The sequence below is a fragment of the Doryrhamphus excisus genome, linkage group LG2 (assembly GCF_037039965.1).
Source record: "Doryrhamphus excisus strain RoL-2023G ecotype Guam linkage group LG2, RoL_Dexc_Guam_v1.1, whole genome shotgun sequence".
NCBI lineage: Eukaryota > Metazoa > Chordata > Actinopteri > Syngnathiformes > Syngnathidae > Doryrhamphus > Doryrhamphus excisus.
Genome location: NC_136358.1, coordinates 12426292 through 12542781, shown reverse-complemented (window position 1 = coordinate 12542781; position 116490 = coordinate 12426292). Strand labels below are relative to the sequence as shown.

General features: G+C 40.6%; 4 protein-coding genes and 1 long non-coding RNA gene across 10 annotated transcripts in view; 4 read left to right on the top strand and 1 right to left on the bottom strand.

The window, feature by feature from the left end:
• The first annotated feature begins 5026 nt into the window (after positions 1 to 5026).
• On the top strand, positions 5027 to 8956 carry LOC131132458 (nuclear transcription factor Y subunit beta-like). 3 transcript variants are annotated; one of them, XM_058078080.2, is made up of 7 exons: positions 5027 to 5190; positions 6208 to 6298; positions 7225 to 7355; positions 7456 to 7653; positions 8088 to 8157; positions 8237 to 8316; positions 8477 to 8956. In XM_058078080.2, exons 2-7 carry the CDS (start codon positions 6208 to 6210, stop codon positions 8507 to 8509), a joined length of 603 nt encoding a protein of 200 aa, XP_057934063.1. In that variant the 5' UTR covers positions 5027 to 5190; the 3' UTR covers positions 8510 to 8956. The 3 variants fall into 3 exon arrangements, with proteins under 3 accessions (XP_057934063.1, XP_057934064.1, XP_057934065.1); XM_058078081.2 differs by lacking the exon at positions 5027 to 5190 and adding an exon at positions 5202 to 5476; XM_058078082.2 differs by lacking the exon at positions 5027 to 5190 and adding an exon at positions 5280 to 5330.
• An 8326-nt stretch (positions 8957 to 17282) lies between these two features.
• On the top strand, positions 17283 to 29622 carry podxl (podocalyxin-like). Its single transcript, XM_078797998.1, has 8 exons — positions 17283 to 17682; positions 24246 to 25055; positions 25849 to 26003; positions 26091 to 26114; positions 26270 to 26399; positions 26472 to 26515; positions 26595 to 26714; positions 29076 to 29622. Exons 1-8 carry the CDS (start codon positions 17640 to 17642, stop codon positions 29268 to 29270), a joined length of 1521 nt encoding a protein of 506 aa, XP_078654124.1. The 5' UTR covers positions 17283 to 17639; the 3' UTR covers positions 29271 to 29622.
• A 3043-nt stretch (positions 29623 to 32665) lies between these two features.
• Positions 32666 to 44342, bottom strand: mkln1 (muskelin 1, intracellular mediator containing kelch motifs). 3 transcript variants are annotated; one of them, XM_058078006.2, is made up of 18 exons: positions 44204 to 44342; positions 42839 to 42908; positions 42543 to 42685; positions 42288 to 42376; positions 42106 to 42215; positions 41418 to 41610; positions 41213 to 41329; positions 40924 to 40989; positions 39780 to 39892; positions 39505 to 39717; positions 38983 to 39204; positions 38782 to 38911; positions 37114 to 37261; positions 36341 to 36455; positions 35717 to 35856; positions 35414 to 35516; positions 35283 to 35337; positions 32666 to 34805 (listed from the first exon to the last, which is right to left on the bottom strand). In XM_058078006.2, exons 1-18 carry the CDS (start codon positions 44281 to 44283, stop codon positions 34684 to 34686), a joined length of 2229 nt encoding a protein of 742 aa, XP_057933989.2. In that variant the 5' UTR covers positions 44284 to 44342; the 3' UTR covers positions 32666 to 34683. The 3 variants fall into 3 exon arrangements, with proteins under 3 accessions (XP_057933989.2, XP_057933991.2, XP_057933992.2); XM_058078008.2 differs by having other exon boundaries at positions 41252 to 41329; XM_058078009.2 differs by lacking the exons at positions 42839 to 42908; positions 44204 to 44342 and having other exon boundaries at positions 42288 to 42464; positions 42543 to 42686.
• A 2393-nt stretch (positions 44343 to 46735) lies between these two features.
• LOC131132815 (uncharacterized) lies at positions 46736 to 89027 on the top strand. 2 transcript variants are annotated; one of them, XR_013630166.1, is made up of 3 exons: positions 46736 to 47047; positions 70640 to 70727; positions 88184 to 89027. It is a non-coding gene; the product is annotated as an uncharacterized LOC131132815 (long non-coding RNA). The 2 variants fall into 2 exon arrangements; XR_013630165.1 differs by lacking the exon at positions 88184 to 89027 and having other exon boundaries at positions 70640 to 72291.
• A 22869-nt stretch (positions 89028 to 111896) lies between these two features.
• Positions 111897 to 116490, top strand: part of net1 (neuroepithelial cell transforming 1) — a 7582-nt gene continuing 2988 nt past the window's right edge. The window contains exons 1-7 of the mRNA XM_058078786.2: positions 111897 to 112177; positions 114749 to 114856; positions 114935 to 115099; positions 115481 to 115543; positions 115698 to 115871; positions 115945 to 116202; positions 116281 to 116451. Of these exons, the coding sequence (XP_057934769.2) occupies positions 112085 to 112177; positions 114749 to 114856; positions 114935 to 115099; positions 115481 to 115543; positions 115698 to 115871; positions 115945 to 116202; positions 116281 to 116451 (1032 nt within the window). The 5' untranslated portion in view covers positions 111897 to 112084. The remainder of the gene's footprint in view (positions 112178 to 114748; positions 114857 to 114934; positions 115100 to 115480; positions 115544 to 115697; positions 115872 to 115944; positions 116203 to 116280; positions 116452 to 116490) is intronic.

The window sequence follows — 116490 nt, the reverse complement described above, 5'->3', positions numbered from 1 at the left end:
TTATGTAACAGCCTAATGAAGTCCAATACAAAGGTACGTAGCCTTACTTGATTGTAGACTACATCAGAATTAAACCACTTTTTTGTATAATTGTATTTGTATTGAATGGGTTTCAACTGTGCCGTGTGTCTAATGACGTGTCCCTGTGAATGTACTATATGCAGTACAGCCTCGGTACTGTACTAACTCGGGCAGCGGTTACTGTAGTGTCTAGCATTGGTGCTCACTGTGGTAGTCTAAGCACTAGTGCCCGAAATAGCAAAGGCAGACAATGGCAACCCACACACATTTTTTTCTATATTATATAGTATTTTTTCTTTCTACTACTGTATGTGCTCAAAGCATCTCGCCATTTCCATCGCCACGTACAGCTACAGTGCCATCTAGCGGTGAATCATTCCAGCTACCTTGCATACTTAGGGATAAAAATCTGTAATGTTGTTGCAGCATCTTTACAGCACAGTGCAGTGGTCTATTTATTGAGCTGATTACACTCCAATGTCGTTTTCAGGTATAAAGCTGCGGTGCAATCACTTATGTCATTAGGAATGCCGCACAGGTGGTGTGTTGATAACACACAGAAGTGTGCATCTGCACTACATTCAAGATGATGGATGGGAAGGAGTATAAAAATGACATCCTTGTAGGTGGCACACATACATGTCACATGCTTCCACAGTAGCATAGCTGCGGTGGAGAAGGGAAACATTCATGGTCAGACATATATATACACCACAGTTCTCCTGCAGCAGAAATAGGACGCAATAGCGGAAAAGCAAACAGTATACCTTAGGAATGCTGGCCTAATGACAAGACTAATGACAAGAAGCATTTACAGATAAACACTATTGATTTAGATAATTCCACGTTTGCCGTTTAGTTCACGACATGGAATTAAGTTTATAACCCCCCTGGGGCTCGCAGCAAAGCAATAAAGACAGGCCATTAAAACCTAAAGCTGAGTCTTATCACTCTCCTGCAGCCTTTAAAAAGGTGTTAGATGGCAGCATCTTATCTTTCCTCATGCTGACTGCACAACATGAATACATCAGACATGGTGGATATTTGAAAACTGTGCTTTAGATGTGGGATATTAAGAAGTAGCATAGATTGTAAACCTAATTAAATTGCATAGCTTCATAGATTGTGCATATTAGAATGTTGACATTTATGCAATGGACATTGATGAATAAAGGAAGGTGTATAACAAAAGGGGAAAAGAAAGGGACACTCCATATGGACACACATTTAGTAATAATACATTACATTTATATATCATCATTAGGCCTACTATTATGAGTAGTATTTTTAGTCGTAAAGGTAAAAGGTTATTTGAAAAAGCTTTTTATTATCATCATGGTTATTATTAGTAGTAGCATTGCATCTTTAAATACATTAGAAACCACTTATTTTTGGTTGTTAATGGTAATAATACATCTATCCATCCATTTTCTATGCCACTTATCCTCAACAGGGTCACGGGGGTATGCTGGAGTAGGCTCCAGCATACTCCAGCATACCCCCAGCTGTCTTTGGGGTACACCCTGGACTGGTCGCCAGCCAATCACAGGGCACATATAGACAAATAATAATTCACACTCACATTCATACCTACGGACAATTTGTAGGCACCAATTAACCTAACATGCATGTTTTTGCATTTGCCTACTATCTAAGAAAGGGATAACCTCCTCCTGGTGGAGTTCCACATTCTTTGTAGTGGTGTCTAATTGTACTATAAATCATACTGAGGGATGTTTCTAATATTTTGCCCCTCTCACACAGCACGTAAGAACATCGGTCAGCTATTAGTATTCCTATGTATTCCACACACAGCACTGTCCCTGTGTGCATGTTTGTCATGTGACAGCGTCACTCGACAGTCAAGGTCACCATGCGTTCATAGTTAACACTCTGGTTGTCACAGCAGTCAATACTGGTAACCCTCAGCAACCATGATTGATGCCTTAGGGCTAACTACAGCATTGCTTCTTGGACATCAGAGCTTGAACTGAAACATTCTGTACTCTTTTGTGTGCAAGTCATTCATTAACATCTTGCAGGTCCAGCAACGTCCTTGCTGAATGTCTTATTAATGACATTCGGAACAAAGTCCTAACCCCTGCAGTGTAGTGTGGGATTGCAGAGGTCCCCTTTGAGTGACAGGGTTTAAAAAAAGATATATATTGAATAATTCAAACTGGCAGCAAACTCATTTGAATCCACCGCTCTGGTATTGACCTCAAGTCAGCCAAGCACTCTCAATGACGGACAACCTCGAGGACATCCAACTGAGGAAATATTTGCTCACAATAACAGCAGATCGTATTTTTATGATGCCCTTGATAGTGGGAAAAGTGCACAGACTGATAAGCAAACACGAACATACTATTCTACACTTTCACAATTCATAATATCTTCAAACTTTTGCTTCCCCAAACCTCAATCATAAATAAAGTAAGGGAGTCATACTTTAAAACACAAGAAGTATGCTAATGATAGTCAAAGATTTCTATATGGCAGGAGAGTTCTACTGTTTTTAAGGATCTACTGCAACTGCTAGTCAGAGATCCTCTATATCAGGGGTCTCAAACTCAATTTACTTGGGGGCCACTGGAGCTCGGGTCTGGGTGAGACTGGGCCGCATCAGGTTTTCCAAAAAAACAAAACAAACGCATTTATTAAAAAAAAAATTAACTTTGCTTTGGTTCCAATTTTCTACAAGAAAAGCTCTGATAAAACATTCCACTGTTCTCAAATATCTTAATTTTTATTTTTCTACACAAAATAAGATGAAAAAATAAATAAATAAACCAAGAATAAAGAAAATCAATCAATCAGTAATAAATAAATAAATAAAAATAATAATAATAAAACGGCAAATAATAAAAACTTAAGAAACCACTTATAGTTGGTGGGTAGACAAATTATTTTTTTCAGATTAAAATTAACAAAGCATTATTAGAGCCCTGTAGACATGACAAAACACGACTATAGTCACATTTATACTCTTTTTATTTACAATTGCACAACTGCAGGGTCTTGAGACACATGCTAACTCGCAACTACAGAGCCAGTGAACTAAACGGTAGCCTTCAAGTTATTTCCTTTGAACTTAAATAGCCAAAAACTTACCTCTTCCACACGGATAGGGAGGATAACTATTAACAGTTATTTAACCTTTAACATGAACATTAATCAAACGTAATAATTTTTTCTGCGTACATGATACCATACAGCATCCATATCAAACTTGGCGGGCCGCACTAACATTAAACTTTCATATCAAGGCGGGGGCCTCAAACTAGTGTCCTGCGGGCCACATTTGGCCCGCGGGCCGCGTGTTTGAGACCCCTGCTCTATATGAAAGGACTGCTCTGCTGGTTTTAAAGATCTACCTACTACGAATACACTAATCAAAGTTCCCTGTTTTTAAAGATCTACGGCATGAAAAAACCCAATTCATATATTGTCTTATCGCAGGAGTGATGTGCTGTTTTTGAGGATCTCCCGCAGGAATGCCAGTCAAAGATCCTAACTGTAATAAACATGTAACTTTGTCACCACCTCTGTCTGGGTCCAACCAATACAAAATCATCACAAGCAGCACACGGCTGTATTAAAAACGGGAGCCACTCTGATATGTTTTCTACAATAAAGATGCTAAACCCAATCCGACGTAGGTCAATAAGAATCAGAAATAAGAAAAGAAATTTATAGGCTTTACATCAAGTTTCACTGGGCTAATTAAAGCAACAATGTGTAAAAGGTGTGCTGTAAATATTACATCTTCAAAATCATTTTGATGCTACACTGGCTTCTCCGGGGATGGCATTGTCTCATTGTTGTTGCCATAGTGACAGCAGATCTATTCAAGTGGTCTATGACCCTGGACCAGCCTTGTGTAGTTATCACACTGGATTAAAAGGAGAGGAATAACTGGAGCAACAATATATATATATATAGTATATATATATATATATATATATATATATATATATCAAGAAGGACATGCTGCACAAAGGTTGAGCCACAGGTTTGCTGCACTGTTATTGTACGGTTATTGCATGGGTTATTGCACGGTTTATTGATATCTCCCCTTTACATACTTTGGATGTATCATCCTGATGCAGCATAATAACAACATAACATGGGACAAAATGTCATTACATAACATAAACATTCAATTAAGGGATTCAATAGCATTGGACATGCCATCACTTAAATAATCAGATTTTGAATGTAAAGTTATATTGAATCATTATCTTATAGTCTTGAATTAAGCCATGGGTAGTAAAAAAATAAATGTTTGTTTAACAAAAAACATAAGCCCTAACATAAAACCTAAGGATAGGCAATACAGTGTATACTGTAGTTTAGGTGTTGTACTAGGGGGACATCTTGTGGCCGAATGGTAATATTACAACCAAAAGGTGCCAGGAATCACTTGGGAGCAGAAAAAGCTGGAATTCCCATCCCTCTCGAGCACACTTCTGTCAGTGCACTTCAACATTAATATGATGCACACTGCGTACTTATAGTTCCTGAGGGCGTTTTTGACACTAGCCCATATCCAGTACTGTCGTCTCGATCTTCCCGGAAATGACGATCTCAATAGCTTTCCGTCTCCCTTCACTGCTTTTGTTGAGTAGTCCCTCCCCTCCCGCTACGTCGGCCAGATGGTGATAATTCTAAGTGTCCATCGCTGCACACTCTACATTTGGGGTGTGTTGGGTGCAACATCCCGGTACTGGCGGCGTGCTTCTCATTATGAACGCACTGATGCAATCATAATTAATAAAGTAAAAGTGCTGAAGTGCGCAAGTTGAAACCTAGCGATGTGAGGAGATGCGTTCTCGTGCTACTGTAAATGTAGAATTCCCCACGACTGTGAATCATTATTGTGTTTCTTCAATTGTCCAAGACTGTTGAGCTAAAAGTTAATGTGACTTATGTGTAGTTCTATGAATTGGTGTTGTTTGTGAAGTTTCAGGATACCTGCCGGCATGTACGAGATTGTCGGGTACGCAGAAGTTAGGAGCTTTCGATGGGTCCATGAACGCAGACCCTCTAGTGGCCAGAGTCTGTAGTGCACCCACGGCCCCGCGCTGGGACTGGTCCTTTCGCAGCCATTTTCTGTCCAACCAAACAGCCGTCTCAGGGAGATAACCAACCAGGGCTTCATTGCAGGTCTGTGTCTGGCTCCGGCCAATGATTGCTAACCGATTTCTCGTTAGCTCGAATGGAAATGTCCGCCGCCGTCCGACTTTTTTTATTTGTCGTCTGAGTGAACGAGGAAGTAACGCTTTGGCGACACTTTTAAACTGACGGTTAGGAAACGTTTCAGCCGCGACCACGTTCTTGCCGTGCTGCGTTCGACAAAGGAACGACAGGCCGACGCTTTTCGCCGCTGTGGATTTAAAACGTCAACTCCTGCAATGGGAACACCGTGTCTGTGCGGGTTTACCTACTGCAGGTAACAGGCGGCGAATGGCCTCTTCTTTGTCAGGCAGAAACGAAACCAACGTTTTCGTTAGGCTCAGACACACAAGCTAGCGTTGGTCATTTGATTATCACTTGCTAGCATGCTATACGATAGTTAGCACACCTTAGCCTTGCAAACGGAGACATCATTTTGGCGGGTGTTTTGTATAAATGTGCAATTACGTATACGAGTTTAGCTTTAAGTATGCCAACGTTAAATACATAGGATTTTGTCCGAAGGAAACCAATGGTACTCGTTGACATGTAGCATAAGGTCCAATATTACGTCATTCCAATAGGCCACAACTAATGACGTCATTTTATATGACCTACACATGCATCTCATTATTTTTTACTTTTACAAGTAAAGTTGTTTACTTCGTTGTCACGTCTTGTAATATCCGTCTGAGACCAGCCAAAGTAAACGTTTTTTTCCATTTCATTGTCTTGGTTGAAGAAAATTTGTAATAAATATAATAAATATATAATATGCTGTTTTAGAGGAGAACAAGTATAAAATAGCAGTTTATTGTTTGTACAGTGCACTCTTTGGAAAATAACTTTCAAAATGTGACAGGCATTTTAATTTATTAACATTTTGTCTGTCATTGTTTCCACGGGTGTGCAGAAATCCATCATAGTGTCGTGGGCAAATAAGCCAAAGGGTTCAATTAGACACCTGTCAGTGTGTAAGATGTGTGATGATGATTATTTGTGTCCCAGATGGACGGAGACGGTCCCACTACCGACGCCTCCCAGCTGGGAATCGCTGGAGAGTACATGCCGTCCACACACTATGTCCTCCAGCAAGATGGTGAGAGAATGCCGTCGTTTCTATTATCTCCCCTTTAAATAAGAGCCTAGACAGTAGGCTGAAATATGACATCCATCTAGTTACGGTTGGGAGATCCAGTGATTGTTATCTAACGCTGCCACATTGTCAACAAATGTCTGCATTACGGCTTGCATACACGGTAGACATAAAAGGGGAAATTACTGACATCTAGTGGATGATTGTTCACAGTGCAAACTCTTAACACGTACAGTATTACCATGCGTTATTTCTTGAGTTCAATAGTGTTTCTCACCTCAATAAGCCAAACAAAGGTGAGAAATACTGTTGAATCGAATATGAGAAATAACAGAAAGATGGTGCCCTAAATTAAGCCCTTTCAAGCATAGAAATGGCTAAATGAACAATACAAATGTAAGGCATTCAGAAAATGCCATCAGACATAATACTATATGGTATTCTACACTGGTCACTGGGTATCAGCCATGTCGCTGTAATGTTCAGTGAGGCACACAAGCATCAGACTTGATTACCGGAGCAATAGGCTTTTATTTCAGGTTTGAATTATCCTGCCACAGTCACAATAAAAGTAATATAGTAGTAATAAACATACTAACACAGGCTACATTTGCAGCCGTAACCCATGGCAAGCTGAAACTCCACTCTGAACCCCATGACGTCACTTCATGTCACATGATATTTTTATTGCAACACACACTATCATAAATCCGATTTGTTGTAAATAGCCTATTTTTTTGTAATTATATCTACTGTATTGGTATTACAAGTGACTATAGGGGTGTTATTGCCAGTGTAGAGGGCTCTAATGTTAAAAACAGATGTTTTTAACATCTATTAATAATAAACTGTGCTAAACAAGGAATTATACTGTATTTAAATTTATATTAATTTATACTATATACTGTATTTAAATTTTTTTCTCCCAGATGATGCGGATGAAAGTATGAACGATCATGAAGAAGGTGGCTCGAAGGACAACTACAGGGAGCAGGACATCTATCTCCCCATTGCTAATGTGGCTCGCATCATGAAAAACGCTGTCCCACAAACTGGAAAGGTCTGTCAGGGGCAACGCACGTCTTGTGTGAATTCCATGACCTCTGCTGCTATTTTTCCAAGTACACATCTTGCAAGACGTGTGTGCATTTTCCTTGCAGATAGCAAAAGACGCCAAAGAGTGCGTCCAAGAGTGCGTGAGCGAATTCATCAGCTTCATCACGAGCGAGGCGAGCGAGCGCTGCCACCAGGAGAAGCGCAAGACCATCAACGGCGAGGACATCCTGTTCGCCATGTCCACGCTGGGCTTCGACATGTACGTGGAGCCGCTCAAGCTTTACTTGCAGAAGTTCCGAGAGGTGAGCTTAAGAGACCTGCACCAAAAGTTCTACCATTTTAGAAAGAGTGATGCTTAATTTGGTGTAATTGGTTAGAACAACAAAGGTTCACCAGATTGTTAGCAACACCTACTGCTGAGATGCATTTCATTTACAATTGATGCGTGCTGTAAAAAATAGCATCTCTTTCAAATTAAAATTTTGCCCATGCACTGTTTGGAGGGGTACATGAAACTGCAATTCACTAACTCTGCCACTAGGTAGCGCAACATGTCAGTAATTGTGGTAAAACAATGGTCCACGGTGTATAGCGGTCATATAGAGTCATTCATTTCTAGTGATCTTTCTAAAGGCAGGACTGTAACATAGTGCTCGTATTTTAGCGTAGCATTCTAGAATAGCAGCATCATGTCGTGTATTATTATCAGCGGTGTGCATTATTTTCCCCTCCCTAGGCAATGAAAGGGGAGAAGGGGATGCCTGTAGCGGACGGCCTTGGAGAGGAGCTCACAGACGATAGCTTCAGTGCGTTAACTTTTGTCTTCAAATTTCTCTGTTTTAGAAGCACACAAACGCTACATGTGCCTTTTTCTCCCCTCTGCAGCAAACCCTCTTCCAGCAGGAATTATAACAGCAGATGGTCAGCAGCAAAACGTCATGGTGTACACCACCTCATATCAACAGGTAGTGTACAATTTTTCGATGTGGCTTGAATGCAACAGCCACTAGACCGTAATTATTTGAAAATTCATATATAAATTAAATAATGTTAATTGGAGCATCTATAGTACTTCCTGTCTAAATGCCACCTGATTGTTCAAGCACCCTCCTGCCTGTGTTACAGATTCCCACCGTACAGCAGATCCAGTTCTCATGACAGGGTCTTACCTCAGCGTTAACAAGTTGCCCATGCTCGCCAGATGGCCTACGACCCATGGCTCTGGTGGAAAGGCGTATCTTTCATGTACAGAGAAATCACTGTTGAGTAGGAAGTGTAGTTGCTAGCTGTATGGTACCAAAATGTTTTGGATTTCATCTGAACCACATTGGAAACATGGCTGTTTTTCTTTTTAAAGGCTAGTCTTTACGTGATAATCAGCTGTCTCATTTTTTTGTTCATGTGTGCATTGTAATGTTTGCTTTTGTGTTTGTTGTTTTTTTTTTGATCTGGTTAGGGAGCAGGAGGGAGAGAATGGGAAGCTTACTTTTAGCGACTTTTCCAAATAAACTGCAAGAAGAGATGCTTCTGTCATGCCAGGTCTTTTGTAAATTCACCCAATTTGTCATGTACTGAAGTCATTGGAATAAAAATGTTCAAAATGTGTTAACTTAGTAGCATTTTTATTTATAGCATTAAAACACCCTATAAAATAGATGCCAGTGGCTTCCATCCATGATTGCATATTGCCCATGTATGGTTGAACCTCTGCATCTTTAACACAGTGATACATTTTAGCACATTAACTAAAAAATATGTTCTCCGTTTGATTAGTTACTGCTGTTCAAAAGCTTCCTTCATCATAATGCTAATAATTTTTGTAATAACTATACATTGTATGTTGCCACTGCAAATGACTTGCTGACAAAGTGGTCCATTTAATGAAATGAATTATGCTCTTAAAATCCTGTGAGGATTAATTTATGCATTAGCTGTATACACTACGTATTATGTTTTCATTAATGTATTAAGCATAATGCAAGTATGCTTAGACTTAAGAAAACAGTTATCTGACTGTGTTTGCTTCTTCCTATGTCTAGTTCCAAAAGTCAAAGTTTCAACTTTAAATTAGTGGCAGTCACACTTCATGTTTCCAGTTTTGGTCTCGCTACCGTGTCGATGCAAGTAATTTAAATGTCATATTTCCTGTTGGGGCTAAAAAGGACATGTCATTTCCTGCTATACAAGCACAGGAACCGCCTTGAAAGGCTTTTCCCCGCTTGGAGCTTCCTGAGCCGCACCCACACTTGTGTAGGAACGCTCCATTCTGCTGGCGTCTCCCTGCACCCCATGATGGACAGACACATAGTGCCAGCATGTCTCACTAAACTTGTATGCACATCTATGGCATATGTACACAATGACACACACACACACTCCGCCCTTTCCTTTTCCTTCTTTCCAGCTGCTTTACACATCTGCCAGACTGATTGCTACCCCTCCCATCCCTTGCTGTATTGAAGTCACACTATAAATAACCCCAAGTGTAAGTTTATACACATTAAAGCACAGTTATACATCCTCGATAAGGAGTAGGAAGAAGCAGAGCTTATTTAATCCCACCTTTTCTCCATGTCTCACCAATTGCTGATTTGCTGATTGTTGGCTCACATTCAGTTTTTAAACATGTACCACATGACTAGAAATTGTTTTTAATAATAAAACTTAAAAGGATAAAGATGTGTAGTATTAAAGTTAATACTGTATCACATGTTTTTGTTTGTATGGTCTACCTAGATGTGTATCCAGTCAGTTACCACTAAGATATTTACATCCCTATTTATTATAAAAAAAACGTATATATTTTTGTTTAATTGTGATTAATTATGAGTTAACTACAGACAAAAAAGTTTAGTCTGCAAACTAAAAAAAACACTTCATGAACCCCCCCCCACGCCCCCTCACTCAGCTTTTCTAAAATATTTGATTGAAATCCAGCCCCCCTATCAATAAAGCTGCTGTGGACGTCTGTTGTGGATCTTGCCAACAGCCCCCGCCCCCAATAAGTGAGCCGCTATCATGCACAGATAGACACATATCTGTGCTTCAGCCCTGCTGTCACTCATCCCTTGACCCAAAAGCTGTCTCTTATATCTGCAGAATGCCATCCCTGGACTCACACAGTATCACCTCCTTCCTGTCTTTCACCTTTAACCCCATCTGCCCTGAAAGGGGGATGAATGGCAGCATGACCCCCAAAGCGAGGAGGGCTGACAACAAAGCGCCCTACAGTCAAAGCAAAGGAAAGAGGCATCCCAGAACTCCCTGACACCAAACTTTTTTCACCCCCCCCCCCACACACACACCTCTTAATGCTCCAGATGCCTCTCCACTTGGTACCAGGTCTCTGATAACAAGGTGTGGAGTGGTCTGGGACCTATCATTACTCCATGTTTCCTCCCACAGAGCACTACAAAACATTTGCTTGATGACATTTTTGTAATTTTCACTTCAGCCACACCATGTTGTACTTCAGTTATTCAAAAGTACACCACTCACCAGTGGTAACAAAGCATTGGTGCAATAGTACATCTGCCAATAGTTGATACTAAATGGCTAAAAAAAACACACACACTTTGTATGTGCAGTATATATATATATATTAAAATATCTCATGATTGTAAATCTACGTTCTACTCCTCTTGGCTGACCTGCTCAGATTCAACAACCTGCTGTCCAACCACGCCTACTTTGTTATTGCGATTGGTTGGGGTCCCGCACTTGTTTGCTTCACTTTTCAGAGAAGAGGCGTTCAAACAGTCCATCCATCTATCACATGTCACGGATACCTGCTTGGTAGAGTCTAGTATTATCCTTCTAAGAGTAACATTAGCTTTATGTGTTGTAGCATAGGGACCTGAAAAACAGGCTTGAGATATCTTTTGATGCTTCTTGCTCTCAGACATCTCTTAAAATACATTTATTTACATGTTTTTTCCGCTGACATAAAACACTACAGAAATCACAGCAATAAAACTAATGTTTAAAGTATAAACACACTGCATTGTCTACTACAGTAAAGTCTCGTTATATCGATATCGGTTATAACGAATTACTACTTATTACGATACTACAGTAAAGTCTCGTTATATCGATATTCTCGGGAGTCGGAAAAAATACCGATATAACCGGACTATCCATATATCCGATCCTGCGCCGAACTGCATTAAAAGTGGGCGGATCTTTGATATGGCATGTAATTTTCTCCTTGAGTTCATGGATTGCGTATCTAGCATGCTTTTGTACTACAATACATTTTGTACTACAGTAAATAAAAATAAACTTACGCTGTAGTGATTACCGGTTACCGGGACATAATTCACCCCGGAACATAATTCACCCCAGAACTATCGATAGGGAAGGTGTTGCCACCCGGAGGGGTAGGCGTGAGGGACGGGTGTTTTCCGCTGTGTGTGCTGCACTCTGGTGGTGGAAGTGTGAAAAATAAAGTTGACTGGAAGCAGCCGTTCGCCGTGTTCTTTTTTGGTAGTGAAATCCTTAAGCAAAGATTGATTTAAGCTGCTCGACATTGTTTTATACTATAGAACAATGTCGAGTGCATTATTGCCCACTTAATGCAGTTCGGCGCAGGATCGGATATATGGATAGTCCGGGTATATCGGTATTTTTTCCGAATCCCGAGAATATCGATATAACGAGACTTTACTGTATATTGGGTAATATGAGTGTAAAGGTGACTATAGGGGTGTTATTTCATGTCAGGGGGGCTCTAATCATGTAAAAAAACATTTAAAAGGTTGTAAACAGATTTTTTTAATGCTCCAAATACAAAATTATTTTATTCATAAATAAGGAATAATAGGCTCCAGCTTATCCGCAACCCGAGTGAGGATAAGCAGCATTGAAAATGGATGGCTGAATAAGGAAATTCCCTTATTATTGTTGTGTCAAGGAGCAATTAATAGCGATAAAGAAGGGATTACTGTATAGAATGCCAGGCAGCCATTGTTTAAATGTCAAGTGTGGCCTGAGTGTATTCAGTGTATAGTTCCTTTAAGCAATAAGAGGCTCTGTGGATGTTTGGCCCAGGACCGGCTGCTGCAGTCTGGTCTGAGAGATTATGGGGCAGTGCAGCAGAAAACAGTCCAGAGGGAATTCCTTCACCACTATCCTTAAAAGATTCCACTTAAAAACAGAATATAGGCTATTGTCAATCAATCTCCTTCTTGTCGCTAGTAAACTAGCTAACCAACATAATAGCAATATAACAATGGATGAAAAAAAGAGGACCTTAAAAGATTCATTAGTGCCACAGATGGGTAGAAGCTGAAGGCCCACACCTGTTATTGATTGACTGACAGCATAAAGAGGGCGGGATGACAAGAACAACACAGGTGAAACAGACATCAGAAGCTAATGGTAACCTTACAGGGGGAAAAAATCCAATATAATATAATTCAGTTCAGATGTTGTTCAAATAAAATTAACTAAAAATAATTTGCTTTGTCACCTATATCACAAAAGTGGGTGTTTTATTCAAATAGCTAAGCCACCTCAACATCATTCCAACTTAAAGTGCACTTTTAACATTTGGTGCTATCACACTTTCACACAAATCAGCGTGGATCAGTATCACAACAAACTTGTGGCCCCGCTCTCTCCCGTCCGGCATTTGAATTCCACACTCGTGAGCTCAGCCGCTCCATCCCGTCCAACTTTTCTGTCCTCCAGCCAGCTTCATTATCCTGCTACAATGACACAGGCATGCCAGGAATGTTGCACGCACGCACACACTTCCAAGCACCTCCTGGTTCTTCTTCACCCCTCCTCCTACCACCAGGAGTATCCTTGCACTCCTCCATATCAACTCAACCCCCCCCACAGCAAAACCCACCATGCCTGGTGCTCCTCATCGCCTCTATCACTACTTTGTGAAACGGTACCTACCACAGGGCGGTAGCATCTTAATCCTCCCAGTAATTTACTGTGTTCTTGTTTTAGTAGACAATTTACAGTGCGCATAAGACGTCTTGGTACTTTGTATCACCATAAATCAAAAACTTGTTTTCAGATAATCTGAGCAACCTTGAAAGTGAGAATGAAGAAATCGGTTATTTAGCAAACTAAAAGATCGGGAAAGATTGCTTACATGACTTTGTTTAAAATACAGAAGGTCACACTGTAAACCTTGCAATTCTACCGAAACTCCCAGTGTCACTCCTGACCTGGAATACTTTTTTTTACCGTAGGTCAAAGAGAAGCTGTAGTAATTCTACATTTGATTAAACGTACTTAAGATTTGTCAGATCAAAACACAATCGCTGCATATGACTTCAAAACATGTCATATTAGCTTTTAATGTGGGAATGCACTACTTTCCCTTTGGCACTCCAAGCAGCACGAGACTTGTTGTTGTTGTTTTAGTCATAAATTAGCCCCATCATTGTTTAAGCCACAGAGTTCAATGCATGTGAAAAAGTTAGCCGCGTCCAGTCCAGACACAGTTGTCGTTGTGTCATGGTTAACGTTAATGTGCAAAATTGTGTGTTGTTTACCAAACATGTAATGCATGCAAAGAGCAAAAAATAATTCTGTCCGTCAGCAAGATCATTTTGCTTTTCTTCAGCAAACCTTGCATGGCGTTCCTGTTAAAATGTGAATATAATGTTCACACTGTAGGTCACATACAGTGCATCCGGAAAGTATTCACAGCACTTCACTTTTTCTACATTTTGTCATGTTACAGCCTCATTCCAAACTGTATTAAATTAATCTCTTACCTCAAAATTCTACACAAAATACTCCATTATGACAATGTGAAAAAAGTTTTTTTTGACATGTTTTGAATTTATTGAAAATAGAAAACAAAAAAATCACATTTACATAAGTATTCACAGCCTTTGCCATGAAGCTCAAAATTGAGCTCAGGTGCATCTTTTTTCCACTGATCATCCTTGAGATCTTTCTACAGCTTAATTGGAGTCCACCTGCAGTAAATTCAGTTGATTGGATATGATTTGGAAATATAATAACTGTCTATATAAGGTCCCACAGTTGACTGTGCATGTCAGAGCACAAACACCAAGCATGAAGTCAAAAGAACTGTCTGTAGACCTGCGAGACAGGATTGTCTTGAGGCACAAATCTGGGGAAGGATACAGAAAAATTTCTGCTGCTTTGAAGGTCCCAATGAGCACAGTGGCCTCCATTATTCGTAAATGGAAGACGTTTGGAACCACCAGGACTCTTCCTAGAGCTGGCCGGCCTTCTAAACTGAGCAATCGGGGAAGAAGGGCCTTAGTCAGGGAGGTGACCAAGGCCCCGATGGTCACTCTGTCAGAGCTCCAGCGTTCCTCTGTGGAAAGAGGAGAGCCTTCCAGAAGGACAACCATCTCTGCAGCAATCCACCAATCAGGCCTGTATGGTAGAGTGGCCAGACGAAAGCCACTCCTTAGTAAAAGGAACATGGCAGCCCATCTGGAATTTGCCAAAAAGCACCTGAATGACTCTCAGACCATGAGAAACAAAATTCTCTGGTCTGATGAGACAAAGATTGAACTCTTTGGTGTGAATGCCATGTTTGGAGGAAACCAGGCACTGCTCATCACCAGGCCAATACCATCCTTACAGTGAAGCATGGTGGTGGCAGCATCATGCTGTGGGGATGTTTTTCAGCAGCAGGAACTGGCAGACTAGTCAGGATAGAAGGAAAATGAATGCAGCAATATATAGAGATATCCTGGATGAAAACCTGCTCCACAGCGCTCTTGACATCAGTAGACTGGTCATGTACCTTGACCATATAGACAGTAGGCATTAGCACACAGCCAAGATCTAAAAAGATTGGCTTTAGAACCACTCCGTGAATGTCCTGGAGCGGCCCAGCCAGAGTCCAGACTTGAATCCAATTGAACATCTCTGGAGAGATCTGAAAATGGCTGTGCACAGACGTCTCCCATCCAACCTGATGGAGCTTGAGACTTATTGCAAAGAAGAATGGGCAAAACTGCCTAAAGATAGGTGTGCTAAACTTGTGGGATCATATTCAAAAAGACTTGAGGCTGTAATTGCTGCCAAAGGTGGATCAACAAAGTATTAAGCAAAGGCTGTGAATACTTATGTAAATGTGATTTTTTTGTTTTCTATTTTTTATAAATTCAAAACATGTAAAAAAAAACTGTTTTCACATTGTCATAATGGAGTATTTTGTGTAGAATTTTGAGGTAAGAGATTAATTTAATTCAGTTTGGAATGAGGCTGTAACATGACAAAATGTAGAAAAAGTGAAGCGCTGTGAATACTTTCCAGATGCACTGTAGCTATGCTACTGTTGCTATGTTGTGTCCCATATTGTTGAATATGATATGTGGCATCTATTCCATTGGACAAGTGTTCCAGCATGACGGCTTAACACACTATTGAAAATGGCGGAAACATAGAATAAGTACATAAATCCCACATACAAATCAAAGGGCAGGACAAAATGAAACATCAAATGCCAAACTTGATTCATGAACTCATGAACTTTCTTGTCTATCTTTAAATCTCGATCTTTGAAGCGTGTTTTTCCATTATTAACTAACAGATCCAGTGGCAGGAAACAGCCAGGAAAACTTCCACACCCCTGATCTTATCCAACCCTGTTTCTTCCCAGACACGGCCCAAAAGATCATTTATATACTGTGTGTGTGTGTTGCATTCAAGGCCTGAAAGCTTCTGGACTAACTTCGCTTTTAATATTCAGTCATAGGTGAAATAGAAATTCCATGGTTGTGATTGTTAATTGAATCTTGAATAATGTTTGGTCTTGGATATTGGAGAAAAAAACAACACAAAAACCTGACAGGAATATCATGTTTTTATTGCAATGTAAGTCATTACAGATGTTTGCAAAAACATGCACACAATTTCTACTTTCAAGCACAGGAATTGCTAACAATTGTTAGCTTTTGTGTCCTCTGCCATCACACGCGTTAATTAGCATGGAAGGTACCTTGAAAGCAAGAAGCTAGTCTATAGTTATAGGGCCAGAGTGAATAAAACCTCAGTAAGTTAATTAAGTATTGATATTTAAAAATAATGTGGTGTCCAATCATCACAACTGTTATCAATAACGCAAATGTCTTGTGAGGTTTTACTTGCTCTCTTCCTGATTTCTTATGTTTGTCACACTTAAATGTTTGAGATCATCAAACAGATTAATTAAGATCTATCAGTGTGGAAATGGTTATAAAGCAATTTCTAAGCTTTGTGACTCCAGCAAACCACAGTGAGAGTCATTATCCACAAGTGGTGAAATGAAAAAGTGGTGAACCTTCCCAGGAGTGGCCAGCCAAACAAAATTGTTTGACTTGGATGACTCATCCAAGTCGCATTTCTGCAAAAGAACAACATTAACACAAACAGTAAAATATGGTGGTGGTAGTGTGATGGTTTGGGGATGTTTTGCTGCTTCAGGATGTGGAAGACTTGCTGTGATAAATAGAACCATGAATGCTGCTGCTACCTGAGGGAGAATCTCAATCGGTTGTTGGTTACTTTAAGCTGAGACAAAGTCAGGTTCTGCAGTTGGACAATAATCCAAAACACCCCAGCAAGTCCACCTCTCAATGGCGGAAGACAAAAAAATAAGATATATTTTTCAAGAACAGTAGATATATTTAGCTTATTTGCTGTAAAATTGACAGTATCAGCAAGCCTGCTTCAAATCTCTCAATGCTGATGGTACAGTTTGTGTATTTTGGTGACTGCCTGCGCAGGTTGTTTGTATAAAAGTGTCAAAAAGATGACAAGCTGACTCAATGCTGACTTTCCTGTCATCAAACATTCGGTGCTGATCTGACTTCACCCCTTGGCCTTGAGTCATTCACCATTTTTGGAGCGAGGGGGTCTACATTGTCTCAGAGTTTCCTTTGTTATTTAAAAACGCGGAGCGCCCACCGCTCTGGGATTGGACTGTACACTTGATAAGGGGAGGCAGGGATAGTTTGGGATGTGCAAGAGCACTGGTCTACTGTGGTCTGCACTGGTCTGCTGGGGAGCAGAGCGAGGACTGCTTTTGAGCACAATACTCAAGCACGGAGAGAAAAGAGGGGGAGAGTTGCAGCCAAGGAGACCAGAGAAAAACTCAAATCCCCAACTCTGCAAAGAGGAGAACCATACACAAAAGCATTCTTGGCTTTCACTTTTAAGGAAGAAAACACAAAAGGCCCCAGGAGCCACACCGTTTACTTCAAATTTGGGCAGAAAGGCGTGACGGGACAGCATCGCTCTGGTTTTCATCACACTGCATGAATGATAACTAGACGTGCATCTACAAAGTAAAAGGATGGGCGCTACCATGAGGATCGCGTGTTTGCTGCTGTCACTGAGTGAGTATGTGTTGTCCACACTTTGCATGCTTACAATGAGAGCAACAGGTGCAGTCTGCACACGCACGGGATGCACGTTGTGCTAAAAAGTTCCAATAAATGTGCACATGTATACGTCTGCATGTTAAGGTGCATGGATAATATTTTATTTTATTTTTTACATTTGTGTGCCTCCTTTAAAACCTGTGTTAGTGTACATTGTACATTACATAATGTTGTCATTGACCATGCTATGGCTGCACAATACATAATGGGAACCAATACAAGAAAAATTTAAAGATTTGATTGTATCATACCATTGATTGTATTTTGAGCCACTTGCGTACAGAGATAATTGATAAAATTATTACTTAATATTGAAAATATATATTTAAAATATTTTTACATTTGTTAAACTATGCTCAATAAATATAAAAAATGTTAAATACATGTATATAAATATTGAAGAAAAATATAAACATACACAAATATATATTTATACTCATATATTACCAATAAATGTTGATAAAAATATTTTTTAAACTACATTTAGATGATAAAATAAAATATTTTTTTAAATTGTTTAATTTTTCCCTTTATAAATGTTTAAGTAAATACAATTCAAATTAAAAATACTGCATAAGGCACACAATAATGTATTCCAGAAGTGGTCGTGTGGGTCTGCTTTAATGCTCATGACGTGTGTTTGCACATTTATTTTGCACTGTGTATTCACTACATGTGAGCGACAATGCAAACATGACAATCACATTATAACAGCAACATCATGCTGAAAAGCGTACAACTCCCACGCCTGTGTGTGACAGTTGGCGGAGCTCTTTATTTTAAGATGCGTAGCAAAGCCTCCTTTTATTTTTGCACAGCTGTGCCCTGTATGCAATCCGTCTGAAAGTGGTTGGCATTAAATCCAATGGGCTCAGCAGAACTAAGAGCTGGAACATCTGCCCCCTTCAGTGAGGGGCTTCTCATTGCTCCTCCCACTTAAGACACACAGCGTGAATAATGAAGTGGACCCATGACCGCCCACCCCCGACCCCTCTCCTCGCCACCCCCCTTCCCTGGCTGCTAAGTAGTTTTTCTTTAATTATGCACCTGCCTCGCTCTCTCCACAACAGTAAGTGAATTCAGATGCGGGGGCTTTTATTTTACTGTCCTGGGAAAAAGCAATGTGTGACACAAACCCTCCCACCCTTGCCCAAAAAAAACACAACTGAAAGCCTATCAGCACGACAAAAACATCTAAATATAGAAGGCCTGTGCGAACATGCATGGCTGTGTGTGCCTTTGCAACGTCACATTATCACATGAAAGCTGGACTCATAATATTGGCATTAATTTGCATGTAATCCCACAAAAAATTATGCAATATTTATTTGATCATTGTATAATAAATTTATTACAAAATATATTTATTAATATATTATGACATGTTAAAAATATGTTATGCACTATATTTTGTCTTGTTTTTAATATTACTGCATAATATTTTTGTAATATATATAATGAAAAATAAAAATGTTCTCATATACTTTTACAATATATATTACATTACAAAAATAATATTTTCAATATTATATTATTGACATGTTCAAAATCTATTATTATTGACCTTTTTTTAAAGTTATTTTCCTATATGTGTATATTTTTTAAAAATATTACTATTTTTGATATTACAAAACAATAGACTTTCATATTTAATGATGAATTGGCTGACACTCTTGTTGGAAGTGTTTTTAAGGCAAATATTATTACCATAGAAACAATATTGGGCTTCTGTTTTTTATGGTAATATTTGTAGTCAAAAATCAAATTTTACTTTGCTCCAAAATTCCTCTATTAAACATTTGGACACTTATCAGTCCTGTGCAGGACTTCCTGACCCCATGTAGACCATGTCTCCTCTCCTTTTTGGGGGTTGTGTGACCTGTCCATTTCCTACAAGATAACAGGCGGTAGAGGGAGGATGGTGTATAGGAGGGATGTAGGAGGTCGTTGAGACGCACTCTGCTTGGCACATTGGCTTGGTGTCTTTGCTGAACATTGGAAGAACAATAGATGGACAGGAAATCATCTTTTTATCAACATCCTGGTTCCCAAGGAGGGTGTGGTGGGAGGAGATGACCATGAAAAGGCCGCCATGTAGGAGAAAACATTATGAACTAGAAAAGACCATCATAGACATAGACAAAGACTGTCTTTATTGTCATTGCACAATAACACAGCAGTGAAATTGCCAACGAATTCTCGTTGCCTGGCTCCCGTATAATAATAAATAATAAATAATAATGTGGAGAATAAACATGTAGCATTGTCTCGTTACAGCTGTCAGCTCATTCGTATATAGTCTTCCTTGATTCAATTTTCATTACTTGATGTGCTGACTATGCTTACCCCCAGCTCTTTTAAACTTTTCCCATATGCACTATGACTGAGCAACACGTTCATTAGGATGCTGCAATGACGTCAGCCTCCCTCTGGGCTCTGGGTTCCTTCTAGGTGAGGGAGGCAGCATTGCAGTACTATCCACCTTTTTCTGTACTGCTTGTCCTCCAAAGAAATGCTTTGCTCAAACAAAATACATTATCGAAACATTTTTAAATGTTTTTATTTTAAACTCATATTGGTACGTTTGGAGTGTTAAGTTGCTGTGTGATGAATTTATAATGACGTTGTGAGTCAAACTGTTATACTGTTATACAGTATATACTGACCTACTGCACTTTCCAGTGGGCTGACAAACTTGTGTGCACTACAATATGCAATTATTATTATGACGAAGACACACCGGAATTTATGGTGAACTAATTTAAAAATTAGAATGTGCCTATGGCAAAAAAACCCCAGCTGTGAGCCACATTTTGGACGCCGCTGTCTTCAGGGTTAAAAAGTGACTGCTTGTGCATATTAGGGGTGTTACATTGAACGTTTATCATGAGCGCAGCTAGTACAAATACACATACCAATGAGGTTTCCAAGGACAGGGAGTGAGTGTGTGTGGTCAGTGATTTCCATTTGGGGGTTAAATTTACAGCCTCTCTTCATGTTCTCGCCTCCCTTTCACTTGTCTTGCTCTTTATTCACACCAAGTGTTTTTCACTTAAGCGCCTCCCATCACCGCGCAGTGGTAAGCCCCCTCCCTCCCTTGACTGCCATCGTTTGCATGAGCGCACGACGTCTTTGTGCGGGGGTGTCACCAAATTAATGGGAAAAGTTTGTCCAACTGGCTCTTTAACTGCACAATTGTGGCTAATTGTGCATCAATCTTGGGCTGCAGTCGCACTTCTTGGCACGGCAGACTGACAATTGGCTTGGCATTCACACGAACACACTCATAAATATGTCTTGTTCTAGACTTGTATAGACCTGACCTCATCATTCCCTAATTGAACCGCAATCTTTTCACCGTATTCACTAACAAAGTAGTGAAAATAAAATAAAACATAGCATTACCTTTGACAGACGTAAATAATAATAACAATATGATGAAATACAAAAAAAACATATACAAGTTTTTAATAATACATTATTTTAAAAATATATATAATAAAGTGGCCATTTTTGACTTAAAAAAATTAAATAATACCTGTACAACAAAAATACTAAATGTACAAACCAAAAAAAGCTTAATCTTACAACTACAATAAATTAATAAAGAATACAATATAAATAAACGCAGATAGACTAACACTGGTCTACACATTTTAAGGTTGATCTCCTTCTGAGATAAAAGTGGCTAATTTATTCATTTATTTTGATAAGATGAACTGTGCTTGGTTAGCTAATGTCCATTCGTCCATTTTCGATACCGCTTATCTGGGTCACGGGCATGCTGGAGCCTATCCCAGCTGTCTTTGAGCGAGAGCCGGGGTACACCCTGGACTGGTCGCCAGCCAATCACAGGTCACATATAGACAAACAACCATTCACACTCACATTCATACCTATGGACAATTTGGAGTCACCAATGATAGCTAATGTATTCAAGATATTTCCTGTTATTGTTAGGTAACAATACCATAGGTTCCTTGATAATAATACAATTTATAGGTATATGTAGTGCTGGACTACAGGTGACAAGTGTATATTGTGTGTGTGGGTTCTTGCATGGTAAGTAAGGAACATGTGTTTGAGGTCAAAACAACCTAAGGTGGAGATAATCAATCACTCAATGCATGATGATGGTTGTCTTGAGGAGGTGTCATCTTTGGCGAAATACTCTCAATTCATTGCGTATTATGTAATGCTGTAGTGAGTTTCTCTTAGTCAGAGCACTGGGGAGAAGAGGAGGCAGAAGGTCTGATAAGCGATGAGCCCGTGCCTGGCTGCACCAGTCTCCACTTGACCACTGATCTACAAACAGCCAACACCTTCATATGTATCTGTCATACAACTGACAGTTGGTTTACATGCACAACCTGCAAAATAACCACTGATAATGGAGTCTAAGATACACGCTGGGCCAGTAGTTGTGATTTTGTATGGAAAAAAATGATCATGCTATCATACATTCATCATGGTTGCTTTCCACGGTAATACATCAAAATGTCATCAGTGATTCTTTGTGGTGATACGATGTAAGAGATGGGCGGAGGTCACAATCCAGAGAGGTGGTGGATCCAGACGCCATTGTTCTGGGGACGTGGACTCAGGCATGGATTGTCACATTGTCTCGTACACACACAAAAGGCGTGGTGCTTACAGGTTTATTGTATGCAGCATCCTGCCACTGTGACTATAAATAGAGCGACAGATGAAGATGGATGTCTCAGGCGTTTCAGACAGTCGGAATGTTATTGAATTGTTATTATTGTGAATCCATTTTAAGCCTTTTTAATTGATTAAAATAAATTATTTATTAAAACAATAGTATAATAAATACAACAACAAGGAATATACAATTATGAATTCTTTTTTCAATGCTTGAAATATTATTATATTCACATTTTAAAACACTTCATGTTGGTAAAATACTCTTAAATATATTTTCTAATTTAAAAAAATGAACAATTCACTAAAATTTAATTAAAAATAATTTTAAATACTTAATATGTTTGTTTATAAAAGCCTAAAAATAAATGTAAATTATTAACTTACTAAACAATATATGCACATTATTATTATTATGTCATAAAACAATAAATAATATATATATATAATATATATTTTTATTATTTATATTGTATAAGTTATTTGGTGTTTATTCATTAAATTAAGCAATGTTAACACAAATGTAAATGTATCCTATATATTATGTGCCATAACCAGATAATTCACCTTTATATAATACATGAAAAGTCATATATAATAAGTAAGTTATAAGTAATATATATAAGTAATATACGTATGTATATGCTATAATATACAGTGTAAACCAGAGGTAGGGAACCTATGGCTCGGGAGCCAGGTAGGGCTCTTTTGATGACTGTATCTGGCTCTCAAGCATTTCTTACCACAATAAAAATTTATTTTTGCTAACATTTTAAAGTAAACCATCACAGAAATGACTGTTCAACAACTTTCTTATGCATTTTAATTCGTCCATCTATATTCTGCTGCAATACGTCCAACCATATCTATCTTTCCTGATGATATTTTCCAGGTCAAACACCAAAACTTGATTATTACTGGGTAATGCTGTAGTCTACCTCGGTCATTGAGATGTCAAAAAAAACATGTAAATGTAAACTTTCCTCCTTTAGTCAAATAGCTAAAGCTGCAGAACCAAGCCTTCTGACGAAGATGGCCAAAAGAATGAAATACGTCTACGGAGTACGGTGCAAAACTATGCAGCAGCAGAAGTTGTATTAATGGCAACAAGTATTTGATTTATTATTAGACACTGCGCTGCTCACGAAAGTGTGCTGGCCACACCCCATTGGCGTGGGGTAGTGTGCCTGGTCTACGTAATTAGAGCCCATTATCTAAAACTGTTGGTCTTACATAAAAATGCACACATTTTATTGCATTCAATGTTTAAAAAAATGTATATGGCTCTCACAGATACATATTTTAAAATATCTGGCCTTCATGGCTCTCTTCGCCAAAAAGGTTCCCGACCCCTGGTGTAAACTGTCACGAGCGGGCTTGCGAGCTTAGCGATGCGACCCCAGGATGCAGAGAGCGGGACCAAAAATGTAGGTACAAGGGATTTAATGGCGTTTAAGCAATGTAGACAGCAACTCCAGGCAAACCAAAAACAAAGACAATGAAGCCACAAACGAAAGAGCACACACCTGAACTAAATAGGGAGAGTGGAAATTAGAGACAGGTGTGTGAAATGAGTCAGAGAGAAAGCAGAAGGGAACAATAAAGGAAGTAGTACCAAAATAAGGGCATGAACAGAGGCAAGGAGGGAAACTAAAGGAGCTGTCACGAGAGGGTGACGCCCACATCGTGACAGTAAACAATATTATGAGAGCCAATGGAAGAGCACAGATGTTAATATATTGTCAGATTAGTGCACTGCCCATAAGTGGCCAAAATATAACAAAAAAGGAAATTTAATTATTCAGTAATTGTGATTATTATTATTACTATAATTTTGCATTATGTTTAATTTGCAGGTGTTTTATGTCAAAAAGTGAGCTCAGACAATGAGAGTGCTTTTTCCGTGGCCACCGAAACGTTGGATGCTGCCGTCATCCCAGTAGAGGAAGTTGTTCCAGCCACCCAAGTGCCAACAGTTGACATCGTACACGCAAACAGAACAGATGTAGAAATGGAGCCCAATGAAACAGTAACGCAGCCAAATGACGGGCAGAAAACGTCTTTACCACCCGACTCTGTGGTCATCGTTCCGACTGACACGAAGGCTACCACTGCCAAGGTAGGAGACGGCACCGAAGTAGCGGACACCGCTGAGGGAGAGGACAACCCTGGGGTTGCAAACGGTGCGGAGGGAGCAGACCCGGCCGAGGTAGCAGATCCTGCTAAGGTAGCAGCCCCCACCGAAGTTGCGGACGGTGACGCAGACGGCGCCAAAGTAGAAGACACCGCCACAGAGGCTGCCGAGGTAGCAGACACCGCCGCTGATGCTGCAAAGGTTACAGAAGCTGCCAAGGTCACAGGTGTACCAGCTACTACTCAACCATATGCGCCAACCAACACAAATGATCCTCATCTCTTTACTACGCTACCAATTGTTGCCCAAACCACAATCCTACCAAAAGTAACCTTCCAAGTGGCGGGGTCTTCCGACTCCACCACAACACAAATGGCAGAAGCGCCTCCCCAGACAACAAGAACCTCAGCCACTGATAAAGTTGTATTGCTAGGCAATGAAGGGACGACCAAAGCTACCTCCACGCCAAATCATCAACCAGTAACGCATGGTATCTTCATTTCCAAGACCGACCTAGCAAATACCAAAGCAGGTAAGATCTTTATACGGTACTTCCTGTTGTTGAGATGCTTAAACCATTTAGCTTTGTTATAGGTGATAAAGTAAATAATGATTACATGTAATACTATACACTTCTGATTACAATTTTGAGACCAGTTGAAAAACTGCAGGGATTTACATTGTGCACAGTTGGACCTTAAGGTAGTTCTAAGGAGAGCTTCAACATTTGTTCGGGCATACTTGATGCTAGTGTTTATAGGAGGCTAGTGGGAATGTTGCACCAGGTGGTGAAGATGGCTTCACGGAGATGGCATCCACTGTCTGGAGCTGATGTCCATTTTCGTAAACTTCCCTTAACCATCCCACAAATGTTCTCAATTGGATTTAGATCAGGGGAACATGCAGGATGGTCCAAAATGGTAAGGTTGAATGGAGCATTTTCAGGAAAGTGTATTGTTCGGTGAATCCTATTAAACCCCCATTTAATACAAGTTACTGTTGCAACCTCACTTCCTGTTCACTCGCTACTCAGCTCCCCTGGGGAACACATTTACAGCAACACACACGAACACAAGTGTTATTTATGTCTAAAATGGCTTAGTTATTCTTATGATGTGTATTGGGTGTATATGGGTGTTATTTCATATATGGGGGGCTCTAATAAACAGGTTTTCTTTGGTACCAATTAACTGGGACAAACAGGGTATTGCCATATAACTTTTATAAAAGGTTATCACATTCCATTACTCTGTCACCAATAGATTACAGTATCAATGTAACATTTGTGTTTTATTTACTTGTATTTTCTTGGTTTACTGGCACAGACGAAACCACTGCCACTATCCCCAGGGAGACAGCAGCAGCATCTAGGACCCCAGAGCCAGCCAAGAGGATAGCGACCACCATCCTGACCCCAACCACACCTACTATTGTTGAGGCCTGGCCTGCTGAGGCCAACACAAATCCCAAGACGTTTTCGGTAAGACATAATGGCACAGCAGGGAGTAGATTGTATTCATTGGCTTTTTGACTATCAATGCAATAATGGGTTTCTTTTTCGCTCTAGTACTCATTGAACAGTGGACAAGAGGTATGGCTTTGTCTTATATACGGCTGTAGCTGAAATTAAATACATTTTGCACCCTATTCTCGTTTAATAGCATATAACTTCATTCCAATGACTTACACTGACCTTTAAATGTGCCAGATTGACACATGTGTGCTTTTGCTTACCTGCTTCTGAAGGAGGAAGAGAAAGAGCTCATGGAGGTGTGCAGGCGCCTGATGGGGAACTTGAAAGACGGAAACTGCACGCTGACGTGGCGCCACCATAATGGCAAACTGATCTTTGACTGCGTGGAGATCAACGGCAAAGGTACAGCCGTGCGCCGATGAGTTATGTTGGGAATAAAGTGCATATGAACTAACAATACATTATACTTTGCAGTTAAAACAGCTCTTGCTACTCAGTATTATGAAGAAACAACCAAGGTGAAGTGCTGAAGATGTGCTCAGGTAAAGCACAGTAATGCCTCAGCTGACATTTCCTGTGTGTTTTCCCCATGTAAAGAAACCAACAGATAACAAAACGCTGATTGCCATCTTGGCGTCGTGTGGTGCCCTGTTGATTATGATCGTCATCCTGGCCGTGTGTGCATCACACCACCGCAAGCCCTACAGTGAAAACCAGGTATATGGAAAAAATTATCGATCGCATAATTTTTCTCGATAATCGGTCAATACGGATGTGCGGCTGATCGATCGGGGCATCCCTAGTACTTGAAGGAATAGCTTGGATTATTTTAACATGAAGTTGTATGTCATCCCCGTCAGCATTGTAGTGCATCAAAGGTGACTTACCCGCTAATTAGTCCCGTGAGTCGAGTTCTGGTTGGACTTCGGTGATTTAGTTGGTGGGGCCACTTCAATCAAAAGAGTAATACAGGGGTGGGCAAATATTTTGACTCGTGGACCACATTGAGTTAACAAAATTGTCCAGGGGGACAGAACATAACACACACACTACAGTGGTATGAAAAAGTATCTGAACCTTTTGGAATTTCTCACATTAATGCATTAAATCACCATCAAATGTGATCTGATCTTTGTCAAAATCATACAGATGAAAAAACAGTGTCTGCTTTAACTAAAACCACCCAAACATGTATAGGTTTTCATATTTTAATGAGAATAGCATGCAAACAATGACAGAAGGGGGAGGAATAAGTAACTGAACCCTCTACCTAAGGAGACTTAAAGAGCAATTGAAACCAATTTTTACCAAACTATTTAAGTCAGGTGTGTGCCCAATCACTGATGAGTGGCTTAAAGCTGCCCTGTGCACTATAAAACACACACCTGGTAAGAATTGTCTTGATGAGAAGCATTGTCTGATGTGCACCATGGTTCGCTCAAAAGAGCTGTCTGGAGACCTGCGATCAAGAATTGTTGATTTGTATAAAGCTGGGAAAGGATACAAAATCATCTCTAAAAGGCTGGATGTTCATCAATCGACAGTCAGAGAAGATGTCTACAAATGGAGAGAGTTTGGCACTGTAAATTCTCTCCCAAGGAGTGGCCGTCCACCAAAGATGACGCCAAAAGTTCAGCGCAGAATACTCAGAGAGGTAAAAAAGAACCCTAGAGTGTCTGCTAAAGACTTACAGAAATCACTGGCACAGTCCAATATCTCTGTGCACACATCAACTATATGTAAAACAATGGCCAAGAATGGTGTTCATGGGAGGACTCCACGGAGGAAGCCACTGCTGTCTAAAAAAAACCATTGTTGCTCGTTTAATGTTCGCAAAAAGTCACTTGGACACTCTTGGAACACTTGGAACACACAACGTCATGTGTGGAGGAAAAATGGAACAGCTCACCAACATCAACACCTCATCCCCACGTGAAGCATGGTGGAGGATGCATCATGGTTTGGGGCTGTTTTGCTGCCTCAGGGCCTGGACAACTTGCAATCATTCATGGAAAAATGAATTCAAAAGTTTATCAGCATGTTTTGCAGGAAAACCTGAGGCCGTCTGTCAAACAGTTGAAGCTAAAAAGAGGATGGATGCTGCAACAAGACAATGATCCAAAACACCGAAGTAAATCAACTTCAGAATGGTTTCAGAACAACAAAATACAGGTTCTGGAGTGGCCAAGTCAAAGTCCAGACTTGAACCCCATTGAGATGCTGTGGCGATTCATGCCAGACATCCCAGGAATCTGACTTTACTACAGCATTTTTGTAAAGAAGAATGGGCCAAGATTAGTCCTGATCGATGTGCCAGACTGATCTGCAGCTACAGGAAGCGTCTGGTTGAAGTTATTGCTGCCAAGGGGGGGGGCACAAAATATTAAATGTGATGGTTCAGTTACTTATTCCTCCCCCGTCATTGTTTGCATGCTATCATCATTAAAATATGAAAACCTATAAATGTTTGGGTGGTTTTAGTTAAAGCAGACACTGTTTTCTCATCTGTGTGATTTTGACAAAGATCAGATCACATTTGATGGTGATTTTATGCAGAAATGTGAGAAATTCCAAAAGGTTCAGATACTTTTTCATACCACTGTATTTTATGCTTATAATTTTCCTTGAATTATTTGTCTAATTTTATCTGTAAAAGGGTTATACTATCAGCTCTATGTTCTCATGTCAATTTTTTCAGGAGCACTTTAAACATCAGACCACTCAAACTATGTAATTTAATTTGACACTTTTTTTTTTTTTTTACTAAATAAGACATCCGACTTGCAAGTCATGTTGCCAGTTTGTATGTTAAAAGTTGAAATACTTAGACAGCAACTGGCGGGCCGGATTCAAACACTTGGTGGGCCGCATGTGGCCCCCGGGCTGTAGTTTGCCCAACCCTGGAGTAATAGGTTTCCATCACAAAAAAAGCCCCCATGAAAAAACTTACTTTCTCTTCAGTGGTATCCATTGTTGTGTATGAAGACTTCATCCAACCTGCAGTCATAACATCATGATCCGCCAATGTAAACACTGTATGTTTTTTTTTAATGGAAAATGCCCTATCATACTCACCAGCAACACCTGACAGAGGAGCTTCACACGGTGGAGAACGGTTACCATGACAACCCCACGCTGGAGGTGATGGAGGTGCAGCCAGAGATGCAGGAGAAGAAGGTGGCGCTAAACGGTGACTTCAATGACAGCTGGATCGTCCCCATCGACAACCTCCTCAAGGAGGACGTCCCCGACGAGGAGGACACACACCTGTAAGCAAGATGACGCCTGACACGGCTGTACATTCATGCACCATATATTTTTTTGTATTAAAAACATGCAAAGTCAGCCTTTTAATGACATTTGCCATGAGATGAGAGACCCTGTGGACTACAAAGTGGGATGGCTTTGTCCTGTATACCCCCCCCCCACGATTTCCCAACTCGACTAAAAAGGTTCCTTTTTGCTGATATAGTGGTCTCTTTAAGTGAACACTGTAAATATATTTTTGCATTATTTTTGCTAAAGTTGGACAAGTCATTTTTTGACACAAGCACATTCTCAAAATGTATTCAATGATTCCCTTTAAACCAATCAAAACAATGTATACAATGGTGTGAAAAAGCGACCCGTCCCCCTTCCTGAGTTCTTATTCGTTTTGCATGTTTGTCATACTGAATATTTCAGCTCAACAAACAAAATGTAGTTTTTAAATGGAAAAAAGGAGGGAAAAAATTCCACACTTACAGTTCAAGTGACTGCCCCTAAACCTAATAACCGCCTGGGCCACCCTGAGCAGCAACAACTGCAATCAAGAGTTTGCGATAACTTGCAAAGAGTCTCCTACATCACGTTTTTTTAAGTCTACTGGGCCGCGAAGCAACAAAACAGCCCCAAACCATTACACTCCCACCACCATATTTTACTGTTCTGTTCTTTTTCTGAAATGTGGTGTTACCTTAATGCCGGATGGAATGATCCAAAAAATGTAAGTTTTGTCTCCTCATACCATAAAGTATTTTCCCAAAGGTCTTAGTGGATCATTAAGATGAATGTTTGTTTGTTCAGCAGTGGTTTTGGTCTTGGAACTTAACTGGAAGCCCAGTGTCTTACTTATGGTAGAGTCATGAACACTGACCTTAACCGAGGTAAGTGAAGCCTGCAGTTCTTTGGATATTGATGTGAGGTCTTTGTGACCTCTTGAATGGGTCGTAGCCTTGTTCTGGGAGTCATTTTGGTTGGCCGGTCACTGCCTGGAAAGTTCACCACAGTTCTGTTGTCAGGCAGGTCCTATTTAAGTGTATTCATTCATTCATTCATTCATTTTCTACCGCTTTTTCCTCACAAGGGTCGCGGGGGTGCTGGAGCCTATCCAAGCTGTCTTCGGGCGAGAGGCGGGGTACACCCTGGACTGGTCGCCAGCCAATCACAGGGCACATACAGTGCATCCGGAAAGTATTCACAGCGCTTCACTTTTTCTACATTTTGTCATGTTACAGCCTCATTCCAAACTGTATTAAATTAATCTCTTACCTCAAAATTCTACACAAAATACTCCATTATGACAATGTGAAAACAGTTTTTTTTTACATGTTTTGAATTTATTAAAAATAGAAAACAAAAAAATCAAATTATAAGTATTCACAGCCTTTGCTTAATACTTTGTTGATCCACCTTTGGCAGCAATTACAGCCTCAAGTCTTTTTGAATATGATCCCACAAGTTTAGCACACCTATCTTTAGGCAGTTTTGCCCATTCTTCTTTGCAATAAGTCTCAAGCTCCATCAGGTTGGATGGGAGACGTCTGTGCACAGCCATTTTCAGATCTCTCCAGAGAAGTTTGATTGGATTCAAGTCTGGACTCTGGCTGGGCCACTCCAGGACATTCACAGAGTGGTTCTGAAGCCAATCTTTTGAGATCTTGGCTGTGCGCTAATGTCTACTGTCTATATGGTCAAGGTACATGACCAGTCTACTGAGGTCAAGAGCGCTCTGGAGCAGGTTTTCATCCAGGATATCTCTAAATATTGCTGCATTCATTTTCCTTCTATCCTGACTAGTCTGCCAGTTCCTGCTGCTGAAAAACATCCCCACAGCATGATGCTGCCACCACCATGCTTCACTGTAGGGATGGTATTGGCCTGGTGATGAGCAGTGCCTGGTTTCCTCCAAACATGGCGCCTGGCATTCACACCAGTTCAATCTTTGTCTCATCAGACCAGAGAATTTTGTTTCTCATGGTCTGAGAGTCATTCAGGTGCTTTTTGGCAAATTCCAGACGGGCTGCCATGTTCCTTTTACTAAGGAGTGGCTTTCGTCTGGCCACTCTACCATACAGGCCTGATTGGTGGATTGCTGCAGAGATGGTTGTCCTTCTGGAAGGCTCTCCTCTCTCCAGAGAGGAATGCTAGAGCTCTGACAGAGTGACCATCGGGGCCTTGGTCACCTCCCTGACTGAGGCCCTTCTTCCTCGATCGCTCAGTTTAGAAGGCCGGCCAGCTCTAGGAAGAGTCCTGGTGGTTCCAAACGTCTTCCATTTACGAATAATGGAGGCCACTGTGCTCATTGGGACCTTCAAAGCAGCAGAAATTTTTCTGTATCCTTCCCCAGATTTGTGCCTCAAGACAATCCTGTCTTGCAGGTCTACAGACAGTTCTTTTGACTTCATGCTTGGTGTTTGTGCTCTGGCATGCACAGTCAACTGTGGGACCTTATATAGACAATTATATTTCCAAATCATGTCCAATCAACTGAATTTACTGCAGGTGGACTCCAATTAAGCTGTAGAAAGATCTCAAGGATGATCAGTGGAAAAAAGATGCACCTGAGCTCAATTTTGAGCTTCACGGCAAAGGCTGTGAATACTTATGTAAATGTGATTTCTTAGTTTTCTATTTTTAATAAATTTAAAAAAAGTCAAAAAAAAAACTTTCACATTGTCATAATGGAGGTAAGAGATTAAATTAAGAGATTTTGAGGTAAGAGGTAAATTAATACAATTTGGAATGAGGCTGTAACATGACAAAATGTGGAAAAAGTGAAGCGCTGTGAATACTTTCCGGATGCACTGTATAGACAAACAACCATTCACACTCACATTCATACCTATGGACAATTTGGAGTCGCCAATTAACCTGGCATGTTTTTGCAATGTGGGAGGAAACCGGAGTACCCGGAGAAAACCCACACATGCACGAGGAGAACATGCAAACTCCACACAGAGATGGCCGAGGGTGGAATTGAACCCTGGTCTTCTAGCTGTGAGGTCTGCGTGCTAACCACTGGTCCGCCGTGCCACCCCTATTTACATGATTTCTTGAAATAATTATAATAATAATTAAGCATGCAAAATAATGAATTAGGAAGGGGGCAAACACTTTTTCACACCGCTGTACTTGTACAACATCAAACTATGTAAGTGTTATGTTTCACCAAAGTTGTTACTGATTTTTGTCTTTTTGTATTTATGGTTAGTTTGCTAACAGAAGTGAACAACAGGGGTCTGACACACTGGAAGCTGTACATTGTTGACTGTTGCCATATTTGAAAATTAAATATTTTTTTCCATATAATTCCAAGCTGTTTGGAAGAGGGTTTTTTTTAACGGCAATGCTCCAAGATGACCACAAGGGCCGTACTACACACATCAAATGAAGAAGATAAGAAAAGCTGAACAAAATACAATCTTTATTCATTATTTACATTACATACAATGCAATACTACAAGGCTTTCTACACATTCCATAGAGAAGTGCTCGCAGATGTGAGAGTACCGGACTCGGAGCTACCGAGATCCACCCAGGGCTTGAGATAGAAGAATGAGATTGGACATTGAGGACGAAAAGAAACCCTAAAATAGCATTTCATCTGAAAAACAAACAAACAGTCATATTTGGCTCTTTTATTCCTCCCCAACAAAAAGGTGCTTTGAATTAACTTTAAAATTATTTTTGATAGCTTTTCCAGACAATAACACACAATCCACCCAGCGCTAACAACAAAATAGCACAAAAATGACCAGTGTTAATCACCAGCTCCCATCACTTGCATTAATAAATCCATTACAGTAAACTGCTCTTTTTTACAGCAAACCAATTTATACTAAGCAGCATTAGAGCCACGCTGAACAAAAAATATATATATTATGAGACAAGTCCTAACAGTAGACGGAGGGGGCGTAATGTTATGAGGATGAGGTTAAGTTGTGATATTATGAAGAAAAAAGTCATACATTTACGAGAATATATGTCACTTTTTCAATTTTATGAGGCAAAAAGTCAGAATTTTAACAAAGTCATTTCACAAAAATAAAGTCAATAACATGATATGAATATTATGAGCGATTTGAGGTGTTCATATTACAGGACGTCTAAAAAATCCACCGTCTAAATATGATGACAATTCCGTTGTAATATTATGACAATTCATTGGTGACACTGAAAGTCGTACAAGACAAGACAAACAGGACAAAACATTATGACAATAAACTACAATTATTCAAACAAACAGTTGGAATTTATAAACACTATGAGAAGAGTCAATTTGTGAGAAAAGTCAGTGATTTGTCTTTTCAGCGTGGCCCTAATAGTCCTTGGTATTTTAAGAGGGTCCTCTTTCATGTGCTCATAATAGAAGAAGGGCATAATCAATCCAAACCAGCTTCAAATACAGACTTCACACCTAATGCAATCAAAAGCACCAAACAATTCCCTATGTGTTTTTTCCAGGGTAAAAATATAGTCTAAAATCTGCTTGCCTTTGTAATGATGACTTGCTTTTATTACGCTATACGCTCTTATCGCTTTATTGTGGCCAACTAAGTGCGTGGGTCTTCCTCTTTGCCAGTTCATTTGCTAATAGTGACTAATATTTGACACACATGGGCTACAAAATATGTAATAATGATGGGTATAAATGAGGTACCATCTTAGATAATATGTATTCTATCAGAGAGTTTCCTTTAATTTCTCATTGAATGTATGAATCTACGTAAATGGATATGCAGGTTACCTATGAGTCTACGGGTTAAATTAAGGATTGGTTGGCCTTTAATAGAGAGACAGTCCAGTTCATTATCATGTTTGTTACTAGGATTCTGCAAAAGACCCCACTCTGTGACGCAAACACGGCAAGTTATGTAACAGAAGCGTTCCCCTGTCCAAGAAAGCAAATGGCACAGTCTAATAAACCAGGAAGTAGCCTGCCCACTAGCACCAGGAGTTGATTAAAAAATGTTATAGCCATAGTGACCACCAACGCGCCTTGCTAGGAGGTCTTTGCTCTATTGAGCGCTGTTCTACTTAAATGTATTTTGCATCACAATCATTGCGAGGCCATAAAGATTTTGCATCGACAGGATGTGGATGGGCACATGTGGTCAGAGAATAAGAAAGTGGGACATTTGCGAGGATGGAAATTGCAGGGCAGAGATAAAAAAACAGATGCAATGCTTGGCAGCTAGCAGTAGTGTGTTTTACAGGGACAGAAAAAAACGGTTTCACGCTTGTGTCCAAATCACACAGTGTTGGCAGCAGCAGATCATCGTGATGGAAGATGGAAGAGATCAGAAACAGGAAATACCTGGCCTCCCTCGCTCTCCTCCTTCCTGTGTACGTGTGTGCACACGTGTGTGTTTACGTTAAGTCCAGTGGCTGAGGTGATGATGAGGGGGAGGAGTTCAGGGAGGGGCTAGAGGGTGATGAGGTCCACCAGGTTGCCCTTCGGTGGCGTCATGCTGTCGGGGAAGAAGTTGACGAGCGTGTCGAAGAGCTGTGTGCGTTGGGCATACGTCTGGTCGATGTCGGAGAAACCTGAGGGTCAGGAAGTGGACGAATTAATATAGGTCAGTGGCGAATTAATCAAATTGAAAGCGACAAAATTGCCCATCTTTCAGGAATTAAACTCTAAAATGCCAAAGTATTCCACTTGTCCATAACTCTAGATGAAAGCAGAAGACGACGCACTTATACGCATGCGTTCTTCCCTCTTCTATAGTCTGATATGTCACATGGTTAAGTCTACGTGTCTGTTCACAAAGCTACAGATCGGTGAGCCGTGTGTATCACATCAACTATTTACTAATCCGGCACAGTGTGGACTCAACTTTGTTTCAACCCGCCCAAAACACTAATCCCAGGAACGTTTCCAAGTAAAGAGGGCCTTAATCACAAAAATTATCACAAATGATCTACAATATCTCCACATTTTGCACTTTAAGTTTCAGAAAAAGTAAATATTAGTATTTATAGCAGTAGTGTAGTGCGAGGTAAGAGATATCAGAGGCTCACCAAGGGGGATGAAATCGTTTCTGGACTTGAACAGAGCTGAGGGCAGGAGCTGGAACTGTATTGCAAATTCAGTATTACCATCTCTCAATAGAACAAACTGAGAACAGCACTGAAATGCAGAAATCAAGAACCTCTTTGGTCTCCTCTGGGTCTGTGTGGTCCACTGTGAGAGACAGGTCATCCTGCAAGTATTTGAGTGCACTTAGTGGCTCGGATTGGGCTTTCTCTTCAAACCTGGCCAAGCAAAACACATAACGTCACTGTGCTGCACTCCTGAGAAATGGCCACTAGATGGCAACTGGCGCAAAGTGATAACAATGGGTTGCCATTCCGACATTTTGGAGCAGTGAGTCCACATCTTTAATTACCATTGCAGGCAAAAAAACATATTTGTTACAGTTAGTGTCAAACCATAAGGGAGTGTAATCACAGACCTGTACTTCCTGATGAGATATCTGCAGTGGCGGAGGAGGTAGTCCTTGGAGGGCCGACACAGTTTGAGCGACCAGAAGTCATCGAGACGCATCTTTGGAGAGCAAGACTTGCCTGGGTTGCCGCCAAACAAGTAATGCACCTGGGGGTATGACCCAACACGCAAAATAAATCATTCTGTGCACGAGGTTCAGTTTCATGCTTCGACAATGCGAGCTGTCACAAGTCCAATAGTAACTTTACTGGTGTGTACGGTATCCAACATGCTGTAAAAAGCCTGAAGAAAGTTACCAATTACCGGTATCAATTAGACCTCGCAGACAGAACCGGGCTTCGATGTGTTGTAACCACATACATACGTGCTGTATTGTCAAAAGCATTAATAGCATTAATAACCATACGGCTGCTCTGTTGTGGGTCGACATACTACTCAAGTTGAGGGTCAGAACGGTTTCCGATGTAGCGACAGCAAAGTGCTGCCAACATTAAATATTCATATATATGCTTTGTAACAGTAGCCTGTGCGTACATGTCAGACTTTGTGCCTCATGTAGACAAATACAATAAAAGTGTCTGTGATGTTTGCGTTGTGGTGCAAGAAATGCATGCTCCCTTGCATGTGTTACCTTGTGCATCTCGTCGTAGACCAGCTGGTGTGCAAAGCGTGGACACGGCTCCTCCTCCTGCAAGACCTTGCTGGGGTTTTCTTTCACCGCTTGGTCGTTCTTGTATACACAAGACCTTGGATATACAACATGCCCGGACAAAAATAGAAGAGGAAACATTTACATTTGTCAACTTTTTTTTCCCTGAATCACTAAAGGAAAACCTGCTACAGTGAAAGGACACCCATCAAAACAGAAATCATAACATACGTTGGTGGCACTTTTTAGTCATTAGAACACAATAGATTATGAGCTAATGAGTTTGTCAACATAAGGTATGCACAAAAGCGGGGTCAACCTGTAGTTGACATAAAGACATAAAGGAGGGTCCATTTAAATCAGCATCGGCCTGAATTTCGTCTAATAGGTGTGAAAGGATGACAACGTAAATTGGAGGTGTTAAATGACAACACACACACCAAAGTAATGACCACGTAAATGTCTCACAGCCCTGTTTGAATGTGCCAACAGAGAACAACAAGAGCAGCTAAAATCAATGTGCTGGAACACCGAGGACGGCCTGTTCTTTCCCGACCACTGATTCAAACATGATGAGCGCAGACACAGTACATGTGCACACACGTACGTATAAGCACACACACACACACACAGCAGCTCCCCAAGTGGAGAGTTAAGGAACTGCTGTCAGGTGGACTGCTTTTAATGCTCCACTTTCAGGTAGGGCAAAGGGATCTTTACGTTGAGCACTAAGGTGACTGCATTGATTGTCCTACCAGTTGTTACGGGCGATGTCGTAGATCCAGAAGGAGTTCCGAACGTTCTCCTCACGTTTATCTTTGTCTTTACTGAGGCCTGACAGGACGTGGATCTCGTTGAGCTCGGGGTCGATGGTGGCTCTCTGGGTAAAGCCTGTCATTGGCACTGCGGGGGAACAAGATGACCATTGTGATTCAAAAGTAAGGCACACCAGACGGGGTAGGAAATAAACATAAAAATGAGCTGCATTAATGATACAACTTCTTTCACAATAAGCAAAAAAAAAAATGAAAGCAGAACGCATGACAATTTAGGAGCTCCGAGAAAGAAAAATAACAGCACGTCACCATGGCAACAAGGGCAGACAGCCTGAGTGTTCAGCATGCAAATTCACCCCACCCTATTTGTGATAAATCCCAATGGTCAGCTCCTTAGACGCAGGTCAATAAATATTATAATTAGCAAGACATAAAAAAAATCCAACTACTTCATTTAGTTATTATAAGCCTTTTCTAACCTCACCCCTGACCCTAATGTGCTGGCTAAAAGCGCTACAGGGACACAGACAGAGAGCTCTATTGATTTGGCGTTAGCTAACAAGCTCATATTCTCGTCACACTGTTAGGGGAAACAAATAAGCAACAAAAGCAGGAAGTATCTTTACCTTCTATCAAGTACACTGTAAGGAGTTCAGTTGGGATTTGATACATTTGATACTAACTTAATGTAATCTGGACTTTCATTCTAATCAATGGCATCAATACAGATTCCATTCAACTCCCTTGTTTATACAATGACAATAAAGACTATTCAATTCTATTATAATGCAGTGACTGATTAGAACAGCGTGTCTGACCCTTTTGAGACGAGACGCATATTAAAGATAGAGGAAGACCAAGTACAGGAAGGAAGACTGGCACTGACGTGTTTCATTAATTCATAGCGTAATTGGGCAAGCCAAGATGCTGGTGCTCCTGCGGTGCTGCCTCACATTCACATGTGAGAGCCATTTATAAGCTACAAAGAAAGAACCGTTTGTGCTTGCTGTTTCCTTTTTGTTCCCTTGTTTTTTTTGTTATTTGCACACACAGGCATTGGCAATTCATCATCTCTAAAGTGACCAAATTGTGGTCAGCCTTTACCTCGCGAACGTGACAAATGCAGCCGCAGCTTTAGTAGGCGGCAGGACATGACCCAGGCGCTTCCCTTAAACCCAGACCCGAAGTGCAGATTTCAAACAGCCTACAAGTCTTACCATGGGGGTATTTGTTAAGTGAAATCAATTATGTTTTGTCATTGTGTTGTCACGTTTATTCATTTCTAAGGCGGGCAGCCATTTTCAAACAGGCGTGTCCTGATACGACTTTCTCATGTATGATCAGATTCCGATATTGCAGCCTTGAATATCAGCAGATACCAATATTGATCCAATATTCGTGCAGAGCATACATACTCTTATTACATATTTAGTAGCGTGGAATTCCAAAAAAGGCTTCATCAAGTGACATTACTCAAACAGAACAATAGTTGTTGACAAGTGTAGGTATGACATTGTTGATAGTTTTATCAACAATGGTCATAATGTAGCAAGGCTTAACGTGCCCAATGCAGTGTTTTGACCAGATATTACTCACCACTAAAGTATAGAAAAATGCAAAAAAAAAAGTACCGCAGAGGAGTCTTACCCATGCCTGAGTCCTTCTTTGTGCCATCAGATATGATCTCCACGTGATCTCCATCCACATCATAGCTGAAGAAATCATTGAGGTAAGTCTTTGACCTCTGACCGCCAAACACATAAAGACAGCGGTTTCTCTGTGAGAGGAGGGGGGGAAATGTTAACATACAAGATGGCTTTTACAGAACAATGTGTAATCGAGATTTACAGTGTGGAAGAGCATGCAGTGTCCAATACGGGACTGGATGTCTTCTGGGCCAGCGTTGCAAGAGTCTTCCCGCAGGAGACTCCATGTGCCAGCTTGGCAGTGGTAGGCGTAGAGGCCACTGAACTGGGGCTCAGACGTGCGGCTGTCCTCCACGCTGCCGTTACATGTCAGAATGCGCCCGCCAAACGTGTAGATCATGTGCTTTTCAGAGTCCATGCACATCTTGTTGTTGGACAAAATGAAGGGGGGGGGGAATGATCAGTTTCAATGTAAAATTGTCATCACATGTAGGATTTGTATTTCTTAAATTGGAATCACCATTTGTCACCCTGACACAGAAAAGCCCTGGTCCCAAGCCAAGTTGCTGAACTTTATGATTATCATCTCCAATTGTTTAAGTGCTGTTTTTGTCAAATTTATGGTCATAGCTGGTGTTATCAAACAGCACTTCCTCAATGTTTGTTATTTGAGTGACTAGTATATTTCAAATGCAAAACACAACAGTGCTGTCCATCAAGCCACCTGGTGGTCGAAGACTAGTTTTGGCCCTCTGTCCGCTGATGTGTCCTCGCTGAGGAGCGTCCAGGTGTTGACGTCAATGTCGTAGCGGTAGAAGTCGCTCTTCAGTGATTTGCTGTTCCTGACGCTGGAGTCGAGGTAGCGGCCTAAAGTGTAGATCTGACGGCGCTGGGAGTCGATGCACATCTTATGGCAGGAGCGAGCGCTTGGACCGCTCTGAACAAGATGCAAACAAGGCTTGGTAAGGATTGGCATATGCTGTGTTTGACCATTATTACCTCTTTCTCTGTGTCCCTGGAGATGCAGACCCACTGGTTTTCCTGAACACTGTAAGCCCAAAAGTCAGCAAGGTCTTGAGTGCCATCCCAGCCCCCGAAGAGGTATACAGTCTCTGCAGGACACAGTTTGACAAACGCTTGGTAAATGGCAAATGTGACAGCCGAACTTGTGACTCAATCAACCTCTGTTACTTTCCAGCAGACAGGAACAATAACATAAGATAAGATAATACGATGACTTGGAGAAACACTGTTACAAGATCACCTGACAGGGGACTAGGAAATGTTGTGACTTTTCCCCCTTTATACAGTAACCCTGCTTTGTGACTACTATGCTGCAGTCAGAGATAGTAAAGGTCATCACAGCCATCCATTTGCACAGTGTTGATGTGTGCCTGGCATAACTAGTAAGTAATTGACCCACGTTGTCTACTACAGTACAGGTCACTACTGTGCTTCTAAGGAGGAGTTTCAAAGAGTGACAAGGAACACACACTGATATGAACTTTCTTCTAGTTTCGATGGAAAAATAAAATTAAAAGATCCCATTATTATGCTACTTTTCAAGTCCCACAGTGTTGTATTGCCCACAACCTAACCTTGATGCTGGGAAAACACTGTTTTGTGTGACTGAGGCTTACTGTTAAAAAGTAAATTTTACATAATAGAGCCCTCTTTAAAATTGAACACTGAGGTCAGTGTGTGCTTTCTGAGACTAAACCACCTACTCTTGGCTCAACAGACAATAATGTGTCACAAACTCATTCTCTACACATCAAACACAGACATACGCACTTCCTTTCCGATTAGCAACAGGAAGCACACATCAACTCTCCCCCAACACGGAATCATCTGATTAAACACAAGTAAAGCTTCACAAAAGAGTCAACGAAAGAGGAAACAGTCCTAGAGTACGTGTGTCAAATTCGGCCCACGCTGCAATTTCATCCGGCCCGCGGAAAAAAATGCACATTTCCCCCACTCCGATGTAATAAAGTGTCCATGTGGATGGGGGCGTAATGTCCAGTTCGGCCCACAACCTGAAGTAGTCTTTGAGTTTTGGCCCCCTGTCCGATTGAGTTTGCCACCCCTGCACCTAGAGCTTTCAACCTGCCAAGTCATACTTGGTGTGTGCAGCTCTCACCAGTCTGAACGTCAATAACCATTTGATGTCCTCCCCTCATTCCCGGCCTGTTGTCGTCACCGTCACCTGCAGAAAGCAAAGGAAGGCGGGTACAAAGACGGTGTGTGAACGTGGGATGTGAGGGGGTAAATCGGAAAGCCGGAGGATCGTGTGGGATGGGCGGAGGGTGGTGGGGAAGCGACACACAAAAAAAGAAGGCAACATTGTTTGAGCTACAAAGCATTGAAATGTTACTGAAATGTTTGGACTGATGGGCGGGGTACACCCCGCTTTCAATAGATGGTCTCACTGTTCATGTCGTCCCTCGTGATTTCTTGGGCGCTTGTACCTTTGTTGCATTTGGGAATGATCTGACTCCACCTGGGCTTGTACTCCTGCTGGCTGATATACTGGTTAAACAAACCGTCTAAGAAGAGAAAAGGCGTAAATAATCCAACATTAGAATATAGAATATTATTGACAGTAGCACTCCCAAAACCACCACAGTGCTCTACCTCTTACGGCTTTGTCTATAAGGTCTTCACAGGCGTCAAAGTCTCCTTGCAGAACTAGTCGGTCGTGTAGGTGAGTAAGCATAGGGTGTTCAAGTGCTATCCGAGTCTTCTTCTGCAGCGACTCGAAGGCCTCTGTGTAGTTATGCTGACGGAAGTGTTTGAGGCAAAGGCGGATGGCTTCCTGTTCCCTGTACTGCAAGGGCACACAATTGGAGGGTTATTGGCCCTGAAACTAATATAAATATTAATAATATAAATATAATATTTATAAATTAAAAACAAAACAGTGCAAAATGGTGCGCGCTCACTGTGTCGCTCGCTACATTGCAAAAGTTATGCAATCATTCAATAGCATTATATGGCATCTTATACCTACATTTGAATGTGAATTACACCTCTCATGACAATTAAAAAATGGTCTCAAAAAACTGTTGATGATATCGATGATCGACAATAATTTGTAGCACAATTATCGACCAGTAAAATTTGTTATCGTGACAGGCCTACTGTTCACCCACACTTTTAAACAGATATTTGAATACAAATAAAGTTTAATGAATAGTTAGAAGAATAGATACCCATGCCTAGTCACAATATACTGGCGTTTTTTGTAAAAAAAAAAAAAAAAAGATTTCTCTTAATGGATGAAACGCTAAACCGCAAGTCCATGCCTCAGTCATGTTCTTACCTTGCTATACCAGTTAAGGCAAGGCTGCACTACATCTGGATCTTCGATGCCATGCAGCTCAATGTACCAGATGCTGAAGTTGAAACTCGGACCCCATGACATCAGAGGCACTGGGAGACATAAATATATAGAGAAGACAATGTGGCAAAAAATAACTGCAGAAACAAAACACGCCTTCTTACCTATTTTGACAAATCTGCAGGGAAACATCTGCTCATCAATCTTGTGCTTTAAGGTGAACGTTTCCTTGTTGTAGTCATTCTTAAGGCCACTGGCAGAGGGGAAGAAAAAGAGAGGCCACTTTTTGACTACTTGTATTGTCAGCTCTGTCGAGTTCACCCACTTGCTAGTAAAATTGGCTAATAGCCAAACAAAAGCATATAGTTGTTATTATTTTTAGGTATTATTCAGTTTGATTTGAAGCAGCTCAATCTCACCTGGACAAAAGCTCAGTCATGTTTTCTTCACTCATCCCACCAAACACTTTGAATTTCTTCAAGTTGCAGACGTGTGTTTTCTCATATTTCCCAAAGGTGATGCTTTGAACAATCGCCGGCCTTTCCAGTTTCAAGACTAAAAACTGTCAACAAGTCAGACCATCTAAAATCAGTTCAAACAAGCGGCAGTGTTTAATCCAAATAAACACAATACCACAAAGAGGAATTTAACAGTACATAGTGTATAAAGTATGTATTGTATACAATGGTGCACAATTTTGCAGCATCTGGTTTACCTGTGGAGGGTAGTTGCTCTCAGAAGACCACCTGGAGGACTGATCATTTGGTTTGTCCACCAAAATATTCCTACAAGAAAGAAGGAGGATAAAGCCAAGTAAAAGACCCTCCACATCTTCAGCGTAAAATTAGCGTACAATACGGAATCCAACAGTGTTCGGAACATTTATTAGCATGAACCCCAAGTCATTGTCCTCCCAGCTCCGTCACCCATCTATGACTTCATCAGGCTGTAGTTATTTACAAACTAACACAGTTAAGCCAAAAGTCAAGTCAATTCAAAAGTCCCTTGCTGCTCATCATTGCCGTCTTTGTCAACAGTCATGTCTTCAATCAAGTTAAAGGCAACGTTAAATGTTTACTTATGTGTTTCATTCCTCATTATGTATTTATATACATTTCAATTTGTTTTTCCATGTAAAATTATAAGCAAAGTGTTTTTTGGGTGCCTGGAACAAATGAGTAGAATTTGCATGATTTCTTACAGGAAGAACATTTCGGTTTCATTCGGACCTTCTGGAACTAATGGAATTAATGTCGCTAACGGAGGTTGCACTGTTTTATATCTAGCAAGGGGGCAAGTCGGACAGATATAAGGACATTGTAATGGAAACTACGCAATAATATGTTGGGATTGTGAAAAAACAAATGTAACTGAATTAAAAATACATGCCTTGCCAATAGTCAGTGTTTTCCAAAGTTTACAGATCGTTTAGAGACGAGGGGTGGGTATCTTGCTTATGTGCATTAGTTGACATAATGTAGGTAGCGAAGCTTTGCTGATATTTATTTACTAACATATATTAACAACAGAATATATACCTCCATCCAATTTAACTTCGGCTTCTTTCGGTTTCTTCTTAATTTGACGGATTAAATACGATAATTTACAACATTTACTTGCTATTTACAGGTTTCAATACACAATACAATAAGATAAATTCCAACTGGAAGTGTTATGATGTACCAAAAAACACCAATATTCGAATGTCTTGACTGAGAAAGGTAATAATTCGATTGGTTAGCCAGTAAATAAACACCGATACTACTCGCCGCTGTCAAACAGTAAGTAAGACAATAATGAGGGGGGGGGAGATGTGCATATTTAGAACCACAGTAGCAGCATCAGTATAGTTCCTTTGGAATTCACGCAATGAACCGACAAAGCCGCTTCGACATAGTGGCGGTTTAAAAATAAATAAGGTGCCAGTAATGGTTAGCTAATGCTAGCTAGCCCTTGTGCACGGCGAGCTAGGCCAGTTTGCCAATGGGAAGAAGCTAAGGTGCTCAATAGCGATAACGGGTCGCACGGTACTACAGAAATGCATGCAAACACCGGGTTAACTAATGTGAAAATTACTCACTCGGGTAAATACGTAGAGGAGTAAGAACTCCATTTAAAAACGCTGAAAGTAAGAACCCTGCTCTCTGGAACGACAGCCATCTTGTTGCAGGAAAAAAACAAGCAGGGAGGGGTATAAGGAAGGGAAGCGTTAGCCCTTAAAGACACAGTGGACTGTTTAGAGTTGAATATTATGCAATATCACACCACATTTCTTACCATGTTTTTAATGTTTTAATATAGTTCCTTTCAACTATAACAAGCACAAACATAATAAGCTATTTTCAACGGTATCATCACTAATTCAATTGCTGTATTACAAATATATTAAGAATTACGCTTATAAATACAGTATACATGTACATACATAAACATATGTATTGTTTTAACTCAATAATGATGATGATGGTAATGATAATGATACATTAAATTTACGGTAATTGCCGCGACGTGGTAGGGCTTTGATACAAAAACCGAATTCCCTAAATTCATACAGAACAGCCTTGCCCTGACCAATATGGCGGCGACAAGTGCGCGTCATCAACGTCGACCTCTCAATCTGCATCAATAGCAAAAACAACTATTTCAAATATCTTAAAATTGATAATTCATTTCTTTATAGTATTTACTGAAATTTTTTTAATGTGCCTTTTTGAGGTAATGGATAGTGTTACATAAACATTAGCATGGATTCTATAAAAATAATATATGTCAGATTTGAAAACAATTTAAGTCAGTTTATCTATGTCTCAACGTAAACAACAGGGTGTCATTTGTTGATTAAGGTATTCAATTTATAAATGGAATATATTTCTGGCATGAGATCATATAGTATTTTGATATATCTAATATACTTGATTTGCTTTATAATGTATGCTTTCCTAGTTGCTTTCCTATGCTTCCTTACTAGTAGTTTATACTTTCTAGAAGCATAAACTTTCAGGGTGACCTCAGTCTTTCATGAAACGTTGAGTCGGTGGACACTTACAATGATGATGATGATGCATCTGGTGAGTAATACCTTTACTCCGGTTAAATCCGGTTACCTCATCTTAATGTACTCCAAGGCACGACTCATCTTCCTCGTCTCCCAAATCACTTCCCTTTGAAGAAGGATGCATACATTGACAATAATATTATACATACACATTAATATATTATTTTATTGTTAATGTTGTTAGTAGTCATAACACTATTGTTATTATCACTTGTGGTCAACATTGGTTGCAATACAATAGCTATTTTTCATTCATATTCATCATCATTTCAACAGTATACCCACCACGTTGCTGTTATTTTTGTAACCATTATGAAGTATTTAAAAAAGTGACAGAAATGTAAAAAACTGCAGTCAAAATATGATATGAATATTTGTTGACACTTCTACAACTACTTCAAGGTGAAGGATACATACATCAAACATGAATTATGAGTGGAAAATGACTGATGTTCAGAGTAAAAGAAAGTCACACAAGATCCTCAGGGCAAAAAATCAGCTTCCCAAAAACTACCTCTTTCAAAACTACTTCTATCTGAAATATACATATATCATGAATCATGTTTTTGAGATATTAAACCTTTGAAATGTGAAAATGTTTGCATAACTCTGTTTTATATTTAAAAAAAATGAAATATGTGTACAGCATTGTAAACATCAGTAGAGACACAAGCCTATCATTTCATATTAGCCAGGCCCTTGTGTTGCTGCATGCTTTGAATTGGAAAAAGTATCACCATCTGGTGGGCAAATGTGATGTTACAAACGTATGTGTGTGTTTTTTTTTGAGAATCGGAATAGTGTTTCCCTCTCACTTTTTGAAAAGAATCTCACTAAGTCTGGCGTATTGTATATACTACATGAACAAAGTCATCCAAGATAAAGATGAACGGAATGTATGACTTAAATATAAAATATCAATAAATCTATAAAATATAAACAAGAGAAAGTTATGGACTATACAAAAAAGCAGTTGTGCAATATAAAAACATTATGTGGAATCTCTAATATGGACAAAAATGCAGTAACAGTGCCAGTAGTGCGTTATAAATATGATTAATATTACTATTATACACCTCCTCCCCTCATAATGAGGACCAGCAGTCTTCTAGACCTGATGAGGACTATGAAGGGTCTGTTTATCCGAGTACTACTCAAACCAATATTGTTCCTGCATTGGGCTATGATCACTGTAAGGTCTCTCGGAAGCGAGAATAGAAAGTATTCAAATAATATTAATAATTGATATTTTTATAATAGTTATTATGAATAGCATATTTTAGTATACCGTATTTTCATGCAAAGCAGACAAATTTTTGTATTTTCACCTAATTAACCTATTTTCAACACAGCCAAAGTAAAAAAACAAATCATTCACACGAAAAAAATCCTGATGTCACAAAATGTCTGCAGCATCTCTTAAGGTTAAATAAGTAAGGTTTTGATCATAATAACATAATCGTTCCCACAACAGCGTTACGTCTTCACTATGGCTACCGGTGACATCATCACGTGTCTTGTACGAATCGTTGTCGTCATCCTTCCGGTAAAAGCACTGTCCACCGGCCCGGGTTGGAGTTTTTGGGGGGCGGGGGGAAGTCCCTTTAAGTTGCTATTGCCAGAGTCCCGATCGTGTCACATAGACGTGATATCACTGCAGCAACACGCTGTGCACACTTCTGGGCTGGATAGAGAACAGCAAAAAGCGGAAATGCGCGCAGTCATCCGACGACAAGCAGCCCCAGCGGGGAGGAGGAAGAAGATGAGAATACGGACTTGTGGAAAGAATAAGTGCACCTGCACTTTTTAAAAGCTGTGAGTGTGTTGGAGGAACATCACGGTCCCGCCGAAGATGAGGAGCGCCTTTGAGTGAGTCAAGTTACGTCCGTTCGCAGATGTGCGCTTCCATCGCAGGTGCCATGCGCGCTTTTAGTCCCCTTTACATCCACATCGCTTAGTTTCTTTCTTGTGAGTATAAGTGGAAGAATTCCGCATTCCAGGTGCTGTTGCGCACATTGAAATGGAAGTAAACAAGTGGGGATAGTGGGTCTGTGGAGCTGCAAACCCGTGTTTTCATCAGCAAGGACATTGCTCCCGGCATGGCGGGAAATATCCTGATCCATTTAGATAAAATTGAAAGAAAAAAGCCATACTGGAGGGTCAGTTTGAGCTGCCAAGAACAAGTTGTGGATTCGCGTGGGAGAAAGCACTTCTCTAACTTATGGAGGACTTGTGCAAAAAAAGGTTAGGATAAATATAGTAGTGGTAAGCGATTGATCCAATACCAATAAATACAATAATTCCAGATACCAATACTTTATACTTCAATTATTTAGTGGTTTTGCTTTTCATTTGTGATGGTGATAATAATCAGACTAAAACACATAACTTCTTTTTCAACTATGTCACAATATCAACCAAATATTACAATTATTCCCTTATTTTTTTAGCTAAGAAATGCAAAAAACAGTATTGACAATTGTTGCCCCAAATTGTTGCCCCAAAGACCTGCTGTATCCACAAACCTATTCTCTGAGTTTGTAGCAAATAACAGTATCAAAAACACAAAAGAAACACACAGATATTTCTGAAAATGACTATAAAATATCCAACACAAAAGTGCTGATTACAGCAGGGTGACCAGATCAGAGTCATTTAAGCTTTGTGCCAGAGGGTTCCAAACTTTCCAGCGAGGGCAGCAAACAGACAATATTGAAGAAGGAAGGGAAAACACATCACACATTGCTTTAGTCATTTTGTCATTCCGTTTTTTTTACATTGTAAAAATTGTGATTGTGTTAAATGAATATAGATAAGATTTGTCAGAGGATATTTATTTTAAAATTGGCATCTCTAAGCAAATGGTGATGTATCTTGTTGTAAAATAATACATACTGACCTTCAAAGGGTTAAAAATCCACAAATTTTAATACTTGATATGTATATTTTATACTGAAGTTGTTCTAAAAAAACAAGAAATGTTTGGTCCTTAGGACGTTTAGCGCAAGTTGTTTATTTAATTTGACAATATTAAAAATCACAACGAATGGAAATCAGGAAGTTGTTTCGTCATAAAATAAAAATCATTGAATCCGATCCCATCATTCCATCGCTTGGTGTCTTTTCATATGATGTTTGTGCAAAAGCTCTGTTGTTTTATGACCCTTTTTTCACCGCAGTGGTCATTTTGCTTCATAATTAGCAGCATTTGCTAAAGGGATGTTTCCTCTGTTAAATCTTGGCGAGAATCTGGATAAAGGATCGATACAGCAAGTTTTGTTCATTCTCAGAGTCACGATGTACCAGGAAGTAGTCTGCTGGCCTCAGTGGAGGTCTGTATGGCTGCTGTGATTGGCATTAGGTTGTTCTCGAACTCACTCATGCCAGGTGCCACACACAACCAGCCTGTGTGTTGTCTCACTTTGTCGACAAACCACAATGTCAAATCTTGAAACAAGGAACTCGTTTTGTTGGGTTTTGTGTTGTTTAGTCGTCTTTTTCCTGTATATTATAGGTCAAAATTCACAGCTTTGACATTTCCTTAAGGGTAAAATGTTCTTTCAATGCAGCATTTGTATTTCACGAAGTAAACAAAGTAACAAATGCGCCCAAACAAGTCAGAGCAGTGTCGAACACAGGCTTTGTTGTCCTTGCCTTCTTTCATGATAGAGAAGTGTGTGATAATCCCGTGGCATTAACCAGCATTAATCTTGGTGTGTTTTCCTTCATTACGAACAAATCTGTCACCCCTTTCAAGCTAATTTAAACAGCAGTTTCCACCCGCAACATTAGGAACATCTGCACATCCTGGTGGGATCCAGTAGAAGAGCAAGCCAAACTGAACAATATGTTTATTATTCTGGCTATTTACTGTATAATATATGCAGATAAAATGGCTGACAATTTGGTGAATATTTGTACTTCCGTCAAAGAGAATGGCATAGTTACTCACGGTGCAACATAACAAAAACGCATCACATATTGTATATCAACGACGGTGACAAATGTGGGTGATAAACAATAGCGAACCGGTAAATGTAACACATAACTTCAGCTGTTATTTACAAGTGCCTGCAAGGCATGCTGGGTAGCCCAGCAGCAACAACAATACAAATATTGGATACGAAGAGTATGTTAACGTCCGTCCTTCTTCACGTGCCTGATGAGCTCCCCAACATATCAGTCAAGCAAAAATGTTGGTAGAGAGAGTATCACAAGCTACCCGGTATGCCTTGCGGCAGGACTATATGGGTGTATTGTTGGCATGGGTATTTTGCGTAGATATTATATGTATGCACACATGGTGTCGTGGTTACGTTGTGCATCACTTGTGTGTTGACATGTTGTGTTGTTTGGATCGCCCTTTTGTACAAGCTACAGATCGCCTCTGACTATTTTCCTGTATGACTCAAGCGTGCCACAACAGCGCTGCAAGTCATGTTGCCGGATACAGCTTTGATGTTAAAGGTCTAAAAAAAAGGATTTGGAAAAAATGCCAAAAGGCCAGATGAGGACGTTTGGCGGCTCTGATGTGGCCCGCAGGCTGCAGTCTACCCACCCCTGGTATAAGTAGTAACAGTGTGACAAGACAGAACTGTCCAGTGGCATTGCCATTAATGACTGACGTGTCGAGCGGCCAATGACTGCACAAACAAAGGGTCGGTTTCTACACTGGTGTTCTGCTTGCAGTGACTACCATGTGACCCGGCCAATGCCTACATGACCAGTGAGTGACTGAGACTTGTCATGGTATCCCTACAGCCTGGCCAATGACTATATGAACAATGAGTAGGCCATTGATCGTATAGCGTTTGAACAGTCTAGAAACACTGCAAGAAGGTGGGACCTCCTGTGAGCCACAGGGCAATAGAGCAATGAATGTCGATGGAGGCCTGTCATGATTGCCATTCAGCCTGGCCAATGACTGTACAGTGGTTCAACCATGAGAGATACTGCATGGAGGTATAGTGGTTGATGCACAGTGTTTGATTAAGTTTTTTTTTCCTATGTATCTGTTTTTGTCTTCGCTGTACAAGACAGTCCTGCGTTGTGCACGTCATGCGCATGGCCTCGGTCAGGTGTTTATGCTTGCCTTCTTTCTAATATAAATGAGCCACATTGCTGCTTGTAGCCATAACATCACAGGCGAATCTGAGAAATGAGCCCATTACTTTTTTTCCTCAAGTGTGTTTTTTCTGAATAATTAAAGTAAATGGGACAGCAGTTTTTTTTTTGTGTGTCTTATTGTGAGCTCGAACAGCCAACTGTGAAAGTCGTATTTCCGCTGGGTTTATGTGGTCATAATTAGCACCTCCCATGTGATTCTGTGAGTGTGTGTGTGCGTGTGAATACAATGCGATGAGGGGTGTGCTTGTGTTTACATGACAGCCAAGAGGAGAAGTGACGCAGGAGTCTGTCTTAAAGGGGAATAGCAGACATGCTGCAGAAAATCAAGAGAGACAGGGGACGGGAAGGGTTAGGACAACATAGTGAGATAAAACATAGTCCAGGAACAGTGACGCGCAACTCGACACACATGAACTCAGTCATTGTTCACACTGGTTTTGGCCAATTTGATTATGAAATGTGTTTACCCTCTCACTCGCTATAAAAGTAGTGACACAAGGTTGTGTTTGTTCAGAGCTTGGCCTGTTCCAATTCTGAGCCAACATCCCCGTTTGCTATTCACGTTGACCTCATCATCTCTAGCTAACTCGCCTGCCAAACTGGAGCCCTCTCGAACCTTCTTGGCTGTGAAACTTTCGCAACACATTCAACTATTGACATCTCGACAAATGCTTCTCGACATACGAAGAAAGACTCAAAGAAGCAAACATGGAGGTTAGTCAAGTGTGGTAGTCAACTTTCAACACCCAAACAATTTGTGTTTGTGATTCCAGCCATTGACGTTACAGCACTTTTATATTCAGGGACTTCGTCAGGAGGCAGACCCTAAAACAAAAAGCAAGTCACAGGGCGACGGAAGAATAAATGCAGACTGTGGTTTGTCACATTGCCGCCTAGTCACTGATAGCATGATCAGTAAGTCGGCTGATGCTTTATTTTTGTCCCATGTTCTACTATTATTCAACATTACTTTTGAAATGACTTTTCATTCATGCACGCTTGCACGATGTGATAGATGCTGTGTACAGTCAGGACACAAACACTACAGTACTAACATTACACTCACATTTTAATCGCAACATTATGTTATGTTAGTCTATTTGCTGAAGAAAACTCACATCTCCCATGGATATTGTTGACTGATGCCAGACTTTAAGATGTGTAGCAAAGCCAGTTTTTTTATTATGATTGTTTTTTTGCCTGTGCTTAGTATGTTATTCTCCCAAAAGTGGAGTGGATCAGCCATGGCAGGTCCAACACGAGTGAAAAAAAAAATCTCCTCCCATTCAGTGCGGAAGTGGTACATTTTTGGCTTACTTTGTTCTTCTTCCCCACTATGTTGAAAATAGTATACTTGAAGTTAGCTTGGTACTTTGCTATATGCAAATGCACACACATATACGCAATGTCAGTCTCTTATGTTCCTGCAATGATCCCGTAGCCTGTGCATTGTATAATGTAGTGTAAACAAATAATATTAGGAGTGTAATGGTAGAAATCTTATTTACAAAGTCAAACAGGTTTTCTATGCTCTAACTACAAAAATATTCAGTTTATTAACTTTGTGGGATAATTAACTTATCATGGCTGGGTCTGAAGGATATTAACCACGATAAACGAGGGATAACTGTATGATACGCTGAACCCTGAAATATGCCTCTCATAGTTATTACGTCATTTTTAAATTCCATTTTACACATTATGAAACAATTACAGGCAGGGAGAATTATCCTTGGAAAATATGCAGTTGCACACTACATCTTGACAAAACATCTTCCTGTTGGAAAATGTTGAATGAATTGACTTGTGAAATAGCGCCCTCTGCTGGATTCATAGAACAATGGGGGAAAACATGGTGGCTATTTAAAATCTGAGCAAAAATGATGGGATGGGAGAAACTATAAACTCAAATGTTATTCTTTGTCTTGATAATGTTCATGTTCAAGTTGATGCCTGTTTTACGGTATTAAAAGTCATTAGTAGCACTTTTGTACACTGGAAACAAATATACTGCGTATAACAACAGCTATGATGACGTGCGACTTACATTTCTGATATTATCCACATTTGAAGTATAAAGAAATAAATTATCATATTTTGTTTAAAGCCGTCAGCATGACCTGTGGATCATATTGTGTCAGCATGCCTTGTGTGACAGTGAGGTTATTGTGTGTCCAAAGGTAATATTTCTCCACTGCGAACGATGGAATAATGAATCAAGTGTCTAAAAAGGAAATGCTGTAATCATCTACCCCATGTGAGGCAGGAATGTTCACACTGCAACACTGTAAACGTCTAATCATACAGCGTGGTGCTTACTGTATGTGTTTCATACAGGAGCCTCTGTGAATGGGCCTGCGCTTGTCTGCGGGGAGTCGGTTGTTGCCCAGCCTGCAGGATGGAGGGTGACTCGGCAGGGAGAGTCTGGCCTAGCGCCAAGCTGCATAGTATGCAACCGGGCAGCAGAAAGCCAAAATGATACGCTATTGTTTGTGAACTGTAAGGCCAAGAAAACATTCTTATTAAATACCTTGAGACAATTCAATCAAAACCAGTACAAGATTGAAATTACTTCATTAATTCATTTTCTACCGCTTATCCTCACGAGGATCGTGGGGGGTGCTGGAGCCCATCCCAGCTGTCTTTGGGTACACCCTGGACTGGTTACCAGCCAATCACAGGGCACATATAGACAAACAACCATTCACACTCACATTCATAGCTATGGACAATTTGGAGTCGCCAATTAACCTAGCATGTTTTTCAAATGTGGGAGGAAACCGGAGTAACCGGAGAAAACCCACACATGCACGGGAGAACTCCACACAGAGATGGTGGAATTGAACTCGGGTCTCCTAGCTGTGTGGCCTGTGCGCTATCCACTTGTGCAGCCCAACACTACTGCAAACTAGAAAAATTAAAATATTGTTAATTTAATACTTACTGTAACTGATGCTTATTTTTGTTCAGTGTCGTTCATAGTATATGGTTATCAAAGTAACCGAAATGGAAACTGAAAGATAAATTCTTGTGTTTTCATATGATATTTTATACTGATGTAGTATTTTAGTTGCATGTCTTGACTACAATACCAACAAAATCTTTCCTTTGCAAACTAAATGGGAGCTTTTTGTTAGTTGCTGTCGTAGAATCCGCAGCTTACTTTGCACTGAGCAGGAAGTCACTGTGTCTTAATGTTGTGGGACTAGACACTAAAGTTATTTTGCTGCATACATGAAAATGCCCTCTGTGTGCCTCATATTTTATGTCGACAAATGTGATCGACCATGCATGTCGACGTTGGGTTAGGTCAACATTTTCAACATTTTTACTTCCCTTTGTAAATTTTGGCTCTCATTATATGGTTTAGATTGTAATGTCATGAATGTTGACTGTATTTGGACAGGGATGTTAAACGGTTGTGCTGGGGATGCGCTGCGGTTAGAAAGGGGATGGTATCAGAGCAGGTACAGATTGCTTCAGTGCCGTTAAGTAGGCCAAAGGCACAGGGGAGCGTCACATGAACCGGCGCTGCTATGTTAGGTATTCTTCAGTGTCTTGTTCAAGCTGGAGATGGGAAAAGACACAGAGCAAGAGCGGGAGGGAGATCGCCTCGCGTGCGTCATGTTTCCTATGCTGTCTGGTGTCTGTACATGACACTCAAAACCACTTGTCGAAAAGGGGAAGTGTTCCTTTTTCTTGGCTCGGAGACCACACTGACCTTTTTCCTTAAGCGCTTTAACTATTGCAGAAGGTCGGTCAGTAAAGCATGGGTTGGGGGGGGGGTTTCCTTGGTCGGAATTCGCCAGAGGGCATGGAAAGTGTAAACTCTTCCTCAGTGTTGGTGGAGTGGCAGGGGGTGGACAGTTACTTTGCCCCAGGGGTCTCCAAAGTGCGGCTCGGGGGCCATTTTGACCTTTTTTTTTTTCTTTTTTAATTGGCCTTCAGCTACAAATACAATGCATTCCAGCCATGCAAGTTGTGGAGCCCTTTATGTGTTGTGGAATTGTCAGTTTTATAATCATTAGACAAATGGTCAATGACTTATTGCCATTCTGTGCCATTCTATTGCATTCTGCAAAGATGCTTGGTTGGTTGATGGTGACTATGTTTTTCAACCAATCTTGCTCAAATTTGACACACATGTACTTGTCAGTCCACCAAAGGTGTGTACCAAATTGTGTGGTGTTTCAGATAAATTATAAATTATTTCAGATTATAGTGGGTGTTTTGTGGGCTTGACTTTGACTAAGGAGTTTCATAAATCTGACTCATTCCATTTTGTCCATCCTTTTTTTTAGAGCACAGCTAATGGAGTCCCTAAAAAAGATCTAATTTGCGACTTTTTCCACCTCAAAGAAAAATGTTAAAACACTCAGATAAACATAGAATTCAATAGAATGTGTTGTAATGTCCTGGTACTTCAAGTACAGAGTCGCATTTTTAAAAACAGGGGTGTCCATAATGTTGGCCCGGAGTTCAGGGTAGTTATGTTTCTTATTTTGAAGCCCCTATAGCACCTTCTGAGGGGAACAGGTTCCTCCAGGGGACAACAATGTTTTTGTGCCCCCGATTTGAAAAACTATTGAGAAACTAGAGCAGGGGTAGGGAACCTTTTTGGCTAAGAGAGCCATGAAGGCCAGATATTTTAAAATGTGTATCTGTGAGAGCCATATACATTTTTTAAACATTGAATACAATAAAATGTGTGCATTTTTATGTAAGACCAACAGTTTTAGATATAATGGGCTCTAATTACGTAGACCAGGCACACTACCCCACGCCAATGGGGTGTGGCCAGCACACTTTCGTGAGCAGCGCAGTGTCTAATAATAAATCAAATACTTGTTGCCATTAATACAACTTCTGCTGCTGCATAGTTTTGCACCGTACTCCGTAGACATATTTCATTCTTTTGGCCATCTTCGTCAGAAGGCTTGGTTCTGCACCTTTAGCTATTTGACTAAAGGAGGAAAGTTTACATTTACATGTTTTTTTGACATCTCAATGACCGAGGTAGACTACAGCATTACCCAGTAATAATCAAGTTTTGGTGTTTGACCTGGAAAATATCATCAGGAAAGATAGATATGGTTGGCCGTATTGCAGCAGAATATAGATGGACGAATTAAAATGCATAAGAAAGTTGTTGATTTTGAATATTATTTTATTAACAGTCATTTCTGTGATGGTTTACTTTAAAATGTTAGCAAAAATTTTTTTTTATTGTGGTAAGAAATGCTTGAGAGCCAGATACAGTCATCAAAAGAGCCCTACTTGGCTCCCGAGCCATAGGTTCCCTACCTCTGAACTAGAGGAACTGATCATATCCATCAAAACTGAAACCAGCGAATTGGTGAGCAGTGATGCATATAAATGTATTAAAGAGTCTAATTGCATGCTGGGTGTGCCCTCCCACACTTTTTGAGATGTACTGGTTATCTGGTGATAGTACATACAGTCATGGTGAAACTGTAATTCTAATTTGTAGCCTGTTGCAATAACTTTAGTCAGGATTTTTACACCTACTGACCTCCTGGTGTCCTGTCATACTGTCCATCTCCAAGGCAACAGAACAGATGGTGACAATATAAGCAAAGAAGAAGGGACACTTGTGAATAAATACGTAATAGGGGCAGAGCGCAACGCCCTTACAAAAGGAGTCTAATGAGTATAATGCCACTACTACCGGATTGGCTCTATTTGCTTTTGGATTTACTTTTCTGTGTTCCGTTTCTGGGTCCTGCCTGGGAGAGTTTCTTTGGCCTGTCATCTATTTGTCCAGTGCGTGGAGAAGGGCGGGTGAGGGATTTGACTTTCTGCACTATGACACCAGTTTCCCCGGTGACCACAACCAAATAGACCAGCTGGACAGGTTCTCCCTCCAGTTTTGACTTCACACGCCTCTTCCACACATTGATGAGCCACGCCACAGCTCCCTTCTTCTTCGCCATGTTACCTACGTCAGAGTGACTGGCCTAGATTTTTTGAAAATGGACCCGGAACACTTACTGTTAATAGCCTTGCCTCTGCTTCCCTTGACGTTGTGATGTTCCCAGAAAAAAAAAACTCAATGCTTGTTCCTGGACAATGGCGTGCAAAATACATATTCACGTATTTCTTGGTAATACTCTCTCTGTATTCTTTTCAAAGTTCAGTACCAAAAACAGGATCTTTTTATGTGATTTGAATCTCTTCCTTAGGGGTGTCCAAAGTGCAGCTATGGGCCGTTTTTAGCTAGTAGATCATTTTTCTTGACCCTCATCATATTGTACAAATTATTATATAAACGATTATTACTGTAATTTACGGTGTATAAGTTGCTACTTTTTCTCGCTGTCTGAACCCTGTGGCTTATACAGTGATATGACCGGCTAAAAAGACCTATAATTCCCATGATGCTCAGAGTGCAGCATCAGGAAGTCATGCACGGGCAAGTGAAGTGGACGCTAATATCATGTTTTGTAGTGTTATGCCGAGAATGGTTTTTGATCTGACAAATATTAAGTAGGTTTGATCAAGTGTAAGTTACTACAGCTGTTTGGACCATGGAAGGTGTCGAACTCTGATAGAAAAAAGTGTCTCATGTCTCAATATTGGAGCCAATGAGTGACGCTGGGAACATCAAGTGTAGGTAGGATTGCAAGGTTTATTGTGTGTCGTTCTTTATAGTGAAAAAAATGCTATAAAAATGGGTTTTGAAAGGCTGCGTGATGACAAGGACAGATTAAGCTAATGGCTAATTTGCCTCGAGTTGAAAGTGACTTCAATAGTGACAACAAAAGAGAGATAGACTGAAAAACTGTGTGACGAAGGAATTATCAGGCTGATCAATTCTGACACTAAAGAAGACGACTTTAGTGGTTTTAGTCCCCAGGAGGAGGATGAAGACGCTGATGAATAACTTTTCTGGTAGACTACTATTTTATACATCGGTGCGCTCTACAGTCTGGAAATTCTGATCCGTTACCTCTAACACCAAGCTAATATGTTGATGTTGCTGAGTGCTGAGGATTTATGTAATCAGTAAGTGTAAGTGCGTAAGTAAGTCAGAACGTGATGACACTAGAGCGAAGGTTGTAAAAGCTTATGCGGTTTCAAATAATGCGTTTACTACTACCACATTCTGCTCCTCCTTTGCAGTCTGGAGGGCTTCTAAAGAAAAGAGCTCAGTCACTGCAGCTGCTCGTTTCACACACACGCACGTACAAAACAAGCTCTCATTTATGCAAATACACCCCGGTCTTTCCAGTGTAAAAACACGTCACTAATGTGCCAAAATCTCCCCTGCAGCAACGTTTATGTATTTCCTGATTTCTCCCTTCATAAATATAAAATGAGATGAATGAAGACATGCTCAGTGTGTGGCATGCCTCCTTGCCATGGCTCTAATTGAAGTGAGCAGCAGCTTGGCCTTCTCCTGCTGTGGCCTGCCTAATGCCATTAGAAGGAATCTGACGGCCATGACGGTGTGTGTGTGGTTGTGTGTGTTGATCTGCCACACATCCACCTCACTATTTAATCAAACACTAATCCCCATTCATACCACCAACAACAGCATTGAACGTTATCATACACACACACATGTGCCTCATACACTAGGCTGGTCTTACATACAAGGCATCACTATGTCGTGAACCATAATCGCTTGTGGGATATTTTTCCCATGGAATGGAAATTAATACAGTGGAACCTGCTTATCTTGACATCAGTCAGTCTAAGGGGCACTTGGAAACACATAAGCGGTTGACGATTTATCGACTTGGATTCTAGCGAGCACATTTAGTGATAAGAAGAACACAGTGGACAAGACTGGTTGTCTTGGGACACATCAACATAAGTGGGACACTGACTTTAGCAAGTTACACTGTAATGAACGAAGATGTATTTAAGCTCAACCTGTGTTAACGCTATCAGCAAATGCATTCGCATGAGCTCAGAATCTAATAAAACCTGAACGTTTTGGTTTCCCAAGCCTGGGGCAGCTTTAAGCACACACACACACACACACACACACACAAAACGCGCACACACACAAAGCTGACAACGCAAGCATTATGTAACCAATAGCCATGAGTTGCCGTGGGAACAGGGAAGAAGCAAGGCGGTGGGAGGTGGAGGCACAGAAACCAGACAACAAGAAAATCAGAGAAAGGATGAGAAGAATTGTAATGAATAAAAAAACATTCTAGAATAGTCCATGTATATGTAATTATACTATATCATTTTAATTATCAAAAAATACAATTTCATACAGTATATGCCTTTCACTATGCATTTATTTTGAGGTTATACTATGTATTATATGATAGAATGATATTAAAATAATATGACTATAAACCAAATAGAAAATTGATATAATGTATATGAAGTCAAATGTATAATAAGGAATATATTTTAAATATATAAATGCAGTGCAATAATGTGATTAGGGCATTAGTGTATTTTGCAGTAATTGGTATAGAAATGCTTGCATTTTTTATTTTCTAAACATCTAAAAAGTACAAAAAGTAGGAGTGAATGTGACTATAATTTAGGGTTGTAACTAATGTTTATTTTAATAACCGATTAATTGGTTGATTATTTTTTTCGATTAATTGGATTACAAAAGCATTTAAAATTTCTGCCTCTTGATTTGGAAATATAATATTTGAACAGCTGGAGCAAATAAGTGCACAAACATCAGGTTGCCACTTGAATATTATGTTAACATGATGTTGAATGTTTGTCAAATAGCTTGAGTACAACATTAAATACAAAAATACAATTATGATCATTTTCCTAGTCGATTCATCCAAAGTTGCAATTACTGCAGTCATCAGTTAGGCCATAGATGGACCAAATGAAAATAAAGTTAGTGGTTGGGTCCGCGACAAAGAGGTAAAAATGCCCAACAACGTCAAAATTGAATATCTTGTTTTGACAAAAACACAAATATAATAGGTCTGCTTTCATGGATGACGAAGGAAATTAAAAAAAATCCACATTTGAGAGGCTGAAATCAAAGGATATTTACACATTTAAATAAAAAAAAAATTAATGAATCACCAAAATAGTTGTTGATTAATTGGGTAGTCGATTAATTGTTGCAGCTCTACAATAATTCATTAATTCTGTATTGTGTTGTGGTATTTACTGTCAAGAGAAATGATGCCTAAAGCTATGGCCGCTGCATATAAACTTTGTATAGTTTGAATTTAATGTAAATTCATGAAGACCAGAATAAAAGCTAGCTTGAAAGCTAATTCTAATTGAGTCATTCTAAAAGCTGTGTGATCTGCTTACTCAGCAAAGCCCTAATAAGCCTCAGATACACACTAAACTCATGAATGCCTCCTGTGGAACACCTTCACCTTAAGTTGAAATAAAATATGAATATGCAGCAGTCATAGGGGAAAGGCATTCAAAATGAGTGGGATGGGCGACTTTATCAATGTCATGTCATCATGTCCTGCAGTCCAGAAACTGTATAGGATTCGTTATACTTTTCACTGCATGTATTTCACAGGAACACAGGAGTATCTTACTTAACAAACATATTCTCCTCGTGAGTAATAAGTCACTGCATTTGTCGGAGCGCCGCTTTCACACACACACACACACACACACACACACACACACACACACACACACACGCGCGCGCAGGCACACTGTGGCAATGGCACTTCTGTACTGTGACAAGCATTTATCAACAATGGCTTTTGCAGCAGCGCCCGGGAACAGTATGCTGAGACCAGTAGTTAGCATGTTGCATGTTGTAAACGCTCCATAAAGTCATACTCATACATGTTACAGCCACAACTTTTGCACATGTTGCACTGCACATGATAAAGCAGTATCTAAAGTACAAAATATACATAAAACTTCACACTCTGTCTCCTTTCTGCTCCATTCTCCTTGTGCTGTGAGGCATTCAGGCGCACTCTGAATTTTTATTCACGTACCCCGGCTGACATAACATTACTCGCATGTTTATTTGATTTAATGACCACAAGGTCTACATAGTACAAATCATGAGCGTGGATGTCGAATTCTGCACTTAATGATGCCCGCCTTGAAACTGACCGTCCCCACGACATACAGTTTTTTCAATACCTCTCGGCTTTTGTCGCATTTCTTACGCAATGAAGTTGGTTAACATACAGAGTGTCACGATCGGGCTTCACCCCCTCGTGACAGCTTCCTTAGTTTTTGTCTTTCCTCTCTGTTCCTCGTTCGTGCCCTTATTTTGTAGTCACTTCCTCTGTTGCTGTGTTCTGCTTTCCATTCCTTGCCATTTTTCTCCCACACCTGTTTTCAATTTCCACACTCCCTATTTAGTTCAGGTGTGTGCTCGTTCATTGTCTTATGTTGAGTTTGCCTTGCTACTGCGCCAGAGCAAAAATAAATACATTTACCTGCATTTGGGTCCTAATCTCTGCATCCTGGGGTCGAACTTTACAACTCACAAGCCGGACCCTGACACAGGGCTCGACAATAACGATGTACCGATGGCCCGGGGCAAGTTAAAACAAAATTCGGGCAAGTAAATCCAATCATTAATATTCCCGTCGGGCAAGTGCACTTTAGCATGCCGTACTGCCAAGAGTTTTTTTTAAAGCGGTTCTTCTTGGGTGTTGGTAAAACATGGACTTCGTAATTCTGGTGGTAATTTGCAAACCAATCCTTGCAAATCTTGAAATGGACCAATCAGAATCGTTTATTTAGACCGCGGTCCGTAATCCACAATCCGCGTTTTACCCACACCCGTTCTTGTTCGCGATCAACCAATCAGCGATCGTTTTACTAGGAAAACATCTATCATGGCGTCCCTGCCAACGTCTAATTCTTCAACAACTTCTGAAGGAAAACACCAAAATTGATGAAACAGGGCCTCCTAAACAAGTATTTTATTAGCGGCAGCAAATCAAATGATGGCAAAGGTGAGTGAATCACGACAATTTGAAGTGGTCACAATGAAACACCACGATTAGATCCAATACCAAGTGCTGATTTTGCACAAGCTGCAAAATCTAGCGGTTCAATTTCTCTGTGTATTTTTCTCACCTTTGCTTCACAAATTATTGTTTGACCATTGAGCATTTTTTTCTGGATTAAAAACACTTTACTAGTACACAAATGTGTCATTGTGGTGCACAACCTATAAATATCACTGCTTACTACGAGTACGATGTGTAAGGTAGCATGGCTTGCCATGTTAACATACATCTCCACAAATTTTCAAACATTCCTCCAAATACAATGCATCAGTACTATTATCTGATGAATTATCAGCATATATTGATATATGATATCATTATGGCAGTCTTTTCATTCTACATGGGGCAAGTTCGGGCAAGTAGTTCTCACCTTAAGGATTCCCCATGGGCAAGTCATTTTTGTTTTGTAACGTAGAGCACTGACATAGGTGGCCATTTTTACCACCATTTTCTGACACTATATCGAAAAACACCAATATTCATTCATTTTCTACTGCTTATCCTCACGAGGGTCGCAGGGGGTGCTGGAGCCTATCCCAGCTCTCTTCGGGCGAGAGTCGGGGTACACCCTGGACTGGTGGCCAACCAATCACAGGGCACATATAGACAAACAACCATTCACACTCACATTCATACCTATGGACAATTTGGAGTCGGCAATTAACCTAACATGTTTTTGGAATGTGGGAGGAAACAGGAGTCTGTGGAGAAAACCCACGGGGAGAACATGTAAACTCCACACAAAGATGGCCGAGGGTGGAATTGAACTCTAGCTGTGAGGCCTGCACGCTAACCACTCGATCGCCGTGCAGCCCTCACCAATATGCTGGACCTTAAAGTCCATGGTTATGTTTGGCTTTCGCGTCTCCTCTGACCTTTACCTCAAGCGTAGGATCCTAAATTCTTTGGAACTAATTAAATTTAGTAGAACCATTTTGCTGTATTTATAGCAGCAGGGAGGAAGGAAGACAGATTGCATAACAGTGGTGAAATTAAGAACTATGCGTCCTGCATGCAAATGCACTGTTGCTGCTGCTGTGTGTTTGTGGCTGCCAATTGTGTTGCCGGACAAGATCAGACATAAGCTTTTGACTGCTGTACAACATGACAGTATAGCAACCAGTTTACAAAAAGACTGCGGTTATGGTTAATTGAACCGGAATTGCATGACAAGACACAATCGCTCTTGTGTAAGAAGTCAAGAGTGCTTCACATTGCTTCCCTTGGGCTAGGCAGAGCAGTCAATTGCAAAACTGAATGAATGTATTTGCTTTGCATAGAACATAATATTTGTCATATAGGCTTATACAGTGCATCCGGAAAGTATTCACAGCGCTTCACTTTTTCCACATTTTGTCATGTTACAGCCTCATTCCAAATTGTATTAATTAAATCTCTTACCTCAAAATTCTACACAAAATACTCCATTATGACAATGTGAAAAAAGTTTTTTTTGACATGTTTTGAATTTATTAAAAATAGAAAACAAGCCTTTGCCATGAAGCTCAAAATTGAGCTCAGGTGCATCTTTTTTCCACTGATCATCCTTGAGATCTTTCTACAGCTTAATTGGAGTCCACCTGCAGTAAATTCAGTTGATTGGACATGATTTGGAAATATAATAACTGTCTATATAAGGTCCCACAGTTGACTGTGCATGTCAGAGCACAAACACCAAGCATGAAGTCAAAAGAACTGTCTGTAGACCTGCGAGACAGGATTGTCTTGAGGCACAAATCTGGGGAAGGATACAGAAAAATTTCTGCTGCTTTGAAGGTCCCAATGAGCACAGTGGCCTCCATTATTCGTAAATGGAAGACGTTTGGAACCACCAGGACTCTTCCTAGAGCTGGCCGGCCTTCTAAACTGAGCGATCGGGGAAGAAGGGCCTTAGTCAGGGAGGTGACCAAGGCCCCGATGGTCACTCTGTCAGAGCTCCAGCGTTCCTCTGTGGAGAGAGGAGAGCCTTCCAGAAGGACAACCATCTCTGCAGCAATCCACCAATCAGGCCTGTATGGTAGAGTGGCCAGACGAAAGCCACTCCTTAGTAAAAGGAACATGGCAGCCCGTCTGGAATTTGCCAAAAAGCACCTGAATGACTCTCAGACCATGAGAAACAAAATTCTCTGGTCTGATGAGACAAAGATTGAACTCTTTGGTGTGAATGCCAGGCGCCATGTTTGGAGGAAACCAGGCACTGCTCATCACCAGGCCAATACCATCCCTACAGTGAAGCATGGTGGTGGCAGCATCATGCTGTGGGGATGTTTTTCAGCAGCAGGAACTGGCAGACTAGTCAGGATAGAAGGAAAATGAATGCAGCAATATATAGAGATATCCTGGATGAAAACCTGCTCCAGAGCGCTCTTGACCTCAGTAGACTGGTCATGTACCTTGACCATATAGACCAGGGGTGGGCAAATACTTTCACTCGTGGGCCGCATTGAGGAAACAAAATTGTCCGGGGGGCCAGAACATATATATATATATATATATATATATATATATATATATATATATTTTTTAACACACACACTATTTTATACTTATAATTTTCCTTGAATATATATATTTTTTTTTTAACACACACACTATTTTATACTTATAATTTTCCTTGAATTTTTTTTTGTCTAATTTTATCTGTGAGTGTTATATACTATCAGCTGTATGTTTTCATGTCCCTTTTTTCAGGAGCACTTTAAACATCACACCACATCTAACTACGTCATTTAATTTGACAGTTTTGTTGTTTTTTTTTTACTAAATAAGACTTGCAAGTCATGTTGCCAGTTTGTATGTTAAAAGTTGAAATACTTAGAAAGCAACTGGCGGGCCGGATTCAAACGCTTGGTTGGCCGCATGTGGCCCCCGGGCCGTAGTTTGCCCACCCCTGATATAGACAGTAGACATTAGCACACAGCCAAGATCTCAAAAGATTGGCTTCAGAACCACTCCATGAATGTCCGGGAGTGGCCCAGCCAGAGTCCAGACTTGAATCCGATCGAACATCTCTGGAGAGATCTGAAAATGGCTGTGCACAGACGTCTCCCATCCAACCTGATGGAGCTTGAGACTTATTGCAAAGAAGAATGGGCAAAACTGCCTAAAGATAGGTGTGCTAAACTTGTGGGATCATATTCAAAAAGACTTGAGGCTGTAATTGCTGCCAAAGGTGGATCAACAAAGTATTAAGCAAAGGCTGTGAATACTTATGTAAATGTGATTTTTTTGTTTTCTATTTTTAATAAATTCAAGACATGTCAAAAAAACCCCTTTTTCACATTGTCATAATGGAGTATTTTGTGTAGAATTTTGAGGTAAGAGATTAATTTAATACAGTTTGGAATGAGGCTGTAACATGACAAAATGTAGAAAAAGTGAAGCGCTGTGAATACTTTCCGGATGCACTGTATATACTGCATACAGCCTGTGAATATTGTCATTCAGCCAGCTCATTGTATTCTCAAGGAATTGATTTGATTGCAACTTGAACATAGAGAAAACAAACAAGCCTTTTCATGCACTAGATCCCTGCTGTAATTTGTAAATAATTCCTTTTTTCTGGTAACTTAAATAGAAAGTGGTTTGATGGTCCCATCCACAGGGGAAAAGGATCCAGCAGAGGTTGCCATCTGACGAGTCAAATCACTTTTTCCAACATTTTCTAGCAGGAAGATCCTTTGATAAGACATGATGTGGTAACTTTATTTTCATATCATTGTTTTATCACTTTATTGATAATGTGTAGTGCATGAGAAAGTGGAAAGGATAACAAGCAGCACCAGATGCCAAATCATGCCCAAACCTCACAAACAGGCACAACACGTTTTACTCACAGCCAACGATTGCCATATAAACTCGTTCTGGTTTGCAAATACAAATCATCATTCACAAAGTAATGCATTTTGCTTTGCAAATAAGAAGTGTACCTATACTGACAAAACATCCTGCTTGAGAAATCTGAATCAAGTGCACAAAAAGTATAGAAAAATATCCTTCAATTCTACAACTATATAAAACTGTCACAATCTGTGTCATGTGACTTTTATCACTATTCTAAACCATTAATTGACTCTATTTAATTGTACATTGGTATGAATGTGAATGGTTGTCTATATGGCGACCAGTCAAAGGTGTACCCCGCCTCTCTGCCCCTCTGCCAAAGTCATCTGGGATAGGCTCCAGCATACCTCTATCCCCTAATGAGGATTATGCAGCATAGAAAATGGATGGATGGACATCATATTCTTGCATTAGTGACACTTGCAACCACGCCCCCAAATATGCACACACCTTCAGTTCATTACCTATGATATGTGATCATTAAAACCAATAAAATCAGCCTTCGGCAGCCTTAAATGGAATCAACAGCGCCACCTGTTGTGGTGGCATGCAATAGATTTGTAAAAAGTTCATCGCATAAGCTGCATGACTCGCTTAAAATTCCACTATTGTGCTAAACTCTTCTTTCTCTTCCTTTTTAGTTTAGCAACAAAAAAGCCTGAGTCAGCAAACAGTCATGTAGAGATAAAAGAACATTTTTGAACAAGCGCCAGAGTTCATAAGTTGTGTTACGTATCGTAAGTGTCGTAAAGCGTGCAGCCGACCAGAGTGGGTGTTAGGTTACCGAATCAACTGTTTTCCCTGAGGGTTTCATGGAGGAGGAATAGTCTCACACACACATAGAGACACACACAAACACATGGTATACAACCCACGTGCCTGAGATTGTTCACATCCGACAAAACAACTCCCTTAATGTGATTTATGGGAAAATCGGACCACTGTTGAGATGAGAGCATAAGCGGAGAACAGTACTAGTTTATTTTTCTATCTGTATACATAGAGTAGAAATACCTGGACATATGTAATATAATCCTGACTTATTAGAGGCCATGAAGCCAAAGTATCTATCTTACCCAAATCCTGCAGCGCTGTGATTCCAGATGGCGATCCTGATCACTAGTAAAAATTTACTGGAATCTAACTTGGCCCTTAGTCAATGTCTGCAAAAACATTTGAATCAAAACACATTATTTTACTGTGTGGCTTTGAAGAGGAGTTGTTATGCACTTTATCCATTTTTTTACATATAAAGTACACTGAAATCTGCCTAGTCCTACATAATAGGTGCCATATATCACATACAAAAACATAACATTAAGGAGTGGGACAGTCACATTTTTCAAGATAAGATGCTAAGATATTGTGTTTATTGAATTTAACCAAAAATTTACAGCAAGAAAATAGGAGACTGAGAAATGTGTGTCATACACCAAGTGTGCACAGGGTACTGGAGAGAGTTGGGGCGATGCCAGGAAACATTCTTTGGGCAAAGTGTGTGGTTGTTGTTTGGAGGCATTCAAGAACATGGTGTACATGCCATTCATTACATCGTCAGAGCCAGCCACTTGAGTTGCTTGTCAAAATAATGAGCGCTGTCACCACTAGATTATACCATTTAAGACAATGGGGATGCACTATGTGACATCTCCCTGCAGCTGGATATTAGACAATTGCTCCATAGCCGCTCGATCAGTCACATGTCCTTCAGGCAATGTACGTTCTCTCCTGGTTATGGTCTTTACCTTGTCAAGCTGAGCGGATAAATGTGTCACGGGCCAGGGGCAACAGGACTGACAGCACTGCTGTACGTCCAGGCTTGTGAACGTTCCCTGCCGCCGGACCAGCTTACTGCTTTGTTGTGTACTGTATGTGTCAATACCGTTCATGCTTTTTTAAATGAGTGATGGGGAAACATGCTAACATGCTAATGTTAAAATGGGAACAACTAGCATGATGGTGTTTACCTTGGAAAATGATAAAAATGTTACCATAATTATGTTAACATGCTAATATTAGCATGCTAACACCTAGCATGATAATGTTCATATACAAGTAAGGTCTACCAATCAAAATAGCAAAAATGCTTCTGCGCTAATATTAACATACTAGTATGATACCGCTAAGTGTTCATATAAATGTGTTTACCCATGAAAATAGCAAAAAATTTCACTATGCTAATATTAGTATGTTAACACCGAATATTTTTCCAAGTGCTTACCTTGGAAACTGCTAAAATGTTACTATAATTGTTATAATGCTAATGTTTGCATGCTAACTCATGTACAGTGCATCCGGAAAGTATTCACAGCGCTTCACTTTTTCTACATTTTGTCATGTTACAGCCTCATTCCAAACTGAATTAAAATAATCTCTTACCTCAAAATTCTACACAAAAGACTCCATTATGACAATGTGAAAAAAGATTTTTTTGACATGTTTTGAATTTATTAAAAATAGAAAACAAAAAAATCACATTTACATAAGTATTCACAGCCTTTGCCATGAAGCTCAAAATTGAGCTCAGGTGCATCTTTTTTCCACTGATCATCCTTGAGATCTTTCTACAGCTTAATTGGAGTCCACCTGCAGTAAATTCAGTTGATTGGACATGATTTGGAAATATAATAACTGTCTATATAAGGTCCCACAGTTGACTGTGCATGTCAGAGCACAAACACCAAGCATGAAGTCAAAAGAACTGTCTGTAGACCTGCGAGACAGGATTGTCTTGTGGCACAAATCTGGGGAAGGATACAGAAAAAATTCTGCTGCTTTGAAGGTCCCAATGAGCACAGTGGCCTCCTGCTCCAGAGCAGGTTTTCATCCAGGATATCTCTATATATTGCTGCATTCATTTTCCTTCTATTCTGACTAGTCTGCCAGTTCCTGCTGCAGAAAAACATCCCCACAGCATGATGCTGCCACCACCATGCTTCACTGTAGGGATGGTATTGGCCTGGTGATGAGCAGTGCCTGGTTTCCTCCAAACATGGCGCCTGGCATTCACACCAAAGAGTTCAATCTTTGTCTCATCAGACCAGAGAATTTTGTTTCTCATGGTCTGAGAGTCATTCAGGTGCTTTTTTGGCAAATTCCAGACGGGCTGCCATGTTCCTTTTACTAAGGAGTGGCTTTCGTCTGGCCACTCTACCATACAGGCCTGATTGGTGGATTGCTGCAGAGATGGTTGTCCTTCTGGAAGGCTCTCCTCTCTCCACAGAGGAACGCTGGAGCTCTGACAGAGTGACCATCGGGGCCTTGGTCACCTCCCTGACTAAGGCCCTTCTTCCCTGATCGCTCAGTTTAGAAGGCCGGCCAGCTCTAGGAAGAGTCCTGGTGGTTCCAAACGTCTTCCATTTACGAATAATGGAGGCCACTGTGCTCATTGGGACCTTCAAAGCAGCAGAAATTTTTCTGTATCCTTCCCCAGATTTGTGCCTCAAGACAATCCTGTCTCGCAGGTCTACAGACAGTTCTTTTGACTTCATGCTTGGTGTTGGTGCTCTGACATGCACAGTCAACTGTGGGACCTTATATAGACAGTTATTATATTTCCAAATCATGTCCAATCAACAATCAACAATTTAATTCAGTTTGGAATGAGGCTGTAACATGACAAAATGTAGAAAAAGTGAAGCGCTGTGAATACTTTCCGGATGCACTGTATGTGTCTACCAATGAAAATAGCAAAAAAAAATTCTACTGCGCTAATATTAGCATGCTATGAATGCTAACATGCTAACACCGAGCATGATGTATCAGGAAGGCTAAATGTCCCAAACAAGTGCTCTAACTAATTTTTTGGTGAAGTTATATGCACAAATGCCTTTGTTAAATAATCCTTAGAAAAGATTAAATGAATTCAGGTAGCATTTATGTAATTAAATGACTGCTACCCTGTGTGCCAGAGACCTCACTGAGCAGACGTCTCAAAATATTTGACCTATCTTGTGATAAGTAGGAACGTAGTAAATCAATATATATTGTTTTATCATTAGTTTATGTACAATACATGATGTTCATGTTGAGTTCATCCAGAATATATTTCAGTAAGGCGGAGCGGATGGCACAGCTGGCCTTTAGAACGTGATACATTACTTCCCACTATGAAATCCATTGACTGCCTCCCTTCTCGTGTGCTGTTGATTTACAGCAAGTAAAGATTACACTTTGATGACATGCAGCTTTCAAACTGTGGAACATTTTGCAATAAATCAAATTCCGTCCTTCCAATATGTTTACAACTTACTGTTTGGAAAGTACTACAAAATAGTGTATCAAATTAGTAAATACAAAATATTGTTCAGGATCCTTTTTTGTGTTCAACAAGAAAGTGTTAGCCAGGCCAGCCTAATCAAACCAAAGTGTTGGTTTGATTCCTTTTTTGATGTATAAAGTATAAAGTATATAGCGTCATGTAAGTGGCAACTTTATTACTCTGCTGGACACTGCACACTGTCTGATAGTAGTGGCTGTGTAATGCTGCTGGGAAGTAGGTAATGATGTCCTATTTTTTTCCAATTACTTTTTGTGTAAGCTATTTGTCAAATTTGTCACAACATGCACCGCCACTAGGAATAGGTGATATGGCCTATATACAATAATGATATATATCACAATATATTGTTGCATATAAATGATAATAGATGGGCTGCACGGTGAAGAGTGGTTATACGCAGGCCTCGCAGCTAGGAGACCCAAGTTCAATTCCAACCTCGGCCATCTCTGTGTGGAGTTTGCATCTTCTCCCCGTATATGCGTGGGTTTTCTCCGGGTACTCCGGTTTCCTCCCACATTCCAAAAACATGCTAGGTTAATTGGCGACTCCAAATTGTCCATAGGTATGATTGTGAGTGTGAATGGTTGTATGTCTATATGTGCCCTGTGATTGGCTTCCATCTTGTATTACTAACCTTAACGGTGTTGTCTGTGCTATTATTGCCACATGGTGTTACTGTTATTAAATCTCAAAGTTTGACCCCCGGCAGTCATATTGACTTGAATATTCTCACAAATGCACCCAACAGATCAGGAAGATAATATAACAGATAAGGAACTGACACGCATGTGTTTGTAAAATTTGAGCAACATTGCGTGAGAAACATGCCCATCAAGCAAAATGTTTTTCTAATTTTTTCACATGACAGTGTGAATTTATTTCAACTAACTTGAACCACTACACACCAAAACATGCACCCCTACGGTGCATGCTTGTCCTATTATATTTCAGTTTTAAAGTCAAAAGTTTGACCGATTGACCTGGAATTTCTTGCACAGCTATGTTCTTCTTTTGAAAGGACGTTGAATCGGTATACTGTAATTTGTGTTTGATGATGTTGAATGGTATTTATGTAACTGTCTCTCTCCTCCCTTGCTCCCTACAGGACTGCGAGGCTAGCTGTCTGTTGATAACCAAGGGCGGGCAGTAAAGAGATGCTGTCCATCTCTCAGGGACTTCTTACGTAACCATGTTTTCTCTCTCTCTCTCTCTCTCTCTCTCTCTCTACAGACACCGCTGGAGGTTAGTGCACAGCCGTCAATGTGTGCGGGGCTCAAATTAGCAGGCAGCACTGGAATGACGCACTCCTGGAACAAAGGTCTGAACGTGGGTGTTTGTGTACTTGTGTGTAAGAATCCTTCACTTGATTTGCCGAATCTGTAATTCCAACACCAAGTGACGATGCATAATCAATTTTATTTGTGCACCCGTGCTGGCTGTGGTTAAGGCTTCTTTGTGTGTCTACACCCTACACTCAATTGTTTATGTGGCTGCGGAACGAGAAAAATGTGTGTGTGTGGGCGGGTTAGCATGATTCTACCTGTTGTAAAGGGTGTGCGTTTTTGTGACCACTCCTTCTCACAATGAACTTTGGCTCTTCATTTGGACTTTATGTTTGCTTGCAGGCACAATGGCAGCACATGGAGGAAGATGTATAAATTATGTAGTATGTTAGTAATATTGCAGGGCAGCACACTGAAAATCACACTATACATTTTTTGTCCTCCTTAAGATTCCAGACAAATCATGTTGTTAAATGCAAACTACCGTACATTTCGGTGTATAACGTCCGTGAGGACAGGAGACAGGACAGGAACTCATCATAAGCTAGAAAAAAATGCTGACAATGATATACCAGACTGACTCACGGTGTACTCTTACCCAGAACACTAAACTCATCACACAGCACTTAACACTTAAATATACAAACATATACCAATACAATTTGGATTGGATGCATATGAAATACAACAGAATATATTAGTATCACAGAAACGTTAGTTGTTTGCAGCTATTTTTTGCAAAAATACAGTTTTTGTATGGTTTTTATGAAAATTACTGCCAAAAATATGTATCGATTTAACTTTGTTTTCTTCATGTAAAATTACCAAATTATTGGGTGTCTGGAATGACATTATTAAATTATTTCATACGAGGAAAAAAACCATTCATTTTTTTGGACTTTTTTTCAGACCATTTGAAACAGAATAATAACCAAAACCGAGCCCCCACTATATAAGATTTGAGCTGTGGGGTGTAGCTTGGGAACACAAGACTGTGGTTGAAGATGGCAACGACTGGGGTGAAAGTTCAAGATTAGCACAAATATCATAGGATTATTTGTGATGCATAATGATGAATCATTGTGTGTGTGTGTGTGAATTCCATTGGCTTCTTGTTGTTCACCCACATCTGTCACCCATTGAAAGAGGGTTATGCCTGTTGCCTCCTTTAAAAGCACCTTTAATGGTATTGCATAAGATGATGAGTCACAGTGCGTCAACCTCACACACACACACACACATACACTCATATAACAGTAAATGTACAATTCCAATTTCATTATGTTGAAAATATGATAGGATAGGATTTATTCATTTTTTTCATCTGTTCCCCAGCTTCTGTCATGTGAGTGTGTGACATTTTAATGCGTCAATAATTAACATTTATATCCCTTCTGTTGTTCTTGAGTCATGCGCTTCATGTCAAAATAAACACACACACTGAAGGAACAGGAAACAACTACCATGAGCCAAGAATGAACAAACAGTTCAGACTAACTCTGAAGAGATCCTGTGGACATTTTGTACCGTGTTGGTATCAGTGACATTTTTGCCTGAGGATATTCATTTTTCAAACATTTGGCTGAAAGCCACAATGGCGACGCGACAGGCAAAAGAAATGTCCCATTGAAAATACAAAATACTAAAATGCTTTTTAAAAAAAAAACACAGTACCAGGTTTTTTATGTTTAAAAAAGTCCATTATAAATCTTTATTTCCCATGGTAACATGACTTTATTGGTGGACAAGCCTGGATGCCACCCATGATAAATGACAACAACTGATTTAGTGCGTGCCTGCTACTACTCTGTTTGCCGTTCCAAGAATCCTGACCTTTATGAATAGTTGGGTGCTCACTGTGTGGTTCACCTTTGCCCTCCACTTCCTCGTGACAAAAAAAGACAAACATGGCGTCAGCAAGTCTTTTTTTAGCAGGATGAGAGGCAAGGGGTCACACGTGTGCGGTGTTCTTTTTTTAAATGCCGTTCTAACCCCGCTATGTGTGACCATAGATCATGATCTCTATTGGGAAACATAGCCCTCTCTCTTTCCAGCGAAGTGGTTCTCTGAGGAGCTTCATTTGCTTACACCTGTGACCCAGTTAGCGCCACTACACTCTGGAGACTGTGATTGGTTAAAGAGGCAGCCCACTAATGATATGCCAACGGTGTATAGATAGACTAGATAGACTCCCTTTTATTGTCATTGCACAAAAACACAGTAGTGAAATTGCCAACGAAATGTCGTTGCCTGGCTCCCATATAATAACAGACACAAAAGAAGATAAGTAATAATAATCATCATTTATGAGTGGAGTCATTTGAATTTTTACACTGATGTAATGCTGAGTCAGGACATCAGACTTGATCTTTACAGTCAGTCTGCTCGAATTGTGACTGCAGAGACGACACGGTGGCCAGTCTCCATGTCTCTATTGGTCAGTCTACACGTGGTTCATAATACAAGCAGGACCAATGATTGGTTGGTTGCGTCGCTCACTCTAGATTAGAGTAGTGATTGGTCACTCATTTTTATTGTTGTCATTTGTCAGGAAAACTGTTAAGATTGGTCCGTACTCATGCCAATCATTACACATGGCATTCGTGATTGGCCGGTTGTGATTGGTCTGTTTCTTTGTTCATTCTTCATTGGTGAGTCTACATGTTGGTCATACTACAACGAGGACCCTATGATGTCCGTTTTAGTAGAATTATGACAGATGGGATGGGTCGGTTGCTTCACTCACTCCTCATTGGTCAGTCTACTTGTCAATCGTTACAGAGCACAGGAGGATCCTCAGTACCAGTTTACGTAGCACAGAGGAACTAATGTATACATGTTGTTTACAAAGTTTTATTATTTGTTTACTTTTTTATTTGAAAGAAGATGCTAGGTGGGTCATTAGTTGTTTTTTCCTAAAAGATGTATCTGTATAAGGTGCAGTATAAGAGCAAATACGCACTGAAACACTAGTATGAACTCATGTACTGAAGAACTCTCCCTGGATGATTGTTCCTGTCTTTGACCTTTGGTTTCTGAGCGTGGACGTGGTCAAAGAAAGCAAATGATCGTGTCATATTGCTTTGGGCTATAGAAAGAAGTTGGCAGGGCCAGTGGGACTGACCCCTCTCTTTGCCTCTGGCGTCACCATGGAGACGCTGGCTCTTTTTATAGAGTTCCTCTCATTCTCTTGGTTGTTTACCATTCAGTGCACTGAAGGCTAAGTGCAATTGTGGAGTAGTTGACTGCGGCGTTGAGAAGATGCTTTGGGTGTGATGTCCTGCAGGTTTGAGCAAGGCACTACACATTACACAAGTGTGGGTTTGTAACAAAATCCTATTGATGTTTTAACACCTTTTTCCCCCTGAATCAGTCTCCTGGCCTTGCTGGGATCCCAGCCAGCTGCCTGTGGTAGTAGAGCAATTGGCATCACACACACACATGCATGTGCACACTTGGATCCCTTTGGCTGTGTGTGTATGTGTGTGTGTGTGTGAGCCATATTTTTTCTTCATTTACACCTTTCCAAACATCAAGGGAGGCACTCACCTATCATTTCACAAACAAGACACGCTTGCAGAAAACAGTATAAAGGGGTGACATGTTGCTGCATGCTTTGAATGGGAAAGGGTAGCACCATCTGGCGGACAAATGTAAAAATGAATAATTGAAAGTCAATTGTGCAAACTGAAAACCATGAATTCATTAATTCTACCGCTTAACCTCAGGAGGTTCGCGGGGGTGCTAGAGCCTATCCCAGTTGTCTTCGAGCGAGAGGCGGGGTACACCCTGGACTGGTCGCCAGCCAATCACAGGGCACATATAGACAAACACCCAACTCACAACCAACTCACATTCTTTTTTTTTTTTTGTCCCGTCCAGCCATTGGGGCAGATAGTATTGTTGATCTAAATGCCCTTACATGCTAGACAGATTTGCTCTGTGTCAGGAAAGGTGTTGGCTACAACTTCCCTGTACCATGAAATTTTATTTGCCGTTATTTGATGTTTTTGTTATGCCATTTGGAGCGACTGGACCGGAGCAAGAAGAAGAACAGAAAAGAAGAGGAGAGAAGAGAAAGGTGGGGTCGGGGTGGAGACAAAAACAGCAGCAATAAGAATTCCCAAAACAACAACAGTGACAAACAGAACAGTTCAATGTCAATGATGGCTAAGGGTCACACTGGAGATGATATCAGTGAAATGAAACAGTCCAACTTACCAGTATCAATAGTAACGATGAAGACATGACCCATGATAGTAAACACAATTGCAACCATACGGTTACAGTAATTAAAATCTCACTGCTTGACATCATTATTACTGTAATAATAGCATACAAATACTATATAAACATCAGGGATAAGATAGTAGTATAGTTGTATAGAGAAGCACCCATGTGCTGTGAGTGCCCATATGGAGGTGTGTTGTGTATGTGAATGCGAGTGTGTGAATGTGTAATTGTCACTGAGAATGACAAAAGGAGAGAGACTGCCTTCTACCACCCAGCAAACCCCGCCCCGCGCAGCCAGGTCAAGCCCCCACCGCCAGAGATCCCCCGGCCCCGTGGGTGCGGGCAAAGCCAGGGCCGACTCCCCAAGACCCGCCCCTGAAGCAACTCCCCGAAGAGACCAGCAAGAGGCCATGGAGGAGCAATCCCAACCGGCAACAGGGCGCCAGCAGGCCGGAGGAGAGCCGCACCCCCGAGACCAGCAGGAGACCATACCCCACTAGGGCAGAAGGGCATCGAAGGCCACACACCCGTGGGCACAGGGGCGCCCCCGCCGGCCGGAAGGGGGCCCGTCCACGGCCGGAGGCACCGCCTCCCGCCCCCCACACACCCCCAGGAAGCAGAACCAGGCCCGCCCCAGGCAACCCTAGGCCTGACTACCGACATAGGACCGCCCCGGCCAGGACAGAAGAGGCCCGGGCACACTGCCCCATGGAGGACCGGGCGGTAGAGATGGAACGCCCTACGCCAGACCCCCACAGAGCCGCCCCCCGAATATCTATATGGCCATATACCCACATACACACCCACACACACATATACATATATATATATATATATATACTATATAATTATAATAAAACTAATCATTATTTATCTAAGTATTTAAAACAATAAATACATAAAATAAACTCAAACACATGCACACCCCATCCACTCAATACACACACATGCAAGCACATGCTGTGGACGTCCCCGGTTGGGGCGTCCGGGGCATCACAGGGCGGGGGACCCAGGGGTCCTAGATCCACAACCAGGCCCCGAGCCCAGGGAGGTACGGACCGCCAAGGCATAGCACCCCCAGACTCCCCTCGACCACGGCATCAGGGCTACGGCAGTGTGGCAGACAAAGGAGCGGGTGAGGGGAGGAGGCCCGCATATGAGCAAGCGGAGGGGGCGAGCAGACGAGTGGTGAGGCGTTCCACTGGGCCGGCCGACACCCGCCGGGCAGCTCACCCCCGTGAGGGAGAACCATAGCTCCAAGTCACGGGGAGGCCAAGCACCAGAGCCGAGGAGTTAAGACCAGCGCAAGGCCACCGACGGAACCCACCATCCACCGGGAGGGCCAGCCCCCTCCCCGCCCCCAGAACCAGCAGCGCTCCACCCACGTACCGGAGAACCATCCCCGACGAGCGGCAGAGCATAGGACCAGTGGCAGCAGACACCCAAACGCCCGGAAGAGCACCGCCCCCCCAGCAGGCCCCACCCCGAGGAGCATGCTCCCCATCCCTACACGCCACCCAGGCCCCCGTCCCCATGAGCAGGATCAGGCCCCCTCCCAACACACAGCCCGGTCCCCGCAGCAGCCACCACAGCGCAACAACCCCAAGCCACCACCGTAGACTTCCGGCTACCAGCAGCGCGGACCCCACCGCCTGGAGGCCGGTGAACGCCCCCCCAAGGGCACGTTGGCGCCCGCGACCCAGGACAGACCCAGGGAGGTAGCGCCAGCCATGACACCAGGGCAAGCCCCGGCATCAGCTGGTTCCAGCGGGACCCCCAGGAAGGCCAGGCAGACCAGACCAAAATATCCTGCAGCCCAGGGCACCCCGAGCGAGCCGCCAAGCCCCAGCAGCCAGCGGGCCAATCGCGGGGGTAGGCAGTAGGCTCTCCGGTCCAGCCCGCTACACCTGTGTGTGTGAAGATGGTATTGTGTAGATTGTGCAATTAAAAATAGGCCTGCCCCGTATGGCTGACCTGTGTGTGTGGTGTATGTGTATGTGTGTGTGTGTGTGTGTGTGTGTGTGTGTGTGGAGGGAAGCTGAGCAACTCACATTCATACCTATGGACAATTTGGAGTCGCCAATTAACCTAGCATGTTTTTGGAATGTGGGAGGAAACCGGCGTACCCGGAGAAAACCCACACATGTTTGGGGAGAACATGCAAACTCCACACAGAGATGGCCAAGGGTGGAATTGAACTCGGGTGTCCAAGCTGTGAGGCTTGCATGCTAACCACTGGTACGCCATGCAGCTCATTAGTTTCTGTTAAGCTAAATGTGGTTTTCAATGACCCAATATATGTCATAAGAAACCAGTGTGTTGAATTTTGTTAGCTTTACTTTATTTTAGGCTAATTCAAGGGTAGAGATGATTGTTCTGAAATGTTTTCAAAATGAATATCCTCTGGCTAATTGTACCTATAATTAATCATATGCCCATTGTGTTTTTTTTAGATGGCCTGGAGCACATGGTAGAAATAATATTAAACAAAAAACTGCCAAAAAAATAGGACAGACCCTCAATCTAAAGAGATAAAGCTGAAATGTTGATACCAATAAATAAATAACAAAGTGGCCTCTGGCGTTGTCTTAAACTACCTATAACCTACCTACAGTCTAACTTCCTCTTACACATTCAAAATAAACAGACATACCTCCAGTGGGTGACAAAGCCCATCGATCATCGACTCGTCTTTGGGTGTGCGTTTCCTCCTCTTTACTCACATTTTTTGGCTTGCTTCATGAGAGACACACCTACTTTGTTTTGTAGGACAGGACACACACACAGAGTGAGAGAGAGTGAGAGAGAGCAGTGTGTAACTGTCAGTGTCAGGCTATGCTCAGAGTCCGGAACTTCAGTCCTATTTAGATGATGAAGAAAAAGTGAAGATGGACACATAAATGGATGGACAATTTTGGATTTGTGAAGAAAAAGTGTGTGCTGCAAATAAAAAGGAGAGGATACACACATATTGACACACCTTGTAAGTAAAATTGACTTATTTTTAAGTGTAATCTGGTGTTTTTTGCTTGACTTTTTTAATCATACAAGTGTTTGCATGGTATTATGTGGTACGTACCTGAGGTTTCCCCGCACATTCCTATCAGGAAGTTAACAGGAGCCGCCTTCTTCTTATCCAAACTTCCTGCCATAAACAGTTCCATGTTTTAGAAATTGAGGTATAGACAAAACACACACACACAGGTAGACATGTTGTGCATGTGGGGGGAAATTTGGCGTGTAATAGTCATAGTCTACAGCAGTCCACCACAAAAGTTTTGGGGGAGGCACCTTCATAGGAAGTGATTATGGACGCAAGTATGAAGTCGGCCGCCTCTGAGTGGTATTTCTGTCCCATTCATCCAGAAAGGGGATTTGTGAGGTCAGAGTGAGTGACTGCTTCTGCTCAAAACTCATGTTTAATGAGATTCTTCCACAGCAAACTCATCCTTCAGCCATGCTTCGGCGAAAGTCATGCTCGGCCACTCCAGTTAATTGTTTTTGAAAGCATTGAATTGTTCAAAAATGTTAATTGAGTGTGTTTAGCTGAATCACCATGAAATTTGGTATGTGCATTCAGGAAACTGACAAGCACATTTGTGTAAAATTTGGGCGAGATTTCTTAAAAAGCATCAAGCGCAACCTTTACATAAACAAGTTAGTTAGTTAGCAACCATTCGTGTTACAGATATACATTTACAAGTCATTTTTTTCACGACTGTACAGTCTCTGTAAATGAAGTGAGTCACTTTGAACCAGAATGCCAAACGTCTTAGTAACGTGAAGCATGTTATTGAATAAGTCAATCACACAGGGGCTTTTTTGTGCATTGGGTGTAAGATGATTAGATTGAAACTTGGACCAAACCACTGGTATTGTCTGTCTAAGAACTTGCCAAAAGGGAATTTCCACTGGCATTGAATGCAGCGCCTGGTGGATATCTGATGAGGTCATCACATCCATCCCATTCCTTCTTCTCGCTCATACCTGACCATTCATGGGTGTTGACGCGAGCCTGCCTTTACATCATTTCCTGTCAGTGTGCACGGGCAGCAAGCTGGAGCCACCTTACAGCACTTTTGTTTGAGTTGGAAGCTGGCGGAGAGTGTGGATGTTCACGTGCTGTGGAAGAGGGAATCATACTCTCTAGCCCTGGAGAGGCACTTGCAGACCTTTGCCAAGGAGGAAAAGATTATGGTCTGCCTATCAACACAAACTATGAAACCAAGGCCAAGTCTCAAGAGGGAGTTATGAAATAAGTGCTATTCACACCAAAAGATACTTCAATAAATACCTGGAACAAATGTAAACACATATCTGTAGATATGCAGCTCAACTGTTGTAGCTGTGGACACTTCATTTTGAAGTCATCGCCAACAATTCACCATGCCACGTCGTGATAACAGGCTTTGCTACACATCGTAATCTAAACTGCTTAAAATTGTGGATCCTCTTGACAGTTATGATTTTGTTGTCAGTCTAACATCTAGCCTTTATCATGTGTGGTTGAGAGGACACCGACTTGGATATGGGCATGCCCAGTTGAGTGATGGCTACCAGGAAATATTTTTTTCCCAGTGTGAGGCAAAGCTCATTTTGTTTAGATTATGCAAGCATCAGACAGAAGTGGTTGGAGTTCCCTATTCCTGGCCAGCAAGAGAAAATATGCTTGCGTGTCAACGGCACTTCACACGGGACTGTTTTGTGAAAACGGGCTAATTGTTGAAGTCTGATACCTTACCAAAGTTACTTGATCATGTTGAAGAGTCAGAAGAGAAAGCTGTATGTAACATTTTATCTGTGTCCTAAGTATGTTTATTTTGTGGAAGTAATTGAATAAAAGGTGTTCAGCGGCTGTCCGGAAGTCCTTGGGAATGCTTAGTAGTGTGACCAATCGCAGCAGAGTGGGTTCGGCGGAAGGTGTGCCTGGCGGAGGACCAGGGGTGGATTAAATTACACAGACCGTTCGGGCACGAGGCAGGTAATCCATGGAAACATTGGGAATAGGTGCGGAATCTAGAAGGTCTAGAAAGCTTTCTGTGCTGGTCTATAGGAGCTGGTAGCTGCTCTATAGGAGTCCACAACTCAATACAAAGGCCTGAAAATGAGTATAATACTGTATGTCCCCTGTGACATATATAGATAAGAGGTCCTCATTAGTTGCACTACATTATGTATCCAGTGCAAATATACTACTACTGCTAGAAGCCCTTTTGATTATGCATGTGTACTTCCTGAAGTGGCTGGTGAGAGTGTTTCATGCTTGCTATACTGGTCGAAAGTTGTTGCAGAAGCAGTATGAGGGTTGCTGATAATATACAATGCATAAACACAATCTTGCCTTATGACCTTTGTTTTGCTTCACACTTGTACTATTTAACCGAAACACGTCCCAAACTGTTCTTGACCTCTCGCAGTGGCTGTAACTCAGTCGTCGCTGCTGTGCTGCTATTGTTAAGTTCAGTTGTAGAGCTCATAAAATGTGTTCTCACAAGAACGGTACACAAACGTAAGCACAATATCAGTGGAGGGATATATTTTATAGTATAACTTTTATGCATTCATCCAATCATTTATATTCTCAATGCTTATTTTGGTCATTTAGACACACTTTGGGGTTACAAAGTTGGGTTAACACCCCACATTCCTGGGATGGATATCAATAAATTAATCATTAATACTTCTGTTGGTTGTGTAATTGATTAATCGTCTCTTGACGCAAAAAAATTGCCATGATCCAACTCAGCGAGGCAGGTGAGTCATAGCCCGTGCTTCATTGCCGTCCATATGCAGACAGAAACAATATGGCGTTGTGTAAATATTTTGTTTGTCGTCTGTTGTGTACAATAGCAAATAATTAAATTAGCTAATTAGCTCTGGATTAAAAAACATTGATGGAAGTAGTTCTATTTAAAGTACCGTAATTTTCGGACTATAGAGCACACGGGTATAATCTGCACCCACTAAAAAAAAAAAAAGATTTGAACGCAACATGGGATATTTAGTACACATGTTCCATGTTCCATGAATAGTTAAACTGTAGCCGACCACAAAAGTCATTCATCACCATGCCCCTCCTCCTGGGAACTAAAACCATGAGTCATCTTCTTCAGCATCACATTTGAACAGCCTCACAATTTCTTCATCACACACTCACTCTTTTTTTCATTGTTGCCCTTTGTGTCACTTTTGTCTCGTTAGCCATTTAATTTGAGCTAAAGCGCTCAGTAGTCTTTCCAAGCCTGTTAGTGACAGTGGAGTAGTCCAAACAAGCTGTCGTAATTCTACAGTTCATTAAACTTAGTTAATATAGGTCGCTGCATAAGTCTTCAAAATGTGATATTACTGTAACATTCACTTCACTTGTCTACATCACTGCTTTCTGATGCTGTGCTCTAAGCATCATGGCAAATGTAGTTTTAAGCCATAAATCAGCCGCATCAAAGCATGAGAAAATTTAGCATCTTATACACCAGAAATTGCCCTGTGATGGGCTGGCGACCAGTCCATAGTGTACCCCGCTGTCTCTTGCCCGAAGACAGCTGGTATAGGCTCCAGCACCCTCGCGACCCTCGTGAGGATAAGCAGTACAAAATGAATGAATGAATGAACACCAGAAATTATGCTTTAGAACATTGGTTGCGCTACTGAGCTATTGTTATGAAAGTCATGCATGTGACACTCGCCACATTATTTAGTTTACAATAAACTCTTCAGCGCTATTAATGCTGACTGAGCAGTTACCTGGTTCAGTTACTGTTGTGTTGTGAAATATATATGTTGAAATGACTATGTGGTTAGAGAAAGCTAGACTTTACTTGACACTTTCTCATGCACACCACATCATTTTGTCTTTGCCTCGAAAACTAAAGTAAACACTGTTTAGTGTGGCTGTTGTATAATTGTATTTTCTAGGGATGTCCAATATTGGCTTTTTTGCTGAAAACCCTGACCTGGTCCGATTTAGAAAGATATTGTTTTAAATTCAGTATGACCCAAAATGTATTTCTGTACATTTGTATTTCTAATATAGTAAAGAAACTGTTTTGCAGCTTCAGATGTAATCTCTGACCCACAGAGCAAATACCATTAAGAGCAATTTATGTCGAAACTAATGCAGTTTGTGACTCATAAAGTGACTCATTCACATCTGCCCACAAACACGTATTAGCTTCGACAAGAACCTTCCAAAGATGTAATTAAATTTATGTTTTGTGTGAATCAAAAGACACTACAGAGTATGAAAGACAGTCAAAGGAGCATACATTCACATTGCAGTACTGCCAAGACACAGATATTGACGCTGTGACAGCTTTTGTTACTTGATAGCAACATGATGAAAAAGGGTAGGAGCAGCCAAGGCTAAAAAATTGTCAAGTAGTTGCCTCCACTCAAATAGATAGCAAGTAAACAACATATGGAGTAACTCTTCAGGTCAGAACCTAGTTGTCCCACACCTTACCACTCCTTTGAGTGGAAAAATGTACATGTCCAAGGGTGAAAAACCATCTCTGAACAAAGGGGGAGGTCAGAGACAGGTTGCATGTGCTACGTGAATTCAATGAAAACAGCAGCAAAAAAAATCTGTGAATAAAACCCAGAAGCTGGGTTTGAGGTATCATGAATGGTCAGGGTCCACCAGCTCTCTTCAGCTCTGCATGCACTTTAAAATGTTGTTTGTGCTACTCATCTGTTGGTGTAAAAAATGAACTCATGAGCTGTATAGAGAAATTTGCTCATTATCGCTATGAGAACATTGTTTTTGTTGCTGATGTGTTGTGCAATATACCTAGTGCACCATGGGGGCATAACAACAAATATTTAAGTGCAATACCCATGCCAAGAAAATACACCCACGCATTCCCACCGCAAGGTATGCTGGGTATCTTGTGGTATGTTTTCTCCTACATTTGCAGTGTTTATTGCATTTTTGCTAGATTGCAAAATATGTTGAGGAGGGCGTCAGACAAGTTAACAAGGAGTGAAACCAATGTTATTGTTTGTAGTTCTCCTACTCAGCATGCGTTGCGGGCCATTTAAGTTGTGTTATGTTTAGTGCTTATGAGTATGAGTGCTTTAGTGAGTATGTTGTTTTGCTTGATACCGACTATATATAGACCCCCCCACCCTCGCAAAATTTGTATAACCCAATGTGGCAGACAAGTCACAAAGTCACAAACCACCCCTGGTTTAGTCAGATGATTTGCGTCAGCTTCTTATTTAGGGGGGAGCATGGATGACTCCAGTCTACTGTGGTTTTGTACAAAACATTTGTCTTCCAGTCTAGTGCAAATGATGACTCATACACGGATCAATCAATGTATCTGCAAAAAGAGATATGGCGTTCCAATGCTGGCTTTATGAAAGAGCACCCTTTATTTGCACACAGGCTTTATTTACAAGCTTGCCAAGAGACCATGACGTTGCTCCTTCACTCCCCCACACTTTCAAATAAAAACACCCACTGTACCATGTGATGCCAAGAGAGCCATTAGGGATGAATGTTTTTGCGAGGAGATTTTGTCGAGTCATGGTGACGATGCATAGTACAGATCGGAGGCTCTCTTGACCGTCACTCTTCAGTCATTAGGAGAATTCTGAAAAAGAAAGCATGGGAGTTTTTTGCTGACTAGATTGCAGCCAAAATGCATTCATCATGCTCCTTGCATTTGTATTTGGTGCCATGTTTCCAGTTAAAATTTAATAGTGTTATGTTTTCTGACTCACTCTTTTGCAGGCTTCAGAAGTATGTCACACTTAAAACAAGTGTAGTGTAATATAAAGTGGTCTCCGGGGGGGGGGGGGGGGGGGGGGGGTTAATCATGTTAGTGTGTGGTTATTGGCTTAGAAATGACTAAATAGCCGGCTTTACTGTAAGGGGGTGATGTGTCATGATTAAGTCATGACCCGTTTCCCTCTCTTACACACACACACACACACACATCCCCTTGCTTTTCCAGTTAACTTCAGTTCTACAAGCAAGTAAAAAAAACAGCTATTTTTACCCTCATCTTCAAATTGGCTCATTAAGAGGAGAAAAAGGCCTCCCAACATCACCAGACAAAAGAGAGCGAGAGTGATGTGTTCCCGGAACTGAGCCCAAACAAAGCCAGATGTTTCAAATTCTCCAGAAGGAGTTTTGGTCCGCTGGAAAATTGCGGCGAGTACAAATACGTCATCTTTGTTTATGTTCTAGAGGTACGGGAACTCTTGAGCCTGTTTTTTTTTGTTTGTTTTTTTTGAGTTGGGCAGTGTTGTTCACTCACAGGAAAATATCTGTGTGTTGGAATTAGTACGCACCTAAAAAAGACTAAACCACAAATCCCACTTTCCAGCATTCCACGCTAATGTCATCAGGTCTTGGAAGTGACCCACTGCCAAATTTCAAACAAACACAGAATTGGTTGTATTACAACAGGTGCGCTAAGAGTTGGTTTTGGAAAACTCATGTGGGCGGGGCAGGGACACCTGCTCCATAAGATAGCAGCTTTATCTTCCTCTGACTGCGCTTGAAAATATTGGTTACACTACTCATCTGTTGGTGCAAAACTCTTGAATTTGTACCGGGAACTACTATAGCTGACCTGTCCTTTTTTCTTTCCACTTTCTAATGCACTCCAAATCATCCTTAGAGTTTTTTTTTAAAAGTAAGTTGCGATGTGTAATTTCAGAAATAACACAAATGATCACCTGCTTCAAATTAATATCCTCTTTGCGGTTTAGGTAAATAAACCACAGCTATAATTACAGTATTCATAATTGGATTTATTAATGCTTAATTTGTTTAGTTCCAAAATACTACAAAAGATAGTTTAATAAATACTAGGGATGCACCGATCAAGGTCCAAGATCAAGCTCCAATCATCAAAATGGGCCGAAACTGATCACATGGATTAATAATAAAAACATATAAAGGGGAAATGTCAATTCCAAGGTGTTTACATGTGTGGAAGTGGTCTTCATCCACACATTCACACATTATGAACGCATATTGTTTTGCGAAATAAAACACAATTTAACCGACCAGAACAAGAGACCAGATCAATGGTAGAGGTTGGGTCACTACACTGTTGATAGGGATGTCATATAAGTTAATTAAAAATTTAACTATCCCTTTAACTACTAAATCATGCTTTTTTGTGGTTGAATGCAGCCTATCAGTAAAAAAATTTATAAATAGTTAAGCAAACTTTATCTATTTTTTGCCCAAATGAACTAACATACAAATAAGGTATAAGAAAACTGATTCAAATTGTTATATGCATTATTATACACTGATCCCCAGGTGTCAGTAGGTGAAAAATACACGCATCAGACTTGATTGCCATAACAGGCTTTTATTACAGGTTGCCATTATCTCACAACAGCCACAATCATAACATGATCATCATGCTGTAATTTCAACTCCCAACGTCACTTCCTGTCCATTTATTGCAATTATATCTACTATATTGGGTAATATGTGTGTAAAGGTGACCGACCATAGGCTTATTGTGTTATAATTATGGACACAAAATCATGAAGCTCTTTATTCAGGAAAAAATAAGAAAAATCTATGCGCCGTGTTTAGCAATCGGCTTGAGTCTTCTCGTATGATCCTTTTGTTTCCACTCACTATTGTTCCTCTCTATGCTGCAGGGTTTGCTGCAAACAAATGAGATCGTATCACAAATGGTCACCGGAGACGCATGAAGAAAGCAATACCAAGTGTGAACACATGTACTCAGATGTGATCAGGTCTCAGGTTTTGAACAATGTCTCTGTGATGTAGGCACTTTTTAGAGGGCTTCACATGTTCGGACAAAAACACATTTTGTTGTCAGGGTTCATTTTTAAAAAGGTAATTGCAGCCACAAACGTCACAATTTTCATGACAGTATTTTAGGAGGTTGGGCATCTACTGGAGTGGAGGTGAATATTTGAGGATATGCGTCACACTGTGGTTTAATGACAAGGTTCTATGTTGGACCTGGTGGTTAACTGAGGTTGGACGTCTATTGGACTGGAGGTGAATATTTGAGGAAATACAGTATGCTGTAGTTTAATGACAAGGTTCTATGTTGTACCTGGTGATTATTTGAGGTCAGGCTGGAGGTGAATATTTGAGGAAATACATCATACTGTGGTTTAATGACAAGGTTCTATGTTGTATCTGATGATTATTTGAGTTTGAGCGTCTATTAAAGCAGAGGCCATCATTTTAAGAAATACAGTATATTGCGAGCAGAAATCCTTATTTGAGGAAATAGACATCCAAAACTCATCACAGGGCACAACATCAAATCTTATCAATAGAATTATCATCTGAGGAGTATGGCTTGTTTTGTTTTAATGGCAGGATCCTACATTGCACTCGGTGATTGATTAGAGCATGGCATCAATTGGAGTGGAGGCCTCCAATTGAGGAAATACAGTGTAGTAATGTTGATTTTGAGTCAACGAGCATGGCATCAGATCAATTACTTTCTGCTTGGCTTCACCGTAAAAGCTATTTTTCGGCATCTACTATCTCATTCTTGTCAGATCGCTCACTGCTGATTGCAGAAAGTGCCACATGCCACAATGTATTGCTGCTGATGTGTTTTCTTTTTTTTGAGCAGTTCAACCTAGGTGGAGGTCCATGCTGGAATGAGGATTTTATGTTGCCTACGGGGCGCAAAAGATTGTTTTGCAAATTCTACCTAGCAACCAAGCATTTTTTTTTATTAAATTAAATCAGATGGTATGGAGTCAACAATTCTTTGTACAAAAATGCTCAACGTCAGTAGTGTTTCAGCCTTTCTTTAGATTATAAACACACTTTTGTACGAAATCTCAATCTGTGCTCAATTTGTGACTGAAATGATGAGGCCCAAATACAGACCAGTTGTACTATCCAAGATTGATTCGTTCTGCTTCCATCAGCAGCATACCCTGACATTAGCATACCTCTACACACTGGGGCTCATGTTATGGATATGGTTTTGGACCAAGTACTAATTGGAAACCCTGGCCGTTATTTTGTGACCACGTAGCCTGCCATGATTCCTTTAAAAAGCAGCTCATCAGGTCGTGTGGTTGTAGAGGACCCCAGTGTATCCCTGTAGGTATCTTGAGTTATCTCCTGCACACACAAACAAAACAGCCGCAAGCCAACATTCACACAATAAGGTCCAACACCTGTGAGTTTTGGATGCTTTCCATCTTGAAAAGTTGGATTTGTGCCTACTTTTCAGTCTCCGAAAAGGGAAAGGAAAACAACTTCCTTAGATAGTCTGAGGATTTGACCAATGTATGATGAGTGATTATCATTGTATCTTTCATTTTTATTTCAGGTTTTGTGTCCAGTTCTCCTGGGATGCAACATACTGTACAACACATACTGTATGTTCAATGTGACAACTGATAAGGGGGTGGCGTCCTTGACGGGAAGACATGGGGGAAGGGCTCATCAGTTTATGGCCCTGAGGTGCCGGATGTGTCTGACAAGCCTGCGTTTGAAAGCAAGGTCCAGTGGGAACATTTGGAGTCAGGGATCAAAAATTATTATTTTTTTAAACAACACATTGTATGCGCCCTTTGGGAAGCACATATCCACTTGTCATCGATTCAAAATGCTGAATCTCTGTTGTTCCGAAAGTGGCTGTATTATTATTTATGTATTCTTTATGTTCTTGAATGTACATCACTTGCATATTTACTTATTTTGTTGTAGCTTCATCATTCAAAGAAAAAAAAACGTTAACATTTTCCATAATGCATTTTTTCCGAGTAAAGCATTTCATTGGAGGACAAGCGGTATATGGATGGAAGGAGCTGCAATGCTGCCTCTGTCCACTAGAGGGAACCAAAGGAGCCCAGAAAGAGGCTGACGTCATTGCAGCTCTCCGGCAGGCACCAAGGAAATGCTTTGTCTGGACGAATTTTTACTTGAAACTCATATTGATACTTGTATATTTCCTAGCTACCTTTTGGGTGTTAAGTTGTTGCGTGATTAAGTTAGTGTTATTAGATGACACAGTGAGTCAGTCTGTTATATTGATAAATTACCTCCTGTGATTTGCGATGGCTCGTTGTGAGTTCACTGATATCAATGTGTTGAGTTACTGAATTAATATTTAAACACAATTAATGACACACCTTTTATGGTAGAGGACATGGGTTTGATTCCTTGCCAGGGTTGTATCAGGAAAGGGCTTCCAGCCTCAACCGTTCATGCATCATGTAGTCTCCATTCATGCAAATAAAATGGTTTAATAAATGAAATATCCCTCCACAGATGGATGCATTGTGGATCAATATGGAGGATGACATGCTCATCAAGCGTAGGAGTCACTGACACCAATATCTCTGTGTATGTGCCTCGACAAGTCACTTCCTGGGAGAGAATGCAACAGGAAGCCAGCGGACAAGCCAACAAGGAGAATGCAGCCCACCTCTACAAGGAGGCCTTTCTTTCCCAAGTTGTGTGTATGTGTGTGTGGTGCTGAGGCGAATAGCGTGCATAAAAAGCTTAAAGGGCAAGTTTTTTCAATCATTGAGAATACAGAGTTTGTAGCTGACATCCAAAAGGGATTTGCCTGATAGTATTTGGACTTGGTATTTTTGCAATAGGGACTACTAAACATCTTATTGAGGCTCTGTGACAAAAGTGTTTACGTTTGGGCTTTAAAAACAGCAGAGCGCTCCTGTCATACACAACAACACAAGATCTTTGACTGGCATGAACAGACTGTTTCTGTCCTTATTTCTGACTTTGTGGTTTAATTAATGACTCCTATGGGATGGAGTGAAACTCTTAAGATGTAGCTTTTATTGCAAAAAGACTTGAAATACCTGAGATCACCTACACTACCATAACTTTCAATTTAATACAATCATTTTTCACGGGTTTGGTGACACCTAGTGGTGATTGACTTAATTGCATCTTGATATGTGAATGGGCAAAAGAGAAGTGGGAGCAAAAACAGGCGCAATAATCAGTTCATGATATATGTTGCCATTAAACCACTGAATTCATGCTATTTAAAATCTTCTGTGCGAAGGAGTGCCCAACATTGCGCCACGTTTCTTGAACATTTTCTTGGATATTTCAACTCCATTCCTCATAATATATATATATATATATATATATATAATAAGTTTATTCTTATAAAAGTGAGACATTTTTTTCTCATTAGAATATCACTTTGTTTTTTTCTTTTTGTAAATGTCATCATAAATTATTTCCATCATATTTTGACTATTCTAGCAACAAGGTCTTAATTTTGCAAAAATTACCACTTTATTCGTTTTAAAATTTTAATATTTTTTCTTCTGTTTTCTCCATAATATTTTGACTTTATTCTTGGAAAATGACCACTTATTTTGTTTTACATTTTTTGCTGTTATTTTGAAGTTACTTGTTAAATTCCATTTTCAGAATGTGCCACAGGCACAATAAATACAATAACAAACAGCCGCAGGCCGCAAATGGACCGCAAGTTGCACTTTGGACAACTTTGATATAATACAACTTGTAGTAAAGATCCAGGAACTTTTTCAACTGAGGAATATTCAGTTTCTATGGGAACTAATGAGAATTAAACCAAAATTTGGTGCGACTGACACATTCTGCATCTATGCAAACATAAAAATTTGACATTTATGCATGTAGACTATTACCATTAGTCTGGAATAGTTTTTACCTGGCATTTTTAAAGAACACTGAATGATTTTGTTATTTTACATCATCAGAATGAAACACTGGACAACGTTTTTAGGTTGCCCAACAATGTTACAATATCAACAATAATGTTACAATATAATTCCCTTGTATTACATAGAATTGTTTGAGCAAATGCTTTCCTGTATCCAATCTTGTTCCAAGAGTTTGTAAGCACACAAGAAAGGTTCAATTTTCCTGGAATTTTGCACCCCAGTGATAGAAGTTGCAAGATGTCTGCCCCCAGAAGCTGATTTCACATGGTGGTTTAGATGTATTTTTGCTTTGTCTAGCACCATTTGAAATCAGTGTTCTTGAGGACAGGAGCACGACCTCCACACCCCCAACCCCACCCCCACTGACCTTCAGGCAGTGTCAGGTGGGGGTCAAGCTGTTCCCTCATTCTGCTCTTTTTTCCACTACCAGATAACCGATTTCCTCTGGTGCATAGAGCCCTGCTGAGTCCTTCTAGCACCATTTGAAATCGGTTATAAAACCGTGGATCAGTGCATCTGTCCAACACACCAGTGAAAAATAAAGACACACAGGTACATAGTACATGCATATTTATTAAGAAAATGTCACCCCCACGCAAGTCAAGGTCAAAGTCCGACAGCATTCGCATTCCTTTTCCTGTCGCCACTGGGTGGCGCTGAGACAAATTCAGGAAGTGAAGTTTTTTTTTGTGTCGGGAAAAATCAGATACTGATATCACATTTTGATACTGATATCGGGTTGATAATTATCGGACATCCCTAAAAATATGAATTTCAATATTCTGATATATGAAAAAATACTGTTTGTTACCCTCGTCTGCATTGCTTTTCAGACGAGTCTTTGCTACTTTGCTAATGCAGTGGAACCTTGGTTAGTGTCATTAATCCATTCCAGAACATCTGACTCTAAACAAACACACTGCAACTGAATCCCCCCCATAAGAAGTAATAAATCCACAATGAATCCAGTTAGCGGATGAATGTGCTGTAGTCCCACAGCAAAACGTACCTCGGCCCGCACTTTGGACACCCCTGTGCTATATAGGAACGAGGAAAATACTCACCATATGCAAAGAACACAGGAGGTATAGGTCAAATCTATCACACTGACACAAAACACACAAACGTATCCCTTCCTTGCTGGCTCAACTAAAATAGTGTGCTAATTACAAAGAAGAGACCGGTGCGTCGCGTGAGAAAACTTGCAATATGAGGTGGCAAGACAGGAAACACAAATACAAAATAAGAGTCCAACCGGAACTAACCACTAACCACTTCACCTGTCACACAGACGATTACATCACCTCTTGTTGTTGATGAAGGTTGTTTACATTTAATCTAAATGGAATGAAGTCAAAGCAAGTGTTAGAGACAGCAAGATCATCCAAAACAATGAATATAACCAAAAAATACATAAGTTGTTTTTTTTTTTTTTAGCACCTAATGGTGACTATAGCTGGCATAACCTTTCAATTCGTTTTAATAACATTAATGGACCAAAAGTAATGATTAGGAAATGGCGCCTCGTCAAAGAAGTTTATGTACTTCGGTTAATAATAAAAAAACAGCAAGATTTTAAAATAGCAGTCAAGCTAGCACTGTATCGTTACGGCTGTCCTGCAAACAAACGCAGTTGCGCCAAAATGGCACTAGATGTCAGCAAAAGCCCACTTATGATCAAAACTTCAGCACTACAAAAACAATAAACACTTTTCACATCTTTTTTCTTTTTTACACAAAACATTATGGTTACTTGGGGATTTTCAGTTTAGTGTTAAATACTGACAAACTAAACATGGCAAGGGCAGGGTGGGCGGGAGTGGAACTTTTATACAGGGGGGCCAGAATTTGGTGCTGTGTGAGTGAGTACACCTCACATGTCCAAATATTGTTCAAAGTGTCAATATACCTTGTAATATTCACCATATCATGTTCCCTAAGGGAGGGGATCATGCTCTGCTTCACAGTATGTACATACTGTATGTACATACAATTTCCTTCAATGAACCACAGCCCCGCACCATGGCACGATTATTAAGAAAAAACATCATTCTTCCATCACATGTTCTGACTCACTGATAGGTAAGTGACTGAATCCAAAAGAGTGTGTGATTGATTAGGAGTGATTCATGGATGCCACAGAAGTAAAATGTGACTGCTTAGGGGCGGGGTGGACATGCCAGCAGCTCCTGCTGCTGCTCAGTGAGAACAGAAACTGCAGATCAATCCTGTATTTAAGTTCCCCAATACCAGAATACTCTTCAATGACACCAGAAAAAGTTATAAGATTTGTCACTCATGGCTTTTGAGAAAATATGTCACCAATAGGGTTTGGAACGTTGCCAGATTAAGTGACAAAATTGCCAAATTGCAACACTGGAGCTTTAAAGTACTACTCTAAAGTATATACAAGTTTGTTGTACTGTAATAATGAATCAATCAATAATGAAGAGAGATAGGACATAATGTAACTAAACTATAAATACATTTCTATTCATGTAAATCTTATTATAAATCTTACTTTATTCATATAAGGACATTTATGTCAAACCAGCATCAAATGTATAATGAATTGGGATAATGAACCCCTGGGAACGTTTGCGCCTACAAGCCCTGCCCGGTGCCTGCCTCTCTGCAGACAAACATGGAAAAACGTGACCTATGTTAAGAAAAACCACATGGGGAAAATGAGGGCTTCATTTCCCAAGTGAGACTGGCATTGAATTCAATTTTCTGTCAGCCAAGTATGTGCAGAAATCAAAGCCCAAACAACCAAATCATGTTCATTTTCCATGATTGTGTTCGCATGGTGAGATGTGTGTCATTAAATAAAATTGATTCACATGTTTCTCCTTGAAAATAAAGTTTTTTTCCCTCCTTTGGCATATAAAAAGGACACATTAAGGCATGTGGGCGCAGGTGAGAGCATTGCACTGATCTGGTTTCAGTGTGTTAACGTGCTTTCACAAACAAAGGTAGGGCGACCTGGGACGCTAATCCACTGACTCACACTTCCCTTGAAACACACAAGCACCTTTGTCCCCGGAATGCAGGCCGTACCAAAATAGAATCTCATCAACATCTGATTTTCTAAATGCTCTCCATGCAGGAAACATCCCAATTAACCATCATATTCTCATACTCCATTTGCATATTCTAAAGGTATCTATAGTAAAGGTATCTTTAGTGATACATATATTGCAGCAAGGGGGTTTGCCACCAGCTGCTTAATATGATTCCAAGAAACTCTGATGCAGTAGTCAGTTTCTGCTACCGTTCATGAAATTTCTCGACATGCAATGATTTTGTCCACTTCCAGGAGACATTTCTGTAATTAAAGACAACACATTTGATGTCAAAACTATTGAAAATGAATGTATTGGAACATGCTGTACCTTCTGATAAACTACCTTTTTGTCTTATTTTGCATACATTTCCTGTTTTGACAATACTGTATCTTGGAAACTATAGACAATTAGCACTTCTGACATACTTTTTCTTTATCAGTGACCTTAACAAAGAAAAATGTCACTACTTTCGTTCCGGAATGTCAATAATATGGTCAAGACACAATGAAAAAATATGAAAAACAAAAAATAATAATCTCGGTCCCAAATAAAAAGAATAATCCCAAAACATGGACGAGTGGCCTCACGCAGGCCTCACAGCTAGGAAACACAAGTTTGATTCCACCCTCGGCCATCTCTGTGTGGCGTTTGCATGTTTTTCCCTGTGTATGTGTGGGTTTTCTCCGGTTTCCTCCAACATTCTAAAAACATGCTAGGTTAATTGGCGACTCCAAATTGTCCATAGGTATGAATGTGAGTGTGAATGGTTGATTGTCTATATGTGCCCTGTGATTGGCTGGCAACCAGTCCAGGGTGTACCTTGCCTCTCACCCGAAGACAGCTGGGATAGGCTCCAGCACCCCCTTGCGACCCTTGTGAGGATAAGCGATAGAAAATGAATGAATGCTTGTAAATAAATGTAAATATTAAAAAGTAAACTAATATTGGTAACACAGGAGGGCAGAAATTAGTTAACTTACAAAGAAAATCAAAAACCCGAGATATGATCTGAGAAACATTTAATGACACATCAACTCTACATTCCAGAAATCTGCCACATGATTAGTTTTATATACCAGAGGTGGGAGAAAGTCTGTGTTTTGCAAGTCTCGAGTCCAATCAATCTAAAGTACTAAAGACAAGTCTAAGCAAGTCTCAATTCAAGACAAGTCGAGTCAAATCTGAAGTCACTGGCTTTGAACTTCAAATAGATTGAGTGCATTTTGAATTGTTTTATTTTAGAAATAAAACATGACCAGGGTGACAAGGCTTCGTCACATAAAAAGTGCTGACATAGCATTCAGGATTTAGTCAGTGCATAGCAATGTCACCCACACAGTCGTTGTTTGTCCTTAAATCTGATTGGACGTTCATCGTTGTCTTGCTGGAAATTACATCACAATCATAGCTGAATACTTTGAATGGGAACACTTCTTTCCTCACTCACTGAAAATCTCAAGTATTTTCATACACATCAGATTCAAGTCCTGAATCATTGATGTCAAAGTCCAAGTTGAGTTGCAAGTCTTTGATGATATTGGCAATTTGAGTCCAAAGTCGTCAAAAAGTTGGACATTTAATCTACATATGTAAAGGCACAAAAGGGTCAACATTTTAACAATATGTACTATATTGGGAGAAAACAAACCACCCAAACTATTATGAAGTAGATGAAATGCAAATGATACAACATAGTACTCATGTGGCTGCTGTGGAAGTAAATATAGCTAGTGTGTATAAATGTGCTTACTTCCCAATCCACCCCTGATAGAAATACCTCGTCCTTGTCTGTGCAGTCTTTCTGGAATGGGTGTTTAGGTTTGGAAATGAGATATTAGGTTTATGTGAGGAAGATATGGTTGCTCCCATTTCCTGTTGCTATTCCCAGCATGTTTTTTTTACACCAGTTGGAGAAATTGTCCAACACCTTGGACTCCAGCCGGGTGATGTAACAATGGTCAGACACTGCTTGTCATTTTTCATCGACAGTTCATAACTCTGTCACCAGACGACAGCTTTGGAAGTTTCAGACATTCCACAAAATCTTTGGCCTTGCTTTGTTTTGGCACACACACCACTGCAAGTGACTCAGTGATTGGTATTTGTTATCACTGGGTGTTAAGGTTGTGAATGATTAACCAACCGGGTATGTGGTTTGATGGCTGTGTAGATTTAGAGTAAAAGGACAGATTTGGATACATAAGTCACTCATCACTACAGAACACTACACTCATCACGCAGCAACTTAACAGTAAAAAAAAGTAGTACCTAAGAAATATACAAACAAGTCAAACATATTTGAGTGTGTCAGGACTCCCTACCACATTGACAGTTCCATCTTAACAACACCTGCTGGTGGCCTTTCACCTCTTTCCCCCAGAACACCCAGGAAGTCTTGTTTTCCTTCTCACTTCAGCCGCTGTTATTCTAAAACACATGCAGCATTCATAAGCCAGAACTCCTTACAGTAGTGAGGGTGGATGTATTACCCACATGGGTGGTGCAGTGAAGGACTCTCAAGCGTACAACCCTTTCATGTGTGCAAATGTAAACTACTTCCATTTGACTATATCATACATTAACCAATGACTACCATTTGTCTTTCTTTACCCAACTATTAATAATCAACACATTGCATGTAACTTCAACACATTTAAAAAGTTACTTTACTTGCCGGGTATTCATTTATTCAACATCTATTCGATAAATAAAAGTGTATTTAAGTGGTGACAAAAGTGTAGTACTCGATTTTAAACATAAAATAAGACATACAGTGAACACAGCACAACAATACAAAGAATGATTAGGGACACACTGATATAGCTATGAGAGAAATTGTAGTGACTGTAAAAAATCAAATAAAACTGGACATTCAACATTAAAACGACAATTGTAATTGTCTTTAATTGACTTTGAATTGTTTATTTTTTACTGTACATTAGTAAGTCATCATCTATTTGACTCCCTCCCCCAAAAATAAAATCAAAAAATATATTGTCCAGAAAATGTATGAATTTACTTCAATATTAGATGGGAAAAATGTAATATTAGACCCATACTGTCTGTTATATTTAACTGCATATTTGGACCAACATTGTTTTTAAAATGATGACCAATATGGCTGTAATATCTGACGGCTTGTGTATTCACGATAAGAATCTTGGTTTCATCCATGGTGAAAATTAATTGGTTGTTATTATTCTTTAATTAATTTCTGAATGTTCTCAACTCCTATTTTATTGAGAGGAATGCTGCTTGGAGTGGATGCAGCTAACGTAGCTACCATATATAACAGCGCCTCTGGTTGCAGCCAAGTAGTGCACTCAATTTTGCTTTCACGGAAAACCACTTCCACACAAGTGACAATGAAATATAATCATCAAATTCACATGTATGTTGTCCTTCACTGATCTCTAAAGGGTGATGATGTCTGTGCCCCCTAGTCCGACATGATCATCCTCAGCTCTCCACGGTTCTGAAGACTTCAGGATATGGATGATGGCATTCATTTTTAAACCTTGTGTGTTGTAGTGTACAAGCAGACAAAATGTGTTGTGTGACCCGCAGCTGCTTTAGTGAGTGTCGCTGCACAGTTTGTCTCATTGGGTGAACACCACCTGTAGCGACACGGGTCGAGCAGCCGAATGACTGGAATGAGCCGGCCTTAACAGCAGCACTTGACAGACAGACACACACAGCAAGTGTTTCTGGGCAGCTCAACATTCTCCAGATGCTGATTCCTTGGGCTGCCTCCACGGTATAAATAATGCCTTTTTTTGTTATGAATAGCCTATTTTACCACAAAACAGCCTAATTCTGGCTAATAAAGACCTGAAAATGGTGAACAGAAAACCTATACTTGTCACGCATTCGACATACCTATTGGCTCATAATGGCGACTAAAAAAAAAAAATCACCAAAAGTATCTTGTAAAGGATAAAGATGACTGCAAAAAGTAACATCCAACTTTTGTGAGCAGATTCTCCCATATCATACAACAAATACCAACAACATTGTATCATCATTCAATGTCATTTCCGATTCCGATTCAGACAGCATTAATTTTGACATATTTCCAAATCTGCTTTTGCATAAACAAGCGAGTGAAGAACCAGGCCTTGATGAGTTGCACTTAAAACAGCCTTTTCATTTCTTGTGATAAATATAATATCACATGTTTTTGCGGTGTAACCATTGGTATTCCTACTGGCTTATCCAGCCTACCCTTTTTTAAATCACAGACAACATGAGGATTTATTAAATTCCAGCCTGATTTTAGGGATCTTTTAGTCTATCCAAATGTAAACCCCAGAAATAGGTACAATAAAGCCTCCCCTTGCAAAAAAAACATGAGTTTGGGGTTGTCCAAAGTCTTTGGGAGTGTGGGATCAAGAACGCCTCCTTCCAATCCAGTCACACTTGCCTTGGATGTAAGGCAAGCTTTTTGGTTAATGAGAGGAAGCTGACCCGGGTCACGCTCCCCTTGCCTTTCCGGTGGTGTATGGAGTGAGGCACTGGAGCTCCAATATGTTGAAGCTGTGGTAGGTAGCAGGAGGTGAATGTTTTCACAGGCCAGTGGTGTTCTCTGTATCATATTGCTGCTTCTTATCACCTTATACAGGCTTTGAAGTCCCAAAAATTATTCTCAGGATAGAAGGAGAAGGTCATAGTGAACTAAACTAGTGCTTTAAATGTGCTTTTTAAATTTGTCTCTTGCTTGTTGAAAGGCCTTGCATAGCAGCACAGTTTGCTTTGTTGTTGCATTGCCGTTCTCTTGTCATTCTGACGTCTCTGCATTATCATCACACAGGTCACTGCCAAGAGGAAGCTCCCTCACCTTACTCACCCCAGTGTCACCGTGGGACTTCAATCTGGTGAGTACAGGCCTAGTATGAAGCGCTTATGTTGTTAATATTAGTCATCCCGCCAGAACAAATACCAGCCAGGCTATGAACACACTCCTGCTTCACCATGAAAACTTTCAGCTATGCTGCTTCCCATCACGGCAATGTGTTTGGGCTTTAAATCTCGCCTCAGGGCTTTTCAACAAACAATTTAGGAAATGGTAGCACTGTTCATTGTCACCGCTAAGAAAGTTCCTTGTAGGATCTCAGACCTGGAAAACACAACAAACTTTATTTTGCCTCTTTGACTTCTTGACTATTTTTTAATTGTAGTCAACTGCATTGCCCGAGGCTGCACGGAGGACAAACAAAAAAATACATTCAGACCCACCCTTGTGCTACCTTAAGTACACGCTAAAGCGCTCACACAATAGGCAGTTGGCACCATGCTCGGACAGCCTTCACACATAAGCGGAGCATTTTACATCCAGATTGTTCCCGCAATTATCTGTTAAATACGTGTCGTTTATTTATGACACGCTTGAAATGTGTGAAGATGAGTTTGCACACTGTTTGGAAAATAGTGTGAAATGATTTATTTACACCTTGGCAAGTACTATTTACACCCAGCGCATGACGATAGTACGCACGACACACAATGTTCCCGTATGAGTATGCATTGTCACCACTACTTCCCGCATCTGTGAAGCAGTTGTGGCATTGTTTGGTCCCGCTTGACAGCATGCAACAGCAAGCATCATCCCTAGCGTCATGAATTCCTTTATTTGCAAGATAGTGAACTCAAGAGAAGAAGGTCTATACTATCTCACATCTGCAGGAAGAGAGGCATAAACTAGAAAAAAAACAGAGGCACGGACAGTTTTGAAGAAGGAACTGCTGACTAGAACACATCGCTTTGGGTATTATGGTCACTTATTACCAGAAATTCCCAAGGGAGATCCAAGAGGCTACAGAAATGACTTGACAATTCCCTCCCAACTTGCTTCAAGAGGTTACGCTGAGACACGCCCGTTTAGGGATAGGTTGCAGTGCATTCACGACTAGGTCATGGAAATTATGTGTGGCACAAACAACCCCTCACTGGCACGTGAAGTCGGGTACCGATACGGCGACAAAAGGCATGCAAGGGTAAACCCGGCTATAGCTGGATTAGTGCTGGATTAGTACTTCCACAGCAAGTAGAAAGTGTAGAATTGATCATTCCTGAGCACAGATGGACATTTTGCATAGCATTATTAATGATAAAGTATGTTTGCTCATGCATGAGCAAATGCATTGTTTCTCCTGTTAGCTTTTAATGGCCATTCGGCATAATCCAACTTCAGCTATTGATTACTGCCAAGCTGCTGACACCAGTTTGCATCATGTACGTCTTTGCAACGAGTCTACATGTATCATTGGTCAACTAAAAACAAACTGAAAGAACACGCTGTATTTCAGTACTGTGTGTGTGTGTGATCCCTGACATGCAATGGGAAAACATTAAGAGGTTCTTATCAGGATCAGGCCTTGATGGACAACCTTCCCCGCAATCAACTATGAGCTGCCTGTGATTTGAATGCGGTCAGCCCTGAACGTGAGCGATGCTTATTTTATGTTCAATGTTGAGCTCCCTTGGGAATGACTGTAAACCAGTTTAAGATGGATAATAAAAGAAGCTCTGATTTCCAACCAAAGACAATTTAATGACCTTTAAACCCGTACTGTTTCGTACAGTGTGCCCATGCGGTTTAGGGTCAGAAGAAAACGAGACAAGCTGATTAGAAGCAGTGAATAAAGTCGAGCAGATTACACAGCAAACAGCATAATGAAGGCATCAGCATTCCGGTTTGGGGGGGGGGGGGTTCAGCTGCCTGAAACCCAATCCATCACTCGTGATGGCAGAGAAAAAATAAAAGAACTGTTGCAAAGAAATGTTCATTGGCTCTTCATCTCATGCCAACCTGCTGCTGCCTTTGATTCACAAACACGGTATGATTAGCTCATCCACCCAAAACATATGGAGCTCATTAGCACGCCATTTAATCTTTCCCCAGTTTGTCAGTCATTTATAAATTTACCATGTGATAAAAGAACCCTGGAAGTGTTTTTACATCTCTCCGCCTCAGTGTTGCGCTTATCCCCGAAAAATCCTGGCACTATAAGTTTGCCCGAGGTTTTGTTTAGTCCAGTAATTTGGCTTTGAAGTACCGCAGCATTGCGGGATAGAGGTGGGGGTGCACTGGCCCTGAGGTAAACCTTGGAACGCGGAGAGGCAAACATTCCCCAAATGTTTGGTGCATTCTACATCAGGCATGCGACCTGGAGGGCGTTACTGTCTTAAGAATGTGCGTCAGGTGTCCAACCCGATGCCAAGGTGCACTATGTCAAAACAGAATAGGCTAATAAACAGCTACAAGAAACTAAGTTAGACAGATATTTCGGTATGCACTGTTCCTTTTTTAATTGTGCAATTGTCAGCTGAGACGTACGTGTCAGGGGTGCCGAGCAATCAGTAGATCCCTGCAGGGGTCATGTTCCAAGGTCAGCTGCTCATTGAGACACCCATAAAAATGACGGTGAAGTTCTCCTATGAGTTTAGATCAACAATAGATTAGATTAGAACCGACCTTTCTCTCTTCAAGCCGCCATTGTTCACTCATGATACAATCCAGATTTAAAGCCACACACACTTACAAAATGCATTCTCGCATTATCGGTTCTCACCAATAACGGATGATGATGTAAGATAATTGGTGAAAAGATGAAATTGGGAGTCATGGTGTAGCCTTTTGCCGGGATGTCGAAGCAAGCTTGGGAAGGTATTACTCTAAATTACCCATTGGTGTAATTCTAAATGCAATATTAACCTCTGTTCACTGGCGCAGAACTATGGTGCGCAGAACAAAGTGTCAAATTATGTTGAATCATGTGTTAGGCATAGTTCAATGTATTTTGGGTGTGGCTTCATAACGGTCATTCTTTGCCGTCTGATAGACTCCATTATTCATACAGTGCAACTTTAGCGTAAATTTAAGCTACGTATTTTCAGTTTTTAAAAAATGCATCACAAAGTCCAATGAGCAAGTTACCACTAAGCAAATTCACCAAGCTCTCGATCTCATTCCATATCACTTAATGCATGAGGAATTGTTCATCCTCGGTGTCGCTAGCCTTGAGTGTCCTCTTGAGTGTGGCTGTCAAACTTGGTATGAATTAACTTGAAAAACTGCTTTTATTTGATATACAGTCATCCCTCGCTACATCGCATTTTGAACATCGCTCCCTCACTATTTTGGTTTTGCAACTGATGGCCGTTTTGTGGTTGACTATAGTCTATTCTCCATGGTCTACATTGGAAAGGCTCTAACTTGCCTGCACGCTGAGCTTAAGGTGACTATAGGGGTGTTATTTCATGTCTCCAGGGCTATTACAGGACTAATTTTTTTAACAATGGTTAAAAAATGTATTTAGAAAGCTTGTAAACAGGTGTTCGATGCTGTAACAGTGAAAATATACTGTTTATTCATTTTGACTCCTACTTGAAATTCACTTATCGCGGTCAGGTCTGGAAACAATTTAGCCGCGATGAACGAAGGACAACAGTACTTATTAAGTCGCCAGGACCAGCCAAACGATGAAAAAGTGTTACTTTTAGTCTGGAAAATGAGTGCTATTTTGCCGAAACAAGAGACGACTTTGGTGCAGCTGCTTTATTCTCTTCTCAGATACATCACACTTTGATGTTCCTTTATTGATGTAGTCATTGGATGGATGCCCCATGATAGTTGACAGCACATGCTAACAAAGGGCAAATTTTACAAGCTCTCATTGATGTTACACAGGCTTTTGATGGGGGGAGGGATTGTAAAATCTATGTTGTAATGTGGCAGTTTATCATCATGGATGATTAGTGTGGGTTCAAGCAGCCCTAACTCAAATCTGGGGATCAAATGCAACTCGCATGATCTGTAATCTGTTCAACTCAATATGGAGTCTAGTCATAACTGGCACTATTTCTGACACACACTCCAATTACCCGGCAATGTAGCGTTCCCACGAAAGTAAAACCCTCTTCGAATGGAAGAAAAAATCCATCTTAGCTGTCATTAGCTGTCTATTGTGTTTGGTGAATTTGCACCTGAGCTTTTCTCTATCAGGAGACCAACTTGTCAGTCACAGGTGACTGGGATGAAGCTCAACAATGATGGATGGGTGGATGCTTGGAGATGGGTATTGTCCGCCCATCTTGTAGACATGCTCACACCCCCCTTCTCCTCCCCCAAACATCAACAATAAATCTTTCATAGTCAGTAGTTTGAGTCAACATCACTGAACTGTTCTGTTCCACAAGCAACACTGCATGTCATGAAAGGAAACATTTATCAATGTTAATTTCATATGAAAGAGAAGTTTATGTCATGGCATTAGTTCATCAGTAAGTCACCCCTGTATCAAAGGATGGTATACCCAGCTGCCATGTAGTAGACACAGCTGTCCATCAATGCTGCTTCTTTGTGTCATCTATGCATATCATTGGCCTTTTATGCTAAGCACAAATCTGTCAGTGACTAACACTCAGCCCTGGCCGCAATTATCCCGTACAAGACAAGTGTTTGTTGAGGAAGATCGTGTTGCATTTGAACAAGTTGCTGCATGGCATTTGTTATCCCATCCCCGAGTTGCTGATGGAGGGCGCAGGTCAGGTCATGTCATGTCTTGATGAAATATGCGGAAAAAAAAATATGCGGATAAGTGGTAGAAAATGAATGAATGAATTCAATTATTTTCTTCTGTAAAATTGCTGAATTTGCACATGTGTACACACAGACAATAAGATAAAACACATAGAAATGTCATATGAGAGGCACTTGCAGTACCACTGCATCCTGAAGGGGTCAGGTGTGCGTAAACAGAACGTCCTTCCACTAAGGAAAAAAGGAAATAGCGTTTTTGTTTCTTTTTCGCAAAATGGATTCAAGCTCTGCTAAGTGAATTAACTGACGTAAACTCACCATAGGTGGAAGGAAAGGCGGCATGTATTTCATATAAACATAAAAGCTAACAAGACAAACATTTTTCAGCATATAAAAAAAGGGTCTACAAAGTATCTTTTTGCACCCAAAACCCTGCAGTGTCCAATTACTTACTTCCTAATTATTATTGTTGTTATTACTTCCTATGTAATAACAGCAAAACACACAATTATTTGTGACAATAATGAAAAGAGGACAGAAAAATACTTAGCACTAATACTACCCAGTAATGTCCATATTTTGACTGATCCACCCACCCCTAGTTGATACCATTTATTGAACATTCTTTCACTAGTACTCATTGTAGATTCTTGTCATATTTTTAAATGTTTTTGTGTTTTTATAATGTCAGGGTTATAGTCTGTCATTGTCGGAGTGGGTGTGCAGTGTTCTTGTCGCATATAATTGAAAAAATGAAGGTCTGGGAAAGAAAGGGTGAGTGAGAACCAGTTTGTGCTGCCTAACTACTTCTATAATAGAGAGTTTTACAATGGAAAAGTCAAGTACATTCGGTGTACAGCAGCATAGTAGTGGGTAATGCATATGAGGGAGAAAATATATATGCCTGATAGCTGTAAGGACTTTGAAGTCTGCAAGGTAGCTGCGGTATTTGCAGTTTAATTTATATAAGGCATATTTCCATGCTTGTAATTCATTGGCCGACTTCAAAAGCTACTGTGTTTCTCTCTCTAAATAAATGTCATCCGACTCCAAATGAATGGTTTGTACCCTTCTATGGAGATGGAAGCGTGTATGTGTATATGCAAGTATTCAGCATTGCCCGGAAAGCTCCTAAACCAAGAAACAAAAGACCAATCCAACGTTTAAACATGATTTGTCTTAATATGCCCAAGAGGCTTTCACATACATTCTGTGTGTCCAGCCTGAGGCGGTCTGGATTGTCATGGTTAATGGACCCAGCAATGACAGAACCCCCTGGGGGGTCGGGGGAGTCCGAGGACTTTTTTTTTTAAACGACCCCATCGTCTCAACTTGCCAAAGGACTATTCTCACCCGCTAACTGACTCTGACTGACAATCCACATGCAGGTGTTAAAGAAACATGCTGCCTAATTAACTCTTTCTTGTTAGTTGAAGGACCTCCAGCACTGACAATTGTTGCTTTATAAAAGAACTACAGGGGCAATGAGCAGAATTGCCCCTCGGCGCAAACATGGAGTGGCTGTAAATGTCTGTGGAGGGCCGTCTCTGTATCTATATATATTTTTCATTCTCGTTTTAATTCCTTTTTAAAATGTATTTTTAAATTTTATGCAACACATAATTTTTAAACTTACTTTTCATCCCTTTTTAAACACATTCTTAGTTGTATTTATTTATTTGTGGTTTTCTTATTGAATTACATTTTTTGCAGTTTATTCAATACTTTTTCTTCCAATTATTTATTTTTTACAAGTTAAAAAAATTCAATTCAAATTCAATCCTAGCCATTTTTCAAAAGACACAATGGCCACTTTACATCATTTCGACTGATCTTCCAAGGCACACAGAATATTGTGTTATCTGGCTATATAAACATCGAACCTACCAAATTCAACTGTCTGTTTTTCCTCTGAAAAAAAGTTTGTTTCTACCTTTTTCCATTCTTTAGTAATCAGCAGTAGAACATAGGAAAGATTCAGGAAAATATCAGTTCCCAACTAAAAAAAAGTTTGTTTCTACCTTTTCCCGTTCTTTGGTAATCAGCGGTAGAACATAGGTAGGTTTCAGGAAAATATCAGTTCCCGACTAAAAGATAGTTTGTTTCTAACTTTTTTGTTCTTTAGTAATCAGCTGTAGAGCATAGGTAAGTTTCAGGAAAATATAAGTTCCCGACTAAAAACAAGTTTGTTTCTACCTTTTTCTGTTCTTTGGTAATCAGCAGTAGAACCTAGGTAAGTTTCAGGAAAATATCAGTTCCAGACTAAAAAAAAGGTTTGTGAAAAGATGATATTTCAAGGCTAACTTTGACACAATTTTTTTGCTTTTGTGACAGCTGAAATATCTTAACAACTATACCAACAAAAAAGAACAAGGCATGGTTGTTTTACATAAAAATAACCATGTATTTACAAATATAACACCATAAACCACTTACAATTGTAACTGAAATGTGTGTGTGTGCACGCGTTAAAATTTCCCTACAATGCGAACCTTCTGCACATTACACTCGTCAACATTTTTGCATGCCTGCCCCCTTGTGAGCATTTTTATCTGAAGTGAAATGCATGACTCACGTGTTTTTGTTGTGATTGGGTGTTGGGGTTTATAAAAACGTATGAATACATCTTTGGTATTGAATGAGCTAAGGACAAAGTATAAACCAATGGATTACGTTCAGACTACACCACAAAAGAAGTAGATTGTGTCATCTTTTGTGTTAAAAAAAAACAGGACGTCGGCCATTGTGGCGTTGTGTATTGACCACACACATGTTTTCCCGTGAGTATTCATGCCATATCTGGTCATTTTTCCACAGAAGCGGAAACACAGAGACAAGGATGACGGCAACACAGTCCCCTTTGACATAAAGGTAAAGGATTTTGTAATAAAAGTGTGTCAGATCTATTGGAAATTAACGTGAACAAAAGGTTGCTGCTGATACTCCCACTCCATTTATCTGATGTACAACATGGCACATTTATGGACTGTGTTTTGTTTCTATTGCTTCATTTGGGCAGTGTGCAAAAATGTTTTTGCCATTTAAAGTCATTTTACAAAAATAGACGTCATTGATAAAAGCAGCATGGTCTGAGCGTCCGTGAGCCAACCTTTCCCATCCTCTAACCACCAAAGTTGCTCTAGCCATGCCAAATAAGAATAACCTTGTATTATTAGCTACAAACAGTTGTATTACTTGCACAGACAGGTTTTAGCATTTAGTAGAAGAATAGAATCAAATACACTTCATTGTAGAAAGTGTCGCAACCCTGGCACGGTGTCAAATATGCCTCACAGATGACGGTACCACTGACACAGCACATATTTTAGCCTAATTTCTTCAAAATGTTTGGTACGTTCAAGCTAAAACGGACTCTCAGGAGTGAGGATATACCTTAATAGGCCTGGTTGGAAAAATCATGTGACATTGTGGTGTGTGGGTGTTGAATTACTTATGCGCTGCACCCACATCACCCAAATGTTGAAGTAAAAATAACTATCAACTATAAATAACACCAGGAATATTTTAATGTGTGAAAAACAGTAGAAGAGTCCCAAATAATATAATATTTATTATAGAATAAAATAAATGTTACTATATATTTATATTAAATGTAATTATATAGTAATTGTAGAATAAAATATATTTTCTATGATATAATATAATATATTAAAAATATAAGGCTGTAATAACCATGTAAATAAACTCAATATTAAAACAAAATGTTTGAAATATAAATCCAATAATCAATAAAAAGATAAATCCAACATTTACAGGACACATAAAAACAATACAGTTGCAATTGTGAACGATCCGAAAAACATTTTTACAAGAAAAATGCTCCAATAGTACAAAATCCTAATTTTACAAGAATAAAAACATAATATAAAAAATATAATCATCCTTTTACTATAGATATATATAATATTTTATGAATGCTGGTATGAGGTTCTGCTAAAAGCAAGAAATGAAAAAACAATTTTAAACTGCCAAAGCTGAAGCTCTTATTGAAATACTACATCATCAAATAATGGCAATGTCATTTTAGGAGACGAAAATCTTTGTTTTACAGAAAACAGGCAGTAGTAGCATGAAAAGTTGGACACAAAGGTTAGCAAAGCTAGCACAGGTAAAATAAGGTTGTATAATATTGTCAAAATAAAGGTAAAAATGAGGCAAAACTCAAAAATACTATGAGAATACAAGATGTGTTTGTCATATACGACACTTAAATGATGATTTTAAAGGAAAATGGAAGTAGCATGAGAATGGGGACACAAACATTAATAACACTTGCATGGGTACATTATGTGTGCTACAATGCTAACTAGCATGAGTCACATTTTAACAGGCTGTCATGTAAACTTAGCCTATTTGTTGAAGAAAAAGAAAATGATAAAACTCACACCTTCCGTGTCTGGAGCTGACTGACGTACAGCTGGCAGATATTCAGGCTTTATTTTACAATGTGTAGTGAAGCCTGTCTCAAGGTGTACAAACAATACATTTAGCATAATAGTGGAGCTTTAAAATTAGCACAGTTGTCGGCATATTACAATCTTTTCCAACTTGAAGTGACATAATCTTAGCTTCATGTGGGTGCGCCATGTTTCTTTTGTCTTTGCGCGAGTGAGATTTGCAGCTGGACTTATGCAACAGGCTGACGGGTCGTGGAGATTCACAGCGGCCACTCCTTGATAGCAATCTAAACAGCTCTGTTTTGCTAGGATTTCTATCTTCTCCAGTCTGCTGCACCATCAGCCTGTTTTTACAGAATGAAATAATTCAATGATTGATCGCTGTGTCTGTTTTTTTGTCTGATGTGTCTGATGGCAAAAAAATGTTTTTGCCATCAGATGCAACCGGCGCTCCAGTTTCCATCCTGCTGTGTTTGCTAGCAACCAGGGCCCCGTTTCACGAAGCAGGTTCAACCAACTCTGAGTCTAACCCTGAACTCTGAGTTGATCTACTCTGAGACAGGAAACTCTGAGTTACGGGTTTCAGAACAGGTGATTTCATTTGGTTCAATCAACACAGAGTTTGTTCACTCTGAGTTAAGCAGGTGCACCACGACTTTAAAAAGCCCTCATCAATGGAGCCCCGTTCCCTCGATTCACCATGGGTGACCATGTAGTTGGTCTACATTTCTCATCAAATGTCTTTACACTTAAGACACCACATAAAAAGTAACTGGTTTTCACGCACATTTTCAATTGAAATAAGTAGAAATAACAAACTTGCTCCACTGACAGATTTTTCAAATAATTTTTTTAAGTGAAATGTGATTGAAACACGTGAACATTGTCTAAAAACAATTTACTTTTAGGTGTGATTCGTTTTGATCAGAAATTAGACATTGTGACGAGAAATAAGACAAATATTGTTGGTATGATTTTGAGTTTTTGCAGTTTGATGCAGTCTGACATTCAATCTATTTGCACATTGATGCTGTGAATGGATTTTCTGTTCACATAGTCTCCTTCATTTTCTGAAGGAGCAACGATGGGAATGTGCGTCCCATCGATGCACCCTATCACACCAGGGAATCCTAAAAGAAATTAAAATGACAAATCCCAGTGTGAGGTTGCAGCACCATGTCATTAACTGAATATGATTTATAATCATACATTTTAACTGATTTCTACATTCACCTACAATTCTGTGGAATTCCTCCTTGATGACCCCCACGGGTTTATGTCCCGGGAATACAATGGAGGAGTTGATTCCTCTTTTTAGTGCTAGGGACACTTTTCTCACAGCTCTGCAGACGGGCCTTGCTAATGTTTTCTGCATCACCTATATTATATAAAAAACTTCCGTTGGCAAAAAAACGAAGAGCAACACACAGAATCTGGGTGGATGACAATGGACGTCCACGGTTGGTGATGTTTTGAATGTCCTGACGGATGAGATTATGGATGTAAGTGATGGATGGTAAAGTGAAGCGGTACCGTTCGAAAAGAAAATTATCTGGAAATGATAGCGTGTCCAATCTCGGCCTGTGGATAACTTCCCTACGAATGCGGAGCTCTCTTCTGAGTAGTAGTGCCTCTTCGTCTACAGGGTCTTCTACAAATGGACATGCCATGGTTCAAAAAACAATGCGACACACAGCACACCTTGAAGAAAAACGACCAAACTGGCTTTAAACACGCGCAACAATGAATGAATCACACCGTGTGTAGCATAAGAGGGCGGAGACAGAAAGAAACTCGAGGTTCATTGAAGAAAACCCGGTCCTGACCAGGTTATGTTCACAGAGTCTGTTGCCATAGTAACTGACACCGAGGTTAAGTTACCTCTCTCTGTGAAACAGGCTGGAGTTACTCCTTTGTCTCTGGTTTGACTTACCTCCCTTTGTGAAATGGAAAACACAGAGTTTCCCTCATTTCAGGGTTAACATACTCAGAGTTTTCACTAAACCTGCTTCGTGAAACGGGGCCCAGGTCTACTTGTTTAATGTTTTTGCCCGAGGGCAGCATTTAGACGCTGTGTGCTCACTGCTCCTGACTGAAAGTTCAGTTGAGCTCAGCACCGTCCCCCCCTCACTCCCCCAGGCCGCGGCGTTTTTATCCGTCCCTGGCACGGCATAGGTTAGACAGCGGTGAAACCCCTCCACATCACACATTACTCATGCAGCCAACACCCCCAACTCTTCCACAGACAGAAGCGTGCATGCATTTTGGAGAGTAAATTATATTGTGAGATGAGAGGCGGGGGGGGGGGGGTGGACAGACTGAGCCATGTTTAGTTTTTATAGCGGCGGGGGCCAGATGTACAGCTGATTCAGCAGCAGGTCTCCCCATACTGGGTGACTAACAGCAAGGCTACCCTGTGTCATCTGCATATAGACTACACACAGACCGACTGCAGCTCCTGCATCATTTGGGAGTGTTTCATTATAAAGTAGGTGTCGCTGGAAAGGAAAAGTCTGACGTTTGGAGCATTGGATTCAACAGAACATGCTAAATCAATATTCAAAGACAAGTTACATGTAGTAATCTGGTCATTAGGAGTCAGTAATGTTAATGTTCTCCTCCCGTTCCGTGTCAATGTGGTAAATTTAAATTTCCCAAACTGTTTGAAATATTTGAAATAAATTTGAGTCTAATGAGTTAGCTTGGTAGCCATCTCTTATGCCCTTGTAGAGATCCAATAGCCTGTGCATTAGTGTTGCGGAAGTGGTGTAGACAAAGAACAATGGACTATATACTTTATTTCAGGTGTAGAGAGCTCTGATAAAGGAAAACTTGCATTTTACTCTTAAAAAGATTTCTTTTATGATAGTTAAAAGCTACTCTGGTATATTCATTTGTGGCCTACGGCATTTTTGAAAAATAGAATTTAACAAGAAAACTTTAAAGAAACAGCAAAACCCAGACAAATCTGCACTAATTTAATAAGAATAAAGTCAAAATATTGAGAGAAAAGTTGTAATCTAACAAAAGAAAGTCAAAGAATGTCAAACTATTATGAGAACAAATAATTTTAGTAGTCACTTTAAAGTTACTTTTTTAAAGTCCTATGTGAAACAATTAATACGTATTTTTGGGAAAATTAGGTTGTGAAAAAAGTCAAAATATTATGAGAATAAAGTAATATTATGAGGGGAAAGCTATAATACAAAGGGAAAAAAACAGCGGCAGAAATTGAAAGAACAGCTACAGACAGAAGTCGTATTCTAACGAGAAATAAGTTGCAATTTTGATGGAATGAACTCACAATTTTACACAAAATTACATCATTTTATTAGTATAGTATTATTAAATTTAAAAAAAAGGTTTAAGTTATAATATTATGAGAAATAAAACAAAATAAAGTTTTGGGAAAATTAGTTTGGGGAAAAGTTATATGATGGGAACAAAGTTGAAATTTGCACAAAATAGGAAAAAAGGAGCAAAGTGTATGCTAATAATAGACATTTTCACCATTATCACAAAGCTGAGATGCACATAAAACTAGTGGCCCTTGCATCCTTTCATTTTTCAAAATGTGGCCCTCATTGGTCAACGTTTGGACAACCCTCCATGGTCTATTGTTACATATTATTGTTTTAGACCAATCGTCATCTTTAATTGCCACAGAAGTGATGAGAAGGCCTGTTGGGCTGGGACTCGAGTGGTTCCACATCGTGCCAATTGAAGCCACTATACAGCATCTGTGTTTTATTACCAACACATACACACACACATCAGCAGCATCAAGTCTGCGTTCACCTTCACACCTCCATATTGACCCAGGAGGACAAATTCTACGACTTGACACTCTCACCCATTTGCTGGAAAAAAACACATAATACACCTCTGCTTTTTCCATGTTCACAAATAGCCTGGGTGTGTGTTGAGGCATCTGTGGCTTCAGGTGTGGTCGTCATTCAGCCTCACCAGCCTTCACCTCACCGGTGAAGGGTTTGATTTTCATTTGACGTGACTGAAACTAGCACCAAAGAAGGTAGCCTTTTGCACCTTGTTAGACAAATCAGCAAATGGGCGGCAGTCACACCCAACCCCCTTGCTGCTATTCAATATACAGGTTTCAGGTCAAACATCTAGCTGAATGTTTTCACTATTGATATTTAAATACCCCCGCCCCCCGTTAGTGTGATAAGACTGTCTTGATTGATTTCCTATAAGAGAGAATGATTAATTATCATCAGTCATCATTGTCTTATTTGCTGGTTTCATGCAACAAATGACTTCCATGTCTTTATAATGACCAAAACTAATCCAGGCAAAGCTTGATTTTTTTATTGAATGCTAGCATCTTAAATAATTTATCTGTACTTTGATGCTATTTTATTAGATAATACATTGAATAAATTATGAATTAAATAGATTCACATCCAATGCATTAATTTTTAATGACATTTTTATGGAATTCTTACATTAATCCACATCCATTTATTTTCTATGCATTTTAATATTCATTATAATAAAATGCATAATTATTTAAAACATTGCAAGCTGATTAAAACTTACTCTGCCATCTTATTATTTATGTTACTAGATATTAAATTGCTCTCTTATGACTGCTCCCAGTGGCTTTTGTTTTCAAATATTTAACAATTGAGGCTGAATACATTATTTTGCTGGGATATTATGTTATTAGATAATATATTGAATAAATATCAATTATTTTAAGTAATTTTTAATATTTTAATATAATTTGTATGGATTAATTTACTAAATTGAATAAAACTGAATAATTTAGCTGCAATGTTACTAGATATTAAGTTGCCATGTATTTTTACTATGTATTTTTGAAATTATGTCTATTAAGTTATATATGAAATTGTAGCTGAATAAATTATTAAGTGTTTACATGTCAAATATTGACTCCCCTCTCATAGCGTGAACATTTAAAATCGGAAACTTCCATCAACTTCTGGCCACCAGTCCATCCTTCAATATTATTTCTGTTATCTTGTCTACCTCCATCTAAATAAAGTATGAGTACCTCGTGCCGTATGCCGATGCTGCCCCCATCAAAGTCCCTGTTTAGCATTCAACTTTACCTGGGATTTCAACATTTTCTCACTCGTGCTCTTTAGTCCCGAGTATATGGGACAACAAAGCATGTGGGTCGTGTCTTGTCTCCTGCCTGCAAACCTGATCCCGCCTCATTTGCAGCCATGAGGGTTGTCTCCTCCCCTGTGTACTCACCCCCCTATAAATCCCTCCCGCCCTCTGTCCTGACCAGACCAACATTTAGTAAAGCTTGTGTTATAGGAACTCCTCTCAAAGTTCAGTTCCCAGTAGGGGAGATTTTTTTTTAATATTTATTACTTAACTTATTTTTTCTGTGGAATACTTGGAAAAGACCAACTAAGGATTACAAAGAAAAAGAGGATACTGTGTTTTTACGGAAAGCTATGGTGGCTTACGATGAACTGGGTAGCTTGGTGCCTATCAAACGGACTCTGCAAGTGATAGACTACCAGAACCAAGTCCACAAAGAGTCAGAGGTGAGTTGAAAAATCAAGAGATGCTCATTTGTGTCAGTGCTGTCAGTGCCTATGTCCATTTTTAATCTCACTTATGTGTTCTCCCTATTGAGGGAGCACACATAAGCTTCAGGACTTTGAACACTTAACTGAACCCCCCACTTACACACACACACAGTTTTGCGTATTAGCCGTAGGATCTGGAGTGCGTATTCAGCATAGGCCACAAAGTACCACACACAGTAGCCCAGTAGAAATAAAAAATATTGTGGAGCCTGTTCCAATTGACATCCCTCAGATTGGCTGACTCACATAGATAGATATAAGCAGTTGTCGACAGAACTGGAACTAACTATTGCTTGCACATTTACTTGTGACTTTGGCCCGAGATATAAGGAGAATGGATTTATAGACATGAGTTTCCTCCATTTTTCGATGCATTTGTGACAAAATGTTCAGCGATGTAAGGATCTGTCTGTGGTTTTATAATCACAGTTCCTTTAATGCTTCCACTTTGTTGCTTTCATTGAGTTGTACATAAAAGCAAAGGTGCTTTTGCAACACCGATTGGGTAATAATGTCTAAGTTAACCCCTTGACCCATTTTTCATGTAAATGATCCCTTTAGGTCTCAATTATGTCCACAAAATTGGTGGACCAAAACTCGAGTTAGTCGACTACGACGGGTTGTGGACAAACAGGTTCACCAATAAAAATTAGCTCGCCTTCCCCTCAAAAAGGGGTGACTGCTCTCAGTGTCGTTTTACTTGGCAGTAAATCTGCTGAGGTCTGGAGAAGTCTGGAGCCAATTCCCCAGCGACGAGTTCCCAGACTTTCACAAGGGAGGCAAAAAGAACTGACTTATTGATGACCTTAGCTCTGTCATTTGAGGTCTGGTTTCAGCTACGCTTTGTTCTAAAAGCAGAAGCCACATCTGGAGTTTTCGGGCAACAGTGCACATTTAAGGGGTAGATCAAAGCTCGGGTTCTGAGCTCTCAACCCCTCCTAAAACTGAGGTTGTAATATTAGCTTTGGTCGGAGTTTGAGGGTAGTGACACATGTGCAACTGTATGCATTTTCCCATCGACAATATTTATACACTACAGCAGCAAATGAAGATGAATGGTGTTTAAGACCTTGCAGGTTAAATTGCCAGTATTGTTTAACCTTAATGTCATGATGGACTACCCCCACCTTTGCTCCCCAAAAGACAAGAAGAGCTTGTTATTCCAATATTGATTTTGGATTGATTTTGATTGATTGATTTTGGACCCTCCCTGCCACGCTTCTCTAACCTGTGGTGTTTTGTTGTGTTCCCATTGTCTACCAAGGTAACAGCAGCGCGGCCACTAGTGGGCGTGTAAAGTTGTGTCTGAGACTGGGAAGTGAGCTGATGGCTTCCGCAGCTGTGTCCATGTGGCCTGGAGCCTCACAAAACCCTTTTGGTGTGTGTCAGGACGAGCCACACAGTGCAGTTTTTGCAAATGTGGCTAATTACCGCTATGATTTTAAGGAACATCTGCAGGTGGCAAGCATCTCTGTTATTATTGTTGTTGGCATGAAGCCCAGCAGCTTCCTTTAGTGGAGGTTTGGAGGGGGGTTTACCTGGCCCAGGTGTAGTGCTCTCACGAGAGAACCTGTATCAACTTGCAGGAGCACTGTAAACACGGCCGCACATGGAAGCACTCAGGAGCACTCAGGCTGGGGACAGATTCACGTCATGTTTTTACGACGTTGGCGACTCCTTTTCTCAGATCTACCGTGACTGGTGGTCTGTTTTTCGTTTAGAGCCTGACACGCTTGCCTTACGCTGCCTTGTGTGTCTGGAAAGGGAAGTTAAAGAAAGTGGCAAGGCAAGGGATAGCATTTATCTCCCCCCCCCACACACATTTGATAAACTCCAAGAGGGCTTGTTGTCAGGCAGATAGCTGCAGAGCGTGCCCAAAGAGGGAAGGGTGGTTGGAGGATGTTGAACAGCTGAGAGTGGTGTCTCGTGCATTCCTGGCATGCCTCCAGACCCCCCTTCCCTTGCAGATCGGCACTCAGAGGGGGTCTCTACACTTTGGTGGGCTGCCTCTTGCATGATGGAACCAACAGCTGCCGACCACCGCTGTGGGCCTCCGTATTCCCAATATGTAATATTTCTCTGCCAGTCTACCTGAAGCCTGATGGCCATCTCTGATTTCCTGGCTCCAAAGACTGGAAGATGAGTCAATAAAAAGGATTTGTGACTTCATTGGTGGATTTGATGACATGGAAGTCACAAGGGAGTTTGTGGACTCTCCCATTCTCCCAAAATGTCACCTAAAGTCTGGGTTATGTTGTCGTCTTTTTCTATCCTTTTCTAGTGCTTGGTCTGGAATAAGAGCGTGACAAGACTGTGTGTTTTCGACTTGCATGATGAGGTTTGATTTTTTTTTGGTACACATTAAGCTATGCAGGACAATTTGGAGGGGGGGGTGCGAGTAGCAGGCGTAAACAACTGCTGAGGGGACCTCTCAACAGTTCCATCATCAGTCTTTAACTAGCCATAGGTGCCCGAGCCAGAACCCCACTGCTTTCTTAGCTAACATTTTCACCCCGCTCTTTCCAGGAACCCAGCAACAAGCGTGTCCGTCCTCTCGGCAGGGTGACGTCGTTAGCCAACCTCATTTCTCCGGTGAAGAATGGGGCCGTCCGGCGCTTCGGCCAAACCATCCAGGTAGGCTTTTTGACATCCTTTCATCACGGCAACACAACATACAGTATGTCTGACATGTTGGCCTTTCCCCATCCACAGGCCTCCTTCAGGAGCGATGGCAAGTCGCCGGGCATGCCCCAGAAGCCTTGTAGCAAGGCGACGGCCCCCACGCCACCTAAAAGGAGAAACAGTACACTGTGGTCAGAGACGCTAGACGTGCACCAGAAGGGGACTTTAACCACCAAAGAGATAAAGCGGCAGGAGGTGAGGAGTTCAGTCAGGGTGAAAAACCCAAACAGCAAACTTGAATAACTCCGACTAGTTTCACGTATCCCTGCAGTATTTGTGTCAAATACTTTCAATGGAAAAGCCATATAGGGCCCATTTCCCAGTCTGCGCAATTTCACATATAACTGACAAGCCAAGAAGGCCAACCCCCTACTTACTAGTATGTCAGACATATTTGCCAGCTGTCAGCGGCTATAAACTTTTAAACGCAAGAAAGGGAGGCGAAGACGGCGGCCAGAGAGATTTCAGTCGCTTGGCACACACTGCGGTCTGGTGTTTTTAGTCAGTGGGGTATTGGGTTCTTGTAATAATAAAAAAGCCTGATTCATGTGCACTCTCCCTCCTCTTTTCGCTCAGGCCATATTTGAGCTGTCTCGCGGAGAACAGGACCTGATTGAGGACCTCCAACTCGCACGCAAGGTTTGTACTCAAAAAGCAAACAGATTAAATGAAAGCCTGGCAGGCCCTCCGTGTAATCAAGCCAGGGGCTATAAAAAGCCAGGAATTTATCTTTTCTGTGTCTGCGCTGCTATTTTTAGCTGGCTTTATTGAACAATTTCCCCTCTTTCTGCAGGCATACCATGACCCAATGTTGAAGCTCTCCATCATGTCTGAAGAAGAGCTCTCTCACATTTTTGGCGACCTGGACGCCTACATCCCCCTGCATGAAGATTTGCTGGCACAGCTCTCCAAAGCAACAGGCTCCAATGGAACCGTGGGGCAGATAGGTCAGATCGTCGTCAATTGGGTAAGCTACATTTCAATGAAGTATCAAGTGTGGAAGATAGTGCTAAAAGGTGCTAACATCTGCATATGTGTAGCTACCCAGGCTTGATGCTTACAAGGAGTACTGCAGCAACCAGTTAGCAGCTAAGGCCCTCCTGGACCAGAAGAAACAGGACCGGCGGGTGCAGGACTTCCTGCAGCGTTGCTTGGAATCGCCCTTCAGTAGGAAGTTAGATCTCTGGAGCTTCCTGGACATCCCACGCTCCCGATTGGTCAAGTACCCACTGCTGCTCAAAGAGATCCTCAGACACACTCCACCAGAGCATCCAGACACCGCCAGCTTAGAACAAGCAGTAAGGAATCACCCTTAAAGACGGTTTGAACATTCCCAGATTAGAAGCTGTGCTAAATACTAACATCTTTTTCTTCAGATCACCATCATCCAAGGCGTGCTGTCAGACATCAACATGAAGAAGGGCGAGTCTGAATGCTTGTACTACATCGACAAGCTGGAGTATCTCGACGATCGCCAGAGAGACCCTCGCATCGAACAGTGCAAAAGCCTGCTGTGTCACGGGGCGCTTCGCAACAAGAGTGGGACGGTAAGCAAATTTGGGAAAACAGTACAACACAAAGCTGAC

Coding starts and splice junctions, on each gene's coding strand:
- mkln1 (XM_058078006.2), bottom strand. CDS start 44,283: ATGGCTGTCGTTCCAGAGAGCAGGGTTCTTACTTTCAGCGTTTTTAAA. Junction 39,205..39,504: donor AACTAGTCTTCGACCACCAG/GTGGCTTGATGG, acceptor TCCAACAACAAG/ATGTGCATGGACTCTGAAAA. Junction 37,262..38,781: donor AAAGAAGGACTCAGGCATGG/GTAAGACTCCTC, acceptor GTTCCCCCGCAG/TGCCAATGACAGGCTTTACC.
- podxl (XM_078797998.1), top strand. CDS start 17,640: ATGGGCGCTACCATGAGGATCGCGTGTTTGCTGCTGTCACTGA. Junction 25,056..25,848: donor CCTAGCAAATACCAAAGCAG/GTAAGATCTTTA, acceptor TTACTGGCACAG/ACGAAACCACTGCCACTATC. Junction 26,516..26,594: donor ATTATGAAGAAACAACCAAG/GTGAAGTGCTGA, acceptor CCCCATGTAAAG/AAACCAACAGATAACAAAAC.
- LOC131132458 (XM_058078080.2), top strand. CDS start 6,208: ATGGACGGAGACGGTCCCACTACCGACGCCTCCCAGCTGGGAATCGCT. Junction 7,654..8,087: donor ACTTGCAGAAGTTCCGAGAG/GTGAGCTTAAGA, acceptor TCCCCTCCCTAG/GCAATGAAAGGGGAGAAGGG. Junction 8,158..8,236: donor GCTCACAGACGATAGCTTCA/GTGCGTTAACTT, acceptor TCCCCTCTGCAG/CAAACCCTCTTCCAGCAGGA.